This window comes from Hakea prostrata, chromosome 5 (genome assembly GCF_041222555.1).
Source record: "Hakea prostrata isolate BN-2017 chromosome 5, UWA_Hpros_2, whole genome shotgun sequence".
Classification (NCBI taxonomy): Eukaryota; Viridiplantae; Streptophyta; class Magnoliopsida; order Proteales; family Proteaceae; genus Hakea; species Hakea prostrata.
In genome coordinates, this window is record NC_142604.1 from 50,070,936 (window position 1) to 50,189,841 (window position 118,906).

The window sequence follows — 118,906 nt, forward strand, 5'->3', positions numbered from 1 at the left end:
GGGCAGGTTTGAAGCAAAGTCCTTTGGATTTAGGTATAGCCGATTTATTTAAAGTATCTTTTCCTCCAAATGGAAAAAACTAAAAAAAAAAAAATAGAAGTATTCATTTAAAGTTGAAGGTATACTCAGAGACAATTTACCTGATTGGCGCTTTTCATGGTAAATAGCTAGAAAAACAGTACTTCATTAGGGAAAATAGCAAGTGAGAAGACAGAAAATGGGCCCTAGTTATTGGCCATGTTCTTCTGATTGGTTACTGAGTTTATGTTCAATTTCCTTTCCTGCCCCTTCATATTAATGAAAGCTTGATTACCCAAAAAAAAAAGTGAGAAGACTGAAAATTGGATGGATGTTTACATCTTATCTGGCTTGGCTTGGCCTGGCCAACAAAGACAAGTGGGGATCTTGTACTTATGAGGATAGAAGATTATAGTCTTCTTATAACTTTTTGCCATTGTATAGGAGAGGGTTCATTTTGTTGAGTATGATTCATGTTTCACATTGTGTTGTCAATGGACATGGGGTTCCGCTTCCTGGTGAGCGGGCGGGGGTTTGGGAAGGCCATCTTGGCAGGGTGTGGGGACAGTACTCCCAGAGTCTGTAGATGATCCACATCTCTTTGGGCCTCAGAATTTCTTTCAGTTTGGGTTTGGGCACATGAATAATTGTGGCAGTGTGTGTATATATATTCTTTTGTAATAGAACATCTGTAATAGTTGTTTGTCTCTTGTAACAGAATATCGGTAATAGTTGTCTGAGAAGAATATAATGCTGGACGTAGCCTCACATTGAGGTGAACCATGGTAAAATCCGTGTCTTTTTCGAACAGAAAAGGTGTGTGATTGATCGCTCTAATCCTAACACATTTTCGGTCTATTTTGTCAATGTTCAAATGTGGTTCATTCTCTTAAATGTGTGATAAAAAAGTATAATGAGAATAGAGTTCTAGACTTAATGACATAATACAATTTTTCTTTGTAGTGTTCCCAAAAAGTGTCTTTTAAAAGTACCATAATTGACCTTTCTACTGAGTGGTAAAAAACGCTGCTCTGAAGAAGCCCTAGCGCCGCTGCTCTGAAGAAACCGAATCTCGCCGCCGCTCTTTGAGGTGGAGAGCCTCTATCTCTCCACCTCCACCCATACACCTGCTTCCTCAACTCCTCTCTCCCTCTCTCCGCCTCTCCGTTTCATTTTCCTCTCTCCGCCTTTTGTGGTCTTCTCCACCTCCACCCCTCTTCTCTGCCTCTCTGTGTGTCTTCTCCACCTCCACCGCTCTCTCCACCTCTCTGGTCTTCTCCAACTCTCTCCCTCTCTCCGCCTCTATTTAGAAAAAGAAAAATTATATATATATATATATATATACTCAGTTTTCTCAGTCTCTCGGTCTCTATCTGTTTTTTCTCCAGTCTCTCTCACCGCATCTTTTCTTTGGTCATCCATCCTTATCTCTTTGTTTCTCTCTTCTCTCCATCTCTTTGTTTCTCTGTTTTTAGGACTTTTGGTTGAAGAAAAAAAAAAAAAACCAAACAGGTTGAAGCGAGTCTTGGTACCTCGAGTGGAAAAAACTCCAGATTTGGAAGTGCTAGTTCTCTTGCGGCATGCTCTTGCAGGTAGTCCACCATTGCTACTGGTCTTCACATCTACGGCAGCGACGGATGACAATTAAGGATCTTCTCCGCAATACCGGTGCTGCCATTGCAACAACCAAATTTCCGCCCTTTTGGGGTGATCTGTCTTCGCCCTTGTGGTGTGTACGTCTTTGCCTTTGTGGCGTGTCTACCCCTATGTGGGTGTTTGTAATAGATGATACATTTATTGTATCCACCGTACTTAACCATTGCTGTGCTTGTTACAGCTCTAGCTCTAAGGGTTTAACTTTGTAAATGTTTAAAATATAAAACCTTTGAAGATAAAAAAAAAATTGCATTTACATTCATACACCCCATTTTTTCATTCCAGCCGTTGGATCTTTTGTTTTTAAAGTCTGATGAAATCTCAACCATTGGCGGCAGCCAACCGCGGTTTAATGAATGCAGATGCATTTGAGGGGGGGTATTAATGTAACTTCACATATATCCCGTTGGTGTTGGTGGGTCCCCTTTTTTGCCAAAATCGCGGCTCGTTATCCAAAGTCCAAACGAGTTGCCGCTACTCCTCTGTCGCTGAGGACGAGTTGAGACGATGGAGCCTCTGTATACCATCTCACCTTCTGTGCGTATCTTTCCGTCAGGGCGTCGAAGCCTGAACGATGCACGAACGACGCTTCGTTCGTCTTCGTGCTCTCCCGTCGCATCTCAACAGCGAAAGCGTTCAGTTTCAACAATTTCCACCGCGAAACAAACCACCAAGTCCAAGCCCAGGCCAACCACAACAACAACGTCAACAGAGACAACACAAACTACTGATGCATCTCCTTCAACTACAAAGAAGAAGGTCCTTAACTAAACCCTAAACCCTAGAATCTTCGGTTTCTTAACTTTGAAGAAGAGCATTTTCTTCCTGATTGGGTCACAGGTCCTGGTTCCAATTGGCTTTGGCACTGAGGAAATGGAAGCTGTCATTCTAGTTGATGTTCTTCGCAGAGCTGGTGCCCATGTGATTTTGGCCTCAGTCGAACCAGAGGTCGAAGTTGAAGCATCTTCTGGGACAAGACTGGTTGCTGATGCCTCTATCTCATCTTGCTTAGATCAGGATTTCGACCTTGTCGCTTTACCAGTCAGTAATTTTCTTGCATTATTCGTCACTCAATTTTTGTATTTTTGGTATGGTTTCTGATTAATCTAATCTTTGCTTTTTCTTATCATCTAATTACATACTGAAATCTGATGCTCAGGTGTTCATGGCTTTTTTTGGTTCTATTTTAACTTGGAGTGATAATTATGTTCCTAAATTTACGAACATCGTGTGTTGTTTACTGTATAATACTTTCAGGGGGGAATGCCAGGATCTGCACGGCTTAGAGACTGCGAAATTCTTAAGACGATAACGATCAAACAAGCTGAAAAGAAAGGGTTTTACGGTGCTATTTGTGCTGCTCCGGCGGTTACGCTTCTGCCCTGGGGACTTCTCAAGAGAAAACATGTATATGTATTTTCTATGTGTTCATTTATGTGGATGATAATTTGCTGAAAATTTTTGTCAACCGTATCTGTGTGAGAGCTCATATGGGTATAGTTTGTGTGTGCCAGACAACTTGTCATCCTGCATTTATGGACAAGCTACCTACATTCAGGGCGGTTAAATCTAATATTCAAGTGTCTGGAGAGCTCACAACAAGTCGTGGTCCTGGAACTGCATTTCAGTTTGCTCTTTCCTTTGTGGAGCAGCTTCTTGGGGAGGATGTGGCCAAAGAAGTTGGAAAAGAGCTGGTATGTCCCAGAAATATAGAATTCCTTTCTGTATCTTAGGCAAGTAACTTTATCTTTTTACTCAATAGATATTATATTCGAAGTGACTGGGAAGCATTCTTTGTACTAACTGCAGATAAATTTAGCTAAAAATCCTTGGTAGTCAACAATTTCCATTTGACTGGCAACAACATACTTTTTGTTTAACCTGTCAACAAAGCAATTGAAATCCACTTGCCAATAGTTCTGTATTAAAATTCTAGTCTTCTGATCATGAAAATTGTTTTCAGATGCTGGTGTTGGAGAGAGAATCATATTTGTCAATCGTCATTATTTCCTTGTTTTAAGCTACTTTTGAAGTGAACGAGTTGAAATGTTAGATTCCAGCTAGTGAGGAAGTAACAAAGCAATAATTCATTTGGAATGTTTCACTGATGTAGATCAATCAGTAGGTCTGCTGCTGTTAGAATTTGTTTAAGATAGCAGGATACAGTGACTGCTAGCAAGTGAGGCCACAACGGTAGGAGGAAAAGGAATCTCAAGGATGAGTGATGTGAACCAGATTATAGGGTTTAGTTGTCTGAATATGGCCCCAGAATCAAGCTCACTCCAGGATCCTCTCTCTAGGAAACCAGCAGAAGAGCTGTAAATACCTTTGGTGGTTGGTGTATGGATGGTTTTAGGGTTCTCTAGGGTTAAGTAAAAGCCCAGAAGGATTCGACCGGGATTAGGGTTACAGGATTTTAAATTTTGAAGCTTGGAACCTTACTGTAATTTAATTTCCAGAATTGAGTTTCAGTTCTAGGGTTTGGGAAATTATGTTTCTTAAGAATCTAGGGTTTCTAGGGTTTGGTTCAAATAAGGTCAAGTGTCAATTAGGGTTTAGTGAATCTAATTCTAAAGGGTCAAGGTTTAGATGAAGGGTTGAAGAGATTTAAGAAATTGAAATTCTAGGGTTAGGGTTTCTAATGGAGAAGATGTAATTTGCTGAATTTCTAGGGTTTTACTTTAAGGAAGGGGGTGGGTTGGGGCTCAAGTGTGAGTAAGGGGATGGGGAAGCTAATCCTAAAAGGTTAAGGGATTGGAATTAAGGTTTAGAAGATATAGGTGTTCTAGGGCTAGGATTTATTCTGATTTTTCTGCTTTTTTGGGTTTACTAAGTTGCATTAGGTTAAAGGAGAAGAAAGGGTAAAGGGAGGGGCTGTAACTATGGTTTAGGGTTAGGGAAGGGTGGGGGTTCAACTAGTGTTGAAGGTGGAAGGGTCCTAAAGGTCCTGCAGGGTTGGGAATGTATGCGACAGGGTAGTCTTGGGGAAGAGAGAGAAAGGATTTAGAGGTGCAACAAACTCAATATTGACCAACTGAACTTTTCATTCCAAAATTTGATAAGTTTGTGGAGGATTACAACCGTATTTAGTAAATAGACTTCCTTCAGTCTCTACACCAAACAAAATACTTCCCCTTCAGGTTACCTAGACAAAAATTAATTCAAAACTGATCAAATACTTGCTATATAAGACTTCAAGCAAAATAAACCAATAACTAACAATTAGATCCTAATTGGACAATCTTAGCTGCATGACTTGCTTTCCTATTTGAATAAAACATAATAAGAGAACTGTTGGTTCCCTAAAAGATCCAAAACTAAAAATCCTGAAAGAAGATTTCTGCTCTGCCCAACATACAACAAGCTGTCACTTCGTATTTGTTTTAATACAGCCTAATTGACTATTCAGCTGATAAGTCATGGCTTTCTTCATGTAGCTGTTGTGTGCTGATGATGTTCATCCTAGAAAGGAGGAATTCAACACTGTTGAGTGGTCTCTTGATCACAATCCTCAGGTAAGTCATATGCTAAGCTCTCTGTTATTATTTTCTGATGGGCAGTGTGCTTAGTTGTCCATTCATGCTTCTTAACCTTAACCATCCCCTAGAACCTCAATCCTGTTCGGCTTAATTTTTGGGAAGATTCTTAATTCTTCTAGCCGGACTTATCTCTTCTTGTTTTCTGTCATGGTTCTGTGATGTTTTTCAAGATAAATGTCGGGGAAACCTTTTCCAAGATTCTGGATTTTCTGATTCTTATTTCCCGGTTTCCTCCATGGAACTTTCTCCCTTTATAATTTTTGCTATTAAATTAAAATAGTTTAAAAATATGTATAATGTTCTGGAGTTTGAGAAATCAGCCTCTTGGATATTAAATACAAAAGCAGTATACTTAACTTTTCACATATAGGTATAGGTTGTCCTTGAGGCACAAACACAAATAACTGCTATAAATTCATGTGATTGGCATGTATAATGTTACCATTTTGATTGCTTTTGGATCAAAATGCACTTACACAGTTGTGCTCTCTTCCAGTTCCCCACCTACATATTTGGAAGTTATTGAAATAAATCCAGTGATATCTTCTATACTTCTCTACATTTCTTTTGTTTAACCAAGGTGTCGCATTGAGTTTTCTGTAGCCTACATGAATTTATGGACCATTTATCTGGCTTGAATCTTGGCACCAATTTTACAATTTTTTTACAGGTTCTAATTCCAGTTGCAAATGGGTCTGATGCGATTGAAGTTGTCACAGTAGTGGATATTTTAAGACGGGCAAAAGCAAATGTCATTCTTGCTTCAGTTGAAAACTCTTTGCAGATTGTGGCATCTCAAGATGCAAAAATTGTAGCTGACCAGTGCATCAATAATGTTGCTGAGTCAATATATGATCTAATAATTCTTCCGGTGAGTAAGGCTTGATACCATATGTGTCAAACAACACAAGGTACAGTGATTTTTTGTCCATTATTTTCCTGTGAAAATTGTCATTTCACATTTTTGAGTGGAAGCCCAAGACCTTACTGAGTGTCATCAAACATTGAAGTTGTACCTCCCCCCATCCACCCACCCCCCCTCCAAAAAGAAGAAAAAAAGAAATAAAAGGGAAAATAAAACATGAAACGAACTGATGTATCCAGTATCCAGCACCCAGGCAGCGCCAAAAGAACCTAGAAGAGGCCCAAGCCCATCCAAATTAGGGCCCAAACAAAGGGGGGCCGAATCTGACCAAGGGGCAAAATGGTCATTTTCCCCCTAGAATCAAGTCTTTTTAGTAGGGTTAGTTCAGAATTAATTCTGATTTTTAAATTGGAGTATTAGTGATTAAGTAAGTGTTGTTTCCTTTTATTAAGAGATTTTGAATTGTAAATTAGGAAAGAGTTATTTCCTAATAAGGAGTTTTAATTTTTAGGTGCTAATTTCAATGGAACTATTAATGTGATTATTCCTACTATATTTAGTATCATAGATGTAACAATTGTAGTATTGATTGTTTTTGTCACTCTTAGACCTATTATTAAGATAATTAGAATTCTGATAACTAGAAGGGAAAAAAAAAGAAAAAACTTTCTAGTTCACTTAGAAAAGAACGATCATTATCAATCTAAAAATTTTCATTTCCAATATCCAAATATATAGAATAATTGCTCCCATTACTATCCCGAACTAAGAAAGTGTCATCAGAGATAAAACTCCAAATATCTCTGAAAACAAAATAGCTCGTTTTATTCAATATCTATATGGGGCAAAGAAGAAATGAAAATAATTAAAAAAAAAAATGTTTATCAACAACAAAGAATAATCAAAGGGAATTTTTTCATTGGGTCTGGGTAGAGACCAATGATCTTGAGCGACCGATCCGGCAGAACAACTCAAAAGAACCAAGTCTCCTTATTTGAGTCCAAGTCCTTTATTTTAGGCTATAAATAGCCTTTCTAATGTAGATTATTTTGAGATTTGGTGAATTGAATCAATTGAGTTTTGAGAAAATAGATTGGTATAGTCGTGGGATCCCTAGGAAGGTGACCTACGGTTGGATTTGTGCACTGTTCTTCAACCTCAAGATCTTTGATCACCAAGTCAATCATTGTACAAAGAGTTTTCTGTAGTTCTTCAACTTCAAATAAGTGAGATATTCCCACCCAAACTCTAACCCTCTCTCCTTCTGTCTGCCACCCTAACAGTCCCTTCTCTCTCTTGTTTGGCCTAGTTCTACACCCCCAACCCATTGCAAACTCCCTTAAGCTAATGCCCTTTAGTTTGCTGCAATTCCAGCTCCTTACCCTATACAAAAAGACCTTCCTCTTACAACCGTAGGCCATCCCTGCCCCTCCCTGTTTCTGCGCAAGCAGCAGCACCTTCTCTTGTGTAAACCCCACTTTCCCTGCCCTTTTTGAAGCCTTCACCCTTCCCTAGAATTACAACCAACCCCTAGGACATAATCCTTAAGCCAGTTAGCCTATCCAACCTATTTTATCCTAATCTGAAATTTTCTGCGAGTCTTCTTCAACCTTGGACTACTGCAGAATTTTTAGAAGCTTCATTAAACCCTTGGTCAGACCTTCCAAACCCCATTAACCTTTCCAAAATGCTTAGTCCTAAATCTAAAACATAAAACCAGCAAAGTCAGAGCCCAAACCCACTGGCCAAAACTTATGAAGCCCTAACCCAATCCCAGTTGCATTAGGATTCCAATTTTGGACCTAAACCTCAAACATCACTTTGTTTCAGATCTGTAACTCAATCACAGCAGGTTTGAACAGAAATCCTAGGCCCATCCTAAACCCTAACTGAACCCTAACCCTAACTGAGTCCCGATTGGCCAAGGACTGGGATTTCAAAATCTGAGTTTGAATTCCTATAAAATTTTTGACCTAAATCACCATTCCAGCAGCATTATAACTCCTAAAACCCTTAGCCAAAGCCTCCATAAACCCTAGTTGGGTGCTGGATCCATTCTAGAAGATCCTGGAAGATTAACCCTAAACCTGGGTTTACATCATGAACCCACAATGAAGATTGTAATTTAGAAGCTTTTGAGTAGAAATGTAGAACCTTACTGAGTGAGGTGCTTAGGAAGAGGTGAAGAGCTATAAGCAAAATCTCTAGTCAGCCTACGCTATTGCAAATGACACCTTGTAGAAAATATGGTTTGACAGTACACTAAGGCATCCTTATTCTCATTCTTTCTTGATAAAAGTATATGGCTGTAAATTACTCAGTCTTGCACTTTGTTGTCCAATACCAAGACAACTTTAATGGAGAATTTTAATTCTTCCAATTTGGTTGCCCCTTTTGTAAATATTCATCAAATCAGGTAAATTAATTGTCGTATTTTTGTCGAAATTGTGTTTCTAGCGTTTGAGTTTGGAGATGTTTTATTCCATTTTACCAAAACTCTGAAGAGAGCGTTTGACAAAATTTTCAGGGAGGAGCTGTGGGAGCTGAGAGGCTACATAAATCCAAGGTTCTGAAGAGGTTGCTTAAGGAACAAGAATCCGCTGGAAGGATGTATGGAGCTATCTGCTCATCCCCAGTCTTCCTGCAGAAGCAAGGGTTACTCAAGGTAGTAAACAGAATTTTCTGTTGCAGTATAATTCTGAGTCCAAAATTTTTAGAAGCCATGTTCTCTTCCAACAGGATAAAAGAGCCACAGCTCATCCTTCCATAAAAAGCAAGCTTACCAGCCAAATTGTTGATGGTGCTGGAGTTGTTATTGATGGTAAACTGATCACAAGCGAAGGACTGGCGACAGTCACAGATTTTTCCTTGGCTATAGTGAGTAAGCTTTTTGGTCATGCAAGGGCAAGAAGTGTAGCTGAAGGACTTGTTTTTGAATATCCCAGAAACTAGAAAAAGACCTTTCTGCCAGCATTTTGGAAAATGGATGGACAATGTCTAAGGGATGCTTCAACATCTAGAAAGAGAAGTCTTTTGTAGTCCTTGATATCCCTAACATATGAAGGAGACTAACTTATTGGAGTTGTCTGAAGCTGGTTTGGAGCTGTTTGTAAATTCAGAGAAGCTGCTGTTTCTGCTGCTGCTGCTTGGCTTCCACCATTTCATTCAAATCGCTGATTGATCTAAATCTGCATTCTAATGTTTATACACTAAAATGCTGTCATGTGGTTCCTTCACAAACTTAAGATGGATGCTGGTAAGTTTTTACAGTTGAATTTAGATTTGGTAGGTCTCATACATTACTCAGAAGCTTCTTTATTTTACCATATCTGAAGAAAGAATGTCAGTAAAACTTCCTTCCCTCCCCCCCCCTCCCCCTCCCCCAAAATAATAATAGTAATAATAATTAATTAGTAATTGAATGTTCTGAAATTTCAATAGTAAAATCCCTTCTTCTCTATGCTGAAAGTTGATTTTTCTTGTTTTTGGCAGCTTTGAAACCGCCTGTGGGGGGGGGGGGGGGATTGTTCTTATTTGTGAATAGGTGTGTTTACTTGTACAAGAGCTTCCAGCCATGTATGCTTACCTGCTGATCAAGTGTACTATTTCAACATGTACTAGCCGCATGGTAGCTTAACTGATTAACTTATTATGAAGAACTTGGCAATAGTAATGTTGGGATCTCCAAGTTTGTGTTCATGAGCCTTAATATTGTGAGACAGCAAGAGTCAGCAATACAAAGTGATAGGAGGTCTCAGACATTGATGTAATAAAGGCAAAAATTAGAAAACAATGATTTTACTTATTGATATGTTACTGATCCCACCCCCTACCCATCCAAAGAGCCAAACACCCCCCCCCCCCCCCGGGGACAAAAAAAGAGATAATTATGTAAAGGTGATGACTAGAAGTACCAATTGGTGACTCGAGATAAATTTGAGAGACTTATTTTGGGAGCATCACGGGGAGAATCTCAAGGCTAGTTGATCTGAAAATAGAATCTACTGTAGTTGGAGCTCAATGCATCTGCCATTTGTTCATGTGACCCATATATATCAGATGATAGACAAGCAAGAAAGCTTTAAGAAAAACTTAGGAACTAAGGGAAAACATGCGGAAGTGTAGCCATGATGACCTAAAGCTTCAGGATATTAATGCTAATCTAAAACTTGTTAGTCTATGAGGGGTGCGTGTTGTTCAACCAAGGAAAATCCCATGGTTGGCCTAAGAGAGAAATGGGTGTTCTGGGCTTGACTAATAGTAATAAAATAACAAGTAAAAACTACAAGAGTAACGGCAACCTTTGTTTAGGCAAGTCCAAAGGCAAACCTGTTCAGGTCTAGAGCCTGAAATTCTCCAGACAATGTAGTGAATAAGAGATTAATGTAGCAATGCAGAATGAGATCTTCACAATTGGAGTGTCCCATAGCTCCCTTTTCAATCAGGTATACAAATTAGATACCTTCAAATTTGCCTTGGATTACTAAATCAAAAATTGAACAAACTATTTCAATCTCCAAAGGACGTGATACACCTTACTTGTTTACAAAAGAACCCTAGACAAACCTCATGAGAAAGAGGTAATAAGTGATAAAATAGTGGTATCTTAATGCCTAGCCAGGTTCTAGAAAGGATGTCTAAGAACTTATTGTAAGAAACATATTATTTTTTCCTTTAGTGGAACTTTGGATAAGGCGAGGAGTTTGAGAAGCTCTACATATCTTTGGTTATTACCATGTATCAGAATGCAAACACAATCTTATGCCTTTGAATATTGTCAATAGACCATTTGAATCAACAGAAAATTGAAACATTAAGTAACTCTAGGGAAAAAGTGTTCCTAAAGTTGGTTCCTAAGGTTGGTGTTGATGAATATCTTTTGAGTGTTATACAGTAGTAGTTTTGACACAGAAGATCGACTAAACAGCTATGAAGAGAGCCAAGTAAGTGTGTATGTACGACTGTCGACGTACCGTGGTTAGAGCCAAGGCTATAATTGTTGTCCTCCCTACCACAGTTGTAACCTGAGTTGTTTAGAATCAACATCATTTATTGGAAGAGAAGGATCCTTCAAAAGCTCACTTGTCTACAAACTGCTTTAATTCAGGAATTGTACAGTGCCTCCCTCTGGTTTCTAACCCTATTAGAGACAAGAAAAATGTAAAGATAGAGATTGCAGATGCAGAACGAGCCCAAACATGGCCAAAATGTCAAGCTCTTACTATCTTCTAGATCTGAGCAGGATTGGGTAAAGGACTCTCAAAGGAGAGCGAAGTCGTGAGAAGTGAAGAAGTGTTTTAAATGGGTTTTTTTGTAACATAGATGTTTTTGGGAAATTGGGGATGGGATATTACAAATGTCGCTGACAACTGACTGGCAAGGATTAAACGCACAACGTCTCGATTTTGAGAGGTGAGGTTCACTCTGATTCACTTGGAACTCATTTTTCCATTGCGACTCTCTTTCCCCTTCTCTCTATCTACCGGTGCAAAAAACTCCCCCATTATATTCCATTATGAGAAAGCATATAAATGAAACCCATTATGCACCCGAAAGCCAATTCATCTATCCATCATACAACCTGGATGAGAATCCTTGGGTCACATCAATCCAAGAAGTAATGAGGCATACAAAACATAAGACGCTGAAAGGTTACGAGAATCTCTGTCGCGTCAATCCAAGAATCAAGACAAAAGAAGTAAGACATTGAAAGGTACAAGAACGTTGATGTCATTGTCTGGGTTTCCTTTGCCATGGTGAAAATCAAGGATTAAACAGTTAAATCTTTTACAACCAACAGAGAAAACATAGAATGGAGATGGAGAATCCATCGAGTTATGGGTGGGGAGAAGAACAGAAAAGCAACTTTAAAAACAAGGAGCCTCAGCCTTTTAGCGGTGGTCGTTGAAAGCTTTGAAAGGTACAAAGCTACCTTTTCCCAAAAGAAAACAAAAAAAGTCTTCCCATGGAGGCCTAAACGAAAGATCATTTAAATCGGTTCAGTCCGGTTCGGTTCATGTGTTTGGATTAGGTCTATAAAACTAGTTGTAGATTCACTTAAGTAGATGAATTTTGCCCGTGAATTATTTAATGGTCAATATTCAATTACTCAATAGACATTCTTGTCTGGCCATCCGCTGATTGGAGCAGTGCCACGAAGGCACTCCTCCCAAGCAAAATTTAGAGGAAAAAGGGGGTTTCTAGGGAATTTCAAGAGCGGATTTGAACAAAAACAAGAAAGGGGCTGGTGTGTCTTCTTGGTCTTGTGGTTTTGGCAAGCAAGGTTTTCTCTCTTTTCCATTGTTATCACGTTGTAGTTCAAGCTTGGTTTAAGTGGTTTTTATTTAAGAGTTTGAAGGTAAAAGGGTTACAACAACTACAACAATAAGCCTTGTCCCAAGTAAAGTGATGTCATTGGCTTAAGGTAATATTGTATCCTCCAATCAATTCTTCGAGGCCATGCTGATAAGCATGCATTTACCATTATTTATTTGCTTTTCACCACTTCTCCTAAGGTTATCTTAGTTAAACCCCGAGCTCTAATCTAGTATCCTTCATTATGGATTATATCACTTCTCCGAATACAGGAGCATTTATGGGTATTAGAGATAATATGGCACGTCCAAACGACTTTGGCTAAGCATATCACTTATGGGAGCAACTCCGGTGGAACTCTAATATGATGGTTCTTATCTTATCCATCCTAGTTTTGGCACTCATCCATCTTAGCATCCTCATGCAAAAGTGAGTTTATCTATATGATTCTTTTCAAACCCAATACTAGCGTGGACATCATAGCAGGTTGAACAACGGTCCTATAAAATTTTCCTTTAAGCTTTAATGGAATACCGATCACATAAGACCTCCACGCACCTCTCCACTTCATCCACCATATTTTAATTCTTTGGGCAAACCTCATCTTCTAAATCACCTCTTTTACTTATGATTGAACCTAGGTACCTAAAACAATCACTTGAGGAATCTCTTTATCGTTAAGTATCACCACCTCATCACTCTGCTAGATCTTGACTAAAGTTACAAACTAAATATAAGGTCTTCGATCTACTAAGTTTAAAGTCTGTTGATTCCAAAGCTACTCTCCATGATGCTAATTTGGTATTAATCCTCACTTGGGTCTCATCAATCAACACAATATCATCCGCAAAAAGCATACACCAGGGGACCTCATCTTGAATGTCTTTGGTTAATTCATCCATTAGCTGCAAATAGATATGGACTTAAAGTCTGACCCTTGATGTCTCCCAACTGTTATCGGGAATTCATTACTTTGTCCCCCCCACTGTTCTAACACTAGTCACCGAACCATCATACATATCCTTAACTATATCTATATATTTACTTGCAACACTTCTTTTCTTTAGTACTTGCCAAATTAACGCTCTAGGGACTCTATCATAAGCTTTTTCTAGGTCAATAAATACCATATGAAGATCTTTCCTACATTCTCTATACCTTTTCATAAGTCTCATAATTAAGTAAATAGCCTCCGTTGTAGATCTTCTCGGCATAAACCCAAATTGGTTCTTCGTAACTGTAGTTAAGTGTCTCAAACAGGTTTCAATTATTATCTCCCATAATTTCATCGTATAGCTCATCAATTTAATGCCCCTATAGTTATTTAACTTTGAATATCTCATTTATTTTTGTAAATTGGAACCACAACACTTCTCCTCCAATCATCTGGCATTGTCCCTGTTCTCATAATCTTATTAAACAACTTAGTCAACCAAACTAGTCCATGGGTACCTAAGCTCTTCCATACTTCAATTGGGATTTCATCAGGACCTTGTGTCTTGCCGAGTTTCATCCTCCTTAAAGCTTCTTTTACTTCGGACATCGAAATTCTACGTATATAAGTTTGGACATTGGTGCCTTGGCTTAAAGGGTTACATTCTTGGATATTTAAGTGGTGATGTCATTGGCTTAAGGTAACATTGTATTTTCTAGAATCTTTTACTATTTCGAAGATTAAGCTAGTGAATCTCTCTTCGTGGATTTAGCTAATCTTGACAATTTCAAATTAGTGAACCACAGTAAAATTCTCATGTAGATTTCCTTTCTTCATTCTTGTGGTTTTGTGTTGTTTGTTTTGTATTTCCATTTTATTTGCATAAGATCTTAGTGTACTTTTTTATTTTAGTAATTTGTTTAATTAACCACTTCCGTGGATTGAATCTTGGTTGCTACAGTTGCTAAATGTTTGACTACTTATTGTTTCCAAAATAGATGCACAAAACTTATGCACTACAAGACTCAATCCAAGGAGCCGAGTAATTAAATAGATCACCCAAATAAATAAGAAGATAATTAATCCAAGATTCTTGTGATTGTGTGTTATTTGATAAATTGAAACAAGGTTTGAGAAAATACAATGTTACCTCAAACCAGTGACATCACCATTCAAATCCTCAAGAACTTATCCTTTCACTTTAAGCTCTTCAAAAAAAAATTGCCAATCCAAACTTGAGTTACAATGGATAGCAATGGAGAAGAGAGAAAACCCTTTCTTCTGCAAAACCACAAGACGAACAAGACCCAAAAACCCATTCACTTTAACCAAAACACCTTTGTCAAAACCCACATTATCTTTTAGTACTCCCTAAAAAATTCTTTTTCTTAACTTTTTTTTATATTCCAAAGCTCAATTAAAGTCACTAACCCAATGGTTGACAATAAGTGGAGCCACCAAGTTGAAAATAATAATAATAATAATAATAATAATAATAATAATTTTAATCACCCATACCAACAAATTTTTTATTTTTTATTTTTTATTTTTAAACCAAAAAGGATACAAACATGCAGTAGTGGCACCCTTGTGCCCTTCACTAGATAATATTCAGAAATTACAATGTTACCTCAAACCAGTAACATCAGCCATTCAATATCCTGCAAGAACATAGTCCTATCAGTATAACACTATAGAAAATAATCTGACAGATCCAAACTTGAATTCCAATGCCCACAACGGAGAAAGAGAAAATCAACTGTTTTAAACCGTGAGACAACAGAGGGGTAGAAAGAATTCTAACCTAGGATATAAGAGCTGCCAAACTTCTTGGGAGTGACATTAAAACCACTAGACCACCACATTCAATAATCCCATCCCAACAAATTGTGGGTCACCATGTTGAAAATAAGAACAATAATAAGGGTGCTAATACTAATCATAATAATATCATAATAATAATAATAATAATAATAATAAAAAGCCCTATAACCATATGGTTTTTCTCTTTTTCAGAAAAGAAAGAACAGAGCACTTCCTATCATTGTATGTATTACGGATCATTACTTACTTGGGCATCTTCAGTCATGCAGAGCATAGGCAAAGTAGCTTCCTTCCATGGCTCATCAATGGGAAGGTAACTTACAAAAGCTCAATAATTGACTTTTCACAGGAAGAAAAAGAAAAGAAAAGAAAGGTAGAGGCACCGGCACATTCGGGAACTCCTGTTTAAGAGTAATTATCAAGCTTGATAAATCTTTTGTTTTCAAGAAACGTATTTCCCTTGCAATTTAAACAATTATTGACATTCTTTACAAACATGATATTGATATCCCAACTGAATGATGCTGCTGCCTTCCGAGTGTAAATCTAATATCCCATCTGTGGACTTCCTTGAGCTGAGTCCTCCATGCTGCCACAAAACTGAATTCTACCGTAGTCTATATGCCAACTGCAATGACTAATTTCTCCATATTTTGCTGCCCGTTCTTCCCTACCTGGCCACAGATAGACAGTTTAATTCGCACAGCAAATAACAGAAAGCCCATGCAATGCACAGATCGACAACCACAGGATATAAAGGCATTCAAGAAGGTTATTCAAAACTTAAAACTAAAAGAAATAGGAAAAATGAACAAGGCCCTCCAGGACATAAGTCTTCCAATGGTGGGTGACACATTTTGACCCAGAGTTCAGAACCAAGACTGAATACAAACAAATTACTTAGAGAATATTAAGTATAAAATAAAACAAAGACTGAGGTAGAAGGGTAGAGCAACATTTCCATCAAATGCCTATGGAAGCCTAGAGAATGGTCTAGATTGGCCACTTGACAAATTTTATATTTAAGTATCATAAAACCCCCTCAAATAGATTGGCAAGCTTTTACTACCACTCAATCTCATCCCAACTAAAAGAGGTCGCAACATGGATCCTTTCCTGACAATCAATTGTATACGATACGAGATCATACTGGATGCAAGGCCTAAATCATGCATGCTTTTACTACCTAATCTAATTGAGGCTTTAAACCGAAGACGTCAGTGAAGGACAGTTTGGGTGTTCCATCTTTGAGAAAGTTCAAACCCCCTCCCCTTCCCTCATCCATGGATACCATACTGATGGGTCTATCCACTGAGCTTGCTGACTTGCTCCCAGACTCAAAATTTGAAACTGTTTGGAGTCAAACACTTAACAGTAAAAAAATTTACAAATGTAACACCAATATGAAAATTGATAGGTGCCAAAGTAATACCAATAATAAAGCAATATATATTCAAGGTACAGGGAGGAAAGCCAACTGAGGCTGGAATAAGACCAATTGGAATCAATGGAAAACAAATCCAGTTCATAAAACCTTTGTATAGAGACAGCCAGAGGGAGATACAGAAAACTAGACTAAACAAAGGGTGAAGCATGGGAGGCATTAGGTATTTTTCAAGAAAAGTTAACACTCAGCATGCAGGGAGGAAGATATTAAACAGACTACGGTGATTTACTAGACATAATAGAGAAGCTAGATATGCTGAAGTTACAAATGGAATTATGATACTTCAGAAACAATTTGGTTGTCAAAAAAAGAGCCCTTGACTATCCACTGTCACTGAAATTTCTAAAATAAATCCAGATGTTAATAAAAACAAAGACAAAAATAATATTTCTTTCTTTTCTTTTGGAAAAGCTAGGGTGAACTTGACACATAAAAGAGCATGTAAAGGCAAAGCAACCAAGTACCAGTTCTGAATTGAACATAAGTCAACCATGTCATACCAGCATACATCAGCAGTTGGGTCTCAAACCCCCAACACAGAGCTACCTTGGGGTCTGAGCAAGAACTTACCAGGTGTTCAAATGCAGAAGAGGATCAACTACACAGTGGAGGAGTCATCAGAAGGCATGGCAGGTGAAGCACCCAGTGAAGGAACCCAAATGCCTGGTCCTACGAAAAGACGGAGCCCTACTGGAAGTCTGAGATAACTGGTGGCCCTGGCTTGCAGACACTGAGTTCCTCATTTCTTGTGCCTTCCTCTGAGCTGATTTCAGCTTGTTCATGATCCTATCCATGGAAGATGATCTCTTCTTCTCCAGTTTCATCTGAACAAAACTTTCTAATCAGTGACATGAAAAAAATTACAAAAACATAAAGTACCAGTATTTCCCTATACTTTTGTGGTATTGTGGAAGGGGGCTCCACTATACAAAGAAAAGTGCTCTTAAACACACACAAACACAGAAGACATTGCAGGAACAAATCTTCTTGATGATAGAGAGTTTCTTTTTTCCTTTTTAGCCCTTCCCTTCTAATTTTCTAGTGAACCCTCATAGGGAATTGGCATGAGCAACAAACCTTATGTATGGCAACTTTGTAAGTGGTCCAATTTTCTCTATATTTGTTAGTTTGTCATCTTCCTGCAGCAAGTTTCAGCCAAACCACAGGAAGAGATCCTCTAAAGGCATTAACCCAAGAAAATGTCCAGAACGCATTCTGATTTGGTTGCAGTTAACATAAAAATGAGATTAGAAGTATATATATATATATATATATATATATAGAAGTGAACAATTTTTAAGGACAACAGATGGGAGCACATATCAAAAGTCTCCATGATTTCTAAATCCACAAGAGGTTTTCAGCCTAAAATCGCATAGCCAAAGGAGGCATATTTTTCTTGTGATGTTTTATAACTTATAGGTGACAAATGTATATATTTCACAGAAACACCCACTTTGAAGCTCTGAAGTGGATCCGGAATCCAAACAAGAGGTTATTTTATTTTATTTTATTTTTTATTTCTTTGGGTCAACCATGAGATGGATAGCCTTAGATCGGACAGATAAGTTCAAATGTCAGGAACTACAGGTGGAGTTTCTCTTAAGTTTGGGTAACCCGGGTCATAGTTGTCAAAGTAATGCCTAGGCACCGCCTTGGTGTCCAGGTGCTTAGGTGTTGCCTAGGTGAGCCTTTTCACCACAGTTTTTTACCCTCTCCATCTGCCTTGAATCAATCATACACCTTGATAACTAAGTCATAGCTGTAATCTTAACACTCTTTTTAATAAAGCTAGGGCATGATTTTTCTCCACCTCAGCATTGTTTAAGCTTTTTTTTATTTTTTAAATTTATTGGGAACCGAGCAAATAGAGATGCTTATTTCACTTCCAAACCCTCATATTTAGCTATAGTCAACGTCAAAAAGAGAAATGAGTATGAAAAGTTACAAAAGAGAACCTCTAGTTTCCGGATTGCTGCTTCAGTCTTTGCTTTCTGCAAATTCTCCCATGCAGTGATCCTGGCTTCCTCCCTTTTAACCCTGGAAGAAAGATGGCATATTTCATTTCAACCACAGTAATTACCAAAAGGAAGGTCCATTGTGTGGTTGTGTCCAACATTGCCATTGCTATGTTAGACCAAAAATAGGTACATAATCAGACAGAAGAACAGAGGATGCATACTTTGACATGCACTTCGGTGTATCTGACACCTCCCAAGCAGAAACTTGTGCTTCTGCTGCTTCCTTTCTCCAGTCCTCAGCATCTAGTGTCCCCTTAGCAGGCAATCGGGTAGTATGTTTCCTGGACCATCTGGCCACAGTGACCCGCTCATCTATCTGCACATCCCTAATTTCTGATTTAGTAGAATGGTAGCTCTGCAGCTTCACATCGGGAAGGAATGATGGAGGGGGAGAGGGGGAGAATGAAGGCCTCCCTTTTGGAGATGAGTGTGTACTACCCTCAGGGCTCATCTGTGTTGCCATGTCCCTTCTTGAAACAGCACGGGAAACCATGGTCCCTGCATCCTTGGTGCCATCTGGTCTTGTATCTGCACAATCAACCAAAGGCTTATAGGTCAGGTTGAGCAATACATTTGTTGGCATCTCAATTCTCAGAAATGTTGAAAGCATCACGGACTACTAGAACACACAATACAGAAAGGAATAAATAACCACTACCCACAGTCAGTCAGTAGCATATTCAAGGTATGATATTACAAACCATGCGTGTATGCTCTTAGAACAACAAACTGTCTTACAACCAAGCAGCACAAGGAAAAGACACACAGCCTGCAATGAAATGGACCTCAATGTCAACTGCAAAAAACCAGAAAAGGGTGTGGACTAGCGAAGGACAAGAATTTCATCCAATGACCATATTCCCTCCTTGAAGGTAAATTGAGACAGCAGTCCACAGGGGAAATCCAATGAGGTTGAACAATTATCAGGATTCAGAGGGACCTTGAATCAAGTAAAATCAATTGAGCTCACATGGTCACATTGTAAACAAGGTGGAAAGTGAATCTGATTGCCAGAGCCAGTACACAAGTCCAATACCCAAGAGGTGGTACCTGGGTGTCCTTTAACCATTCCCTCCTCGTCTTGTACTGCCTCCAACCAAGTGCAAGAAAAAGATAAAAGTCTTGCAGTATGTCAGGTAGAACTGGTTAGTTCTGGTGATAAATAGGAAGCTTATGACTGGCTAGTGAATGTCCATCACGGGTTTGCTTTTGGCTAAATATGCGTCTCTATGTCTATTGCTCGGCAAATACGAGACCAGCTCCCCAGAACCCAGAATAACAGCGCTGTAAGGAACATTTTGTGTCTTTGACAAAGAAGTAGCCGTTGTAGTCACAATAAATCAATAAACTTCGGACACCAAAGTCGTAACGGAAATCAATGGTTAGAGGAAATCATGTACCTTGTGTCCCCGCCAACGAGGACTGGCTCAGCATATCTGAGCAACCATGCACGCTAGCCGACCGCGTTATACAAGCAGGAATATGTCCACCATCATCAACACAACGACCAGTAAAACCGTCCGTAACTAGTACTCCAGCGGAAAAAGGAGAACCTGCCATGAAATTACCAGCATTGCTACCTTCAAACATCGGCATGGCTGGTGAATAAGTCGAATAATAGGCAATACCCACGGGCCCAAGCGGTCCACTCTTCGACTTTGGACGTCTCTGTGGATGTGGCAACGAAGATCTGATCACTCCATCTCCCGAAACCGGACTGCAAATCCACTTCTCTGCATCTTCCCACTTGGAGGGCAGAGTCCTTCCACTGTTGAGAGGCAACAGGGCAGCACTAGCATACCTCCGGCTGCCATTTACTGGCAATGGAACCCGTTCTGAGCTCCATCCTTTCTGCATCATTACAGTCCCGTGTCGGTAATTTGGCGTTCCAGGGCTAGGGAATGCACCGGATCTGCGAGAAGACACAGTGCTCTTCTTCATAACCTCCAATCGTGGCGAAGAGCTGGTGACATTGCTCGCTCGATTGTTTAGATCAAAGGAAGCAGGTCTACGCCTTCCTGAACTACTCAGGGTTGTGGCAGCATCAGAGTTAATCCGCCTGTTGTGACACTCTGTGAGGAGTTGATTTAGAGTTGGGGCGGTTGGACGATGGAAGCTGATTAGCTGAAATTAGTGTATGGTTTACCTTTGAGAGCTTGGGAAAAGGACTCTTGAGGTGGATCTAGGATTCGATTATCGTCTTCTGCCTTCGTTTCTTCTTCCTCCGCTTCTGTACATAATTGAAGGCGACACAGATAAAGACATTAACATCCGAAATTGAAATTTTTGTTATTCATAAGAAGTCCAATCTATCATTATCTGTATCTTGAATTATTTTTTCTCCCTCACTTTTTTCTTTTGTTTGAATCCATTCTACTGTGTGCTGTACCTTTCGGCTTTTCTCCTTTTGTGTCAGTGACACTGTTCTTATTCACTGTACCTACTCTGTTGGGATCTAGATCTGGACCACTCGAACACCGACAGTGATCACGCTCGCTTCCTGCAAAATGCTGAAAACATCCAACTACTTAAACTTTCTGAAAGTCGACAAATTTCAAATCTTAATACCGCCATTTCCAGTTGTATTTGCCAACAATGTTCCACAGGAACACAGAGCAGCTCCCTATCCGCTAATTTTAGGCAGAGAGGATAATTAGTAAATCAAAAAGACTAAATCGTAGAATACAAAGATAAAAACCTTATCAATATCAAGGTTCCTTTTTCTGCTCAAAAGTTTTTTCGTTCAAGTAAGAAAACAAGCTAAACAAACTTCCATTTGAAGGAAGAAGTGGAGTTTGCATGCAAATGCAGCTCGAACTTGTCTGAGTATCACAAATCCAATGTTCAAGTTCACTCACATTGTCATACCAGAAATGGGAGGAAAACAAAAAGGTTTACCCTAGAGATCTCAGAAACTAAAGCTTCGTGATCGTGAACATCAGATGCAAATGAGCAACGATCAACACTTCCAGAAGTAGAAGAGAAGAGACTGAAGTTGGAATCCTGTGTGTAGATTACAGAATCAGGACTGTCATCACAAGCTCTGGAACCCGATCTCGATCGTTTCTTCTCTTGAAACCCTAATCCCGTCATTGTCGACAGCTTCTCATCACACAGAACTAAGAAGAGAGAGAGAGAGTGAGAGAGAAGAGAAGTCTGAGTGTGTGAGATTCCTCTCCAAGGAAAGAAATTTATCGGCAATGGTAATGGCGGGTGTTTGGCGCGTGCTTAAAGATTTCTAGTTACCGCCATTTGCGTTGACTGAAATACCCACGCTCATGATGAATTAAGACCAATCGCTTTCCTTGGCTTTTTGGCTTTTCGCTTGTTGATTAGTCTATGTGCTTCGCTTTACACTAGATTTGCATATATACCTATAAATGGCTGGTTGAAATTTGCATTCAATTCGCCCAAGGATGTTGGAATTTATAATTATTTCTTTTATCGAAAATACTTGTACATGTCCCATAAGTAATTGGATTAGAATTTAAATAATTGCTTATCGGTATCCAAAACATAAATTTATCTGGTTAGAGTTATGGTATATTATGTCGTCAAAATATCGCAATATTTCGACAAGAAATCGGCATATCACTCAAGGACAACATGAAACCAAAAATCGAAGCGACATCAACCAAAAGTAGCTGAAAAATCATTGAATTGGTAAAAATAAAAGCTTTTGCTGTGGCCAGTATGAGTTCTACCTCTGCAGATATTATTGGATGCGTGAAGAGAACCATGGTTCGAAGCTTTTCCTTCCTCACAAGTCACAACCCTCACTGCAATTCTACTAAACAGAAAATGGAGTCCTTTGAAGCTCGATCTGATCTCTGCAATATCTTTTAAAATTGTTTTTTTATGTTGATTGCATCTTAGATCTGATATCTACAAAATATCTCTGCAAAACAAAAAATGAGGAGATGATTTTATGGAGGTTCCACCGCCAGAAATGTTGGCAAAGTGTCGTCTTGTCAATGGTGTCGCCAACCTCCGACACAATTTTTTGTCGACATTTCGAACATTGGTTAGAGTAAAGTATTAAATATTTAAAATAGATTTTTTTTTGATAAAATAAAATATTATATTATTGGAATTAAGGAAAACAGCTGCAAGTACTAACTATTGTTCTATTACAATCATCCTGAGAAGTGGCTGCCTTAGTGGCATACCCCTCAAAAAAGTTCTGGAGCACTGGGTTTTGGAAAGTTTTATATTCGATAAGTTTTGTTGATCTTGCTAATTCCATTAGCATAGATAATCCCTGAAGAGACCATTTTTGTCTTGATGGCCATGGTAGGATATCTGCAATCTGTTGGCTATTTGTCCATATTTCATGTATCTTTAGCCCTTCTTCCTCCGCTTTGCAATCCCCAGTTGTAGATTCCGCAATATGGCCTCTAATGTCTCAAATTTATTTTCTCTTCCAAAATTGATAGATCTCAGATGTCCATCTGTATATGCTCCAGTGCTCCATCCGTAGCTCATAGGTGCTGGTTAAATACCCTTGCACACATAAAAATATTTTTTCTTAGGTTGAGATATTACTGTGCACAAATTCATACTTATATTGGTATGATTTGCATTATTAATTTGTGTTGGTGGGACGTTGTTATCTTCTCCTTTTTGAAGTTTTAAATCTTTTAACCATTTCTAAGTATTCCGTAACACCGTTACAGGGTTGGGAATTCTTTGGTTAAACACATTTCCATTCATTTCTTTCCATATGAAATAGCAAGATATTATTTAAAATAGATTGATAATAGGATTCGGAAACGAGTAGTCAGCATGGCAAAAAATCTAAAAAAATAAATCATAAATTAAAAAAAATAAAATAAAATCACAATCAGCATTCAATAATCGGATAGTGTATAACACATAATTATTATATAATAAAGTTCTAGATTCAAGTTTGGATATTTTTGTAAATTTTTCCCTGATATTTAATTGGATTCTAATAACAATTTTGTTTATCGGACTCAAATTGGGATATTGGTGTATCCGAGTAGAAACCGATCAATTTTAAGACACGAAAGGGCATTTTCGTCTTATAGAAAAGCATTCAGCTCTTTCCATCTGACGGCTGTAGATTCTCCAAAAGGTTGACTATTTGATCTTATACTTCAGAATCTGTTTTTTATTATTATTTATTTATAATAAAACAGCACCGTAGTTTATAGTTGGGCGGGGGAAATAGTTAATTGGAGAGAACGACTGGGAACCAAATAAATAAATGAGTGGGGTCCTTCATTATCACATGATCACATCAGGTAGGGTTGGCTTGTTCTTCGGTGAAAAGGACAATAAGATTCTAATCTGACGACTTTAAATGCAGAAATGCACGTGGTCACGGGAAACAGGGAGATAAATACGGCAGAGATTGAGATTGACCTGAAAATCAATAAATCCAGCCAGCTGTCTAATCACTATCACGCCACCTGTAGTTATGTTGAATTCATTATGCCTTGATACGGTGCAACGCGGTGCATAGAAAATTGCAAGTCCATCCTTTATTACGGATGAAACATCTGACGTTATATATCATTTTATGAGGTACATAACATAACACCCTAGAAGCGAACCACATATAATTAACCAAATGAAATTAATAATGACAAATAACTCATCATTCTTCCAACTGAATACCAATTTTCAGTTCATAAACATGATAAGGCTCCTTCTTGTGTGAATTTTTTGATGATATTGTTTTGGTAGATTAGACATAAATAGCGGTTAACATTAAGTAAGAATCACAGAGGTCACCTTTGGAATCAAAAGGCTTTAAACAAAATAGAATGAAGATGAAATATCTAATTTGATTAATGTATTTCTTTAAAGCTTAAAGGAAAATTATATAGGACCATCATCCAACCAAGTATATTGTATGTACATAGTGTTAGGTTATTAAGAAATATCATAGAAATTAACTTAGTGTAACATAAATGAAGATACTAGTATAGATGAGTGACAAGATTAGAAAGAGATAAAGTAAAAAATGATCATAATAAAATTAGACTAGAAATAGCTCCAATAAATGATAACTACCAAAAAGTTGATTGAGGTGACACCACCACGTTTACAGACGACTTTAAATGCCCCCACGAGGAGACGATTTAAACCAAATCTAAGGAACTAAAAGAACTAAGAGTAGCCCTAAAGTAATTCTATAGGAAATGATTAGGCCTTATATCTATGACAAAAGATGCACAAGTCAACCCCCTTACATTGAGAAAAAAAAACAGTGTTTGTTGTTGATGTACACATAATGTCTCAAAACTGCTATTTCAACCCTAAGTCTTTAACCATTACATACAAATGGTCCAGTCCAAGATTGACCAAGAATATCCCAACCATAGAACATTTGTAGGTCAATAAGTAGGGACACCAACCAGTTTTTATGGGTTGTCCACTCTGTTGCTATTGGCTGTTACCAACCCCCTTCCCCTTCCCCTCCCCTCCCCACCCCACCAAAGAACTGAAAACACCATCAGTGAACTGTTGTTGTCATCAGAAATAAATGAAACCCAACCATCTGTTTTTCTTATAAACTCCATCAAGGGTAAAAGGAGGGGAAAAAAGGGGTTTGGTTGATGGATTCAGAAATCATTGAATTCATAAGGTGTGGTTGTTGGGGAAGAGTCAGTATAGACAATGCTGGTCCCCCCCCCCCCCCCCCCCCAATCCACTGCACAGAGCTGAATGCCAACTGCAAAGTTTTAACATTCAACATTTAAGATCATCTTTCTAAACCTTTCCATCAATTTCAGCTTCACATTATATCTCTGGTAGACCGTTGAGACACAGAGGCAGGACAATCAACATTCACTGAGTAATAAATTTCTTTCTAGGAAAAAGAAATATATATGGTTATTTTATGAGGATATTCCTGATCCTGTTTCCTCTTTAGAATCACTTGATTTCACAGTTGTTTTTTGGCCCTTCTTTTAGTCAGTAAAAAGCACAAAATAAATAAAACTCACCTCCTGCAGCAAGATCCCCAAGTTCACTGAATATTTTCCTGAAACCTTTAGTTCTTCCCAAATCCCAATTACAGCCAGAATACGAGACCGTTTCCGACCGAGGAATCAGCAGGTATTCAACTTCATACACTCGAACCTTGGGACGAGTTCTTGAAGATAGTTAACTGTGACATGTTCCTATCACTTGGTTGCACATTTGTTGGTTTACTCCCAGAGCTGGCAGGATTTGGCACTGGAGAAAGCCGAAGCTTTGCAGATAGAAGCAATGTACACAAGATACTCACGAGACAGGCTAACATTCAGTGTGGTTACCCAACAAAATATAAATATCTATCTACATGGCTAAAATGAGTAATACACAACAGACAGAAAACACATCAGATAACTTTGGGTTTCTGTTACCATTTACAAGGACATTGAGCTGAAGATGACATTTCCTCAAAGAACTAATCTTCCGTCTGTTGGATAATGTCACCTGTGATTGAGTCATTGACTTCAACTTAACATTTCAAGAAGTTTTTCACAACCTGAACCAACACAAACTCTGAGCTACTCCAAACCCATGGCTTTCCAGCTTCAGCTCTTGGGGAGGAAATCAGACTCGATCAGACGTTTCACTGAAGTAGGCCGTAACGGCCTTCAACTTACCATTTAAGAAGTTCTTCTCAACCTGAAACATAAAACCCATGTCATTTTTAACAGAATAAATAAACATCACAAAAAAACTACTGAACTTCCCAGATTTGATACAGAACAGATTTCAAGGTGACCATGATTACAAGAACAGATCAGAGCAATGAGGCACTTATTTTAATTGTCCTACAGGCTTCCAGTAAAATGTGTAACTAAGAAAGTCCCTAGATCCATAGTGCATTGTTCGAAGTATTGATATCATGCATCGTGTTGGTGGGTGATCTTAAGATATGACTCATTATCATATCAGCCACTACAGAAACGCATGGAAATGGCCAAGACACAATAGAAACACACTTTTGAATAAAAAAAATGATATAAATAAGTAATAGTGCAGTTAACCCAGTTATCAGGACCATCTATTGGTTGAACATTTAACCTAGATAATAGGATCCAGGGAATCTCATCCTGATGCATTACCATGACATTTTAATAACAATAATAATTTAATAGTTTCCACCAATGTACGAAGTCAGGCCCCAATGTTGCAATTTCACGAATATCTTCGGTTATGCAAGAAGTTGAAACAGAAATCCATGCAATAATAAAAGTGTAAGGTTTTGGTATGGCAAAGTTTGGCGATACACGTGGTTCTAGGATCATTTCATCAAACGATAGAATGAAATTTTGACTTGTTCTATTGTTTTCACTGGTTTCAACTCTTAATGTCTGCGGAATCATTCTTTTCAGAAAAAGAAAGACTAGGCAAATCACTCCCAGACGAGCATAGTCCAAGGACCCACTGAGATCTTGGTTCTCAGTTATTTGGTGGACTGAGACAAAACCAATAAAAAATTTTTTCATTTCGACTGATCTCATACAAAATCTTGTTTCATCCAACCGTACAAAAGGGACAGATCTTGACAGAGACCAATGAGATCTCAACAGAATTCGGGTCTCGGTGGTTGAAATACATATAGAAGGGGCACATGTTGACTAAGACCCATGAGATATCAACAGAACCCTTTGGTCCTGGTAGTCTCAGTAGTTTGGGCTCCACTGGGGACTCTAGAACTACCATTCTAGCTTGATTTACAGATAATATTAGAAGACGGGTAAAGGCATTGCTACTCACTTAGTGCAACACCTACAGCAGCAACAAGTTACATTCAAGCATTGTGTGGAAGCATGCAAGAAATTCATGACATGGGAAACCTACTTCGTCTATGCACAAAGTAACATGATTTGAAAGGTAGCCTGATGTAGTCGGCATTTTACTTTCGTGTTACTTGGCCACTGTGGAATAATGTTAAAATACAGTCAAAACTTCAGCGTTTGGTGTGTAACTGACTCAAGTGTCACAATGAGATTGTGTCTATATTAAGGTTGATGAATTTTAGTGGTTATTGAACTTGTTTACGTCAACTGTATAATTAGATTCCTTTCTATTACAAAATTATTAGTGGATTATGGAATTTTAGACTTCTAGTATGTCATAGCATTACAATGAACCTATGGTCTGAATTCAAACTCAAATTTGGAATCAGTTTTTTAAGATCTGCTAATGCCATTGTATACCAAGTTTCAGATCCAAACTGGATCAAAAACTGCCAAGATGGCCAAATGAGTTGGCAAACAAAATGTTACCCCAACTTGACAAGACTTTCTGCTGAGTGAAAATTTTCTTTAGTTGACTAACCATTAACTAAGTTAAATTTTTCTCTAGTTAACTAAGCATTAACCAAATTGAGTTCAGGTAACTCTGAATATTGTCCTTTAGCTAGAGAGAATAATATCAAACTGATAAAAATACCTCTAATGCCCATGGAGGATTGACAGAGAGAGACAACTCTGCCAATTGATTAAGGTCCACGTTTCTAGGCAGGAACATTACAATTTTGGAGGCAATCTTCCTTGCAGTACTAAAGAGAAGGTACCTGGATCACAAACATGTCAGAGTAGCAAACTCAAAGATAAGTACAACAACCAAAACCAAACAAATGATATACAAGGACCATACCCATCACACAGCTCAAGCATAGTGTTGATGTCAAAAGTTTGTACTTTAGCATAATCAGGCCCTCCCCAAGGAGGTGACAAAAAGACTATGTCTGCCTGCAAAAAAAGGGAAACCTCATATGCTCAAAACCTAGGTAGATAGATATACTTCTTAAATAATAGATCAGGCACCAAACAAACATTACACAACCCTGGAACATAATTCCCTGAAATAAATTATCATATCAGAAAAGAAGGGGGGGGGGACAGAGAGATGTCCTTAAATGCTGATCCATTTTCTTAATTATCATTATTGTCCAAAAATCTTGAAGAGTATGGTGGATTGTATAGTTAAAATCATCGTATCTTTAGAATGAAGAAATATATTAGGCAGATACGGCAGCAAGCTGGCGGAAGAAGAACTTAGAGTTCTTCTGTACCTGCCCAAATATGAAAGAAATAATGAATATATTACAAATACTTTAAACCTTGGTTGCAGTACATTAATCTTTTGACTAGAGGCAGTATTGCACACATGTCAGTCTCTGCACAATGTCATCTTAGTTGTACCTTTTATCTAATACCACATCCAACTGTTTTGAACCAACCAACAGCACTCCTTGGTATTAGAAAACATAAGATACCTCATCCTTTATGCATAATCAATTAAACGCACTTATCTCATCATACTTTGTTCTCCTTTTTATATATGATATATGTTATTTACTGCTTATTCATATTGTATGGTTCAAAAGTGTATTTTCCATGTATCCTTAACACTGCCACACATTTTTTTGACCATTTTACATGCATATCTTCAGAAACATCTTGTGTCTTGATATGATATGACTTCTATCTTAAGATCACCCTTTTGATACAACATGCGATATTGAAACTTATGAACCTTGGTTTTTACTTTTACCAAATGATGTAAGCCTCACAGGGGTGAGGGCCAATCCCAAGATCAAACTAGAACAGCTGCAAATTAGGGTTTACCAAACCCCACACTAGGGTTTCAAGGCCATTTAGGGGGTTTAGGGCTTGTAGGGGAATGTAGGCCAGCTGCGGTTAGGGTTTACGGTCCTAGGGTAGACAAATATAAACCTTATCTTTGTGACTTTCAGATTCAGATTCAACTTCCAGGGTTTTGGGGTTCTAAAAATTTTGGGTTTGTAGGGGGTAATTAGGGTTGGAACCTGGGATTGACAGCTGAGGATGGTAAGGGGATGATGTGTCTTAAAGGGGAGAGATTTCTGTGATGGGGATTGGGAATCATGGAAATTAGGGTTGTTGGAAAATGCAATTATGAGGTTATCCAAAGTATACCCAAAGTTTCTTCATGACGCATCTCATTATGGAAGCTCCTTCACAGTCATCAGTCATCTCATCATCCAAACACCATCACATATTTGAACTTACTATCCCCGAGAATCTCAATGGTACATCTTCAAAGGTTGTTAAGGTTTCTAATTACAATAGTTCCTCACTTGACACAGATGAAAAAAAAATCTTCAACATCTACAAGAGTAAAGAGAAAGACCTATTACTTCAAAAACCTTTACTTCTTACCAAAGCAAAATGCTATCCTGTTTCTTAAATGAACCAAGAAAAAATTCAGTTTACTACAAAAAAATGCTACTATTTAACGCCCAAAAACACATAGAAGTGTACAATATCATAATACTCCAGTGGCCCTCTTAAGATTGATAAAATTGAAAACTAATAATAGTAAAATTAAGAGAGAGAAAAAAGGTAAAAGGTATAAGATGGATTCTACCTTCAACATAGGGGCCAAGTGGAAATAATCCCCCTGTATAAAATCTATTCTGTCATTTACTCCATAAATAGCTGCATTACATTGTGCATATTCAATCTTTTGGGGATCAATATCAATTGCTATGACATGGTTGCTCCTGAAATAGCAAAAAGTAAAAATTAAGCATCAAAAGATGAAAAACAGGTAGTCCCTTAAAAATACTGCTCTGCTAAAGGAATATAAATGAGCACTAGCTGTCTCAGCAAAGTGAGAACGAAGGATGATGTGATCAATTCAGACTTTCACACAACACACCCTCTTGTTTATTGCTTTTGGTTGGGGTCTACATACTGCAGGAATGGAACTGTTAAGGTATTCTAGGAATGCTCAGATCAGTGTATGTGGCATGTCTTGTATTTACGAGTCTTATTCAAAGCAATACAAAAAGGGGGAAGGGCAATTGTAGTCCTAGAAAGGTCCAACTTCTCTTCCTTCTGCATCTAATCTTCTGCTCCGCAAACATGACTGCTATGACCAATGTTCCCAAAATCCCGTTTTATTCCACACAGGTTTCAGACATTGTTGTCAAGGCATAGGCATCTAAGCAGTTTTGAGGGAGCTGGGTGACCAACATCTTATATTAACTGCAAATGGTGCGCCTCTTGGGTGGTTTTTACCCTGCACTGATGGGAGTCTGTGGTTTCTTTAACTATTGTTGCTTTTTCTTCTTCTTCTTCTTCTTCTTTTTATTATTATTTTTTTGTGGGGGGGGGGGGTTGGAAAGGAGCAGCCTATTCAAACATTCTTATTTGATAGTCTTAGGTGTCACAATATGCACGGGATCATCAACTCTTTAATTAAAAAAGAGTGACACAAAATGTGAGAAGAGGTGTTGGAAAAGAAGAAACTAAAGAAGAGGGAGCCAAGAAGTGATGGTGGAACCCAGTCTTCTTCTTGAAGGGTCAGTCGACTGCAACAGTGGGTGTTTTTTATTGCCCCTTTTTTACCCCATCGTCTTCTTTCTCTTTCACTGCAGTTGCAATGTCGACAGTCCCACGTGAGAGCACTCCCCCCAAGAAAGAGAAAGGGGGGGGGACCCAACCTGAAATTCTTCCTCTTCTCCCCATGAATCCCATCGTCATTTTTACCCCCTTCTTCATCTGCTCCTCTTCTTCCCAGTTCCTATTTTCTACCTCTAAGTTATCTTATTACTACAGTCATATAGTTGTATACTTGTATCACATTTCTAATCTGCCTAGAGCCTTATACAGTTGTCTGGAGCTAGTCTGCTACTGTTAATCTTTCTTGTCAGTCTATTATTTTATTGTTATGAATTATGGCTTATAACTTACGTTTCTCATTCTTCTGATTTCCTTGGCTATCCTTTGTCCTCTTACATTCACTTCCATTTCCCATTTCTGACTTATTATTCTATTCATCATTCCTTTTACCTTCAACTCCCTTTGCTTGAATCCCAATTTTCCATACTTTGTCTAGAAATGATCCACATAGCCAACCCCATCTAGTAGGGATGAGGTTGGTTTTTTCACACCAGGGCACCGTTTGTTTGCTGAATCTGAAGTGAGGTGGGAAAAAGTTTGAAAAAGTAATCCATGAATGTGGCTTGTTTGGTTCACTGGGGTGAGAAAGTTGGTAGACAAGCTGCCTTAAATTAAGGAAGCTTGCCTATTGACGTGGCATGCTAACTTTTCCACTCATCCCTTTTCAAAACCCTCACTAAATAAATAGGATTTTGTGGAAAAGTGTGGAAAACAACAAAGTGGGACCCACATTTCAAACTTTTCCACAAAATTCTTTCTTGTCCTTTCTTGTTATTACATATGGGTCCCCCATGTCTATTTTTTCCACCCGTTTTTTCCTACCCCACCTTTGCAAACAAACGGTGCCTAGGTGTTTCTAATTGAGAACTCGTTGAGATCTTGGTGCCATCTCATTTTTTGTTTCTCTTTTTCCCAAACTCTAAGATGAGATCATACGTGAGTTAGGAGGATTCCAGTAAGTTTGTTGAAATCTCAGTTTGATTAATTTGCTTGTCAATCATCCAGTGGACTTATTTCATGGGCTTTGCTGATGCACCTAGTGAAACTCAAAATGTTACACATGTTATTTCAATTGATTGATATCAATAATTAAGAAACTTGGACAGGATAATGTGGTACAAGTAGTTACCAACATGCAAGTAATTATACTTCAGCTGCAAGAAAGTTGATGTTGAGGGAAAAATAAAAAAATAAAAAAGGAGTAAGCTACACTAGCATGTAAGAGGAATTGGGCAATTTGAAAACTTATGAAGGTACAATAGCAAAGGTCAAAAAGAAAGTTTTATTTACAAGTACTCTAAATCTATTGATCCTTTAATGGAAGATGATAAAATCCTTATAATATCTTGGAAAATTAATACAAAGTTGCAAGAATTAACAAGATAGACTCTGGTTTCTATGGTGCCAGTCACCCCCACACCTCACAGCGGTGTTCCTCAGCCTACGGCTGCCTAAGAAAGCTCTCATAAAATATTTGATACCCTCCCAACTCACTTGTCCCTCTATCTATAACTCTCTCTCTCCTCCACCTGGCCTCATCCTAGGGTCCTAACACTACCGGCCCCTCGAAAATCACCTTGTCCTCAAGGTGATGGAAATTTTGAAGAAGTTTAGCTCTCACATGCTTGCCACATAACTATTGCAGTCCCTCACAAGCAATATATCAGACACCAAAGACGCATATTCACATGCTTGCCATTTATTTCTTTTTTTTTTTTCGATTTCCCATCGCTATCCGGAGCAATAAGAATATTACCACGATCAGCCAAAAGACTTCACTGATTGATCCCCTGACGAGCATTCTCTAGCAACAGTATGGCACTTACACAACTCTGATATCCTATTCCTGAGCAAATCATCTGAGGAAATGCTCTGCTCTTGTAACTCAGAAATTTTCTTCTTTAAATGATTTTCAATCGGCAGTCCCATGCAGAGTTTGTTTTGAAGATGGGTGTACTGAATTTCGTAACATCTCCAGCACCTCTTCCAAAAATAGGTCGCACCCCTGCAAACTCGCCGGAAGCAAGCGCTACGTCTCCGCCTTGGGGGTGTTGCAAGTCCGAATCTCCATCACTGCTGCCCCATTCTCGCGATGTCTCTTTCCATCTCAGTTTCGAGAGGTTGAAGATAATGGCAAGTCCCCTTCTTGGCTCGGTCGGACCGCTGGTTCATTGGTTCGAACTGAGTCTTGGGTTGAGCCTTAATTGGGCCCAAATTAATAATCAGAAGAAGTGGGCTTTGGGTCATAAAAGTGGAATGGGCCCAAGAAAATTCATTTGAATGGGTTAAGAAGAGCTTGGGGTTAATGAAATAGGTTGGGCCCAAGGAGGTTTCTTTGGGAACCAAGCGGCCCAATCTTTAAATTTGGTTCGTTTGGGCCCTATGTGGGAGGATAAGTGTACCTGAGTTGGGCCCAATTTAGAAGTACCTGGACTCTTAATGAGTGAACCGAACCCGTAAACCGGTTTGAGTTGGTTCAAACCAACCCTAAAAATCCTCAACCAACGTCGTCTTCTCTCTCTCCTACGAATAGAAATTCTTGCCGCCTGCAACTTGCCGCCGACTGAACCTGGCCTTCTTCTATGCTTCTTCACTTCACCGCATCTCGAAGTTACCGCAGAATATTGTTCCTCCACTCTGGTCCGGTGGGTATCCTCAACTCAGTCCTATCTTCGTCTTTCTGCTCCTCGTTTGGTGAGGCGTGACTTTCATAGCAAGTAGTACTTCATCCTCCGTTTGATACTTCTTTCCAACCTTCTCTACAGCCCGATTTGGCGATTCATTCACATTGATACTATACTCTGATCCATCCTGGTTGGTGTCTATCTCTAGATTTGATCTCGGTTGTCTCCCGTCGCTAAACTCATATCTCAGGGCTTCTTTGAATCCCGTCCAAGTAAATGCCATCCAATTTTTGCAATAAATCCAGTCGAGTGCCTCTCCTTCCAGATGTTGGATCGCCACCCCCAACCACTGCTCTTCCTTGATCTGGTTCTCCCAGCAGAAGAGAATAACCTCTAAAATCCATCTTTGAACTCCTCCTTCACCAGAAAACAAAGGCAGTTCACTCACCTCCCTGGATCGTGAATGCTTTGATGCCAGTTGATAAAATCCTTATAATATCTTGGAAAATTAATACAAAGTTGCAAGAATTAAGAAGATAGACTCTGGTTTCTATGGTGCCAGTCACCCCCACACCTCACAGCGGTGTCCCTTAGCCTACGGCTGCCTAAGAAAGCTCTCATAAAATATTCGATACCCTCCCCACTCACTTGTCCCTCTATTTATAACCCTTAAATAACCCTAATTTTCTCTCTCTCTCCTCCACCTGGCCTCATCCTAAGGTCCTAACAAAAGAAAACAAATGGGATGGACATGGTAAGTGCTAGAATTGAGGATTAAAAGATTTGCTACCGTATTCTTGAACTTACGAAGTTTGTTCAACCACCAAGATGCCTTAAGGCAATTATTTGATTTGATGGTTGTAAGAATTCCAAGTTGTCTAAGAATCTAAGATAGAGCAAGCAATAAAGTACTCCATATATACCTACTGCTACATTCTCTACATTCTAGACTAGTTCACTAAATTGCCTTAAGAGTGTCCGAACCAAGTATAGCTAACATGAGGTTATTAGATAACATAGTTGTAGGGGCGTCACCAAGAAACCACTTTGGCAATTTGGAGGATTTATCACTTATGGCCTTGAGGGCAACCACCTTATTATAGGGTGCCTTGCAGCTTTTTGGTACTGAACTAGGTTCTCACTTCTAGCACTTATTTATTCCAAATATCAGTTAAGTAAACTATTTCGATCATTTATTTAAGATATTATTCATATTCATAATAAAATCATAAACAAGCAAATACAACCCCCCCCCCCCCCCCCAAAAAAAAAAAAAGGGGGGAAAATAGAGAGGAAGAAGTTGAATTCAATAGAATAGGAACAGCCAGTGAAGGGCCATCAGGTCTAACTCAGTATTTTTCCTTTTAAATTTTATTGAGATTTACTATTGAGTTTGTTACTTTTTAGCATTTTGTAATTTTAACATCTATTTCTTGACTTAAGTATATAAGTAATGGCAACTCTGTAATTTCTGAAGAAACCCTGCACCTAATATTGGAAGTAAGAAATGAGAAGTTCAAACTAGAAAGATCGATAGAACTTAGAACTGGAAGACTTTTTGTTGGTTGAGTCCTACTAGAAGTCCAACTCTATTAGAGTTTTTGTTCATGTAATTTTCTATTTTCTTGTTACCCAAGTAAGGGTATTTATGTAATAGTAGTTTTTTCCACTTTATTATAAATAGAGGACTTGAGATCAAATTGATAATTCAAGCCATTCTACAAACATTGTGTTTCTCAACACTTTTCAAAGAATTAGAATCAAGATCAACAATAAAATAAAAAAATTCATAGTATGAGGGGTTTCACTTAAATAAGACAAAATTTGGCTTTAAGAAGAGGTCACAAAACACACCAGTAGACCCAATCATCTAAATATTTTAGAGTTCGGATTATATCTGAGGATCCTATAAACTCAGGTAAGGACACATTCAAACTCTCGTCTCAATCATAGCATAAAGCCTCTGAAATCTAGGCTTAACAGTGCTTCAAATTTCAAAACATGCAACTGGTCAGGAAATTTACAGCAAGGGTTTGAAAAGAGATGAAAATCTAGAATCTAGGTTCAACTTGGACCGGATAACTCAAGCACAAAATTTCAGACCAAACTGTGAAGACTCCATTGAGTTTATAAAAAGAAAAATTCCCCCAATCTGAACTATTGAAGAAAGCAAGGAGAAGAAAGTGTGTGTGTGTGTGTGTGTGTGTTTTTTGGGGGGGGGGGGGGAGGGGAAGGTTTAACAGAAGGAATTAACCTAGAATGAAGAAATAAGGAAGACTGGAAGAAGGGGAGAATAGAAACAGCATGCATGGCTGCAGCAATTACAAAGCAGACACTCGTTCTCAATATTCCAATTTCTATGTCTGCTTGGTGCAATGCATACTAATATAAAGAAAGAAGGAAAAAAAGTTTCCTAATCAAACTCTCAAGCTGAAATCGGGACCATAATAACTAGGAAACCAAACAATTGACCAATCCCTCGTGTATATCTCACTTTCCCAACAAAAGAATATGAAAAATTTACAAGCAATGCCGATTCCTAAAACCCAGAGATTCCATCTGCCCATCTTCTTAGTAAAATTAAATGCAATAATAATAAAATGACAAGCAGAAGAAATTGTGCACCTTTTTGCAAATTGGATGGCGTTCCCACCAACTCCTGTAAAACAATCAATGATGACTCCATTACCACAACGTGATGCATGATGCTGTGCTATAGTCTCTGGAGTGACAGAAAACCAGCCTTCTTTGTCCATCTTTATACCCTCATCAAATCGGGAGAAGAGGAAATATCTCTGATACCAGTATTTAAGAATATCATTAGGCTGTTCTACCGACATTCCATGGAAACGAAGCTCTGCAAAAAGGAGGAAATTTATGATAAGAGAAAGTTATCCTTCAGACAATTCATTTTAACCAGTAGTTTCATTAGACATGGATAACCTCTATAAACCCTTCCATCAAATTCTAAATAAAGCTTCTTGGTTTTACATCACAACACCAATACCTAGGGTGAAAATAATCTCATAATATACCAAGGATCTACAGGACTAGCAAATAGATTATCAATTATTTCCAGTAGGATTCCACTCTTGATAAGAGAACCGAAATGACCATAATTGAAAAATATGTGTTTTTTGAAAGGCCAAATGATATCCAAACAATGTGAATCTAAGACATGACAATCCAGGCTGGACAATAAGTTCAGAAAATGGGGGCAAAAAAAGTAACTAGTTTATCAGTTTACATTGAACCTGAATCGACTACCCACACAAGTAAGCTAATCTGTCGAGCTTTGGGTAAATTCTACAAAAATGTGAACCAAAATTTCACAAGAAAATCCAACTGCCATCCAGGTCAGATGAAACTTTGGATTACCAGCTTTCTCATAATAAAGGATTTAAACCTAATAAAGAAGTAATGAGTCCAGATAGATGCAAAGCCAAAGACTTAACTGACAACAAATTCAAGAGACAGTTCAACAGAAGCAGCATATGCAGCTTAATATGTCATGATCGTGCCTTAATCCTTTCAACTTCTTATTGTATAAGTAAGAGCAGTTATATTACGCATGCTGTATCCCTAAAGCTCTAACTAGTATTCAATCATGTTAACATGTAGTCATACATAAAACAATATATATTAACAAGTATGAACAGAAAAAGATAAACACATCAGAAGTGCAATAAATTTTTTTGGGTCAAAATGACGAAAGAAACTAAGATTTTGTTATCAAAATGACAACATCATGCCATTCACCTTGATAGTCATCAGATAAAACATTTCTTTGTGACTGTGACTTTCTCACTCTTTTCTTCTTTTTTGTGGCAACAGGTTCAGGGAAGCTATCCATCTCCTCAGTTGTAGAAATCATGAGTGACGATTGCCCTTGGGAAACATTTCTAGTTACACTAGTGATCAAACTGCAACAGGAAGTCAAATCCACAGAATCCAATTATGGTAAATAAATTCAACTAGAAAGACTAAGGTTTGAGGGTTTAAGGAGTTAGTAATCATATCTCCTAAAGTTTTACCCGTTATCATCAAAGCTATGGCTGGTCATACTGTCTGATAGCTTATCTGCATCCTCAGTAGATGTAACCATTACAGATTCGCTTAAACTCTCACTTCTTGAAACTTCTTCAGAACATAATTGGTTTTGTTGATTACCCAAACTGCAAAACAAAAAAAAATTAGGGAAATCAATGCAACTTACAAGACCATGACACAAACAGTTGTCAAAGGAAGTTTATGCACAGCAATTCTCAAATTTTGAACCCATAAAATATATTTGAAAACCAGACCTGTCGATGTGATCCAGAGAACATGAAGTCGGACAAAAGGAAACTTTTTCATCATCCAATTCATCTATTTTTCCACAACTGCAGCTGGTGGATGAGTCCATGCCATGCACAAAACCACATTTACCAAGATCAATCTCAGAGGAGATTTCATGGTGAAGATTACCTGATAACTTATCTTTATCCATGGTTTCCTCAAAACAAACAGTTTTATCCTGTAAACTACATGGATCAAATGCTTGTGTGCCATTGCTTGAGAGTGAAGAACTACCTTCCCTTTCAGTGGCATCAGCAACTACTTCACCCGACAAAGATGTCATGTCAGAAAAAGCCAAGTGTTCCATCCCTAGAGGTGGGTACCAGGTTGACTCTCGTGTTTTGATATTATAGAAGTAGTTTCGCATATAGAAAGTATCCCAGCATGTCATCCATTCTGTTGGATCACCATGGGATTTGCAGTTGTCGGTGTCAATGTGATCAATCCTGTTAGAAGCCTGAGGTGACAAAACTGAGTCGAGGGCCCATTTCTTGTCAGTTATGATGTCAACATGAAGCTTTCCGCCTTCCTTATCATAGTATGCCATAAATGAACCCTCTAATTTTTCACATTCTACTGGTCCTTTATTCAGTTCCTCATTATTAATTCCACAGCTGGCATCCTGTAAAGTATCTTCCAGAGAAGCTTTAGCATCTAAATTATCTGGGGTAACTGCCACTTCAGTACCACAATTAGACATGATACTGCCAGGTAAAGTTTCATATTCCATTCCAGAACTTGATAATTCACCAGGTGTATCCTGGCCTGTTTCTCTCTGAACAACTTCACTGACACTTGATGAAGTCAACATTGTCAAACCTCCATCACCAGAGGAACAAAATTGTTCTCTACTGCTCACTGCAACATCACAGTAAGACATTTCACTTTTGCTCACTGTTGGTGTGTCACATAAATAATTGCTTGTGTTGTCACAGGAAATTACCGAGGATACAACCGCCATCTCACTAGCATTGGAAACTTGAAACTGTACATCCTCATTTGCTTTACAAACAGAACGATCTTCAACATTAGGTTTACCCTTTGCTTTCCGCTTGGTCATCCCGGTCTTTTTCTGCAATGCAATGTCAAACATAGAAAAACAGAAAATGTATTGCATAAAGAACATCATTAACAATATCCAAATATAAAGCAAAACACACATACACTAGCCATCTTGTTTGTACTGAAGGAAACAGGAAGCCCCAGTGCACTCATCTGTATTGCAAGTTCTGCATCATCAGTGGATGGAATGTAATCTGAGCAGTGAAAACATCAAATTAACAAGGTTACCAACTCAATTAAAATTTAACATATCATAATTAATCCATAAATGAGCATTTGTAGAAAATATTGACAACAATGATCCTGTAAGTTAATTGCATCCAGTATTGATACCTAATAAATAAAAATTTTAATTTATGGGTTTAGGATACTTACCATGGGTTTCACTGTCGACGTTCATAGGGGAAGGATCACGCGGTTGAGAACACTGCACCCAACAAACAAGAGTTTAAAAGAGGTTCTTATATATGATATTTAGAAGGGATTGCGAGTACAAAAGGGGTGAACTTACGGATGGTCCTTCGCTGCTGCCATGACGAACAAGTAAAGAAGAAAGCTCTAGCGTGTCCATCTGAGCATCATCACTGTTACCCAAAGATTCTAGCAGCGTTAACAAAAATTCATGGAACATGATGAAGTACCAAATAATAGCAGCAGAACAAAATGACACTAGTAGGGAAGCGAAGAGAATGGAGAGATTAGAAAGGTCGTCACCATAGAAAGACTTCGGTGAGCTTGAAGAGTGAACCCAGGGCTCTGATGGCGGGAGTTTCGATCTCGCGGTCGTCTTCGTCGACTTCCACGGGTACTGATGGAACAGCTTCCATTGAGAATTTTCGATTTTAGCTTTGAAGTTTCGCAATAGAGAGGGAACGAGGTACTAGGGAAATTTATGAAGGGAGCAAAGCTCAGAACTAAAGCCCCACCTTTCTGAACCGGGAATCAGGAATCGGCTGGTCCGGTCCATGAGTCTGGATCACCTCCCTGTCACGTGAGAACAATGTCCCCTCTGTCCCTACCACAGTAGTAGTAAGTCCACCTATAAATATTGAAAAAAAAAAAATCAGAAATAAAAATCTAAGCATGTAAGTTCACATTCTACTGTGTGATTCAGAAACGTAAAAAAAGGATAATGTTATCCCTTAATGGGAAGTTGATCTAGACTCGGTCGATCATCAACCCAATCACAAGAATTGGTTTTTTTGTCAACATCAAATCAATCACAAGGACTAGGGGACCCATAGTCCCAGGGGATGGGAAGGGGTGGTCGGGTGGGCGAGGGAAAAGTGTGGAGAGAAGATGTTTGAAAACCTAAGACTTCCTTAGTTATTTTGCTTTTACATAAGTTGCCACTATTGTGCCCAGAGCACGTCCACCCTATTAGGTTTTCTATCATTGTGTGACTTGGAGAAAGAAACAAGAGTGAAGACTTAAACGGTGAATCTGAATTGACGAAGAAAAGAGACACAAACATCTCGACAACTCAAAAATTCAAACTGAACAACAAAATCACAATTTTTTTCCCTTCAATCTTTTTTTTTTTTTTTGGGGGGGTAAAGTATGAATTTATTTAAAATTACGAGTTTGTATACACCTAAATTATCAAACAAAAGACACCAACTTAAAAACTCAGAGGCTGAGAATCACTCTAGAAAATAGATTGAGTTCTTGTTGCTTCATTAGCCAATCAATTAACCGCCCAATTCCCTTCTTGCAAAGTATGTGATATAGAATAAATAATATGGCTCGAACCAGTTTGGATAAACCCAGGTCGGACCAGGTCAGATAAATCTAGGTCGAACCAGTTCGGATACACCCAGGTCGAACAGACCAAGTCAAGGTCGGTTATACAAGCGTAAAGACAGATAACAAAGTGAATCCTAGTAGATTGATAACTGAAGACAAAGTATTCAACTGAGACTCAATAACTCATATTTGAGTAGGACTCAATCACTAAAGTTCGTATTGCAGTCCAAGTAATGTTTTAGTTCGAGACGAACTCATACGTAGAAAACCTATAAAAAGGTAAGGGAGCACAAGAGAAAGGGAGGCTGTCAAATTCAGGTAACACTAGGTTGGTAAGGGAGCACAAGAGAAAGGGAGGCTGTCAAATTCAGGTAACACTACGTTGAAATTCTCTTTTTGAGTAATCTAATCATAACGTACATGGCACATTCTCTCCTCTTTTATTAAAATAGTCATTATTTTTTTATCGAACTTGGGGAGTTATTACCAAATCGAGACCGAACGAATTAACCGAAATTCTGTGGGAACTCACTCAGTTTTCTGAAATCCGATCACATCACTGAGTGCCTTGGTTTTGCATGATTATTTTGCCTAACGATGTCACAAACTCATAGTAACGTGAGTGATTGAAATTCAATTATACATTCTCTATTTTTTATCTTTTTGCGAAGCATGTTACAATAAAGCAATGAGTGGGATTGCACCCAGATGGAGAACGGGATGAGTAGAGTTTGATCTTCAATTTCAAAGCTTTTCCGCCTGTGCTACTCTCTCTCTCTTTCTCTCCATTGCTCGCTGGCTCGCTTGCTGTGATTGAAAAGCTTCAAAACTCAGAAAACGACGGACACGAAGAAAGTTATTCGTCTCGTCCGGTGAAACCAGGAACTATCCGCTTTGTTTCTTCCGTTTCAGTAGAATAAGCTTAGTCTCTCCGGTTTATTTGTTTGTTGATGTTCATCTAAGTTGTTTCAAAGTTTTGGATTCACTCGGATAGAAGGCTAATTCAGCTTCGTTGCTATAATTCTACTATAAGATGGTTTCCTTTGGGAAGAAGCTGAAAGAAGCTCATATTCAAGAATGGCAAAGATACTATATCAACTACAAATTAATGAAGAAGATATTCAATGCTCTAAAGATATTCTCTCTCTTCTCCAAAAACTTATCTTCTTCTGGATCCGAAGACAATGATGTCGTGTTGATCGGTGGAAGACCTAGTGACTATGTTGATGCCATTAAAGCTGCTTAGTTAAATCTCAAGATTATATGTGTCGAGAAACGTGGGACTCTTGGTGATAATTACTTCAAACGTCTCGTTGCATCCCATCCAAATCAGATGCCCTCAGCCCAAAGAAGGATGTTCCTACAAATGAACCAGCACCCACTTCAGAGCTCGCGTCGATTTCTGCTCCTTCAGAAAAGCAACTGAAGATAACGACAGAGGTACTAGCACCACCTCCTCAGTGCAATATAATTAAAGTGCACAGAGAAAAGCCTGTTCTGCACTATATTTCACTACATTCAAGACACTGAAATTCGTGCTCGCATTTCAGCATCGCCTTCAAATTTCACCACCACGTGTTCGATGAAAAGCCACCAAAGGCTTGAACGGTTCTGGTGGCAAAGAATTTGGCGGAATTCCTCGGAATGCTTCTCCTTAACCTTCTATCAATTGTGTTCTTTGCTCGAACTTTCGAGCTCTCAGAGAGCAGCCCTCAACGAACTCTCCCTGTGATTTGTCTCAAACATGCATTTTCTATCAAAAGAGATGTGGACATCTGGAGAAGTAAAGCAGGAAAATTAAAAATGGTGCAACCATATGACATATTCTTATCAAATCCTCACATTTATACATCAAGAATCATTGAAAGACAATTAATCAGTTGGTTACAAGAGAACTGAGGCAATGCCCATCAGTTTCTTCTATCAGTTGGATCCTCCTACGCGTGATTATAGATATTATCTTTCAGAGGACCAGGGACTTCACTTTCTTCGGCTTGACAACCTGATTGATATTAAGGAGCTGTCACCATAAGTGTCACCACCCCTATACTCACAGAGGAGTAACTTCTTACTCGCCATAATTCCTCTGTTCACCAACATATCCTTTTGCACAGTTAGTGATGTTGAAGAAAAACATCTGAAGATTATCTAATGCCAAGATCAGCTCCTCTTATATATCGCCTACAAAATCTACAACGATGTTGAAGAACAAAAATGCCAGTCCTATAAAACTTCACCAAATTGGTATGGGACTATTATTAATCTCATCGTAGCCCACCTGATTCATCGCTCTTCAAAACTTAGCAGAAAGCAAATCCATTCAAACGCTTTAGCTATGAGGCTTTGCTTCAAGAAGAAATGATTCAGAATTTGAAGAGGCTTCATTTCCCTTTTGTTGCGTATCGATATCGCTCGCAAAGATTCTTTATTGCTCAAATCATCAGCTTATATCTTTTTGGGCTTCCTCGACTCACAAACTCACACCTAGAACACGGTGATGGTATATTAAAGTGGCAACAACAATTGTGGGGCCTCCCCATTCCCAAATAAAATATGGCATCTATTTTTCTCTATGGATTTCCCTAAAGATTCTCCCTTTAGTCCATTCAAGACAAAGGGGAAAGCTCAGATCAATAGTTGAAGTTCAGGCTTAATTTTCTTCAACATGGTGTTTATGGATTCCTATATCAAAGAAACGGCGGAATATAAGATTCAATTGAAATAGAGATGAGTTGATACCAAGCGATTACATCACGAACTCTAACTCCAGATTTTCCGCCCAGACTCCTCGAATCACGATAGATTGTGGTTTCGAGGCAAGATTATTCGCCATATAAAACCTAGAGTTGAATGTGGAATATCAAGCAATATTACTCTTAAGTCAGCTAGCACTGGAATTCAGTAGCACCAATGTATTTAGCTTCTACAACAAAAGTCTTATATACAATATTTTCAAAGCCTTTGAGCTCGTGGATAGAAAAATATCATCAAAATTACAAGTATGGAAGCTCAAGATATAATCGACCATACATGATCGAGAGAAATGAGTTCTACATACAAGCAAAAGTTCTCGGGTGGATGAAGCATAACAGCTTAAAAAAGACTTAATCTATCATGCTCGGTGGAGTAAAGAGAGATAAACATCTCACATCTTGACCTCTTTGTACGCAAAACATAGAAGTAGCCATGCTCGACGAAAGAGGTCTAGATATACAAGTCTAAAAGACTATTATACTAGAAACCTACAAGTCAACCACAATCACTCTATTCGACCAACATTGGGAAGAAATTAGGCATCAAAAAGAAAAATATCTAAGTTCCTTAGGCATAAAAAAGAGTAAGACCTAAGAAATTAGGCATCAACGAAAAAGACCTAAGTTCCTTAGGCACGAAAAAAGCCCTAAGTTCCTTAGGCAGAAAAAAAGCCCTAAGTTCCTTAGGTAGAAAAAAAGCCCTAAGTTCCTTAGGCACGAAAAAGCCCTAAGTTCCTTAGGCACAAAAAAGCCCTAAGTTCCTTAGGCACGAAAAGACATAAGTTCCTTAGGCACGAAAAAGCCCTAAGTTCCTTAGGCACAAAAAAGCCCTAAGTTCCTTAGGCACGAAAAAGACATAAGTTCCTTAGGCACGAAAAAGCCCTAAGTTCCTTAGGCACGAAAAAGCCCTAAGTTCCTTAGGCACGAAAAAGCCCTAAGTTCCTTAGGCAAAAAAAAGCCCTAAGTTCCTTAGGCACGAAAAAAGCCTTAAGTTCTATAGGCACGAAAAAGCCCTAAGTTCCTTAGGCAGAAAAAAAAAGCCCTAAGTTCCTTAGGCAGAAAAAAAAAGACCTAAGTTCCTTAGGCACGAAAAAGCCCTAAGTTCCTTAGGCAGAAAAAAAACCCTAAGTTCCTTAGGCAGAAAAAAAAAGCCCTAAGTTCTTTAAGAAAAAAAAAAAGCCCTAAGTTCCTTAGGCAGAAAAAGCCCTAAGTTCCTTAGGCAGAAAAAAGCCCTAAGTTTCTTAGGCACAAAAAAGCCCTAAGTTCCTTGGCAGAAAAAAAACCCTAAGTTCCTTGGGCAGAAAAAACCCTAAGTTCCTTGGCACGAAAAAGTCCAAGTTCCTAGGCAAAAAAAAACCCTAAGTTCCTTAGGCACGAAAAGCCCTAAGTTCCTTATGCAGAAAGAAGCCTTAAGTTCCTTAGGCACGAAAAAGACCTAAGTTCCTTAGGCACAAAAAAGACCTAAGATTTGTTCTTAGGCAGAAAAGACCTAAGATACTTAGGCAAAACAGACCTAAAATACTTAGGCAAAAAAGACCTAAAATACTTAGGCAAAAAGACCTAAGATACTTAGGCAGAAAAGACCTAAGCTCCTTAGGCACAAAAAGACCTAAACTCCTTAGGCACTAAAAGACCTAAGCTCCTTAGGCACAAAAAGTCCTAAGCTCCTTAGGCACTAAAAGACCTGAGCTCCTTAGGCACTAAAAAACCTAAGACCCTTAGGCATTAAAAAGACCTAAAAATTTACTCGGCATAAAAAACCGATCTACTCAGGTCGGGAAGAAAAGACCTAAGTTCTTTAGGCACAAAAAGACCTAAGACCATTAGGCACAAAAAGACCTAAGCTCCTTAGGCACAAAAAGACCTAAGTCCCTTAAGCATCAAAAGACCTAAGTTCCTTAGGCACTAAAAGACCTAAACCTATTAGGCACCAAAAGATCAAAAATTTATCAGATCTACAAATAACCGAGCTCTTTTGTTCGGGAAGGCAGAGGCATCAAAGGACCGAAAACCCTTAGATATTAAACAAAAATAAACACGTCCATTCCGAACAAGCAGAGACTACAAAAAAGAGAATGGCATAAATCAAAAGAAGGACCAAAATAGGTCATACATATGTTCAAAAAGAAAACAACAATTCAAAAACTTAGTCCGGTTTTGCCTAGTCGGATCCATCTTTGACAATAGAGGATTTTGAAGTCCCAGTCTCAGGCATTGGATCCCAATCCGAGTCTAAAAAACCGACCACTTCAACATTCTGAGGCTTCGGAAATTTAGGAGCATTCACACACCAATGTGGTCGAGGGATCTTAGGGTCGTCATAAATCCCCGGATCAGTCAAAGCTTGAAACTTCTCCAGATCCAGATCCTTGAAAGCTCCAATGATGCCTTGGAAGGTCTGGCGCCGAGCATAGATATAGCCCGGAGACGCGACCTTGGCCATAAACTTTCTGCACCCAGCCGTCTTGACCCATCTTTTAATAATTCATGGCGAAGCTCGTTAGAAAGATCTTCAAAGACGCAAGGGGCTTTCTCCTCAACCATCTTGGTCAGCCAAGCAACAACATTATCTGAGCTCTCCAACTTAGGTTTGAGACTAGAAATTTCGGCATCCTTGCCCACCAAGGAGCCTTCAGCCTCTTCCAAAACTAGATTGAAGAGAAGATTTTTCTTGCACCAGTGCCTCGTTGGCCCCCTTCATAGCAGCCAACTCACTAAGAAGGTCGGCCTCTTGAGCAACTAAAGATGTGTTAGTTGACTTTAGAGCTAACAACTCAGTCTCTAATTCCTTGTTACGCTGCTTGGCCTGTTGAAGGGAAAAGAAATCTTGCCTAGCCGGACTTAATGCTTTGACCAGAGATTGGACCAAAGCACAAGCCATCCTGTAAACCAAGAAATAAAAGGTTTACAAATGAAGTGCAAGAGAAACAGTAGGTTCTTATACTTTTCAGACAATCCTAATCTAAAAATCAGATTTCTCAGATACAAAAGATTCAAAGTTTTGTTGGTCGGAAGTTCAAGCATGTTCGGCCATCAAATCTCTAAAAGCCGAACAACATGAAGCTCGGACTTCAGAGACTTGGGGGCTTATGATATAGAATAAATAAAATGGCTCGAACCAGTTCGAATAAACCCAGGTCGGATAAACCCAGGTCGAACTAGTTCGGATACACCCAGGTCGAACAGACCAAGTCAAGGTCGGTTATACAAGTGTAAAGGCAGGATAACAAAGTGAATCCTAGTAGATTGATAACCGAAGACAAAGTATTCAACTGGGACTCAATAACTTATATTTGAGTAGGACTCAATCACTAAAGTTCGTATTGCAGTCCAAGTAATGTTTTAGTTCGAGACGAACTCATACGTAGAAAACCTATAAAAAGGTAAGGGAGCACAAGAGAAAGGGACACTGAATAGAACTATCACTATTCGAATTCTTATTGTTCATTACTTTCTTATCTTCCTCAATCGGATTCCTAACTAGATCGTTGGAGGTGAAAACTCGACCTCCACGGTCGAGCTCATTCTTGCAGGTTCATCCGGCTGAAGGGACGAACAGGATTGTGCAGCAACAGTACGATTGAAAGAAATGGATTCAATCGATTTTGTCAAACTTCTGCTATCGTGAATAAGTGTTCTAATTCTTGAGCAATGTTCTCTTATGAATGTTTTAGAAGATCAATGATGTCCCAATTATCTCCTTCAACTATTAGATTTGACAAAGCCAATTCCACTGCCCATAAAAGAGCTCTTTTAAGCACTAGAGCTTTTGTTACCGTGGAGGATTGTTGTCCACAACCTTCATAAAAACAGACGAGCATCCTACCATGATGATCTTTAATTGTTCCTCCATAACCTACGTGAGTAGATGCATCTTCTACTAATTGACATGACCCATCTATATTGGTCTTATCCATCCTTCTTGTGGTGGTTCCGTCTCACTTTCTTTCTTTCCTTGTGAAAGGATGATTCAACTATCTTGCCTTCTAAGAACTCTTATGTTATTGTCTTGCTTAACTTGGTGATTCCCATGGAATTTGACTGTGACAATTGTGTATCACATTATTGCAATTAATCCATATATTCCATAGTATTTAGAAGTAGATGCAAAGATTTCCTTTCCTCTCTGGTGTTGGCTTTCTATGTAATGAGTTGCATCATTTGCTCCTTTAGGCTTTTATTCAATTCCTATGTGAGATTTAAATGTCTCCATACTTATTAATTGAAAAAGCATTCTAGGAAGATGTGTTGTCATTGTTTTGAAAACCACAAAAGGTACAAACCATTGACACATTGCAGCCCCTGCTCTTGAGTAAGTCTAGAGTCAACCCTCTATCATGCAAGATTTTCCAAATGAACAAGATTATTTTAGGGACAAGATTTAAATGCCAGAGCTTCATCCAAAAGGTAATTGCTGCAGTTGGAGTTTCCCCTATTGTCAATCGGTAAGCTAAAGCAACTGAAAATTGTCCAAATGGTGTGAGGCCTAGATGATTTCATCACTTTGTTGGCAGTAAGGGAATCTGAATTTGCATGATTGCATCTTCAAATTCAGGTGGCCACATTCCCTTATTAGAGTTTGATTCCAAGTTTGTTGATCTTGATTTATGAAGCATGATACATGTCTAGGAGCATTAGGTAAAAGTGGGAAGGGAGCTCAAAGCTGATCCATACCTGGGATCCACCTATGTATCCATGGATCAATTGCTTCTCCATCTCCTATGATGTGAAGAAGTCCTGGCTTCATAAAGTCCCTTGACATGATGATGGATTTCCATGCCCTGTTGGGAATACAGATGCATAAACACAAACAAAGAAGAAACACAAGCAAAACGCATACGAGGAATTTAATATGGTTCGGCAAAACCCTGCCTAAATCCACCAGAGAGAAAGAAGTTCCACTATTTCTAAGAAACACTTTGCTTGCCCCCAATCCCTTTCCTTGGGATGGGTTATCCAATCGCCTACGCAGATTGATTCATCTAGGTTATCCCATGGAAACTATTTATAGATAACTCTAATCCCAATATAGTTACACTTTTTAACCCTGTACAAGTAATTGTCCAAAACCCTGATCCAATTACAAATACAACATAATTATAATTATATGGACTCGCAGAATACAAAACACCAAAATCCAACAAGTTTCACCTTGGCTTGAATTCTACAAACCACCTTGAAGAAAACATGTTGATGATGTCTCTCTACAATCACCTGTCTTTGTGCATCCGCCACACATTACTACATGGCCCACATCCCCTTCAGAAGTGCAACTCCTGAATGCCATCACTAAAACCAGCATGGTGCACACCCCCACATATAGGGTGTCCCATCTCATACAGCTCATCACCGCCATATGACATGACATGGCTCCACCTCTCCTACTACTACTACCGGCTTTGAGAAATCCCTGCCATTCACCAAGTTTGAAGCAAAACATGCTTCATTCCAAAATCGCCCTTGTTGGGTACCCAAAAAACTTGCAAATTCTTCTTGCTTGTACCCCTTGCTTGAGTGCCAACTGGAGCTCCACCTGTTTCCACACTCCCTGTAAGCCTGTATAATTCACATAATCTTTGTCTTTCGTACCAATCAATCAACCTAAAGAACCTGATTGTTGATCTCAGGATGAGCTCACAAGATCAATACCAACGAAATGAAATCTCCTTGATCTGTCACTTCCACTAAGTTTGGAAAGCCTAAAAACATTAAGAACACCTAATCTGTACAAAACACTTTTACACAAAATCCTGTGGAAACAACCTATACACTGATCTAATAATAAATAAATAAAAGTGTGAAATCCCTCGGATTTTTGACCCTTCAACCCATTGGTTTCAAGACCACGAACCCGGAGTGCAAGTAAGGGACAACTCTGGATTATACGTGTGAAATCCCCCAGATTTCTAACCCTTTAACCCATGTTTTCAAGACCACAAACTCAAAACTCGAGTCGGCGACAATTGTGGCCCATTCGAGTCAATTCCAAAGGTTTGGAAATAGACCCCATAATAGTGGATGACCTTAATGATGACTTGGCCACTCTCCTAGAATTTAAGAGGAGAGAGAAGGTCAATCACAAAGGCATTAAAAATACGACTTTGGCACGTCCATAAATTGACGATGGAGAGTCCGATCAATGAGGTAAATATACCCAAATGAAGATAATCGAATGACATTTCATTCAAGCCGAGAATCACCGGAATCGGACCCCGGATGGGGGTCCAAACATGGACCGATTGAGTGGACCAGTTGGGTGACCCGATAGCCTTGACCCAACTTCTCGTCCTAGTGACGGGGCAGAATCGGGATTTTGTATTTTAAAACCCTATTTTAAGCTCCTATTTACTCATACACACATTTTGTAATGCTAGTACGAGGCTGAGCTAGGAGAGGAGGAGAAACCAAGGAGAATAGTGGATTTCATCCACTCGAAAGCACATTGTGACCTAGATCGTCGCGAGAACGTTGGAAAATGTGAGAATCCTTCAAACCCAAACATAGGTTTGTGGGGTTTCTTCACTTTGAATGTTGGATTTCGATAGTTGAAGCATGTTAGGTATATTGAATGCTTATAAATAGTTGTATTTGTGCTTCCCTCTAGTTTGTGAGTAGTTTGTGTGAATCATTGCAAATGATTTCGCGTTTTGGCTCTCAAAGATGCCCGTGGGCACTCGTGAGAGCCAAATTTGGGGCTTTTTTATTTAGAAAGAATTGGGTCAAATTGATGGTACATTTAGGACCCTATTACTGCCAATTATACATTCCCAAAGTTTCGTTTCGATTCAACTACAAATCGGTGGCGAAATAAGGACTTTTGGCTGAAATTAGGTTGAGAACGGTGGGTTTGAACCCATATGACAGATAGATTTTTGTAGGATGATTTTGGGATATATTTTGAAACCCAATTGACTTCAATTAATATCTATTAATTCTCTTACATGATTAGGATTATTGTGAGTATAACCACCGACTCTTGTGGGCGAATTTGTGACTCTGTGGAACTTTGGAGAGCTTTTACTAACTAGAAAGGTGAGGAATATACTTAACCTTATTCTGCATGTTTAATGATGTTAATTAATTTTTATTATTGATATATTGTCTTGCTTTAATATTTATTATCTTGTAATTATATGTTTGAGTTTGCACGAATAAAAGGTAAGAAAGTATGTTTGCTTCTATTTTTCAATATTCTTTGAATGATGATATGAGAATGTGTGTGGGATTGGTTTTGAGACTTAGATTCTTTTATGTCTATTTACCAACTAGGGTTGTGGGTTCGCCTATTACCTGATTGAATTTGCATCAGTATGCAATATAGACCTAAGTACATGAATGCTAGGTGTCTAGAAGTGTTTGGCTAGATAACCTCATGAGTACTACTATCCTTCCGGTAGGGGTATTGAAACCGGTTAACCCTTGATGTCAGTGGACGGGTCATGTGACATCAAGCAGGCCCATTGCCATCATCAGATGGTAGGGTTGCATATAATAGATAAGGGCTCACGGGTGCTCAAGACCTGTAACCAACTCGTGAGAGGACATGGAGAGCATCATGTCCATTATATGTGGATGACCATAGGATTGAGAAATGGAATCCAACAGATGTCTCCCATTGAGGATCCCATTTCTAGGTGGAAAAGGATACTGGACCGAGTTGATTGGTGTTATAGCGGAAGTATCAAGCAGGCCCATTGCCATCATCAGATGGTAGGGTTGCATATAATAGATAAGGGCTCACGGGTGCTCAAGACTTGTAACCAACCCGTGAGAGGACATGGAGAGCATCATGTCCATTATATGTGGATGACCATAGGATTGAGAAATGGTATCCAACAGATGTCTCCCATTGAGGATCCCATTTCTAGGTGGAAAAGGATACTAGACCGAGTTGATTGGTGTTATAGCGGAAGTATCTGGATCATATGTAGTACAAGACCGTATGACTATGCATTGGGCCTAAAGTAATCCTTGACACACGCCAGTTCTCATGCTAAACGGTGATGTGAGAGAGCAGTGACTTATACCTTAACCAAGGATTGATGTGACTTGACCAAACAAGCGCGGAGAACCCAATGGACGTCTCTTATTGAGGGAGAGTGATTGAGACCGCCCAGAGGAGACTGGTGGACTACTTAATACATGTCTACCATAGAGACTTCATGATAGAGTTAGCAGAATAATATCATAATCATTCATATATTATGTCATTATCATTAATTACATTATCGATATTCATGCTATATGTAGTGGTGTGGGATTTTGTGAACGAATGCATGATATGATGTTAAGTTGACCTCACTAAGTTCTGTTGAACTCATTCGTTTTATATGTTTGTTTCTATTATAATATACTGCAGGTTATGAGGATTCCTTCCAAATGGAGGATCCGTCGCTGGTAGACTTTCTTGAAAGAGTGATTGAAGAAGATGTAGAGTCGCATGGAGCTTCATGCCCATGCCAGGAGTGTTCTTATGGGGTTGGATTCCATTAGAGAATTAGTTTAGTTTAAATTCCACTACAAACAAACTATTCTTCCTTTAAACTCTGATATCCATTTTGATTAACTTTAGATAATGGATGACTGTAACCTATTGATAATTCATATATGATAACTTGTTATTTACACTTGATTTATTATTGTCCTTTTAATTATAATATATCATATGTTGTATGGAATTGTCACTGAACTTAGGTCTTGCGGTGTATCACCCCCACGGGTATTCGGATATGACCAGATCCAAGTGGGTGGGGTGTGAAAATACAAGTTGAGCCCGGGTGTTCAGAAATCTAACCTAAGGAGGTGGATGACCACGATGAAGACTTGATCACTCTAATGGATTTCAAAAGAAGAGAGAAGTTCAGTCTAGAAGGCATAAAAATGAGGTTTTGGCATTTTCATAAACCAATGCTAAAGAACTCGAAATTTGAGGTTAACTATACCTTTGATCAGTCCTTGAAATGAACTTTTTACCCTTCAAAGCCCCTCGTAATTAGTTTTCTCATGAAGGAGATATAGGGCCGGTTGGTTAGAGGCAATTGACCGGCTGGGTCGACCACCCCTGCCTAGTTTCGGGGCAGATTTGGAATTTCGGGTTTAAAACCTTATTTTATGTTTCTCTAACCCCACAAACGTATTGTTTATGCAAGAGGGAGGGTGAGAACGTGAAGAGAAGGAGAGCTTGTGATTTTGAAGCTTCTTCCCTCCTTTGGTGGTGCCGAATTGCGAGATACAAAGGAAATTGCACGATAAGGCAAGGAGACTCGAAAACCCCTTCACAACTTCTCTTTTGAATGCATTTATGATGAAATCTTTCCATTGTTGTGGTGATTATTATTGTTGGGAAACATTGAATGCTTCTTATTGCCCCATTAATGTTTATCAACATTTGTGAGAATTGGTTCATGCAATCCTTTGCATTTGAAACCAATTTGAACATCTCAGAAACGTCTGTGGGCAAACATTGAGAGCCCTAATTGGGGGTTTTCGTTTGAGAACCAATTGGGGTGTTTGAAGATAGTTTGGGGATCCTAATGTTGTCAAATTAAAGACCCCAAAGTCCCATTGCAAGTTGATTTCGAATTGGGGACGAGATAGAGCATGATGGCCTGAGCCCTAGACTAGGCAATCGACCGGCCCTATGTGGCTCAACCCCCTGCCCCTTGTTCGGGTGTGTATTTTTTTACCCCCCTTTGGTTTCGGACGATCCATGATATTTGCTCATTTAGTTTCTTATGTTTCTAGGGTTATTTTAGGTCAATTACACTCTTTTTTTGGTGGATTTCTTTAGGACTCAGAGATTTATATAAGCTTGAAAGGTGAGGAAAATACTTAACGATATCTCACATGATTGATGGTATTGTTTGAATCTTCATTATTTTTTATATCTTGTATTCTATTATAAATTGTGTGTGACTTTGCGTGAACGGTCTTTAAGGTAAGATCATTTATGTTTGTCTCTACTTTCAAATTTTATGAATTATGATATGAGAATAATGTGAATGTGTGGATTTGATTGTGGGACTTTGCCCTCTTGTATGTATGTATATATATATATATATATATATATGCACTTAGACCTAAGTACATGAATACTAGGTGTCTAGATGTGTTGGCTAGGTAACCTCATGAGTACTACTACCCTTCCAGTAGGGGTATTGAAGCCGGTTAACCCGTGATGTAAGTGGTTAGGTCCTGTGAGCATCAAGCAACCCCACTGCCATCATGAGATGGTAGGGTTGCATATTTATAGAGTTTGGGCTCGTGTCACTTCAATGCAATGTGCGATTTTCGCAGGGGGAAGCCACGAGAGCGTCTGCCTATATATATGTGGATGACCATAGGGTTGAGAAATGGAATCCAACAGATGTCTCCTATTAAGGATCTCATTTCTAGGTGGATAAGGATATCGGATTAACAGATGCCTCCCATTGAGGAATGATATACTGACCATATGTAGCACGAGACCATATGACTATGCATTAGGCCAAGAGTTGTCCTCGACACGCGCTAGTTCTCATGCCAAATGGTGATGTGAGAGAATGGTGACCTATACCCCCTACCATGGATTGATGTGGCTTGACCCAACAACTGCGGAAAACCTAATAGACGTCCCTTGTTGAGGGAGACTGCCCAAAGGAGACTGGTGTATAATTTAATGCGTGTCTACCATAGAGACCTCATGATAGAGTTAGAAGCATGATTTCATATTCATTCATTATTTATATTATCATTATTAATCATATATATGTGATGAGAGAAATTGTGAATGAATGCTTGATGTGTGGTTGAGTTGACCTCACTGAGTTCTGTTGAACTTAGTCATTTTATATGTATGTTCTTTTAGATCTTGCTATAAGTTATGAAGACTCCATTCAAATGGAGGATCCGTCGTCAATAGATTATTTTGAGGGAGCGACTTGTGAGGAGGTGGACTCGCATGGAGCTTCGTGCCCGTGCCCAAACTGCTCCTAAGGAGCTGGGTATTAGGGGAGAGTCGGCAATATCTTTGGAGTCAATTGTGTCCCTTGTAGTGTTGTGTTGCATTTTCATTCTTAAACCTTTTGAGAGGGGCGATGTCACCTTCCATCAAAGTATCTAGAATATTTTCACTGCAAACAAACAATTCTTCCTTGTAAACTTTGAAGTTCAATTTTGATTAGCTTTAAGTTATGATTTAAACTTTAGTTAATGGATTATTGTAACCTCATGATTATCCAGTTTTTATAACTTTAATATTAATCTTGGTTTATTCTTGTCCTTTGATTATGCTATGTCATGTGATTGTATGGGTTTATCACTGAACCTTGGTCCTGTAGTGTATCAACCCCACAGTTAGCGCGTACGACCCGGATCCGGCTGGGTGGGGTGTGACAAAAAGAAAATTTTTTTTTTTTTACTTCCTTTTTGTCTTTTCTCCTATCGAATCATTTTTTTTTTCTTTTTGTTCCTATTTCTCCACTTTCCACCATCTCACATTCTCAACTATTTTTATTTTCTTTGATGTAACCATTACATCTTCAGGGGAAAAAAGGTTTAAAAACCTAGAAAACCCATAATTAAAACCAATCATTTTGTTTTTCCCTCATGGTTTCAACTCCATCAAAAACCGTTTGACTGTCTTCTTCTTTTTCTTTTTAAAATTCTAACGATCAACCGATCACAATAGATCATCTTCTTCACGACCAAACCAATCACCAACGAGTTGGGGATACGGATGCACAAACACGAATAAAGAAGAAATACAAGCAAAACACACACGAGGAATTTAATGTGGTTCAACAAAACCTTGCCTACGTCCACTAGCGAGAAAAGAAGTTCTACTATTTTTAGGAAACCTCATACTACTCTCACACCTCACAAAGTGTTACCATTTTCTTGCCCCCAATCCCTATCCCTTTGTTGGGTTCTCCAATCGCCTATAGAGATTGATTCATCTAGGTTATCCAACAGAGACTATAAGGAAACCCAAAACCCTAATTCCCATATAATTACAATTTTAACCTTGTGATCCAATTACAAATACAACCTAATTATAATTATATGGACCTGCAGAATACAAAACACCAAAACACTTTGAAGTACTTTTGTTTCATCAAATTTCTCCAAAGTGATTCAGTGGGCTTGAGGAGTTCCCACACCTTTCGAGATAGAAGCGCCAAGTTCATAACTTCCAATTTTTTTGATGTTCAAACCTCCTACTCTCTTTGATTAACTGATAATATTCGAGCTGATCGTGTGAACCATACTTTTCTCTCCTCTTGACCAAAAGAAATTCGTGTTTGCTCTTTCCAACTCTTCCAAGGTAGACTTGGGTAATTTGAAGCATGACATGAAATGCGATGGCATGGCTAGAGATGAAGATCCGTATTACTATAGTTTTCCCCGCAACACTAAGCAACTTTGATTTCCAGCTTTGCAAAAGAGTATTCACCCATTGAATGAGTGTCACAATGCTTCTTTTTCAATTTGCTGTTAATGAGAGGAATGCTCAGGTATTGTTGGTTTAATATGGAATTGGGTGGAGAGGATTCTTTTCAAGCTACTAGATGTGTTGGGGCTATAATGAGCCCGAGTTTTGCTGATGTTTAACCATTGTTTGGATCTTTTGCAATAATCTTGTATCAAGTCCTGAAATATTCTTGCTTCCTTTGTTGTTGTTTAGAAGAAGAGAATGATATCATCAGCAAAGGCTAAATGAGTAAGACTCTCACATCCTCTACCAATCTTGATTCCTTTTAGCTTCTTATGCAATCGTGCATCTTCCATATGAGATGATAAAACTTTAAAACTTTGTGCATAACACAAAGATTTGGGCCGGATGACAATGGATCACCTTGCCTTAAGACCCCTTGTGGGTTTAAAAAATTCTTGTTGGCTTCCATTAATCAAGACTGAATAACTGGTGGTAGAAATACAAAACATTACCCATTTGAATACATATTTCTCGCACCTGTTGGATTTTGTTTTAAAAAATATATAATATAATATAATATACTATTTAGATAAGTTTAAAAATCATTAAAACTCTATCTCCCTAGTTTTTTTTTAGGACTCTTGTTTCTATAGGACTCTTCTGGATGTATATTAGGTGATTTAGATTACCATATGCATTTAGTCCCACATCGGATGGAGCTAATGATTATATGATTATATAATCATATATAGCTCCTAAGTGGGGTGTATGCTGGTAGAGAGCTATGTGTGGATCACGCGCATGCAACGACCTGGACCAAGTCGGGCGTGGTTGCGGTAGTGGTCCGTAGACCCTAGTCTGACCAAGCCATGGGGCACTGTAATATTATATAAATAATATTAAGTTGTCTATGATGGGACTTGGGACTTGGGGACAACCCGATTTTAGGTTTTGCAGTAGGGAGGTGATTGATCATACAGTGCAGCCCTCTCAAGGTGTCCATACGAGTCGGAAATAGAGGTTAAGCTCGAACAAGATTCCATTCCGTTTTGGTGAAAACAAACTTCGAAAATTTAGTGTTAGAAAATTCCTTCTTTTGTTTTCTTCATTCGGTGCCGCGTATTACCTTCGGATCTCCTTTGCAAGTAGACCCGGGAGGGCCCGCGGATCTAGGAGTTGTTGTATCTTGGAGGTAAGAACGCAAGGTCAAACCCAAAAGATAAAGGGGGCGTCAAATACCTAAGGAAAAGTACCGTCAGACACCTCAACTCACCCCGTGAAAGTTCGTGCCGTTCCTTCGCCATTCTACTACATTCGGGTAAGTGATTGACATAAATAATACGTTATATATTTATTTCTTTTGATTCGGGGAAGGGGGGGGGGGGGGGGGGGGGGGGGGGGGGGGGGGGGTTCTAGCACCAGGTAGTTGTTGCCTTGTAATTTCTAGCATAAGTTGTTTTAATACGTATTTCTTTCACTTAGATTAATGAAAATACTGCTTCAAACCCATACTTTATACGGGCTTTATACTGCTTCAAACTATACTTTCTACGGGCTTTATACCTTGAAAGTCCTTGGTCTGTGCTAAGGCAACCTAGGCAAGAGATTAGATTTGTTAACTTCTTTGAGTCAGATGTTGATCTTCAATTCACTGTTTTCACGTGTTTGCCAGTGTTTTTATTGACCAAACCTTTGATTTGAAGAAGATTTTCGTTCAAAATAGCCAAGAATCCCTCTCTTATGAGATTATTTGTCAAGATGCATGTATTTATCCTTTTCTTAAAAAAAAAAATTTGGAAGGACATGATACTACATCCAAATTTCCATTAGAATTAAATATCGTATCGAAGAAATTCAAAGTGCTCCAAGGTTTCCAAAGGCAAAGGAGCCATTTTGTTATGCATGAAAAGAAGATTGAGAATTTACGTAAATTTCACATTTTTTGAATAAGTAGTATTTTTTATCCCAAACTATAATCGTAAGAGAGGTGGAACCACATCACATTGTGCGATTCATTAGGAAGATTGAGAATTTACATAAACTTCACATTTTTTCAATAAGTAGTCTTTTCGATCCCAAACTATGATCATAAGAGAGGTGGAATCACATCACATTATACGATTCATTAGGCTTCTATATGAATATGATGCACCAAATTATGATTGAGCATCTATATAAATTTTAAAGAATATTGAAACAAATTGAATTATTAGAACTCTGACTCGGCTGGCAAGTCATTGCCAAAATTTCACCTTCGTCATACGATAAAATTATTATTTATGTGGGGATCAAAATTTACATGATTCTCTCTAAATAATATTTTGGTACAAATGAAACCCTAAAAATGGACCTCCAACTCTAGATATTTCTTTACCCAAAAAAAAAAAAAAAAAAACTATAGATATTTCAACATAATTTGGAAAACCATCTACTTTATGGATCTCCAATTCTAGATATTTTAACAAAATTTGAAAAACCATCAACTTTAGTGTCCCTATTATACCTCAAATTCTCCACTCCACCACCTCGTAGTTTTGAATACCCAAGGACCAGGTTGATTATTGTTTCCTATCGCCAATTCTAGCCCCTTTTCCTTCTCTTCTTGTACAATCATCCCTTTTTTTGAAATGCGCATAACAATCAAGCGAGATTTCGATCCGTTGGATCGAAATTTCGGTCAATCTTGATTGTTGAATTTCAATGGTCGAATTTTTCAATCCAACCGACCAAAACGATTCCCCCTTTTTTCCCTTTGATGTTTTTTGATGAGGATATTCTTCATTCACCCAAAAAAGGTGTTTCCATGGGAAAATCCCTGGACATAGCAGAGAAAAGAAGACAGGAAATCAGCCACACAGACCAAGAGAAAACAGTTGTTGTGGCTGACAAACTCAAAATGGGGATTTCTTTAACCGATCAAGATCACAAGGTCATGAATCACCATATCCTACAACATTTCTCAACACTTGAGGCAATTAGATTTTAAATGAAGGACATGTGGTTCAGCTAAATGAAGTGCAACTAATTGAGTTACATACCACTGAATAAAGCGCAACCATCTTCTAATCTTAGGAAACTGCTGTTGACATGATCCTGTTTCCAACCTAAATTGAAGACACCACAAGCTCAAGAGTTAGACAAATGCATTTCCAGGTCACAAATTTTTAAATTAAATACCAAGGGGAAACAGAGCAACACTGCCAGCTAATGAAATATATATATATATATATCCTCCAACTCGATGATATTACAAAGATTAACAGCCAGTGAAACCAATATCAAACAAAGCCCCCAAATGGAAAAACACCTCACCCACAAAAATCCTCCAAAAAGTTCTGGTGTGCTCACTTATGATCAATGCAACAAGAGAAGAGCACTGGGTTTTGAGGATGAAGGGATGGCGGATACATTCTGAGGTAGACATTGAACACTAGCTGCTGCACCACAAGGTTTGCTTCCTATCTTACCTACCTTACAACAGAGAAGCAAGATGAGACTGCACAAATGGGAAAACCTAATCTACATAATACTACTCCTCTCAACTCAAATGTACAGCAAACCACTTGTTCCGTTCTATCTGTACAGCTAACTACGCTCGATACATTAGCAACATTTCAAGCAGGTTACCAGTACAAAACCAATCCTCCAACTTTACTAAATGGCCAAACTGTATGCATTAAGACTAGTGAACCAGATCACAGTCCTCCAACTTTACCAAGGGCCGGTCCATGTCCTCCTCAAGCACCTCTTCTTGGATGGTTTTTGATGATTCATTTCCTCCAGATTCTGCAGGAAGCAAAGAAAATAAAACAGAGCAAACAAAATTCAGACAGTGACAACATTTAATTAGTGCAGGAAGGCTGGATGCGAGTCTCTCCCAACTAAATAGGATTACTATGACAAATAGCTGAGCATAAGAGCCAGGCATCCAGCACTGTAGTGGTCCTAGTATTGGACATACCATCAGTCAAACTTATCTATACTTTATAATTTAAACCATGACATCTATTTAATTCTGAGGAAAATACGAGCTACCCAGACAGGTTAATCAACAGCAATTTTAGGATCAATCACTAGATCTATCTTTAGTATGAAGTATCAAGTGCTGATCTCCTACCATCCATCTTTGCCCAAGCGAATAGATGAGCAGATCTTATGATAATAAAACCCCTAACCTACGCATCAGTGCTACATGAGTGCTCGAGTTTGTGTGTTCACCTTGTGGTTTACAGAGGTGTTTCGGGTTTTCCTCAGATCTACCAAACACTGATTAATGCTTCTTATAATCTTATTGTCACCAACGTGGTCAACTTGGAGTTTTGATCTTCTTTTGATAGCACATAAGTCTTATTCCTGCAAGCTCTTTAAGTTGGTAAAGAAAGGCATTTCAAAAATGGTTTAAAAGTGACTCACCATCATGTCATTCTCAATATTTTTTATTCCCATTTGCTTAAACATTGAAGTTTGTGACACTGGTGAACTGAGGCGGACATTAGTTTGTCCAATGTACCAATTTTCTTTATCAGTTTCGATTTCTCAAAGTTCATTTCTTCCTTTGTAATCTTCATTCCTCTTACTTCCCTTCCACTTTAGGTCGATGTCATTTCTATAATTTGTTTTGGAAGAATCCATACAGCCCTTCTAATTGGGATAAAGCTGAGTTGATGTTGTTGTTGTTCTTTTTCTTCTTGTATTTACTTCCATCATGGCATTGAAAGTTCACACAGTGATGCATCAAATAGGTAACCCACACTTCAATGAATTAGTGATTGTGTCATACAATTGCACCAAATATAAACAGGAGTACAGGACAGAGGAACACTTATCTTTTTCTTCACCACTAAACCGAGTGATATTTGCTTTATCCTTGTACTTTTGGCAGCTCCCTGTGGCACCAAATCATTCCTCATGCATTGATTTACTAAGTTTCACTAGGAAAAACTATCCCACTTGACTTTCCCCTCATCTTGCCATTAGGTGGTCGTACTTTGAGCTACCTTGAATCCATTATTTAATATACTATCCATCCTTAAACACCTGTCTCAGTTGCATTTTTTATATTTTGTTTGCTTCATTATTGCCTTCCTTTATCTTCATAAATCATAGGAAAATATAGTATCACCACATCCCTAACCTCCAGGAGAAGCATAGTATCAGGAAAACTATAGACTTCAGATGAATAGCTCAGGTCAGGCTGATGAAATTAATTGTTCCAGTGATCTTGGAATCTTCTTACGTGTATAGGTGACCATTAGAATCTGGATGCACTACCTACATGGGGAGGAAATTTTACTGGAACAGAAATTTTATTAAGAGGTTCTTATGTTGGTTAACCCAGGATTACACAAAGTCATTGGTATGCAGGTTATATTGTAATTATGTGCTTAGACTGAGCAACTAAAAACAAAGTGGGGCCCTGTAGTGAGGCCACTGGGCAACTTATATAATCCAACTGTAGTATCCCAAATAAGGAATAATCCAAGACCAAGAACTTCAGGGAAGGAAAAGAAAAATACCCAGAAATTACTTGTCCAAGTCTTTAGCCGCAGCTCAACAACTCTCTTGTTTCAAATACTAAATAATTTCAATATAATCTAGGAAATTAAAAAGGTCATTACTGAAGCAGCAATCAGATAACCATGCCTAGAGATGAGTGAGGAAAAAATCGCTAATGAGCATTCAATCATCAGTCATAATATTTCAGCCATAGAAGCAATTAGAATTTATTAGTTTATAATTAAAATAGTGTGACAAGGCCATATACCTGGTTTTTTTGCGTTGCAATGATTTCTGCCTGCAGCAATAAAATCATAATATATGAGAATTTGCCACAATCTATCCATCAAACAATTTTAACAGTGTCTGGACTTAAAACTTCATCAAATAAAATTACCTGTTTTTGCTGCAATTTTTCGTTCTCATCCTTAAGTTTTGCAACTTCTGCTTCTAGTTCCATGGTATAAGCCTAGCAGGAACAAAAAACAAACATTATATTTCAAAACCAACAAACATGTGTAATTCATAGTATATAAACATCAACTTCTGGTTCCACATCCAAGGTAAGGATTGATCTTTTCCAATCTGTAGGTCTATCTGGTTATGGAACAGTTCCAGCTTTGTGGTACTCCACTTATATCAGATGGCACGCACCACCAAATAACCATGAATGGATCCTTTCATACTACCTTCTTATGAAAAGATGCATAGAGATGTACATGATTATCATATAAAAGGGTGACACAGGTATTCATCTATTTAGTAATCTCCCATACCTTAATTTGAAATCAAACAATTTCTTTTAGCCTCCCTTGAGAACAGAGCTCAAAAGCACAAAAAACTGCGGTAACTACAGAAATTAATTACTCTTTCAGTACAAGGATTACCCCACCTAAGTTATTACAACTCTTGAATCTCCACTCTCCAGAGCATCCGTACTCTTCAAATATGCAGCTAAAAAGTAATTTACCTTTTATCTTCATGTTCAATTACTCTTTCAGTACAAGGATTACCCCACCTATGTTATTACAACTCTTAAATCTCCACTCTCCAGAGCACCTGTACTCTTCAAATATGCAGCTAAAAAGTAATTTACTTTCTATCTTCATGTTCTACCACATATTTCATGCTGTATAGAAATAGCAATTCAACTCTTTTGTCAAAAGATTTGAACACTAGCATCAGAAGAAGCCATACAGCCACAAAAACAGAATCTAGAAAGCCATGCAGTTAATAAATTGAGATGGAAAGTAATGCACCGGCATACTTTCCATTTTTCGATCCATGCAGTCAGGATCCACTTGGCCTTGGCTAGTTTGACCATGAGACTTGTCGTGCTTGAAGACAACAAGATAATCCAGTTTGGGAGCCCCAAATGAAGACTCTCGACCAGCTTTTGACAATTTTAATTTATAATGAAGCTTAAACGGTTAATTTAAGAATCTAGATCATATAACTGAAAGAAAACAGAGTGTCCAATTACTCTTGTAGTGAAAATTCACCTGCTTCCGAGCCCGAGATCTTGCTGCTGATTCTCTATTCTTAATCATCCTCCTCTGTCTCCGCTCGACCACCTTCTCCACCGCACCATGGCCTTTCCTCCCTCTCAAACCTCCATTGAACACATAAGGAACCGGGGACAACGAAGATGTATCCCCATTACTTCTAGCAGGCCCATCCGTAGACAAAGCGGGAGATCCTGATGCAACTGTAACAGCCCCAGCTCCCAAACCTACCATGCCGATCCCTCCACCCGGAACGAAGCCATGGTTTACTCCTGGATCAGAGATTCCCATAACACCACCCCTCACTGCAGAGCTACCAAGCTGGGAACCGTTCGGTAAATGTAGAGGGGGGACATATGCCATGGTAGCTTGTGCCGGCTTAGGATAGAGTTTCTGTTGCTGTTGTAGTTGTTGTTGTTGTAGTTGTTGTTGTTGCTGCTGCTGCTGCTGTTGCTGTTGTTGCTGCTGCTGGTGGTGTTGTCGTTGTTGCTGTTGTTGTTGCTGCTGCTGCTGTTGTCGTGGCGATTGCTGCGGCTGCTGCTGGGAATATCTGACCCCATTTGCGTTTAGTGCGAGGTTAGGAGATTGGCTCTGTTGAAGTTGATTGTTACTTTCTCCAATCCGGCTAGCTACAGCACCAGCAGTCCGATTCGGCTGTAAAAATCCAAGACCAAGACCACTGTTGTCATTCGGACGATAAAATTCTCCACCAAACCCGGTGTTGCTTGGTTTTGCAGCAGCCTGAGCATCTTCCCTGACAACCCCTGCTCTCACCAAGAACTCCTCCAGAGTTATCTCACCCAAAGTCGGCTGTCTCTGCGGCAAATTCGTTGCTCCATTACTACTCGCGTCCTTGGTGCCGTTACTTTCCTTAAACAAGTCTCTCCATACTTCATCTACAGTCTTCTGACTAAGCGTCCGAGGCAGAGTTAGAGAACCCTGTCTCTGCAGATTCGCTCCAGGGAACCCACCTTCAGCACAACCAAAAGTGGAAGTCATAGCTTGGGTCTCCTCGGCCGTCCAGATATTTTTAAGAAATTCATCCATGTTCATGGAACCAAAATCCTTCCCAGGGCCACCCATGGTGTTCTGAAACTCTTCGAAGGTCAACGAATACACAGAAGGTTGTCTAGCCAATGGAAAAATTCCTGGTGGCCTTCCCGCACCACCTACGTTCCCTTCTGACGGCTGTCCATCACCAATGTTCTTGAAATCCCAATGAGATCCCATTTTCAATTCTGATTCACGTCAACAAGCTTACCAAAACTTGCACAAGCATCGAATTGAAGCCAGATCTAGTGGAAACAAGTAATTTCCTTCTTCCTTCCCTCTCCTTTTCTTCTGCTACAATCAAAATTCACCAAACCACGAATCCGCAGAAGCTCAGACCTGAAGTAGGCCAAATTAGAAGGAACTAGTCCTGATCAAACTAATTCCGAGCTCAAATTAATGAAAAACGATCCAAGCAGAAGTTACAAAACCTAACACATTCTCATTTCTACTTAGCGCGACTGGATTAACCAGCCACTCCAAACTTAAATCAGAAAAATAAAATAAAAAGCAGAGAACCACAAATAATCGAAATGCAAAAAGTAGAAAGAGAGAGAAGGAACAAAAAAATCTTGCAATCCGAAGAAGAAACTAAAAAACAAATAAATAAATCATTTTCTTAAACTGTTCTATCAGAAAATCACAAAGAAAAAGAAAAAACGACAGAGAGAGATAGAGAGAAACAGGAACAGCAGACAAAGAGAGAATTTCTTTTACCTCTTTTTTCGTTTATTTCGTATTTTCTTTTCGTTCGTGAAGCGTTTCTGCAGCTCTCTCTCTCTTTCTCTCTCTCTTTCTCTCTCCTTGAGCACCTTCGGCTGTTAGCAAAGAACGCCAAGTGTCCAATATGATCTCCACGAGTCGGCATTTAAGAAAACGAGCTTCCATTTGGGGGAATAAAGTAATACAAAAAATTGTTTGCAGAACCACTAAGTTAACGCAACGTGGTCCAATCATAATAGATCAGACTATTGATGTGACATCTAGCCAATGATATTTAGCTATATGGAGAGATCGAGGCCGTCCACGTTTGCTTCCCGACAACCGTGTAGATGGTGACCTTTACATTTATTATTATTATTTTTTTCGCTATCTATCTCAGACCGACACTCAACCTATATGTGCGCTCGGGGGTATCGTACGCCACTTTTTTATGTCCTATCTTACCCTTCCTGTAACGGCACTGACAATGAGAGAGAAAAAATAAAATTTCCGTAAACTTCGTCCACCGACGATGTAAGAAATTTTCCTTCACCACCTATGACGTTTGCATGATTGAGTAATGATCTTGTCATCTTGATCGTTGGATTTCAGACTTTTTTTTTTTTTTTTTTTTCTTTTCTGTTCGATGAGACGAATATTTTATCTGAGTTGAGATCCTCTATTTGCAAATGTAGAGGATAACATAACTTCACAAAATTTTCCATCTTACACAATTAAGAGTTTCAGGGATAAGTTCTTAAATACGTGTAGAAGGAGAATACAGATATTGCAAATCCGTAATCCTTTCTCTCGTGGACAAAAGATCTACAATATCCTTTATCTACTCCCCAATAGACAAGATTTTGATGCAAAATTCCCAAACTAGAACTAATTTTGAAAAACTATATAACTTTTGAGATAATTTCACTTAAAATTTATATTTTTTATGAAAACAAATGGATATGATTCTTTGTTTTATTTGAAAGCTTCATTTTTTTTTTCTTTTGGTGTTTTTCATTAATTAAATCTTAATATTTCTTTTAAAAAAATCTTAATATTTTGTATGGAGAATATTTTAAAGAAAAAAAAGTGATAACCTCAAATTTTTTTTGTTAAATATAATTTCATTTAATAGCATATAAAAAATGCAAGGAATCAGTTGCAAATATTCGAAAGCCCAAGATTGGAGCCATGTCAAGTCATCCTCCTTCCTATGCAAATAGTACCTTCCAGGCCAAATAGTGAAAACCACGTCGATAATTCACAAAACGATAGAAGGGTTTCAGGAGTTTCAAAACAACCTTAAACAAAATTTCATCAAAAAATTATGTGAGACTGAACTCTTTCCAATTGTTTAATAAACACTTTTCAACTAGTAGTTCTTGTATATTTATTTATTTATTTTATCAAAGAGAAGAAAAAAGATTGAGATGGTCACGTCTCAATAAAAATTAAAAAATTACTTTTCTTTTCTTTTTCCCTTTTTGATAGAAGGTTCATTTGATTTAGTTTACACATGCCTCTTGAATAAGGAATAAAATATCCCTGAAACAACTTGGTTTGCCGTCCAGCGAAAAGCCGCTATATTGCAGCATTTTGCCAATATTTTTTGTGCAAAATCGATGATTTCAGCGTACTTTAACAATGGCAAATGATGACAGAAGAGTAGGAAATGGACAGAGAAGGGGCTGGTTCAAAAAGGGGGATTGTTGCAGCAATGACAAGGCTCAAAGAACAATGGCCATTATAGGGGAAGAAGCAGACGGCGCAACTAGGAGGTCAGACAAATCTGCCAAAGGCTTAAAACAAAGAATTGATGTAGGCCAGTGAGTAACGCAGGGGGAATGGCCAGCTTGCTCCTCTTCCACCTTTTAGTTCCTACAATTTCGTCACCACCAAAGCACCAACTCCTCTTAAAATTTGAGATTTTGAACGAAAGAGAAATCCAACATTCAAATCAGAGATCGAAAGCAAACGAGACAAATCCAAGTCAGGTTTCAGCAATTTTCGCCGATTTGCTGGAAAATCGAAGATTTTCTGGCGACATTTAAAAATGTTTCATACCTAGTACGAAATAAAATAGCGAAATATGGCAAATTTTTTTGTTCTTGCACTCGACTGCAGCCTCCATAATTATCCGGACTGTGTGACTTAAATTTATTGTAATTCGGATTAATGTCGATTCTAGTCCATAAGTTTGACCGATTTGATTTTTTTATCGGGTGATGAAACCGACCAATCCGATTCCGATTCTTAAAACAATGGTCCCATACTCCCATGCTCCCAATCCACACTGGCAGAGTAGAGTAGTAAACTAGTAATCATGGATCATGATTCATGGAGATCTAAAACAGAAAGAAAAGATTGAAAAATATATGAAAAGGCCGACACTAATGGATTCTCTCCAAGACAGAACCACTCCAAAGGTATGGCGACAAATAAATGAGATTACACGTGGCAAAGTCAGAAAGGTCAATGGGTTTATGAATTAAAGGGGTACGTGTGTTTCATCCATGGGTTGAACCCAGATCCCGTATACCTCTCGTGGGGCTGCTGTGGATAAGATATTTTAACAACGACACTAGCTCAGGATAAGATATTTTATTTTCTTGAACTTACCATAATACCCTTCGTCGTTAAAGCATTAACACAGCCAATACTAAGCCAGTCACACTGAGATTCTTCGCATCCCGACTGGATGTAGAGACAGACTTGAATGTTGTACACTCATGTGTTGCTAACTGTTGAGATTTCAATCTCGACCGTTCTCTCGTAGATGATTAAAAGCAAGAATAATGGTCGAGATCAAAATCTCGACCATTGAAAGCACAGTATTGTGCATTTAATACACAATACTGAAGTTGAACCCGAAGAAATGCATGCTACTGAATGCCCTATCAATTTGAGTATCACAAACTGGACATGCAACAACCGAGGCCGGATCCAGCAGTCATTGAAAGACTGAGAATGTAGTGGAGTTCAAGAAAAGATTCTACACACTTTATCCTGATTGGCTTAAAAGAATTTTATTTTTATCAAAAGATTCCTGTTTTCTTTCCCTCGGGATCGCTGCCTGAAGGGCGTAACCGCGTAAGTATACGGGCGCCGTCTTAGTTGACGAACTCCTTTCGGTGCTTCCGATTTCCGAATGAAAAACTTGTGTTTGGGTTTTCTACTTTTCTTCCGGAAAAAAAAATTAATATTACCAGAAAAAGAAAGAAAAGAACAAAAGAAATGGAAAACGGTGGTGCGGCTCTGCCAATGCCAAAAAAGGAAAAACCACATGTTTGTTTTGTTGACCAATCAAGCAGTGAGATTTTTCCTTTCTAAGGCGGGCGGCTATTTTTTTTCCTTTTCTTTTATGGGTAAAGTAAAGCAGGGGCGGCTTGAATGGCCAAGAAAATACAATCTAAAAAGCTTGCATAAACTATGGCATTTTTCTTTTTTTGCTTAAACATGTCAGTAATACCTCTAATTTTGCTTGGTAAATGTGCATAATCTCAAGTGAAATTAAATTTCAATCGTTGAATTTGAATGGTCGAGACCAAAATTTTGATATAATGGCCGGAAATACTTTGCTTAACCGTCCTACTCATTAAATGCATAGGACTGAAGTAAAGTCCGTAGTATTCCACTCTTAATATATAAAAAAATGTCAGTTTCAAAGAAACAAAAAAAGGGAATTGGTTTTTTTTTTTTGGTATAAATGTACTTGTAACTCTTGGGACCCAGAAGATGAAGTTGGGCCATGGAGTAGGTTAACAACTCAAATGGGACCTAGTTCAATTATGAGACGGTTTATAGAACGTTTATGGTGCATTTTAACAAGAGGATAAGGACGATTGTTTGAGATTTGACGAAAAATAGCAGCAAGTATTATAAATAGAGGTCTTTTCTTACACAAGCACAAATAAGTAGAGTCAAACACATTAAAAATTCTTCTGCAAATATAGTTTATCCTCAGTTTTATCACGCTCAATTAATTTATAATTGTATGCTGTGCACAACAGTGCATTTTTGTACTAAGTAATTAGCTGAAATTAAAAGCTTAAGTTTAAATTTAAAAAATCATCAATAGTCTTGTATTTAGTTTGTTTTTTTCAACCAATCATTTGGTATATATGTGCATTGCTGTGCACAGCAGAGACTTGTGCACAACAGAGGATGTTTTCCCATATTTCTACATTTAATAAAATAAAATAAAAAAAAAATTACAATTTCCTTTCATAGGACCAATTGCAAGTTTTAATGTTCTTTCAGAAACCAGTTTAAGTCTTTCGCTGGCCAAGGCAAATAAAAGATTTTCAAAATTTTGAGTTATACACAAGGTCTGAAATATCGAACAATGTTGCTGTCTCGGTGACTGGCGACACCACCAATACGGCGACATTTAGCAGGGGTGTCGATGAAAATTTGACCCCTGATTTTGGGGGGGGGGGTTTAGGGTCGTTTTGGCTTGAATTTTGTCGTATAGCCTAATTTGAGGCCAATAAACACAATGGGAGCATTATTTTGGACTAAAACATCACTTAATCTAAAAAATTTTATTGGACACATGTTAGACTATATGCGGGCAAAACTGAAAATTTGGAAAACTCATATAAACTAATGTAAACATGTAAAGAAAATACAAATACTCAACTGGTGAAGAGAAGTATTAAAGTCTACAATTCACTATACAAATTATGTTGAGTATGATTCATGCTTTACATTTTATTGCCGACAGATACAGGGTCTTAGCAGAGGTGTGGAGACAGCGCCTCCGAAGCCTGTAGATGTCTTATGTCACTTTGACAAAAATCGAATGAAAAATCAATGATAAAACGAATCATATTCTATTAAATATGGTGAAAAATCGGTAATATATCACCGACATTTGGTATATGTCGTGTCGTTGAGGGGAGTCATGTCGCCCCAGCGACAAGGCGATATATTGCCCTATATTGCCGACACTTTGTTCCGTGGTTATACATTGGCTCCGAGATGCTCATATATCTTCAACAGGTTGAGTGTTTTCACTTGTAATTCAAGAGAAAGAGTAATGTCCAATCAAGCATGATAAGCAAATACGGTTTAACTTTGGAAAAAAAAAACTTCTTTTTTTTTACTGTTATCTGTTTACTTGTGGCACTAAGAACTTTGTATATTATTAGTGATGCTGGATTACAGCTAGAGATTATAATTGATAATGATAAGGTTTCTAAAGAGTGTTTAGGTTAATTTATTATCGGAGATGTTTAGAGATCATGAGTGTAGATTTTTATGTTCCTTTGTGGTGTACCAAGAAGATTGTTTATTGAAAATTATAAAAAGATGAAACGGTAAAAGAATTCTTTTAAAAAATGAGACATTTACTTCCCCTCATTTTAACTACAGAAGAGATTGTTAGATAATAGTGATGCTGTAGGCCACGTTCTCAAATAGAATATTACCTTTGTAACCCCTCCCCCCAAACTTGAAAAAAAGAAAGAAAGAAACTGTCTTATTCACTTGACAAAGATAATGATTTTTCTTTATGATAAACAAAATTTTAATGCACTTGTAAAGGGTGATCAACATCCATCTTAGGGTTTTAATTATAATGTAGGCTTTGTTTCTAGCTCTGAGGGCATTTGAACTTTTGAATTGCAAAATTTTAATGCACTTGTAAAGGATGATCAACATCCATTTTAGGGTTTTAATTATAATGTAGTCTTTGTTTCTGGCTCTGAGGGCATTTGAACTCTTGACATTATAGTTGTGAGGCATTGGTCTCACCAAGAGACCAACTCTTAGATGTTATCCCAATCTCCTATATGTATCATCCCAATGCCTTATCTTGCCTATCCAATACATATGGTAAAAGGGTTCCACAGGTCAAATTTCAAAAGATATGATGAAAGAAAAAATCTACAACTATGTTGATAACAATTATGAATGGCGATAGGATCGCTTTCAGCATCTCCTCCCATTGGAAATATGCACAAAAATTCTAGAACATCCAACACCAAAGGAGGAGGAAGGGTGTGACATTTTGCTTTGGAATCCATCTCCAGATGGCTGCTTTTCCATTAAAATGGCGTACCAGATGCTTGAGGTGGAGAAGGAGTCTATATTGAATCCAATATTCAATGAAAACTATTGGAAGAAACTATGGGAACTCAAGATGCCAAACAGAATTTGTAATTTCTTGTGAATTCTCAGTCACAATTGGTTGCTGTCAAATGTTAGATTAAGAAAAATGAAGCTTCAATCTCATGCATCATGCAGATTTTGTTTATGTGAATTAGAGAGTATACTTCACATTTTTAGAGATTGTTCATTTGCTCTTAGCATTTGGAATAGACTACTGCCGAAGTCAATGCAAATATGGTTCTTTAGGAGTAATCAAAAGGACTGGCTAAATATATGCGGAAAAAGTCAAGATTGGTACCCAGATTGGGCGATAAAGTTCAATTGTGTGGTGTATAAAATTTGGTGCTGGAGAAATAGAGAAAGCCATGAAGAAATCTTCACCAGACCATAAAACGGTGCAGAGCCTTTGTTTAGACCTCTTCAACCAAGTTAAATCGATGTGGGGAACGAATAGAGAGGAAACAATAAAACCCAAATGCCCTAGAAGTGTTGGTGGATGGGTTAATCTAAGGAATGATGATTCAAAATAAATGTGGATGCATCACTATGCAAAGGAGAATACAGTCAAATAGGAGGTGTAATTTGCAACAAAGAAGGTAGCTTCCTTGGAGGATTCATGAAGAGAAAAATGAAGATGAATATTTTAGAAGCTGAATTGCAGGCGATCTATAAAGGAATTAATGTTGCATGCGAAAGAAATTTCATGCCTTTATGTGGAATCAAACTCTCTCAAAGCTATTGATATGTTAAACCCTAATGCAAGAATACAAGGGAAAGTAGCAAGAGTGGTGCATGCAATAAAGGAAGAAGTGGGAAACTATGAAGGAATTAGATTCCTAACATGCGTACTGGGAGTCTAACTACGCTGCTGACTGAATCACGAAAAGACTGACTTCTTTAGAGGAACCTACGCGATTCTTTCTGGATCCACCCCAAGAATTGGAAGAGATCCTATTGGCGGATGAGATTTGCATGCTTGAGTAGTTTTTTTTTCAAGGTTGCTAAACCCCGTTTATTTGTTACAAAAAAAAAAGGGTTCCACATTATCTATCGGTTTAGTGCATTAAGTAATATAAATATAGGGCCGCACACTTCTTTTTTGGGGGTGTGTGTTTAGAATCACAATTAATTCTTTAAATATTTATAAGATTTACTTAAAGGAATATTTAGGATATATTCAGTAATCCGTCAGAGATCTCTACTCCGAGAAATATCAAAAGTACTTTTTAGTATTTTTGGAAGTAGAAATATTTTTATAGGCGTTAAAACTTGCTTTTAGAAGTAGAAACTATAATTAACTAGTGTTTATTGTAGTAATTTGAGATATAGAAAAATGAAGAACAATGACCCTTTTTGCATGTATAGGTACTAAGGTTCTATCAAATATAGAAAAGATGAAGTTAAACTTTGGTCATTTGAAAATAGAAAAAATGAAGAATTGAATGATCCCTATCATTAGGGTTAGAGAAGCAACAAATGTAAGAGTGTTTCTATCACAGTATAATTAAGAGAGTTTTAACAGGGATCTTACGTTTAGAATGCTAGATTCTATAAATACCCTTCTCTAAAACCGTTTCACTTAAAACTAAACCCATCCAACTTTTAATCCGAGAAATAGACAAAGACAACAATTTCTTGTTGTGTCAAAGTGTTTCTTAAAATAAATATTTTCATAAATACTAATTTATGCTGCAAAAATCCCTAGAATCAAAACTATCTATCAAAACATTTTCAATCAATTTTTTTTACTAGAAGCTTATTTTCAGTGTGTTATCAAACAGGTCCTTAGTTTTCGTTTTTGCACCATTTAGGTTTGTTAGCTTGTATATAAGCATTTGTTTGAAAAATATATTTTTAGTGGACAAGAGAATAGTCTATGTGCTAGTCTATGTGCTTTGATTGAAAAATATATTTTTAGTGTTGTATTTCTTTGCTGCTGTAGTTGTTACAGTCTTTGTTCTAAGGGTTCTTTGGATGTGATCCTATTTGGGCTCGACCTGCCCTTAGCCTGGATGACCCTGTCTTTTGCATGTATGACAGTTTGGTCACTTTCCGCTCCTTAGTTCATTTCAAACCTTGTGTGTTCATACAATTCTGTCTGTATTTTCTTTAGTTATCTGAATGAAGTACTATATATATATATATATATATATATATTGCACAAGACACTTATAGGAATAAGGAAAGCCATACATATGTTGCAGTCTTAGTCTTATCTTTATTTGTAGATAGGTGCAGGTTTCTGAAGCTTCCCTGTAACGAATCCTTCAGCAAGCAAAGCAAACAATTAGCCAATGCGTCAGACAGAGAGAGAGAGAAATTTGCAATCCATGGTACACAGGTATACATCTGGAGGCATGCGTTTGGTTTCTGGGTTTAATCAATCATATTATGATGACCACACCATGCACTAAACAAATATGCCAAAGCTGTTTAAGTGCTGTGTCATTGAAGTACATCTGTACATGTACTAATAGTGCACCATGCCAAAGCCTTTGGTCAACACAACAACCCTACATTCATAATTAAAACACCAATGTTTTGGTTCATCATCAGCACAAAAGGTTCAGGCCATCAACATCCCTAAGACCCATTATGATGTCTTACCCTAATTCAAATTTCCACAATAACCAATCATCTCTTTCTTGAAAATTGAGAAGAAAATTTGAAAATTTTGATGCTTTTAAATGTGTTCTCATTGGTTCTTTGTTTTTTTTGGTATTTTTGTAAGGTTACCCCATGGTATAAAGTTTCTAAATATGCTTGGTTCGACTGTCACAGAACCGAAAGAGCCTCCGAAAATGAGATTCACTAAATATCGCCGGAAATCACCTAAAAATTGTTGGACCTATGAAATGTTGGCAAAACTTGCTGAATCATCTGATTTCTCAGCTTCTACAATTTCTTCTTTTTCTTCTTCTTCTTCTTCTTCTTCTTTTCTCATGCATATATCCCAACATGACTTAATTTGTTTTGGTTTCTCTGTCTTGAACAACCAACCTAGCATCGACGACAAGAGAAATGGGAGCTGGGAAGAGACAAGAAATGTCTCAATCGTTGATGGAGTTCAAAGAGTTCAAAGAGTTCAAAGCAGATAAGCGTGTTCTCCAAGGTCAATGAAGGTAAGTAGAGATGGAGAATTGGGAAGAGACAACAAAGATGAATTTCAGGCTACAGCGAATCCCAATTGCATACGAAACCAACTGATCAAGAAAATCGAACCAGTAGAAGTGTTGCTTTTGATCGCCGCTGGCTTACCATTATCTTCTTCTCCTCCCTGTGTATGACAAAATCCCCAACATCTAAAACCTTGTAATTGACGAATTTGCTTCTCTGTCCAAAATGCCCCTCCAAATTTCCGACAGTAAGAAGCCTCGTAATCGTCATTGTAAAGTAGAAGAAGCCTCCTAAGCTCCACTCTAAATGGTTTTGTCACACAAACTAAAAATAAAAAAAAGACTAAATCATTCATGGCTCGAGAGTCAAGACTAAGTCACTTGACTCACTTCCTTCCTCCAACCGAAATACCCTTAAATATCGGCAAAATCTCAACAAGATTTCGTGAGGTTCTCTAAGGTGTGAACCGGCGATTTTGCCGAGATGTTGCACCTTGGGTTATACAATCAAGCAATGATCTCTTGTCCATAAAGAAAAAGAGAGATACATTCATATACAGACACAGTCAATCTTCTATGATTTGCCTGAAGAAAAAATGCTACGTCTACAACTGGCAACAGTTAAATTCACTACTAATGGAGAAATTCAAACAATACTTTATCCATAGAGGTGGAAATCTAGCTTTGATGGCCTAAACTCATCATCCTAAGTCTGAATCGGAATTCAACTTAAATTTCAATCTTGAAGACGGGTTAGGGCCACCCTGATAAGAGTTGGTGCCAAGTCAATGCTGATAGTTTGATTAGGCCTAGTGAGGCCAAACCCTACAAATTTGTATGCTATTGCTGATAAAAGTTACGACAACTATGTGGAATTATGTTTTGCTTTATTGTTTCGTACTTAAAGTCACGATTAGATAAGATCAAGGCCGAGAATTAAAGTTAAGTGTCTAATTTACCCCCGACATTGTAAATTCAAGGTCAAGGTCAAAGTCAAATTAAAGATATTTAGGGTTTTAACTTTTAAACCAACCCAATCTTATTGCAAGTCCTATTCATTTATCTTTTGAGATAACTACTACTTAGTAACAAAACATAGAATAGAATGCGTGTTAGACAAGTTCAATCATTTGAAAAATATATAAAACTGTACTTAAAAGTGGGTCGGTGCTTGGTAGGTAAACAAGGATTGAAACTTAGATATTAGATCGATTTTTTTCCACCTTTGAAAACCCCAAGATATTTATTATAGACTTAATAGTTCAACTTTTTGGGTAATAAATATTATATACTTTATTCTTCTGTGATGCCAAAAATAGAAAAAGAATGTTATCACGTGTGTGCACGTTGGAATATTCTATTTTACACGTGAGTTCATCGATATATATTTATAAAATTATAGGCCTCGGTCAAGGTTGGGCTAAGCTATATTAACTTAGGCCCAGCCCATCCTGGTCCAATTGATATTCAATTTGCTAGTCATTCTTGTGTAGGGACCTTGCTAATCTTTTCTACATCGTTCCAATTTATCGGATGTCTCCAGAGAGATCGGTTCCGTTATTATTAATTTAGCCTCCAATTGTATATCCTATCCATCACTTTTTTTCATTATTTTGGGGGCAAAATCATAGAAAAACATCCTCTCCTATGCACAGCAGTGTTAAGGGTGTCAATTGGTACGGTTTCAGTAATTTGGTACGGTACTAACTTTGAATACCGAAAACCAGAACCGTACCGTACCGAATTTAAACGGTATGGTACGGTTTCGATATTAAATCGGTACGGGAAAACGGTTTAAACACACTATCTAGTGCGGTACAATTTTGGTACAAATGAACTTATGCCACTGTTGTTATTAGTTCATTAAGATCCTGATGAAATTGTGATCAGCCAATTAATAGAATTTGAAATTAATACAGATAAAACAAGTAAATCTAATTAATAAATACAAAACAAGTAAATCTAATAAGAGGAGTGAATGATGAAACGAAAAACTACAATAGGAAATTAGAGATAGGGTAAAGGTAATGTGTTTTAATTGTAAAATTACAATTTATATCCCTTAATTTGGTATAGTACCAATTCGGTACATATCGACGGTATGAGTACCTAAAACCAGAGCCGTATCGAAGAAATTCGATTTCGGTACGTAGCGTACCGAATTTTGAACGGTACGATACGGTGCGGTTTAGTACGGTTTAGTACGGTTTTGGTACACAATTGACACCCTTAAGCAGTGCACATATATGACAAATAACTGGCTGAGAAAACAAAATAACTACAAGACTATGTTGGACTTTTCAAATTTGAAATGAAGCTTTAAATCTTAACATGTTATTTAGAATGCACTGCTGTGTACAACAGATGATTTTTTCTCCAAAATCATATCAGTTTGTCTAGTCCATTCTGATGGAATTATAAGGGGAGCTTTAGATTATCCATCAAGACAATTTAATTGTAGATACAAACAATTCAATTTGAGAATGAAACCAGAAGGGAAGAACAAAATAAAAACATAAGCAATGAAAAAAAAGTTTTGTGAGGTGTGACTTGTGAGGAACTAGGACATTTTTGTTGACATTTCGCGTTAGATCCGGCAAGAAATCCTCCTATTTATTTGGGAAACTTGAAAGAGACACATCTAATACAAACTTGTGACTTCACGTTTACAATTTTTAATTGAAACTCATGTGGTTACGGCTAGATTTTTTACAAAATTATTTCTCTAAGAGTGAAGAGGCAGACGAGGAAAAAAACATGGCTAAAAATACTATGAGTTGGGTATGTTAAAAAGAATTGTTGTCATTAATTAACATATAAACTTTTCCACCCAAAAAAAGAAAGGAAAAAGAACACGACGACAACATGTAACAAAGCTTCAATAGAGAAATTTCAACCGTAGAAAGTTCCGGTAGAACCAAAGCTTGACTATAAGAACTAAAATTAAGTTTCTCTAGACATTGCAAATCGATATAAGAGACGTGTATTCTTGTGTTCTAATTACTTAATGATGCATTTGTTACGGAAGAAATGAGAACAAGACAAATCTATGACAACTCTTCTCACGTAATCATCCATGCAAATCACAAAAGTGTCTAGCTAAGTAAGAAGTGTCAATAATTTTTCTAATCTCTAAAGTCTTAATCGAAGATCTTGAAACTGAACTAAAGTAAAGCCTCCGTCTCCATTGATATTGATGAAACTGGCTTCAAACTCTTTAATTTCAAGTTGAATATATATGGATTCTACTAGACAGACATCAAGAAATATAAAAATATTCAGTGTTCCACTCTCATTTTTGGCTATGTAGAATTCTGTCTTTTCAAAAGCAAACATAGATATTCTCTCGTTTCAGTTTTTCAATGGTGTCGGTAGGGATTTCTTTGTCTATGAGCATGTATGGATATAACACTTGCTGATTGAGGGATAAGCATGCAAACTAGTGAACTTGATGTCAAATTCTTTCTTTGGTTAAAAGATCACCTGACTGTTTTGAAGAACCTTTATCATTTAGGAATGTTGCTCGATCTTATATTCAAACAAGTAATAAAATCTAGCTCTAAATTCAAAAGTAGTAGTGATGTCGATGGGTTTTTCTTTAAAACCTTGAATCCATGGATGCAATAATAGCAAGATACCTAAACTTCATAAAAGGAATCATGATGGGTTTTGATGAAGGAAGACGAGACTTCAGATCTCACATTCCTGTCAAGGAAGAACATTGTGCTTTCGTGATGATTCTCAACCACACGATAGTGGAGGGACTTACATGTGTGTTGGTGCAAGAAATGTGATCTTGGCTTCAAGGTTCGCTCCCGATCCAGCTCCAGTTCCTGAGACCAGAACAAGGTGAAAGTGGGCTGCCTCTAAGGACGGGAAGCCACCTCCGACGATCTAGTTAGCTCAGGCCAATAAATGATAAACTCTATTAAGGAGAAAAGACCCCAAGAGATGATGAAGGCCATCCTCTTGAAGGGTCAAAAAGCTGAAAATAATGAAGGCTGGAGAGTGTAGAGCTTACCCTGCTTCGGACCTCCTCTGCCTTATAAACCGAATTCATACCATTTACCGTTGCTTTCTGACTATGGAGGGAGATAGAGGTCCCTTCAACCGTCCCTGAGTTTCGGCGAGCCAGTTCCATCAGACCTCCTGCCGTTCTTGGCTCGAGGAGATCCAAGTTTGCGATAGGCACAGATCTCGTCTGGATATCTCGGCTGAGTACGTGGACCATCTGCCACGTAGGACTCCTGATAAGAATAAAATTGACCTGGTGCCGTGAGTGGTCCAAGATCGGATCCGACCCAATCCATTTAGGCCAGGTATATTTGGGGGTTATAACAATGTGTGACCCACTCTGTCTATTTTGTTAGTCTCTAAAAGTGAATCTCACCCTATTGTGTGATTGAAAAACATTAGCAAAGGAGAACGGGAAGGTGACCAATATGCAAAGACAAAAGAAGACAAAAAATGACAACCCACAAAGAGCATACCTTAACAAAACGGCAAAACTTATAATGCATTACCCAATTTATGTAAAAATAAATCTGAGAATGTCCTTTTTCAACTTGAACTTGAAAGTAATCATATTAAAAATAAAAGTTGGATTTTTATTTTTTTTATTATATATTTCATTGTAATGTGGCCCACGTGATGGATATATTTTCACATGGTTACTCAGCTTTTGCCCTTTTTTTAAATTTTTTAATTTGTTTTTTGACGTGGCGTCCTCATGGGCCATATAATGAGGCCCATGACTAGAAAGATCCCTTGCGTATTGGGGCGGCAAAAATATACATTTTTAAGGTCCGGGAAATGAACACGCGTATGTACAGTAAGTCGCCACGTATTTTTTTATTTTTTATTTTTCTCCAATTACATTTACTTCTTCCTTCGAATTCCACCAAGCCAACATTATCAAAGAAGAGAATTTGTTTGTTTTTTTCGCATGGATATCTTCCGCGCCTCTGGAAATAAGATATTCAATACTTTAAGAATCTTGAAAATACCACACGGGGTGGTGGTCTGGTGGTCTAGTGGTCCCAAGCTCACTCCCAAGTGGTTTGGTAAATTTCATGTCCTAAGTTTGAATTCCCTCTACTCTTCTGTTTCTTGCATTGGATAGTTTTATGCTCTTTGGTCTGGGCATGAGTGTTACTGGCGCTCTGGTGGGGCTCTACTAACAAGACCAGTACTAAAACTTCGATAGAAAAACAGTTTAAAGATTTTCAAAGTCGTGGACAAAGCCCATCAAGATCTTAATGAGACAAGATATTGTATGACACCTAGCTAGGTAGGTCAGAAATGAGAATATTCATTGATGCTTTATTCAATTTCTAATTTTAAATGAGATTGCATTTCTCATAAGCCATGATATGGCACTATATATCATGGCCCATATATCCAAACTAGAAAGGACAACCCTACATTAAAAGGTCCATAATCTGAAAGCCCAAGAAAATATTGTGAGAGTTGAACAGTCCAAACTCTTGAATTCAACCCTTATCCATGAGCCCAAAAACAGATCACTTGTGAAGCCCATTGGAGGAGACCCATATGCATAAATTTTCCGCCTCTTAAATTTCATTTGGACATTCAAGAAAGGTTTATAGTATCGACATCGAGTATTATATGGTCTTATCGTCATGTGTTGACTATTGTATCATATTGGCCAGTGCATTTTAGTGCAATCTAATCGAGAAACGTCTTGATATGTATCACCATACTAAGGATATGATGACAACTACCTGTGTGTTGCAAAAATGACCATCAATTTGTGATGGAATTTGGAAATTTTCTCCAACCACCAATTTGGGTATGCATGGCTATGAAAGGAATGTTGGTCACTATCTCATCCATGGGTTCATTTTTCTAGTGGTTCAAATTAAATGTCTTTTCTTCAAGTCTTAAAATCTTTTGGATTTTGGAGACGTTACCACTTCCAGAATGAGTCGTTTTGCCAAATTTTGTGTTTGATATAAATCATAGAAGAGTTGAAATATTCAAACTCCATTTTCAAAATAATGTCTAAACACTATCAGAAAAAGATGGACCGACTACCTATCGTCTCAGTGGTGAATGTTCGATGGAAATAATTACTGCTTCCTGATGAGCATATTTATGTGTGAAATTTTAGGGTATAAAGCGTGCATTTTACACACTTTGAGTGGGCTACCTAGAGTTTTATGTTGTTTTTGTAGATTTTATGAATTTTTAGGACTTCAACTTGGAGTTTTGGGCATGCGATTTTAATGTCAGGAGGTCCGTTCAAATTTTCAAGTGCGCGAATGAGCCTGATTTGGAGTATGATGAGCTAAAGATGTAATTATGGGCCAACTCCAGAATATCTTATAAAATTAGATTAAGATTTTTATTATATTTTTCTTTATTGTAATTGAAAGAATGTATGAGGGCCCACAAGTAGTTAAAAGATTAGAATTTTCTATTTTTTTTTAGAAGATTTTATTTTTTAGATTTTTATTTATTTCTCTAATTAGTTTTTTCTCTCTCTCCCAACTTTTTATTCCTTTCACCATTTATTTATTTTTTCTTTAATTAACCCAAAAGCAATTTCCTTCTTCCACTATTTCTCCACGTTAAATCAGTTTTTTTTTTTAATTTTTTATTTAATTTCTCCATCTTCTCTCCACTTTCCCTTTTTCTTTTCTTTTATTTTATTTTATTTTTTGGTTTGCCAACTACCCGGTTCGACCCGTGTCAAAGCTTTGGGGGCCCTCACTGGAATCCTTGTTCGACCCAAGTCGCACTTAGTGGCCGTTGTAATGGGTAAGTGGACCAACCGGGGATTTTTTGCACTTGGTCCCTCTTCACGTGTTCCTATTGTAACTTTTTTTAATTCCCCCTTTTTATTCCTTTTTCTCCACACACTCTCTCTTTATTTCTAACGAATTTTGTTCTTTCTTTATTTGTTCTTTCTTTTTCTATTTTACTCTTATTATTATTAGTATTATTATTCTGTATTATTATCTAATTTCCTTGTTTGTAAATTATTTTCCTTCTCCTATAAATATTACATCCCTCTTAGGTCTTGTTTACACTTTATTTTTCTCTTTAGTTTATTTTAGTCTTGCACTTTCTATTATCTTTAGCTTGCTCTAGGTTTTCTCTAGTTCTTTGATTAATTTGTGGATTCTAATTCTAGATTGAATGTTTAGGTTTTAATGTTTTGCAAGGAAGATTGAAGTTGTGTAATTTATTTGATGCAAGTGTATTTCCTTTATTTTTATCAATGCAATTTCAAGTTCAAGTTTAAGTTTCAAGTTTGAGGATTCGCTTTCTCTCTAGGTCTAGCAATTTCAGATCTAGATTATTCTAGATATGGTTGTTATGGTTGGTTGAGATTCGAATTGTTTGTTCAAGTTTTTTTGGAGATTCAAAGATGCAAGTAAGTAACATTCTTCAATTTATGTAGAGAGAGTTACAAGAATATTTGCTGACTACTGATTGGAAGATTTCACATTGCTATAGTAAAACTAATACAGTGGTAGATTTTTTGGCAAATTCGGCAACTAGCACAGGAACTTCTAATATTAACATTCCTTGGTCAACTTCAATCCTTAATGAACTTGATGTAGATGCCTCTAGATGTCCTAGATTTCGTTTTATGAGTTAGTAGTTTTCTAATCTTAATAGGAACCAGTGAGGAAGGATGTATTGGGGGCAACAGTTGTTGCAGGTAAGGGAGGTTGGTTCCTTATAAGGTATTAATTGATGTATTTTTAATATTTATTCTTCGCTTAATATAATGATCCTTTTAGCAAAAAAAAAAAAAAAATTCTTGAATAATCTTCTCTCCCTCCCTCCATTCCCGCTTGTATTTACCATTCCATATTCTTAATTTATGATTTATTTTTCAGCACTTACTGTTCTCCCTTCCCCAAGGGTCCTTGATCAAAGATGCCTACAGTCGTGCTTCTTTTTGGTTAAGATTTCCCTTTTCTTTTTATTGCTTTGTTTATTGCTTTGTTATTTACTTTCTGCATTTTTTTTCTTTTTTAATATCCGCTCCCCGATCGGTGGACTGTAAGCTATGGCAAAGGGTCTACGGTCAAAGTTATTATAATTATACTCCCCTTCCCTCAATCCAAAGCTGACACTTGGATCACTTTCCTTTTATTTTTATTGTTCGCATTTTTTCTCTGTTTTTTATTTATGCATTGCTTATGTTTGCTTTATTTTTCGTCTTAATTCGATTGCATTAGATGTATGGATAAGGATCGTTGGTTTGGTTTAATTAATTAGTTAACAAAATTGAATCATTCCACTCTCGCATTACCATTAAGAAGTTGAATTCTATGTGGCATATCTCCCTGAGATCGACTTGTTAGCTACATAATATTGTGCGCTTACGGTTATTTTATTTTGCAAACACTTCCCCAACTCCCTCCCAAATCAAGTAAAGGCTTTTATGCTCGGATGAGTTATGGTTTGAATCAAATCATTGCTGTGTTGGAATTCCAAACTAAACAAATGAGAAACTAGAAGATCCGATTTGTTTTGTGGTCTAATCAGTTTTATTTACTCATCTATTTGTGTGTTTAAATTGCATTTCTTTTAACATGCATAAAAAGGTGAACTCGGACCTAAAGGCTTCACAAAAGTAGAGTTTGGGGGGCAATTTTCTTACACAGTTTTTACCGAGAAATTATTTTGATAATTGTGACTCGATTCAACATGTACGTTTACAAGATTTGATTTTGGTTTAGAATACCCTAACTCAAAATCGATTTAATAAATATGTGAGATCTCAATGATTTGTTCTCAGTTTTTACTTGGTAGGAATTTGTTCTTAATTTGACACTCCTAAGTAGGGGTATAAATGGAAAACCGAAATCCGCCTCCGAATTCGAATCCATATCCTTTTAGGGGTATCCGAATCCGTCCAATTATTAATAGGATGCGGATATGGTATATCCCTTTCTTACCGTTTATTATCTGTCCGATTAAATTATCCGATTAAGTTATTAACCTGAATTTATTTTCTCATTTTTATAAATTTTTACTTGAGATATATGACTAGTTTTCTAGATTTTCCACTAAAATAACTACCAAAGTTGCTAAGTTCTTAAATTTCAAACTTAGCACTCATGAATAAAGTGCTAAAGATGTCAACAAGTAGTCGAAAACTTGTGTTCAGTCTATATTTATACCAATTTATGAAGACTCTCCTTGAGAAAATAACTATCTGACTATTATTCGAATCCTACTAAATTTGTCTGATAACTAATATGATATTATCTGAATCCGTCCGAATACATTAAGATGTGGATATGGTATTACCACTATCCGATCCAAATCCAATCTGCTTACACCCCTACTCCTAAGGGGGTATATGCAAAAAACTAAGCTGTGAAAACCAAATTTTCAAATGGTTTGCAGTGGTAATTGGTAATGGTAAGAGCATTTTGAGACTAAAATGTAAAGAGTGTAGAAGCGGAGAAGGAGAAACCCTAAATGCCACTGTAAAGAAATCCTCTGCACATATTGCTCTTGAGGTGGAGAGAACTTGGCAGTCTCTTTTCTCTGTCACTCTACCCGTTCCTCTTTCTCCTTTTTTACAAGTTGTTGTTGCTTTAAAGAACTCTTAAAGTGCAGGTAGCTCTTTCTCCTTTCTCCTGCCTCCTCTTTTACCAATTTGCTGCTACCTCCTTTGGATATGGAAGTTTCGATGTGCAAGAAACGCCTCTGCAACTTCCTATGCCCAAGCCCATGTTGCAACACCATTTGGCCAAAGATCTGGCAAAGGAAAAGTCACCGCTACCAAAACACTAGCGCCTTCGTTCTTCTCATGAAGTCAAGCAGCGGATTCCGAAATGGCGGAGCATCCTTGCACTTTCGTTCTTCAAATCGATCTAGTAGTTGTTTAAGATGTAGTTCCATCTCCACCCCTGTGGCGTGTCAGTCTCTATCTTTGTGGTGTGTATTACTTATCTTTCGAGCATATTAGTTGTTGTTGTAATTACAAGTTTTTTTCTAAGGTTTTAGTGGAATTGATCCATACCTTAGTCTGAATGACCCTGTCGAATGCATGTATGATAATTAGATCAAATTCCTCTCTTTGGCTTTCGAACATTTTGTTTCCATGCATTTATGCATCTTTTTAAATTTCAATGAATGAATTTTTCTTCTCAAAAAAAAAAAACTGCTAATGGTAACTAGGGAATGGCCACGTTTGTGAGGGGGAAAAATCCTCTGTGCACAGCAGTATACTTAGATGCCAAACAATAGGCGGAAATTTAAAGCATGATTTCAAATTTAAAAGGGTAGTTTTCATCTGAACCCTGAGGTTTGGTCCATATCACTTTTAGTCCAGTTTAAGTTTTATTTTGCATATGGCTCCCATGTGGTTTTAAGAAATGATTAAATAAGGACAAGCTTAACTGAAACAGTTAGTTTAACAATTTTTGTGACGAAAATACCCTTGCTATTTTTTTTGATTTATTTGTTTTAGAAGCTATCATCTTTTGTTCCGGTCTTGAATACAGAAAAAATGGGACATTGTTTGGGAAAATTAGGGCAAGGATAACTACAGAGGTTTCGCAATTCTGCGTTAATTAAGCTTATCTTCTCATTTCATTTATCTCTTTTGGGTTAAAATTGCAGTTTCTTTTCTCTTCTTCCTGCGTGAGAATCCAGTCGCTTTCTTTTTTTTTTTTCTTCGTTTTTTCCCCTTTTTCCTCCTTGAAGAAGCCCATATTAGCCAAATCTGTTGAACCATATTCTCCAATACGATCCATCTCGGTTTGATTTCGGTGATCATAGCTTTCAAAGTTGGATTTGGAGGATTTTTATTGGGATTCGGCTCCTGCTTGCCCTAATCCTGTCCTTGGAGGATTTGCGATCCTATTGTTTTGTTTGTTTGGGCATTCTTTGAATCTTTAATTTTAGTATGGAATTTGTAGAAATAAGATTCTGATTTCTCTTTGCCCCTTTTCTTTAAGTTCATTGATCAATGAGTAGATCCCTCCATTGGCCCAGCTGAATAGAATCATGAGAAATTCAAGAAGAAAAAAACAAATTAAAACAAAATTTACATGTTATTAAGTATATTTTGTTCGGTAAATTAAAACAAATAAAAAGAACAAAAAACCTATAACAAATAAATTGAAAAAAAAAATAGTACTTTGGTTAAAAGAATTATTAATTTAACGATTTTTGTTAAGTTTGTCTTTATTTAATCATTTCTTGAAACCAAAGGAAGCCGTAAGAAAACTTAAACCATATTAAAAGTTATCTAGACCAAACTTCAAGGATCGATGAAAATTATTCAATTTAAAAAAATTCTAAAATAGACTTGTAATTATTTTACTTTTTCAGCCTATTGGTTGATCTCTAAGAGCATTATCATCCACAACAGAGCTGAGGATGTTTTCCCGTCTGTGAGTGGCAACTTGGAACTGACAAATCAAGATCGAAATCAAACTAACTGGTGGAGCACAACAGCGGAAGAAAGAACTAAATCCATGGATTGGCTGGAAATGGTTGCAGGCCCACTCTTTTTATCGACTTTCTATCTCTATGTACTTCTTCCAGCCACTATCTTTTCTTTCTTCAACTTCATTTCACTTGGAAAACCCAGAAGGAAAAGAGAAAAGGGAAAGATTAGGAATTTGTCATGGCTTCATCGGCAGGTTTTTACTGTTATCTTCATCCTTCGAACACATTCTCAAGAACCCACTTGCCAATTTCCTTTTTCAAAGACTTCTCTGATGAATTTCTGCCTTCTCTACACTACAACTGCAGCAGAAGTAAAGCTCTGGAGCAGAGAAAGAGCAGGACTAGGGTGAGGGCTTCCGTAGAAGCCCCTGCAACAACTAACACATGTACTCATACTGGCTCCGGCAGTGGGGATGGACCACTGGCGAAGAAGCAGCTTCGTGTGCTTGTTGCAGGTGGTGGGATTGGTGGGCTTGTTTTTGCTCTGGCTGCCAAAAGGCAAGGCTTTGATGTGGTGGTATTTGAGAAGGATGCAAGTGCCATTAGAGGAGAGGGGAAGTACAGGGGTCCAATTCAGATACAAAGCAATGCATTGGCTGCCCTGGAGGCCATCGATTTTGAGGTTGCTGAGGAAATTATGAACGCTGGTTGCATCACTGGTGATCGAATCAATGGATTGGTTGATGGGATCTCTGGTTCTTGGTTAGTTCTTCCTGCTTGTGCTTCTTCTTGTCAGGATGTAGGGCTTGTATTGGGCTCAGATGTTACATCTCGTCTATAGCTCATGAACCCATTTTTATGATTGATTATAGACCAGTTAGGTGGGCAGAACTCAGAAGGAAATATGGCATAAGAGTGATACAACTCATTAGAGCTGACACATGCAGTACAGTTTCTGATGTTTTGGTTTAACACGAATGGAAGTCTTTCTGATGTTTCTTCCAGATTCAAGTTTATGGCTGGCAAGGGTCACATAGTAGAACCCATTTAATATGGTGTTCAACATGATCAATTTCCTCGTCTTTTATCTTTAGCATCAGATTTGTCACATGAAGTAATTCATAGTTGGCCATCAGGTACATCAAGTTTGATACATTCACTCCTGCGGCGGACCGAGGGCTTCCTGTCACAAGGGTTGTTAGTCGAATGACCCTGCAACAAATCCTGGCTAGAGCAGTCGGTGAAGATATCATTATGAATGAATGTAATGTTGTTGACTTTGACGATGATGGAAACAAGGTACTTGGAACTGTTGAGTTGATGAAGATGATAAATTGTTTGGTAGAAGATTTTAAAACTTCGTCCCTAGCATTCTTGTTGTCGTCTTTCTTACTTCACTGCTTACACCATAGGTAACAGTGGTGCTTGATAACGGGCAACGTTATGAAGGTGATCTTCTGATTGGAGCTGATGGCATATGGTCAAAGGTAGAATTAAAACCTAGCATGCTTGCAACTGAGCTTTAACATACAAGCACTGTAAGGATCCAAGATCTGATGGTTGATCTCCTAGTTCTGATATAGCCTAATCCAATTATACAATCTGATCCATCTCGTTAATTTGGGTGTGATAGAAAATACTTTAGCAGAAAATCAAGAGGAATGAAAAGTTCCTCAAATGTTTTAAATGTCCAATCATGTTGCCTTGGCATGGGGGATCGCCTTGGAGTACCCATCAGATATTGGGTTGGTTTACTGCTTGTGGCTTGTATAATTTTACGTTAACATAATTACCACTATATTCTTTGAGTTCCTCTGTGTAAAGATATCATGTAAATAACATTATTCATAAACAGGTTAGGAAGAATTTGTTTGGACCCAAAGATGCCACATATTCAGGTTACACTTGTTACACTGGCATTGCAGATTTTGTGCCACCGGATATCGAATCTGTTGGGTATGTTTTCTTCTGTTTATGCTGGTAGATGACCCTGCATTCGCATGAATTATTTAGGCGCTTTCTTTTTTCAATAGTTAAATCATCATATGTGAAGTTAGTTGGAAACTCCTTGACATATAAGCTTTGTCACAAAGGTACCGCGTATTTTTGGGTCATAAAAAGTACTTTGTTTCTTCTGATGTGGGTGCTGGAAAGATGCAGTGGTATGCATTTCACGAGGAACCAACTGGTGGGGTTGACGCTCCCAATGGTAAATGTTTGTTTTTTCATATGGTTAGCTTCTGTATACAAAAAATTAGTTGGAACCTTATATTCCATTATTTATGTTTGGCTCTGTGGATAAAACACAGGCAAGTTTAGAAATCAAAGGAAGTAACCTGTAGGATTATATTTTCTGCTCAAACAAATATGCAGTCAACCTACTCAGGTATAGAGGGTGGAGATGCTGACCACTTGGTACTTAGACTCTGCATGGGAGCTTTCTGTTTCAAAAAGGATATTTTTTCTGTTTCTAGACTTTTGGACCAATCCATATCAATAAATGTTGTATGATAAAGCTGAGAAGAATCTGTTTCTGCTGTTATCGGTAGACATGCAAAGAATGCATCTTCACAAAAGTGTATCTTCTGGTGGTGGCAGGGGAGTTGGTTGTTTCATGCACGTTTTGTCTGAGCTTTATGTTTTTGTATTTTATTTTTTGTTACAATGTTTTTGTGGCTTATCAACTCTGTGCCAGAACTGCTCTGACAGTCCAATCCCCCCCCCCCCCCCAAAAAAAAAAAAAAAAAAGACCCCCAAAAAGACCCAAAAGAAAGGGGAGCAGGTGACACATAAAGTTCTCTTTTCTTCAATGTTTGTTCTTGAAAATTGGCACAAAGACCACAAACAGTTTTGAACATTACTGTTCAGAGCCTAAGATAAAGTAGATTGTCCTACATTAAAATTTCATCTTATAAAGACGAAAAGATGTCATTAATTAATTTTTTTGTAACCCAAGAAAGCTGTTTCTTGTATTAGCAGAAAACTTATTGGTCATTGGCTACTAAATTTATTGACATTCTGTTAAAATGCCAAACTTTGGTGCTAATACTTTGAAGTCTGATTGGTCTCCTATCCTTAACTTATAATGCAAGCAATTTCTTTGTAATCTTAACATAATTTCTTATAGAGTAGTTGATCCAGCACTTCTATTAGCATCTTACAAATATAAGTGGAAGGGTTATGCTGGCTGGTGCTTCCTCTTCAACCCAGGTTGCCATCATGATGTATCTCATGATGCAGTGGTTATTGAAGTGATGATTGAACATTTAGCTACCCAATGAGCTGTCCTTCTTCTACTGTTGTGATCCACCAGTCCAAGTATGTGGTTGATTCCAAATGGAAAGCTAGCATTGCTTTTAACTAGTATTTTTTGGTGAATGACAAATGTATTTTGTTGTTAAATGCAAAGGATGTGCCGGATTGGGTTTACAACACAATAGCAAGTTTACAAAAATGGTAGGGTTATGCTGACTGGTGCTTCCTCGTCAACCCAGGTTGCCATCATGATGTGTTTGATGATGCAGTAGTTATTGAGGTGATGATTGAACATTTAGCTACCCAATGAGCTGTCCTTCCTCTAGTGTTGTTATCCACCAGTTCAGTATGTGGTTGATTCCAAGTAGAAGCTAGTATTGCTTTTGCACTAGCATTTTTTGGTGAATGACAAATGGATTTTATTGTTAAATGAAAAGGATGAGCAAATCGGGTTTACAACACAATAGCAAGTGTACAAAAATATCAGTGACCAGAGGGTGAAGCCCAGAATCCATCCCAGGAACCCAGATATTTACCCAAATAAGGAGTTTGTACATAGTGCCCCCCCCCCCCCGGCGCTTCTCTTGTCTCCCTGGAGTGATTACTCATGAGCAACTGAGTAGAGGACCTCAGTCAACATGAATGGAACAGTAGTATTTAGTACAGGCTCTACCAGTTGAATTAATGTGGTGCCAAGCAACACCATCTGACTCTTGCAGCCATCTGCACCAAACTTTGAAAGGCTTTGAGGAGCTGGAACTCAAATATGCTGGCCTGCATCCAAAAACTGCAATCCAAGAAGAAGATCTTGTGTATCCTTATAGGTTTTCTCTTCACTTGAAATGAAGTATTCCAGTGACCCGCATGACCTGAGTCCTAGATGTTGAAATTGGAACTAGTTCAGGAACGAGGGATTATACCCACAACCATAATTTATTATTTCTCACCTTCTTCTCCTTTTATTTTGCATCTACCAAGGATCAGGGAGACAACCGCCCGGGGGGGGGTTAGTGTGGAATGAACAACAATGAGAATGGGGAAAGCAGATCATAGCAGTTTGGAGAAAAGTGTCCTTTGGGGGCACCATCCAAGCCTCTCCCCCCCCCCCCTCCACCAAAAAAGAAAAAGAAAAAAGAGAGAGAGAGAAAAGAAAATCCAATAAATGCTTCTGCATTTGCGGAGGGGCCACACATTCTTTAGCAGAGAACTTGTTATAGCTTAAACCAAATGATGTAAACCTAGCTGCCAGTTTCTTATTGCCTTTAAAATTTTGTTAGTTTTGCTTGGTTTGTCCTGTTAATGTAGATCTATACTTGCTTTTAAATGAGTCTACCAACTTTGATGTCTCCTTTTTTTTTCTTTCTTTCCTGATGCTGGGTAATAATTATGTCTGGAGTTCTACCTTTAATGTACTTCTTGTTTTCTTTTGGCAGGTAAAAAGGAAAGGTTGCTTAAAATATTTCAAGGCTGGTGCGATGGTGTAATTGACTTAATTGTCGCAACAAATGGGGATGACATCCTTCGTCGTGACATCTATGACCGAGCACCCATTTTTACCTGGGGTAAGGGTCGTGTAACCTTGCTTGGGGACTCTGTTCATGCAATGCAGCCAAATATGGGTCAAGGTGGATGCATGGCTATTGAGGTATTACTTGTTTCTTTGCTTAGTACCTTGACTCTTTTGAAAGAGTAGTTTCCTCTAGATTATGAAACCTTGTGATATCAATTGTCTGGGGATTATTTTATGCATTAACTAGATAGGATAACTTAGATTTTATTTATAAATTTTAGGATTGTATATATTTTGGTTTCCATATGTTGTGGTATCCTTGTGTGGAGTGACTCGCATAATTTTCCTATCCTGATTTTCATTACTCTGGTTCTTATGTTGGATTATTTTACTGAATGTTTTTAGGATAGCTACGAACTGGCTGTAGAGCTTGAGAAAGCTTGGACAAAAAGTGTTGAATTGGGAACCCCACTTGATATTGCATCTTCTCTAAGGCGGTAAATTTTCATTTTCATGTCAAACAGTTCAAGCCAAAAATTAACTTTAAGTTATCTTGCAAAATCTCTAGAATTTCAAATATGGACATTGCTGCCTCCCCAAAAAAAATTTTTGGGGAGACCATAAAAATGGTCAACAAATGGACAGCAATTATGGATATGCAGGTGCGTGCGCGCACAGTGGGGGGGGGTTCCCCCACTTCATTTGACAGATCTAAATTCCAACCAGAAATTGGCATGGTTGATTATATTCACAACCTTTTTCTGGCGTTTGTCTGAATGGCCATGATAATTGTACTTACCAATTAAACTTTAAAAGGGATGGTTGAAGACTAAATATTTGGTGGTTTGCGCCATTAATTTGGATTAATTTTTTTCACGTTTCTTTAATTTGTACCACCAGTAGTTACCTCTGCTTTTGTAGCTTATACTGGGATTGTGGTGAGTGGTCCATTTTATTATATATTTAATATATGGATTCATCTTGATCATTATTTGGGCAAAAGACAAAACTGGATGTTATGAGTTTTCCTGTAAGATTCTGAAATCTGGGGCAATGACTGGGTTTCAGTTCTGTGCCCTGATACCTACTCCTCACCCCCCCCCCCTTTTTTTTATAATAAATCTCTTTTCAATATATCCTTACATGATGCAGACCTGCATTTTGATTCAGTTATGAGCAAGCAAGAAAATTACGCGTCGCTGTTATCCATGGAATGGCAAGAATGGCTGCATTAATGGCTTCCACTTATAAGCCCTATCTCGGTGTTGGGCTTGGGCCACTGTCGGTATGAAAGCAAAAGTTCAACTACTTTTCTAATAACCTATTCTTTCAGTGGAACTTATTTCGTCTCTTTCTAATGGATGAAAATGTCTTATGCAGTTCTTGACTAGGCTCCGTATACCACATCCAGGAAGAGTTGGCGGAAGATTTTTTATTGACATTGCAATGCCCTTAATGTTGAATTGGGTCTTAGGTGGCAACAGGTGAGGCTTTGGGATCCTGTGCATTTATCATTTTTCTATCCATTCCACCTTGTGTCAACTTCCTGCAATGATAAAATAGTGTTCTTGATCATAAGTTGGAACTTAAATAATATTTTGCTGAAGTACTTATTTATTTGTATCTAGAAGTATTATGAAGTATAAATAGATAACCTTTCTTTGAACTATGTATCCAGAAAAGGAGCATATGCTAGAAACATACTTGTTCTGCTTTCCAGTCTCAGTCCAGTGCAACTAAGTTTTTTGTGTGTTGAGCATGAATGTTAGTGTCAGAAATAAATTGGGTGAGGTTGTTGCACATCAACATAGTATAAATAACTAAAATATAGGTATTTGAATATGAACTATTATCCTAGATACTTTGGTATCAGAGCAGGATTTTGCAGATAACCACAATAGTCAGGAATCTGAAAAAAAAATGTTCTCTGGGTTGGGTAGCACTTGTGATAGATCATAAGTTTTTAAACTGCCACAAATTCACCAGAGCAGTGAGAAAAGAAATGGGAGAAATGGAGAACAAAAGAAAAATCTCTGGTGGGACACTTCTGGTACTATTATTGTGACCTCTCTTTAGTTATTTTATTCAGTTATATGCAAGGGATGAAAATTGGTTAGATGAATAAATCCCCAGTCAGGTACACATTCTTACTTAGATGTGCCATGAAGGTCTGCTCTCCATTAGACTGCTACTTTTTCATTTCCAATGGTACACAAAGGTTAAAAGGAGTTGTCTTTATGAGTTCTCTGTATGGAAGAAAACCTCATTATTTGGTAGTAAAACTTCTTACCTTAAATTGGGTTGAAAATAATCCATTTTTGCTTGCAGCTCAAAACTTGAAGGAAGACTGCAAAGCTGCCGGCTTTCAGACAGAGTATGTTGCTGCTAACACAATTCCAACACACTTCACTGCATCTAATGTAGTAGTAGTGGTAGAACTAGTAGCTCTGGGATCTTTTCTGTATGGAATCTAAAATCGTTCAATTTTCAATGGAAGGCAAATGTTCAATTACAGAGATGGTTTGAGGATGATGACGCACTAGAACGTGCTCTTGGTGGAGAGTATGTCTCTTTGTTGTTTTCATCATTACTATAATCTTGATATAGTTAGCTATCATAGTTCTAACTGTCTGGTTTGTTTCTGAAGGTGGTTCCTGTTCCCATTGGAGAAAGAGAATGAGGGAGCAATACAACCTATACATTTAAGTAGGGATGAGAAAAAACCTTGCATAGTTGGGTATGTCTGAATATAATCAGTTTTCTACATTCTATTAGTAAGCTGAGTACCACATCTACCAGACTTCTAAAATTTCCTGTTGCAAATTAACCAGATATGAAATGATTAGTTCTGGTGGATTTTGAAGTTTTATCTGAATAATGTTTCGAGCCATAGATTAAGGTGGTTTTGGTTTCTTGTTCAAGGAGAAATTTCGTACCTTAGTTTCAAATGTCTAACATCCTGTATCAAGAACGGGTTTGGATCAGCTTAACTGGTGCATAATTTTGTAATTCTCACGTCCAAAGATTCCAGTTAAGCCAAAGATCCTGATCCAGTCCCATCAAACCTTGTGTCAGAATTCCCTTGCTTGTAATCTTTTCTGCTTCCGAAACTATCAAAAGATGCTGAAGTCCATTATGATCAGCTCCATCTAATGTCCTACACACTGTTATATATGGCACATGGACATGTTGGGATTTTTTCTTAGGCCTATAAACCTCTTGCTTTACATCCTAATGGTACGCCATTTAATATTCTCTCTAATTTGGTTTGGTAAAAGTTCATTTGAGTGACCATTTTGTGCCTGGTGTGATGACTGTCATCTTTCTTATGGTTAACTTGTGGCCTACCCAGCTGGGTACATTATATTTCATTTTATTTTAATTTCTTCACGTTAAGTGCTTGAGATGACGTGTGTACTGTTCTGCAATTCAGGAGTGTTCCACCTTCCAATCTCCCAGTGGTATCAGTAACAATACCTTCACCTCAGGTGAGTATTCTTTCTGGAGAAAGTGGTGATTTCCTCCACCCTCATCATATGCTCTGATGTTAATGGTTCATCAATTAGGCTTTCTCTTTTCCAGGTTTCAGATGTACATGCTCGTATCAGTTATAAGGATGGTGCTTTCTACCTAACTGATTTGCGGAGTAAACATGGTACCTGGATCACTGAGTAAGTAATTTACCGAGACCTTCTTACTTCATGCTGAGTTACAGTCTCTAAATCTGTTTGTCATGACTCCTTGCAGTAATGAAGGTAAACGGTATCGGCTTCCCCCAAACTTTCCTGTTCAATTTCATCCAGCTGACATCATTGTGTTTGGTTCCGATCAGAAGGTAATAAAAGTACTGTTCAGTTCATTTAGTTGATGTAAATGGATATGAGGTTATTTTTAGTTTTTGCCTTCATTGTTTTGTCAGATAAAGCACATACCTGAAACATCAACTTTTAGTTAAAAAGAAACCCTTCATGTCTATAGAGTACAACATGCTGCAATTGAAAAAAAGAGTTCTTTTTAATGAAATGGGCAGTTTAATCAAGGGGGCACCCAGGCAGCTAGTTGTCCTATGGTGTTTAGGTTACATGAAAGTTATTTCTTGCAAGAACTTCTCTTTATGTTTGCACTCTCTTGGATTTTGTAATGGAATGGAATTTTGTTGCTTCTGAGATATGATATCCATTTATAAAATCTCAAGATTGAAGTGCTTGTGCAGGCTGCCTTCCGTGTAAAGGTAATGAATGTCCATCCAAAGATTGAAGGCAAAAAGGAAGAAGGCCAGCTCGTCTCTGCCGTATGAGTTCAATAAACATGGTTTAACTTACAGATATTGTACAGTATATGTTCATTCCAGTGAAATTAAGAGTGTAATTTATCATTCTTGCTCTCTATAAAAGAGAGTGATTAGACTTGCTTCTTGTTACTCTTGTTGAACAATTAATAGATGAAATCTAAGAAAGAAGAATAAAATAGTGTTTCTCCATACTTTAGCTTCCCTTCTGAAGTGGATTTAGTTTGAATTTGGAGAAGATTTCTAACTTTTCACAATGTAAACTTCATTACAATAGTGTTTGAACCATTTGACTTCTCTTTCTTTGGGGAGCAATAATGTTCATAAGGGTGCATTTTTGCAGAACTGATAAAGGAGACATTGTATTTTCCTTCAGTGGAGGAAAGATGAATTCTTTTCAGATTTCTGGCTCTTTTAAATTCTTAGTACTTGATGGTATATCTATACAGTGGATTTACATGTTCATTAAAGTTCATACAAAGACAAAAATATCAACTGTTTATGGGGAGTATTGTTCATTAAAGTTCATGCTACCTCTAAACCACCTTGTCAACGCTCAAAGGTGGGTTTTCTCTTAAATGTGTGGTTGAGAAGTGTAAAAATAATACAGAGCTTCGGACTCTCTTTTGAATGGTCCAATCTCGCATTTTAATCTAAGTTGAGGATTTTATCAGTAAAAGCATTCGGATAAAGTTTTTCTCTAGCTATAGAGGACAGCAATTCACTCTAGTTTTTCCAATGGCCAACCAACCTAATCAACAAATGCCCATGCAGCTCCTATTAGCCCTTATGTTACCAACTAATGGATTGTCCAAATGTCGAACAAGGATAAATCTGGAAAGAAGCAGGTGTGAGTGATGGTGATTCTCCACACTAGGTTTTAGTGATAGGAGATGTGAAAACTACATGAGAATTGACCTTAAGACTAATATCTTTTAAGGTGGTTTGCAAAATTTGAGCCAAGGTTGATATTGGTATTGTCTTATATTTTGCAAGCCTATATGATTAGACCTAGATTATAATTGTAGTTGAAGTTGTTTTTTAAGTCAATTGCTTTCCAAAGGTAGAGTTCTAATTACGTGGAGATTAAAGTAGTGAAGTCTCCTATAAAAATCGCAAAAAAAAAAGAGAAAAAGATAGAAGCATGGTAATAGCAAAGGGAAACGCTTTGTAAGGAAGAGATTAGTATCAAAATCTTTTTAGGAAATATAGAATTTTCTATTTTCTTGGATGGATGTAGACAATGTTATCAAACCACGCTAAATTCCTTGCATTTGGAGAGTTGAATTTGAGTTCTTCTTCATAATTAGACATCAATTTCTTATATCAAGCTAGGGCAACTGCTACATAATCACAAAGAATAATAGATTGCACATGTATTTGAACCCAAAAATGAGTAGTATGAATTCCCTTACAAATTATGACTTAATCCTTTATTTTCTTTTTTACATGCAATCAAGTAAGTTTTTCTTCCTACAAAAGAAGGACCAGTACAAGTTTTAGTCCTTTTACAAATATCCGTACAAGTTTTTAAGTATTTTATTCAAAAGGCTGGATTGAAGTCCTTGATTTACTGAGACAGGAATTGAATCCACACACGCCCAAGCATATAAAATCATTGAATCACCAGTTAGACTTTACTGCACTCACTCAACCACTTCAACTTGCTAGTGTCTCAAAAATTCAAAAAAACATTTTACGGATTCACATCCACTACAATTCTTACTTCCTACAATTTTCTTAAATTCACATTCAAAATTGTGATATGTAGCAATCAATAATCCAACGTTTATAATCAAAACCCAACTCAAAATTGATTCTAATAAATTCTTAAACTTCGTCCACAGCAACACACGTGGAATATGCCAAGTGAAGAGTTCAGATTAAAAGGGTGATTTAAATAAAAAAAAATAGGGATAATTACTATTGCCCCCCTATACTTTGATTTTATTACTAATGTATCCCCTGTATTTTGTAAAATTACTAATCCAACCTTTAAATTTGTCTATAATTACTAATGCCCCCTACTGTTAAGTTCCGTTAGTTTACTGATGATGTGGCATCTCCATATTTTTTAAAAATCCCAAAATACCCTTTTACTTATCTCTTTACTTATTTACCCTTTTGTCAAGTTACAGTAATACCCTTAATTAATTGTAGAGAAAAAAATAATCATAATCTGTTTTACTCTAAAAAAAAATCACCAAAATAAAGAAATAATAATTGAATAAAATTAAAATAGAAACCGAAGAGGAGGGGAGATAGAATTCAACTCAAATTTGGACAGGCCGAATATCACCTACTTCGTTATAAACTTGTCACATAAGTGGCAAGATTTTGTGGTATACCGTTAATGGCAATTTGTGGTCTTCTTCAGTAAAGCAGTTTTATAGAGAGAAGGCCTTTGAAACCTCCTCATGGGAGGTGTTACCTTCCGTACTCTGTTCCAATATTAAAAAGCACCCAAGTCCCCCCTCGAAGAAAAAAGGGAAAAAAATTCGTGGTTTTGGTCCTTCCATCCTCCCAAATTCCCAACCCCCCACCCCCCCCCGCTAGAGGAGAAGGTGGGAAACCAAATCGAATTTGAATTTTGCCAATTTCTTTAATTCAAAATAAATAAGTTTAGTGAAGGTGGAAAACCAATATTTTTTTAATTCAAAATAAATGAAGTTAGGGTAAAATTGACATTTAATCTGGTTTTTATAAATGGGGTAGTATCGTCTTTTGATTTCTTAATTTTAATGAAGGACAAAGTGGACATTCTCTACATATTCAAACTTCAATTTTCTTAAATTCACATTCAAAATTGTGATATGTAGCAGTCAATAATCCAACGGTTATAATCAAAACCCAACTCAAAATTGATTCTAATAAATTCTTAAACTTCGTCCACAGCAAAACACGTGGAATATGCCAAGTGAAGAGTTCAGATTAAAAGGGTGATTTAAATAAATAAAAATATTATTTTTCCGTCCCGGTTTAGTTGATTAAGAATAATATCTACGTAATCTTTATCTTAAAATTTTTATTTTAATAAATGGGGGTACAGTGGTATTTTAGATATGGAGTGAGAGAAAAAAATAGGAAGGGAATCAAATTTAAAAAAAAATATTCTTTGAGGCGTTATTCTATTACTGTCCAAAATACTCATTGTATTATTCTTTGAGGCATTAGAATTTTTTTGAGATAATTAATGTTGTGTCCCTGTGTTATAGCTTAATTACTATTTTATCTCCTATATTTTTTGAAATTGTTAATCCAACCTTAAACTTTCACCTGTAATTATTGTTGCCCCCTACCCTTAAACTCCATTAGTTAAGTGATGATGTAGTAATTTTTATTTATTAAATAATCATAAAATTTTATTCTACTTACTTGCACTTTATTTAGGAAAAAATTAACCCTAATTTGGTAGCTCCTTTTTTTTTTAATTTTTTTATATTTATTTTTTAATTTGATGTTATATATAAGTTTTTGTTATTTACTTTTCAATTTGATGTTATCAATTTTAGGAAGTTCTACTTCTATTTAGTTTTCATTTTTTACAATCTAATTTGGCATTTTCAGTTTTAGTAAGTTTATATTCTTCAAAAATAAATAAATTATGTAGTATTTTTTTGAAATTGAAAATAATACAAATACAACTCCAAAATTGGTATTTAATATAGTTTTTTTTTTCTAAATTAAGATAGTATTGTGTTTTAACTTCTTAATTTTAGGACAAAATTGATATTAAATATTCAACTGTAATGGTCTCTTAATATTTTCAGAGGGAGATAATAGTATTTTTATAAAGAACAAGGTCTTTTTAGTAATTAAGCTATAGCAAAGGACAACAATAATTATTCCAATGTTTTTATTTTAAAATTTTCCGTTTAGGTAAGTTTTTAATTGGACAGGTGTCCTCAACTTAAAATACATGAACGGAGATGATAGATGTCACAAACCCAGAAGCTCCAACAACACATTGTCTGTTTCAACATCTTTCAGTGTAATTTTGCTTGGGTCATGTGCATTGAATGTGCATGACCGTCAATGTGAGATTTCAGACTGGCGGATCTGAAATCTCGGTCGAAATCGAATCTTGATCACTGAATTTCAATGGTTGAGATTGAAATTTCGACCGAAATTCTGATACGACGGCTGGTTGACAGCAGGACCCAAGCAAAGTCTTTGTCAGTGTGGTCAGGTCAGAGTAGCTGTAGTCGTAAGTCGATGCTGATTCACATCAAAATCGTACCCAAAGTGTTGGATGTCCTCCCTGGGCCAGACAAGCAAGCCCACCCACTCCTTCCCAACAACCATAAAACTAGACTGGGCCCACGGCCCATGCAGTCTCCTACATAAGACACCACGGTAAGTAACCATCAAAGAGAGAGAGAGAGAGACAGCGTGGGCCTTCAATCTTCATAGTCTTCATGAGCAAACAAAACATAACATCTGGGGGGCGTGTGTGGGCCCTAGCGAGAGGTCTTCGGAATCCCAGACATCAAACATCGGGTCTAGGATCCATGTCCAGAATCCAGACCCGCTAGCGAATACACAGGAACGTGAAGAAATGTCAAATGACTACGGTGGCGGTGCAGCATGTGGGCGTTATTGACCGTTGAGGTTCATCCGTTCATGTGCTGAGGGTGACCGTTGGAGCATTTAAGTCCATATTTTACTGCACCGATTTCTGCTCATGTCAGTCACTCATATCTCACTTGCCATTATTTTCCATTCAATCAAATCGGTGAATCGACGTGGAGCAGCCGAATCCAATTCCCCACCACACCCAGATATCATATCCGGGTCGGTTCAAACTCTGAACCCGTGAACCCCGCCACCCATAATACTGATTGGGCGGAGTAATGTAAATATGTAATACTTGTCAACGGCTCTGACAGAGTCGGTGATTGACACGCGGTAATGCAGAGACTTCAAATGTGAAAAACCGTCGGTAGCGGAGACGGCACGTGGGCGTTGTGGCAACGGTCGGTTCAGATAATGGTGGAGGTGACCGTTGGAGCATTTGAATCCCATGCAGTATTTATGATCGTCGACCTCGATTATTCTGTTCAATGACTTCATATCTGGTCGCAGCTCACAATTATTATTATTATTAAAATAAATAAAAAAATCATAAATGTCGAATGGAAGAAATCTTTCAGTTTCGGAATTAATAAAGACCGAACCAGTCCAGTGGTTCACCCAGTCAACCAAATGAACCCAGAAAAGCCCCCAATCACCAATTACCCGCCAAGCCGTAACATAAGACAGAGATGGGGAAATGGGACCCACTTGAATGTGAAGTGGGACCCACATGACTGGCGGATGAAGGAGCGATAGCTCGGTTCCCTGTACTGTCTAGACTGTAGTGCTACAGGAGAAGGAAGGAAGGGAAGGAAGCCGATAAGATAAGAAAGGTGATGTGACATGTGGAAAGAAGCAGGTGAAGCTGACTGGAAAAAACAATGTTCTTTTCTTTCTAATGGGTCGTGGGATTCGAGTCTCAACTTTCAATAACGAGATAATGGGCCCCTTCCAGGTTCAACACAGGCCCACATCGTAATACCCATTACCTCTGTGTTTTCTCCAAATGTAAAAGCGGGAACAAAATGATTCAATTTTGGTCTCCAAGGCTGGCCCACGTCTCTAAACCTACGCCAACATTGCATGATTGACAAATTCCACACTCACTCATTTTTTCCTCTTTTTATTACTATTAATCATATCGATTTATCATTCAGATTTATTCATTGCAGGACCGGCGGACATAAGGGTTAGCCCATTTTGGTTCTGGCGTATGTTGGTTCCTTCCATCAAAGTCTATGATACTAAATATCAAGATAACACCAATATTCTGGACCAATAAACGGTTTGTTAGACAATTTACCGGTCCAATTCGAGTTAATTGAACGGTTTGGATTTGAATTAACACATTTTAAATTGATAAACCCATCAGATACAGACAAAGCGAGACACAGAAGAAACTCCAAAAACTCTTTTTCCAATTTTACACTTACACACACCTCGTTGTTATGTCTTTCCCAAACTCCCACAAGCGACAGACGCGGCTCACCATATCATTCGCTACTCTGACATCACATAGAGACACTCCCCGCCCCCGACTCAAGCCCAGAGATTTTCTTCAGATGTAAGTTACCATTTTACCATCTCACCATCGCCTACCAGGCGCTAACCCTCTTAACTTACGAAGGGCATTTTTCGTCATTATGAATAGCCAAAAATCTTCTGCGAAGTGGGTCCCCAATTAACGTCTCTTTTTCAAAAAAGAATTCTGACAACACGTGCGTGCGGTATCGAAGGTCGCACCCATGGATTCCCTACCTCTCAGAGACGAAGAAGAAGAATACAGAGAAGAAAAAAAGGGTAAAAATTGCAGAGCTTGAGATTTGTAAAGATCTTAGTTTGTATTTGAAACGAATATATTTATCTGTTACAGTTTTACAAATCCATTAATCTATGTCTTCTTCTTTCCTTTAATGAAGATTCTTTACGGTTTCTCAGGATTACATTTGCTTTTCCCAAATTTTCTTCACCCCCAAAAAAGAGCAAACCGAACACGAGAAGCTTTGATGTATGGGGATATTTTGGATTTTTCTTTAAAAAAGGATAAAAATTAAGTAAAACCCATAAAAAGAATCTTGATGCCGGCTTCCGCAATCTTTGTTCTTTGCTCATGATCGTGCCACTGACTGTGCTAATTTACCGATCTTCTCTACTAACTCCGGCGACAGTTTCTTCACTGGTTTCTTCTCTTTTTCTTTACGAAAATCGAAACCCAGAGCGTCTGTGATCTCCTCAGAACTCCACCCTGCTTTTCTAAGCAAATCCGAAAACCGGTCTGCCTTGAGGAGCAGAGCATCTAACACTGCTTGACTATCTAACAAAATCATATCCTCTTCGAAAAAACCAGAGGCTGATACCTGAACAATTTCTTCTACATCAGTTTCATTCCACCCACCTTCCTTTAAAACCGTTCCGATCCGTTCCAGATACCCTTCCACCCACTTGGGAAGTTTCCCACGAGAAATCGGCCGAGGAATCTCAAAGTAACGATCCGGAGATGAAGACGACGAAGAAGAGGATGAATTTCTTCGTCTTCTATCGACGGCCGCGTCGCTCCAGAACTCAACCCACCTGGGTGTTCGACCCCCTGTGGTGCTGCCGGAATCTAAGCTTCTGCGGGAGCAATTGGAGGAAGACGAAGACGTTGATGAAGATGAAACTGATATCTTCTCGCTGACGGATTTCTGCCTCTTGAGAACACAAGGCTCGTCGTTGCATCTGAAGAGGGATTCACGTTCAAAGAAATCGGAAAGATCAGATCCACAACAGAATACCCGATTCTCGTCGACAAAGAAGATTGGGTTTCCCGCTAAAGAGGGATTGCAAGGGATGTAGCAGTGATTGAAGAGAGGAATCAAGAGTGGTGCTCTCTTGAGGGCATTTCTAGCTACTCGAATAGCCTTTTCTGGATCACAGGGACGTGGACCCCAAGACTTGGGCCAGAGAGCATTTCGAGCAATCTGGAAGGAAATCGCTGCGATTGGAAGATCAAGAGATGCTCGAAGATGCAGCCGTGATCCTGCACTAGCACGCCAATCGGGGAATCCGGGACCAACTGGTAACCCAGCAGAGAGAACAGCACGGAGATCAGGTGGAAAGACGAAGCCAAACTCGGCCTCTGCTAAAGCAAACTCGGCATCGGAGAGACCTTGCTGTACCGAAATGCCGGAGTTGCGGAGGTGTGAAATGACTGAAACTACAAGAGAAGAAAAAGAATCAAGACCAGTTCGAACAGGAGTTGAGGTGGTGGCGGTGGAAGCAGCGGCGGCACGGGCTGAAAGACGGCGTAAACCGGCTACATGGCCCGGATTCAAACTTGTCATTCTCCGTTCGACGTCGACCATGGTGGCCGGAAGTTAAAGATTATCTGGAAAAATCAGCGGCGCCGCTCACTTATTAGAACCTAAAAAACGCGCTCAGCTTTTCTTTTTCCGAGGGACAAGGAAAGAGAGAAAGAAAAGATGCTTCTACGGGTGGAGCTTTGAGAGAGGAGGGAGGGTGTGCGGGTTTAAATGTTGCGTTGGTTTTGTTGGGTAGTGAACTGTGACTCTGTGAGAACGAAAGAAAAGAAAAGAAAAGAAAAGGGTGCGATTTATCTTTTAGGAGAATCTATTTATATAAATAGCTGCGAAGACGTGGGACCCACTAGAGATCTTCACTGGAGACTTGTTTCGGAGTGGGACCCATTCATTCACTTGTTGGCTGATTGATGGTGCCTCTCTGCTTGTGGTGGTGGTGGGTGGATTCCTCCGCTACCATGAAAAGCAAAGCAATATGAGAGAAGTTGAATTACTAAAGTAGCCTTGCCTTGTTACCTTTTTCCCATATCATCCTTTGTTTCTCATACCAATATTTACCGCTTAGCCAAATGAAATTATGAAAATACCAATATTACCCCTGTCATAACGTCGTTGTCTTACCAAAAATAAAAAAAAAATGACGTAGTTGTCTTTTTTTTTTTGGTAGAAGTGTAGAACACCAAAAGTTTAAGTCGGTTTGAAAAGCAAGGAAGAAGCATAGATTGGATTTTAGGCCTTTTTAGGATTACAAGGCAGAAGAGAAGGACTAAGTAGACCTTTCGGTGAGAAGAGCACAAAGTTTCTTCGAGGGGAACTCTCAATGTGTTATAGGATTCGGTCATATGCCTTTCAATTATAATATTACATATGGTTAATCTTATTGGACACTCCTTGGGAGAGCCTCTTGAAGGAGATGATCCAAACCTTCAATAGTGGAGCTTTCCAAAGGCCAGGGGCCGTGCCTGCCCCTCCACCCCCTTCCTCCTGCAATGTTAACTAGAAAGACCCCTTTGACCCTCTTTCCTTCTATCTAAACATTCATTAAAATGGAAGTATACGATCCAAAGACAATCGAAGAAGCAAAGATGCACCTCAAACATTGGCTCCCCCAATAATAGATGCTTCCAAAGATAATTGTGACGCTTCCTAGAGATTTCAACACAGTTGCGGACTCTCTAACTAGAAGGCCCATCTCCACTCCGTGGCTACAAGACTAGTGCCATGTTGTGATCCCAGTTTCTTCTCTTGTTGATGCATGGAAGTCTTGTTATTTAAAAAAAATTAGATGGAAGTATACATATATAGGGCAAACCTGCTTTCATAGGTTTTCATACAAACAAAGTTCATGGGAGAAATTTTCTACACAGTCAGAACTTTTTACATGGCACCTACTAATAGACCTGTAAATGGATAGCCGATATCCGCCTCCCAATTCGCATTCATATTCGTTTAAGGGTATCCGTATCCGAAAATTTTCTTACCGAAAAATATCCGTATCCGTCAACTAAGCAACCGGATTCGGATAATTGCTTATCGGATCAGATAATATCCAGATAAATTTTTATCCGGATAGAGTAAAGTATTTAACATTTTTTCTTTAAAAATAGATGATATTCGGATACCGGTAATCGGATTCAGATAGTGGTATTCGATAATCGGAAATTAGAAATTTATAATAAAAAATGTAAAAAAAGTGACAATTATCAATCGATAATCGGATATTTTATCGGATTGGATTATTATCGGATATCTGATAAAGTTTTGGATTCGAATTCGGATGCCTTCTCTAAATTTTTGCCGGATTCGGATACTGGTGTATTCGAGCCGAATCCGGTCCGTTTCCAGGTCTACCTATTAATATTGGAATGAAACTAGTGATCCCTCACTATTATGCTGTAAATTACATGACACCCACTTGAAAAAGTATAAGTTACTCATAGTTAAGTTTTGCTATTAAATGCTGGGTAAAATTACCTAAATGCCCTTACCGTTATTTAAGGTTTTTTAAATTTGAAATTCAAATGTCATCTAGACAGTGAAATCACCCAAATACCTTTAGGTGGGCGAACGTATTCTCCCTTTACCCATCTTCTTCCGATCATTCGCCAGAAACCACCAGACCCCCTCCCCCGCTAAAGACAACTGCCCCCACTACCTATGAAATCCCCAAATTTTTTACCCTTTAACCCATTGGTTGCAGGACTGTGAACCCAGAGTACAAGTAAGCGACAACTCTAGACCATACAAGTTGAGCCTGGGAGTTAAGAAATCGAACCTATGAAGGTGGATGACCACAATGAAGACCCAATTACTCTAATGAATTTGAAAAGAAGAGAGAAGATCAATATTGAAGGCATAAAAAGGAGGTTTTGGCATGTCCGTAAACCAATGCTAGAGGACTTTACCAATGACCAGCCCTTGAAATGACATTTGTACCCTCTAAAGCCTGTTGCAATCGGCCTTCTCATGAAGGAGATATAAGACCGGTTGGTCGGAGGCAGTTGACCAACTGGACCAACTGCCCCTGCCCAATTTCAGGGCAAATTCAGGATTTCAAGTTTTAAACCCTATTTTATGATTCTCTAACCCCATAAATGCATTGTTTATGCAAAAAGAATGCTGTGAAAGTGGGAGAGAAGGAGAGCTTGTGATTCTGAAGCTTCTTCACTCCTTAGGTGGTGTCGAAGTGCGAGAAAATAAAAGAAATCGCGCTATAAGGTTAGGATTCCCAATAACCATTCACAACCTCTCTTCTGAATGCAATTAAGATAGGATCTTTTGCATTATTGTGTTGGTTTTCATTGATGGGTCACATTGAATGGTTCTTATTGCCCCATTAATGCTTTCAATCTTTATGAGAATTGGTTCATGCAATTCTTTGCATTCGAAATAGATTCGAGCCTCTCAGAGATGCCGCTGGCATCCGCAAGAGCCAATTTTCATTTGAGAACCAATTGGGGTGTTTGAAAGGTAGTTTGGGGACCCTAATACTGTCAAATTGAAGACCCCAAAGTTCCGTTTCAAGCTGAGATCAAATCACAAACGAAATTAGGGTTTTTGGCCAAAGCCCTACGCTAGGCAGTTGACCAGGACCTGCCAACCGGCCTGTGTGGCCCAACCCCCTGCCCTTAGTTTGGGTGTGTGTTTTAGCCCATTTGATTCCAAACGATTCTCAATTATTGCTCATTTAATTTCTTATGTTTTTAGGGTTATTTTAGAAACAAAAACTCTTTTTCTAGTGGATTACTTTGGAATTTGGAGAGTTATATAAGCTTGAAAGGTAATGAATATACTTAATCATATCTTGTATGATTGATGGTGTTATTTAACTTTCATCATTGATATCTTGCATTACTTTTGATATCTAATATCTTGTGATACATTGTGTGTAACTTTGTGCAAATGAAATATAAGAAAGTATGTTTGTTTATATTTTTTAAATCTTGTGAATGATGATATGAGACTATGTGGGTTTGATTTTAGGACTATGTCCTATTATACTTATATACAAACTAGGGTTGTGGTATTTTTCCATTACCCTAGTGACCATATATATAAATATGCACTTAGACCTCTGCTCATGAATTCTAGGTGTCTAGAAGTGTTTCGTTAGATTACCCCATGAGTACTACTACTTTTCCGGTAAAGGTATTGAAGCCAGTTAACCCATGATGTCAGTGATTGGATCATGTGATCATTAAGGAGCCCACTGTCATCATAAGATGGTAGGGTTGCATATATTAGATTAGGGCTCATGGACACTCAAGACCGGTAACCAACCCATGAGAAGACATGGATAGCTCATGTCCATTATATGTCGATGACCATATGGTTGAGAAATGAAATCCAACAGATGCCTCCCGTTGAGGATCCCATTTCTAGGTGGATAAGGATATCGGACCAACAAATGTCTTCTGTTAAGAAATGATATCCAAACCATATGTAATACGAGACCTTATGACTATAAACTGGGCCTAGAGTTATCCTTAACACGCACCAGTTCTCATGCCAAATGATAATGTGAGAGAGTGGTGACTTATATCCCCTAGCCACAGATTGATGTGACTTTACCCAACAACTGCAGAGAACCCAATAGACTTCTCTTGTTGAGGGAGAGTGAATGAGACTGCTCAGAAGAGACTGGTGTATAACTTAATGTGTGTCTACCATAGAGACTTCATGATAGAATTAGGAGCATAATATTATATTCATTCATTAATTATATTATCATTATTACACATATTATCATTATTAATCATAGATGTGTAATGTGGGAATGTGTGGATGAACGCATGATATGTTATTGAGTTGACCTCATTGAGTTTTGTTGAACTCATTCTTTTTATATGCATGTTTCTTTTAGATTACACTCCAGGTTATGAGAATTCCATTCAAATGGAGGATCCAGGATAAGAAACTACCATCTCTTGCTCTCCTTCTCTCTCCGGAAAACTTACCTGTTCTCATGCAAAACCAATCTATTGGAATGGTCATTGCAACACAGGCCAATTTCATGAGAGTCATCGTTGAATTGGCGAGTTTGTTGATGACCCTTGAAAACCCTAATGGACCTGAGGAATTGGTAGTTGGTGTTGAGTTGTTGTGTGTGGTTAGAGCTCTTTTGAAGATGATCAAGAGAAGGGTTTTGGTTGGGAATAAGGTTCATCCATATCCGATGGGTGAATTCCAACAAGGGAAGGCTGGCGGTGGGGTGGGGGTATTGTCTCCGACAAGGGAAGGGTCTGGTGGTTTCTGGCTGTGGTGAGTGGTTTTTGGCGAAGGATAGGAAGAAGATCGGTGAATGGATAATACCTTCACCCACCTAAGGATATTTGAGTAATTTTATTGTTCAGAGGGCATTTGGATGATGTAAATTTTAAATAATTTAAATAAAAATAAGGACATTTAGGTAATTTTACAACCATTTAACAACAAAACTTAACTGTGGATAACTTATAATTTTTCAACTGAGTGCCATGTAATTTACGATATAATATTAAGGGGTTCCTAGTTTCACTCCAATAATAGTGGATGCCGTGTAAAAAATTTACACAATATACATTCTAAAGTGTTTGTTGAGAGCAATTTTCACCTTAACCTCAAGCTACAATTGTAATCCATCGACCATTTGACCGAATCACTCCAACGAGGGTATGTGTATATATATATATATATATATATATATATAACTACGGAAATTGGTGAAAAGAGAAATTTGTAAAGACATTAAGGGTAAGACAGTCAATTTAAGGTACTCAACCTGCACAGCTGCACTCCATAACATGAATAGGATGCCATAGTCAAGGAAATCTATTTGGTTTGGTATAATGATGGGCTGTTGACAGACCAGACAGATTTTTCAAAGACTTTTCAACCCATCATAATCACATTTTTTACGGCCCTCACATTCCAATTACTAATTATCAATATACTACTGCAACATGGGATCCGGTTAAAACATTTTTCTTTTTTCACCACATATGAATGCCACGTCACCTCCTTAATTATTGACAATTATGTACTCTATCATCTTCATCAGCTTAAAAGGTATATATTTTGTACTGAAAAGAGTCTTTTCCACCCAAATTTTAGCTTTTCTACTTTTCTTTTTGGTCAACTGTCAAAAAAAAAAAAAAAAAAAAGATGTCAAATTTTACCAGAGTTGGTTAACAACTTATCATTGTACTTCTAACATTAAAAATTAAAAAAAAGGGTAACATTGTACTTTGATCCATGACTCAATAAAATCAAGTTCATCATTTGATGGGACCTTAGGGTTTGTTTTCATGTCTTGTCATACATATCCGGTTCACTCTCCCAGCTTTGGCCCCAAGAGAACCATTGGTTGGGGGCCGCTTCTTGGATGCAATAGTAAATATGGTTTGGCTTGGTCTGGTCTAATTGATGTTAATTGTTGTTCTAAAATCTGCCTTGGTGTAGTCTGGTTGATTGCTGGTTCAAGTTTGATTCCTAAGAATAAAAAAGAAGAACAGTGGATTGCCTCTGAGGACGGAAAGCTACGGAAAGCTACCTCTAATGATTAAGTTAAATTCAGAAAAACACGATTCTTCATAGTGATGAATGAATGCTCCAAGAAGAAATGTTTTCTTTGAAACTTGCAGGAGAATAAATACTAAAATTATTGTAATTGGGCTTACCCTTAGATATGTTGAATACGAGGCTTATATATCAATCCACACCTCTGACGTGACAAAGATGCATCCTAACCCTCCAATTTACCAGCTCAAGATGAAGGGTTGAGATTATGCATGATGGATTACTTATTCACCAAGTTAAGAACTCAATCTCCTTGGAGAAATGTCAAACAAAATGCACCCTACCCCCAACTAATCAGGAGCTTAAATCATGTGAATGTGGATGTGACAGCGATCCTTTAATTTGGCAAACAAATCATAAGGGATCAATACTCAAAGAAGCTTGAATGAATGAGAGGCTTTATAATGAGTGATGGGCATTTAATGAGTCCCAAAGCATTAAATGTTGAATTTAATGTCTTGATCGCCTTCTACTAAAAATGAACTCGTTTTCTCTGCTTACTTTTTTTGTTGTTTCTCGACCCTTGACAAGGGTTATCCGGGCCAAACACGCCCGTGGCATTCACAAGGAAGTGTCCTTAAAGTCAACAATCTTCCGAGAGCGCTACTCCAACAAGTGCGTGAAGTGGTGAGTCTCCAAGCTCTCTCACCGTGATTCGTGGATTTAACGTTTTGCAGCCACAATGGATTAACCTGATCAACAAAACTTATCTTTCGCTTGTATATATTCTATTACTTATGTGACGCGATCTCAAAAGCCTTAGTAGGTAGAGCTGTGCCTCAATCTCATTCTCTCTCTTTTCTTCTTTTTTTTGGTGAAAATCTCATTCTCTTTACATGCATGGAAAGATCCTCCTTTTCATATTTTAACAAGAAAAATCAAAGAAGATATCTCCGACTAAACCGTGGGGACATGATCATAGACATAGTTGAATCAGAATGAAGGTTTGAGGTTAATCTCTAACAAGGTTAGTTAAATGGGAAGGGATCGAAATAGTTCCAAGTCAACCAAGATCAAAACTATGGGGAAGGATCGAATTAGTTGAAGTCCATCCAAGATCAAAACTAGCGAAGGGTAATGTCACCACAAAAAATTGATCAACCTACAAATTTTTGATGAACTGGTATGAAGAGCAAAGAACATATTAAAGGAGCAATAAACTCGAAGGGTTCAATCACGATCGGGTTAAGGATTTGAATCGGGACAGGGTTCAACCATATATAGTCAGATCAAGGATCCCGATCATAACCAGGTTCAACCACGGTCGGGTCAAGGATCCTGGTCAGGGTTGGTTCAAGGGTCGAACCAGTAAGTAACGTAAGCACAAAGAAACCCGACGGTTATAGAAAGAAACGTGCTCCCGTCAAATTCGTTATGCACGATCGTGCCATAAATGGAAACTACAACCGACTCATTAAGAAAGGGGAAAATCCTACAATCGGAGGGCCACCAAGAAGGATCATGAACAAATCCAACGATCGAGAACAAGAGGTAAACCCTATATAAACTAAAGGGTCGCACAAAGCAGATGTATATAAATCATTTCCCACCATTACTATACTCAATTCAAGCTCTGCAACTAGTCAGAGCTCTGTGGTGATTCATTACTAACTTAACCTTGAAAGTGACCACCCGACCACTCAGTCGGGCCATGTCTAACTTAATTTTATAGGTCATTCTTTAAGGATCTGAGGGCTGAACCATTTTTAGACGCATCACTAGGCTAGATGAATACCTTCATCTTTAAAAGATGGATTCAAGAACCAATCTTGATATTTGGTGCTGGGAAGTCCATGCCAAGCATGCTTTCCTTCTTCTTTCTTATTCACACTTGGCACACCCTCATGACAGTAGAACAACCCTTATTCAATGCTTTGGCACTCATAACAAGGGTACTTCACCACTGCCATTGACTCCCTCTTCTCCTATCTCTGATCATTTCATTCACACTAACTTACTACCATTTGAATCCAAACAGAAAGAGTTTTCTTCCATAAAAATGTTATTTAAATTCTCAAAAGGAACTTTAAATGATAATTCAAGATTCGTTAAGTACCATTTTGTACTTAAATTAACACTTTTTATTAAAAATTTCTTAAGCTTGAGTGTTGAGATTAGAGACTTTGCATGATTTATTTGACTTCTATCACTTGGGATGCTAAAGAGAAAGCTTATCATGTGAACTATTGTGTCTTGAACTCCGTGCTCCGTTCTTTGTTGAAAGTTAAGTAACTTGATTTAATTTTTAATTCTACAATATAATGTTGGTTACGACCTTATAATCATTTGGTTGGTTTATAATTTAGTGATTGACGACTTTCTTTTCTTAATAGATCAATTAATTAAATTATATAATAAAATAAAAACAAAGGTTCTTCGTCATGGTGGGGAGAGAAAGAAAGATGAGCTACTCAATCATACTAATTTAATCTTGCTTGATACAAAAATTTGGCGGCAAAGTCGGTATTTCAAGGTTAAGGAATGGCTTCAATTCTTCCAAAACATCTTTGAATACAAGAAATCATTTATGATTTCCTTTCCTCACCAAATTGATTATTGAGGGGGGAAAAAAAAAGCACATTACACATATATATATACTCTTGAGTTTGTAAATTAGTACATTTACATCAGTTGGAATTTAATATATTATAAATATCGTTCTTACATAACATTATTAGTTTTAAATTATAAAAAACAACATATCTAACCCTGCTGAATCTTCTTGTGATAAAGCAAAAAAATAAAAATAAACTGAGATTAAAAAAATCAGTCATAGATGCTCTTCAATCTCCCCTCTTCTTACTTTTCTTTTCCCTTTTTCTTGAAAGTCAAAATGTGTCTGAAGGTAAAGGATGGTGATCTCATTCAATTAAATTATTAACAGTAATGTTTGATTTATATAATAATTTGAGAATTAATTAATGTTGCCCGTTGTATTATAACTTAATTACTATTTTATACACTATACTTTTTGAAATTATTAATCTAGCCTTGGACTTGACCTGTAATTACCATTGCTCCCTACCATTAAACTCCGATAATTAAGGGATGATGTGCTAGCTTTTATTTATTTAAAAGCCCCAAAATAGCCCTAAAGTTTTATATTATTTATTTATATTTTATATTAAATTACATTACTCTCCCTAGTACTTAGGAAAAAAAATTAATCCTAATTAAACGTCCTTATTCTCAAATTCAAAATAAAGAGAGAAAAAGGGGGGGACCTTGTCTTCTTCTATTACCTTGCCCAACAAGGAAGAGAAAAAAAATGTATTTCTTCCTCTTCTTCTCAACGACCCTCAACCCAACTCATTCATCTCCCTAGACGAAACCCAAAAGTGGAATTCAAAATATAAAATAATAATAAGAAATTGATAACTCTTTATTTATTTTCTAATTAGATATTATCAATTTCATGAAGTTTCTGTTCTTTCCAAAGAAAAAAAAAACCTAAAAATCTGACTATAAATAGTTGATGATGATCATAAAAAAGAAAAAAAATGAAGTTCCTACTACCAATAGGGTTCTTTGTTTTTTTTTTCAATCCAAAATGATAGGAATACAAGTATAAAAGTGGTATTTCATATGGTTTTTTCTAAATGAGGATAATATTATCTTTTGGTTTCTTAATTCTGAAAGAAAAAAATAAACATCAAACATTCAACTATAACAGTCTTTCAACACTGTTAGAATTGAGTGGGCAACAATAATTTCATAAAGAGCAGGGTTCTTTTAGTAATTAAGATATACAACACAGAGGCAAAAGTAATTATCCCTAATTTGAAACATATATAGGAAGCGTAAATATAATATAATAAATTCCAAGGAGTGTATATATAATTGCTTTAAAAAGACAAATTTGAAACTATAGAATTTAATTAACCTATATATAAAATTATGTGAATATGAACATGAATGGTGTAAAGAGAGAGGGTGGTTTTGGATTTGTAGGACATCAATATTGAGAAGTACATGAACCATGCAAGCAGCAGCAAATTAGGGAGCTTGTCTTAGCTAAAATGTCCTACAAATCCAATTCAATCCATGAAACATCAAATGAAGTGTGGAACCTCTGCATGGGATCCCCTAATGGATAGTGAAGAGAGAACACTGGGACAGGCTTGTCCACAGGAGAAGTGGGCAAAGCTGGGTTCTACTCCCACTAAGAGAACCAATGGAGAGATCAGTTTCAAACCCAAAGGTATGGAAGAGAAGGGTTCCAGGCCAACACCATTGCTCCCTTGTCTTCTCTACCTCTCCTAACAAACAAACATATCGAGCCATTCTCATACAACAACAGACTTTGGTTCTCTCTCTCTCTCTCTCTCTGCTATTCTAAATTGTAGCATTAAATTAGGTTGGTGTGGGGTGGCCAAAGGCTTTCAGAACCATAGACAGTGACCGACCTAGCTAATATATATATATAGTGAAGACAGTGAGTGTTAATAAAGCATATGATAAAGTTAAAGAGAACAGGAGATATGTCTGGTCCTATATAAAAGCTGATGAGCCATCATGGTTATTGAGACTTAGAGACAATATATCCCTATGATATAGAGACATACACATGTGTTCATTTCAAATAATTAATAAGGCTCCTTTGTACTCAGTATTGTGGAACAGTACTACTTGCTAGAACCATATCTACTACTCTTGGGGAACCCCAAGATCCATAAATACTTCTAACATTGGTTTTGTTTTATTGAGTTTATGAGAATCATTCATTATTTTTTTTTTGACACTTGTGGGAAGATAATATGGATAATTAATATTTTGGGTATATGTCACTTATCCCCCCATTATAGTTGATCAAATGAAATTTGGACCCCTTGTTAGTTAGGTAGCAACACTTGTTTTTACTCTTACTTGTCAAAGGTGACAGATCCCTACTTTCATTAACTTTCTCACTTAAGTTATTCTTTGCTGTAAACTTTTTTGAAAAACCTAAACTACCTTTGATTAGTAGGAAGATATTTTAGTATAAACTCCAAATTACCTTAGTAGTTAGAACCCTAAATTACTCTCAATTGATTGAACTCCAAAATACCCCTCTAGTATTTCTTCTACAAGTCGACTTCTTCCTTGCATTAAAAAAAATGTCGAAGAAGAAAAACACAGGAGGATTAGGCTTCTTTTTGGCTTGGGAATGCATTTGGTGTACATTTAACTACCCTACTTTTCTGAGCATACAACTGTAAGTAAAAAACAACATAATGAATACACAAGACAAGATTTTATGTGGTTCATGCAAATGCTACATTCATGACGAAATAGACATCTAGTTACTTGGGTAAATAAGAGAAGGGGTGTAAATGGATTGGATTTGAATCAATTAGTGGTAATACCATATCCGCATCCTATTATATTTAGACGGATTCGAATAATATTCTATCGGTTTTCTAACGGATTCATTCGGATTCGAATGATAGTCGGATATAGGGATGTCAACGGTGCGGTTTGGGCGGTTTGGGACGGTTTCGAGCTGGCTTAACTGTTTCGGGCTCAAAAACACTACCCACTAGCAAAATAACGGTTTCGGGCCGGTTTCGGTTTGGTGCAGTTTGAGTTCGGGCTAACTAATGGTTTGGCTAACGGTCTATACTCGGGTTGACTAACAGTTTAGGCTAACAATTTATGGTATGCAAGAAAAATAACAAAAAGAAATAGTTGAGCATCCTGCAACAATAGCCAAAATTCTATGGAAAACAAAATTATTATTGATAGTTTTTCATTAAAAAATAAAAAGTCATTTCACGTTGTAGAAATCTCACCAACCTTATAGAAATCAAGAACCCAAATAGTAAGCAATAACATAGAAACTGCAAGCTCATTTCTCAAGCTCCACCGGATAGTCCTCCTTATACAAATGTTCGAACCAAAAACCCTTTTAAATTTCAACTTCTGCTATAATGGATTTACTTGAAATTGAGTTCTTGCTTTGTGAGAATGTTGATTTTTTTTCCTTTTATGAAATCCTGTCTCTTTTTGGATTGGTATGTAATTTGATATGCAAAAGAAGTACCTCTAGATTGGATAAATATTTACTTAATTTATACAAACTTGGTACATTCATTTAGGCATTCATACTTAATCCTTCTAATTATCCCTTACAAGTAGTAGAATGACTATTTAATCTTTGAATTCATGCTCAATTTTTCTGATCGTCTATACCAACTACCTAATGATAATATGATGATTCAAACAATATTTAATGTAAAACTATAAAACGGGTTATAAGGGGTTGCAGTCTAGGTTTGGGCTATGCGGGCTCTGCAATCCTCAACCCAAACACAGTTTATTAAGGTTTGATTTGGGCATGTTCGAGCTATAATAGGCCGGTGCGGTTCGGGTTGCAAATTGACACCCCTAGTCAGATAGTTATTTTCTTAAGTTGATTCTTCTAAATAGATAAGAATATAGATTGAATATAAGTTTTTAATTATCTATTGACATCTTTACCATTTTATTTGTGAGGTTAAATTTGAAATTTAAGAATCTAACAATTTGGTAGTTGTTTTAGTAGAGAATTTGGAGAAATAATCACATATATCAAGTAAAATATCTATAAAAATAAGAAACAAATCCAAATAAGTAATTAAATCAAATAGTTTTATCGGACGGATGATAACCGGTAAGAAAGGAATGTACCATATCCGCATCCAATTAGTAATCGAATGAATTTGAATACCCCTAAACCGATGCAAATGCAAATTTCAGTTGATCATTAATTACACCCCTAATTAAGAGACTATAAATAATAACAAATAACAAGCTACCTTAGATCCACAACAACATTAATGTGACAATATAATAATTTCTAAAATTTTAAACTCAGACAATCCTACCTATTACAATAATTTCCTGATATGCACCATTCATGCATAGAATCATCAAGTCAATACAATCTTACTTACAACAGTTTCTTTGCATTGTATGTACCTTTCTGTACATGAAATCTTCAAGCCAACTGCATAAATGACAATAATGATAATTTTATTGCTACTACTGCATGTTCTGTCATTGGATTATGTACACGCAAGAACTAACCTACCTCAGAGAGAACTGTTGCCCAATATTTATATTTAAAGTTGGAAAGACACTTGGACTAGAAAATTAACTCAACACCTTCCAAGCATTTTTCTAAAGGAAAATTAATCAGCTTCCCATGTTGAAGTAGATGAGATGCGATAGTGACTTGTTATTTGACAGCAGGTACTCAAAACCTCAAACACAACTAGCCGACAAAGAGAAGAACTAATTAATACAAAGCTTTTCCATATTTATATAGTTCCTAAGTTAAAAGTATCATGCTCATCATTAGAATCCAACCAAGCAATCCTTCCCCAAAATAAATTAAAAACTAGTCTTCATTCATCCTAAAACTACCTCTCAACCATTAGTGATTAATGGTATTACTCAATGGAAACACAGAGGTTAACTGCATTGATGTTTTCCTAGGGCATTATCTATCTACTAGAGTATCTAGTATTTGTCATTCTTTAATCTCTCCAAAATATTGTTAGTTTCATCTTTCTTGGACATAAACTTAATGATATTCATCAAACTAGTAGTTACTTTGATTGAGAATGAAGGGAATTAACGGTTATAATAATTCGATCTCACATCAAAGAGATGTAAATAATTTCTCGTATAGGTTTATAGGAACTTAGGCACCTTTTCTTTACGATTAAATTTTAAAAGTGATTTCTCCTTAAATCCCAACAAGTGATATGCGATAACATGTCCGAATCTAACTTCCTTCTCGTCTTACAAAATTCTATTATGAATGACTTCAAATAATCGATAGTCAATATTTTTTTATGAAATAAATGTAAGTGTGACATCAGTTGTGATGCAATGCCACACTAAAAATGCATATTTAGAACACAGATACAAGGTTTACATATATTAAGTGTACGCATGCAGAGAGGAAATGAATGAAACTGTTCTATAATTTGTAGGGCAGACCCTTGGCTGCTCTAAGTCCAATATATAAATATATATCAACAATGGTGGATTAATTTAATGTGTTCTTCAAATTAAACTTTAAATTTTTTAAATTAACATCCAAGAAGTGACTCAACAACCCATGTGCTTCTTCAATGTTCTTCTATATTTTCAAAGAAAATAAAGTGATTAAAGAAGTTGTTGGGTAGCTAGGGTTTGTAACTTGTTTCCATTGGGAATAATAATTGATAGTTCAAAGCCTATAAAAGTGAAGCTGTAAGCGAAAGTTGTGTATAAAAAAAAGACCAGAAGAAGGTTGATGAAGAGATGGATAAGGTAACACTTATAGGTATTAGAATTAGGAGAACACCTTTCTTCTTTGGTCTAATAAAAAACTTGAGATGGATCGATCGATGAGAAGATATAAAGTAGATTGGTATGGAAGGTTGAGAGTTGATCACTCGTGTGGGGAACAACAGCTTTTGAACAGATCGAAAGGATTAAAAGTTGCAGGAAAGAAAGAAAGAGAATATATTTGATCATTCTTTTGATGAGACGCGTGCGTGTGATGGTGATGGAATAAAGGGTTTGTTTGGATGTTAAAACTTCTAAGTTGGTTTGCTTTTGATTTGGACGTTAAAGCATAACAAGTAGAGAATAGCAATCCCGTGTAGTTTAAGGGATTCAAAGTAGAGATGGAAAGAGACCTACACCCACAAAAGATATAGTAAAAAAACAAAAGCAGCATGTAAGAACCTTGAGCAAAATTAAAGATGTTGACAAAACTTCAGTATACTTTGAGTTTGATTTCAGCTGTTTTGGCTCGAGTTTGAATTATTAGTATCAAATATCGTATCAGTCAGGTGATTTTAAGAGTCGTATCGTCCCATGTAAGTATTGTTTTACTAGCCAATACATTTTATTTCAATATGTGTCATATCAGTTGTATCCAACACAAATAGACATTGCATAGCATCGTGGGATACATTAAACCTTGTTTTTTATCGATTGACCATGAGATGAGTTGCAAGTTTGGCCTCGGTCGGGGCAAAATTTAGGATTTTGACAAAATTTCAGAGTTTTTGAGCTTGTGTTCAGCTGTTTTGGCTGATTAACCGTTAAATGAGTTGCATCTATCATGGGTTAGCCTTGATTCAAATTTGGGATCCCATGGTCATTTATGGTTCAAAAATATTGGACCTTCAACTACTGTATTTTCATTTGTGAAAACAAATAGCTTAAGTTGAATTTTTTATATGTTTCAATCATAGGGTTGCATATGTTAGAAAAAAAGATAAAGAGGTATTTTTTTTACCATATGAGGCTGATGCAATACTTAGCATACCATTAGCTCTATTTCCGTCCCAAGACACTCAAGTATGGGGTGCTAGCACCGATGGTACATTTTCTGTCAAAACAGCCTATAGATTGCTTGAAAAATTCCAAAAAAGAGAAGAAGAAAGAACTCCATCCTCTTCTAAGGTGCATAACTGGGAAGAGATGAACTCAACAAATTGGATGGATGTTTGGGAGTGTAAAAATCTTCCCAAGGTGAAAAACTTCTTGTGGAGAGCATGTAATGACAGTTTAGCCATCTCCAATGAACTAAACAAGAGGGGAATGAAAGTGGACCAACTTTGTGGAGCTTGTGGGATAGAGGAAGAAACCATTACTCATACTCTTCTCCATTGTGAGTTTGCCAAAGCAGTGTGGTTTGGTAGTCCATTATCATGGAGAAGCTCCCAAAGAGAATTCACCCCATTGGCCAATTGGATGAAGACTTGGGCAAATTTACAAGTACTTGAGAAGAAGGAAGGAGAAAAAATGAAAAGTCTAATATCCTTTATCTTATGGTCCTTGTGGAAAGTGCGAAATTCAAGGGTAACTGGCTAATCATTTAATTCACCATTTGAAGTAATGCAAATAGCGATCCAAGCACACTTAGAATATTAGACATCATCGGTCAAGAAGGTGAATCAAAGTGCCACAACCGAAAGTAGAAACATTGTAGAGGAAAGAGTGGAATGGAAGCGTCCAAATCACTCTTTTGTGAAGGTGAATACCGATGCATCTTGGCAAAAGAAAACAAAGACGGGAGGCATGGGGATTATCATCAGAGATTGGGAAGGAAAGCCTCTAGTGGCAGCATCCATACCCAAATCATTCTCATCAGTGATTGAGGGGGAGGCCGAGGCCATGCGAGCAGGGATGTTAGAAACTATAGCTAGTGGCTTCGAATTTGTGGAGATAAAAATCGACTCTCAGCTTCTAGTGAGTTTCTTATCCGAAACAGCCTTACCTCCCACTTTTATACTACCTGTAATTGAAGACATCAAATTTATAGGTAGTAGATTTTTGAGCTTTAAGCCCATTTATGTTTCTAAAAGATCCAAATGTGTTGCAGATCATCTAGCACGGAAGGCCCACTCGATTCAAGGCCCGAGTTATTGGCCATGTTCCTCTGATTGGTTACTGAGTTTATGTCCAGTTTACTTTCCTGCCCCTTCATATTAATGAAAGCTTGGTTACCAAAAAAAAACAAAGGTTGAATTTTTTTCCCCAGTTTGTAAAGATTTGAAAAATTTTCAATTGTTATGTCATGTATCGAAGCTAGCT

At 37.6% G+C, this 118,906-nt stretch overlaps 6 protein-coding genes and 1 non-coding gene across 8 annotated transcripts; 2 read left to right on the forward strand and 5 right to left on the reverse strand.

The window, feature by feature from the left end:
- Positions 1-2,152: 2,152 nt before the first annotated feature.
- On the forward strand, positions 2,153-9,902 carry DJ1C (Class I glutamine amidotransferase-like superfamily protein). 2 transcript variants are annotated; one of them, XR_016173733.1, is made up of 9 exons: positions 2,153-2,433; positions 2,515-2,715; positions 2,932-3,081; positions 3,189-3,368; positions 5,112-5,189; positions 5,884-6,084; positions 8,606-8,743; positions 8,818-9,334; positions 9,571-9,902. XR_016173733.1 is itself a non-coding variant. In XM_089157501.1 (8 exons), exons 1-8 carry the CDS (start codon positions 2,182-2,184, stop codon positions 9,028-9,030), a joined length of 1,413 nt encoding a protein of 470 aa, XP_089013627.1. In that variant the 5' UTR covers positions 2,153-2,181; the 3' UTR covers positions 9,031-9,433. The 2 variants fall into 2 exon arrangements, 1 of the variants encoding a protein (XP_089013627.1); XM_089157501.1 differs by lacking the exon at positions 9,571-9,902 and having other exon boundaries at positions 8,818-9,433.
- A 5,447-nt stretch (positions 9,903-15,349) lies between these two features.
- LOC149016358 (Remorin family protein) lies at positions 15,350-21,933 on the reverse strand. Its single transcript, XM_089157502.1, has 8 exons — positions 21,518-21,933; positions 21,009-21,129; positions 20,766-20,849; positions 20,020-20,691; positions 18,781-19,147; positions 18,557-18,638; positions 17,169-17,422; positions 15,350-15,825 (listed from the first exon to the last, which is right to left on the reverse strand). The coding sequence occupies exons 1-7, from the start codon at positions 21,710-21,712 to the stop codon at positions 17,216-17,218; spliced, it is 1,728 nt and encodes a 575-aa protein (XP_089013628.1). The 5' UTR covers positions 21,713-21,933; the 3' UTR covers positions 15,350-15,825; positions 17,169-17,215.
- A 3,377-nt stretch (positions 21,934-25,310) lies between these two features.
- LOC149016359 (uncharacterized) lies at positions 25,311-39,959 on the reverse strand. Its single transcript, XM_089157503.1, has 12 exons — positions 39,783-39,959; positions 39,580-39,652; positions 39,444-39,495; positions 39,171-39,262; positions 37,973-39,078; positions 37,703-37,843; positions 37,428-37,591; positions 36,294-36,525; positions 30,005-30,140; positions 28,250-28,344; positions 28,043-28,166; positions 25,311-26,266 (listed from the first exon to the last, which is right to left on the reverse strand). The coding sequence occupies exons 1-12, from the start codon at positions 39,893-39,895 to the stop codon at positions 26,192-26,194; spliced, it is 2,403 nt and encodes an 800-aa protein (XP_089013629.1). The 5' UTR covers positions 39,896-39,959; the 3' UTR covers positions 25,311-26,191.
- An 18,501-nt stretch (positions 39,960-58,460) lies between these two features.
- Positions 58,461-64,876, reverse strand: LOC149016360 (ABSCISIC ACID-INSENSITIVE 5-like protein 5). Its single transcript, XM_089157504.1, has 5 exons — positions 64,751-64,876; positions 62,981-64,372; positions 61,876-61,947; positions 61,747-61,776; positions 58,461-59,768 (listed from the first exon to the last, which is right to left on the reverse strand). Exons 2-5 carry the CDS (start codon positions 64,211-64,213, stop codon positions 59,694-59,696), a joined length of 1,410 nt encoding a protein of 469 aa, XP_089013630.1. The 5' UTR covers positions 64,214-64,372; positions 64,751-64,876; the 3' UTR covers positions 58,461-59,693.
- Positions 64,877-75,413: 10,537 nt separating this feature from the next.
- On the reverse strand, positions 75,414-75,514 carry LOC149016361 (U6 spliceosomal RNA). The gene has a single exon (XR_016173843.1). It is a non-coding gene; the product is annotated as a U6 spliceosomal RNA (small nuclear RNA).
- Positions 75,515-85,436: 9,922 nt separating this feature from the next.
- Positions 85,437-94,747, forward strand: LOC149016362 (zeaxanthin epoxidase, chloroplastic-like). Its single transcript, XM_089157506.1, has 16 exons — positions 85,437-86,121; positions 86,496-86,658; positions 86,772-86,846; positions 87,215-87,315; positions 87,453-87,568; positions 90,048-90,259; positions 90,530-90,621; positions 91,295-91,409; positions 91,505-91,608; positions 92,453-92,498; positions 92,622-92,686; positions 92,772-92,861; positions 93,558-93,612; positions 93,707-93,795; positions 93,872-93,959; positions 94,338-94,747. Exons 1-16 carry the CDS (start codon positions 85,598-85,600, stop codon positions 94,419-94,421), a joined length of 2,019 nt encoding a protein of 672 aa, XP_089013632.1. The 5' UTR covers positions 85,437-85,597; the 3' UTR covers positions 94,422-94,747.
- A 5,904-nt stretch (positions 94,748-100,651) lies between these two features.
- LOC149016363 (uncharacterized) lies at positions 100,652-102,575 on the reverse strand. The gene has a single exon (XM_089155882.1). It carries the CDS (start codon positions 102,329-102,331, stop codon positions 101,096-101,098), a length of 1,236 nt encoding a protein of 411 aa, XP_089012008.1. The 5' UTR covers positions 102,332-102,575; the 3' UTR covers positions 100,652-101,095.
- Positions 102,576-118,906: the final 16,331 nt, after the last annotated feature.

What these genes read in the sequence shown, in the direction of transcription:
- DJ1C (XM_089157501.1), top strand. Translation starts at nt 2,182, where the DNA reads ATGGAGCCTCTGTATACCATCTCACCTTCTGTGCGTATCTTTCCGTCA. An exon ending in CTTCAACTACAAAGAAGAAG is followed by an intron (nt 2,434 to 2,514) that starts GTCCTTAACTAA and finishes ATTGGGTCACAG; the next exon opens with GTCCTGGTTCCAATTGGCTT. An exon ending in ATGATCTAATAATTCTTCCG is followed by an intron (nt 6,085 to 8,605) that starts GTGAGTAAGGCT and finishes CAAAATTTTCAG; the next exon opens with GGAGGAGCTGTGGGAGCTGA.
- LOC149016358 (XM_089157502.1), bottom strand. Translation starts at nt 21,712, where the DNA reads ATGACGGGATTAGGGTTTCAAGAGAAGAAACGATCGAGATCGGGTTCC. An exon ending in CTCGTTGGCGGGGACACAAG is followed by an intron (nt 19,148 to 20,019) that starts GTACATGATTTC and finishes TTGATTGTGCAG; the next exon opens with ATACAAGACCAGATGGCACC. An exon ending in CAGCAATCCGGAAACTAGAG is followed by an intron (nt 17,423 to 18,556) that starts GTTCTCTTTTGT and finishes AGTTTTGTTCAG; the next exon opens with ATGAAACTGGAGAAGAAGAG.
- LOC149016359 (XM_089157503.1), bottom strand. Translation starts at nt 39,895, where the DNA reads ATGGAAGCTGTTCCATCAGTACCCGTGGAAGTCGACGAAGACGACCGC. An exon ending in GTACAAACAAGATGGCTAGT is followed by an intron (nt 39,079 to 39,170) that starts GTATGTGTGTTT and finishes ATTGCATTGCAG; the next exon opens with AAAAAGACCGGGATGACCAA. An exon ending in TCTCTGGATCACATCGACAG is followed by an intron (nt 37,844 to 37,972) that starts GTCTGGTTTTCA and finishes TTTGTTTTGCAG; the next exon opens with TTTGGGTAATCAACAAAACC.
- LOC149016360 (XM_089157504.1), bottom strand. Translation starts at nt 64,213, where the DNA reads ATGGGATCTCATTGGGATTTCAAGAACATTGGTGATGGACAGCCGTCA. An exon ending in GATCTCGGGCTCGGAAGCAG is followed by an intron (nt 61,948 to 62,980) that starts GTGAATTTTCAC and finishes TGTTCCTGCTAG; the next exon opens with GCTTATACCATGGAACTAGA. An exon ending in TTGCAACGCAAAAAAACCAG is followed by an intron (nt 59,769 to 61,746) that starts GTATATGGCCTT and finishes TGCTTCCTGCAG; the next exon opens with AATCTGGAGGAAATGAATCA.
- LOC149016362 (XM_089157506.1), top strand. Translation starts at nt 85,598, where the DNA reads ATGGCTTCATCGGCAGGTTTTTACTGTTATCTTCATCCTTCGAACACA. An exon ending in TGGGGTTGACGCTCCCAATG is followed by an intron (nt 87,569 to 90,047) that starts GTAAATGTTTGT and finishes TTCTTTTGGCAG; the next exon opens with GTAAAAAGGAAAGGTTGCTT. An exon ending in AAAAAACCTTGCATAGTTGG is followed by an intron (nt 92,862 to 93,557) that starts GTATGTCTGAAT and finishes TCTGCAATTCAG; the next exon opens with GAGTGTTCCACCTTCCAATC.
- LOC149016363 (XM_089155882.1), bottom strand. Translation starts at nt 102,331, where the DNA reads ATGGTCGACGTCGAACGGAGAATGACAAGTTTGAATCCGGGCCATGTA.